Here is a 121,896-nt window from a genome sequence, read left to right as displayed (position 1 = left end):
CACTGGAAAGTCTCCTATCCTGGAGACGACTTCAAGTCGTGTTGTAAATCGCCCCAGATCGCCCTGTGGTTCATGCTCAAGCCGTGTCGGAGTCGCCTCTGAAAGTCGCGCTGGAAGTCGTGTCGCCCTAGTGTGAACCGACTCTTACTGCTGTGGAACATCCAGGTGCTCTTGTGCAAATTGTAAACGTGCAGCAATGTTTTTTTTGGACAGCAGTGGCCTCCTCTGTGGTATCCTCCCATGAAATCCATTCTTATTTAGTGTTTTACGTATCGTAGATTCACTAACAGGGATGTTAGCATATGCCAGAGAATTTTGTAAGTATTTAGCTGACACTCTAGGATTCTTCTTCACCTCATTGAGCAGTCTGCACTGTGCTCTTGCAGTCATCTTTACAGGACAGCCACTCCTAGGGAGAGTGGCAGCAGTGCTGATCTTTCTCCATTTATAGACAATTTGTCTTACCGTGGACTGATGAACAGCAAGGCTTTTGGAGATACTTTTATAACCCTTTCCAGCTTTATGCAAGTCAACAATTCTTAATCATAGGTCTTCTGAGAGCTCTTTTGTGCGAGGCATCATTCACATCAGGCAATGCTTCTTGTGAAAAGCAAACCCAGAACTGGTGTGTGTTTTTTTATAGGGTAGAGCAGCTGTAACCAACACTTCCAATCTCATCTCATTGATTGGACTCCATTTGGCTGACACCTCACTCCAATTAGCTCTTGGAGATGTCATTAGACTAGAGGTTCACATACTTTTTCCACCTGCACTGTGAATGTTTACATGGTGTGTTCAATAAAAACATGGCAACATTTAATTATTTGTGTGTTTATTAGTTTAAGCAGAATGGCCCATATTCTTAAACAAGTTCCGCCAGCGTATATAGAGATGCGCGGCGGAAGTGTAAAGATGCGCCGTCCTATCTATGCGCCGCAGTCACAGAACCAGATCCGCCAGAAACAAGGCTGCTCTCGTCTGTCTTAACTCGTTTAAGTGTACGCGGCTTAGGCGCATATTTCCGCTGAAGGCATCCTACGCGGCCATAGAATTAGTATTCAAATATGCAAATGATGTACATAAGCAGATTCCCAAACCTACGCGCGATCGGCGTAGGCTACGCGCTGTGCGCGTAAGACGAATGGCCGGCGGAAAGTTACCTCTCATAAAGCTCGGTTAACTTTGCTCCAGACCTGAGTAAGTCAGCTTGAAAGCAAATACAGCAGCACCATCCCGGACGAGCTGAGCAACCACACTTAGGACAACACATTCGTATGCCAACATGCCAGGGGTAGGCGAGGTCTTAGCACTACTAGTGTATGCAGAGGAAGAGGCGCGTAGAAGGAGGAGGGCACATAGGAGGGCACGTGAGAGGGTATACCCACAGCGCATTAGCCTCTTTGGCATGGCTGATGTGGAGGTGTATCGGCGTTTCAGATTCAGCCCTGATGCCATCCTGGAAATTACCAGAGCCCTGCAGGATGACATCACCAGCCCAACACAACGCTCACATGCAGTGCAGCCACTGGTGAAGGTCCTGGCAACATTGCATTTCCTGGCCACTGGTTCTTTTCAAAGAACAAGTGGAGACGTGATTGGGATATCACAAACCAGCATGAGCAGATGTGTGCACCAGGTTGTCCCCGCAATCCTAAGACGCATGTCCCACCACATCATCAGACCCACCCAGGAGGTCCAGCAGGCGAAGGTAATGCGTGAGTTCTGCCAAATTTCTGGATTCCCACGCACCATCGGGGCCATTGATTGCACCCATGTGGCAATACAGGCCCCCCATGAGACACAGCACATTTATGTGAATAGGAAGTACTGGCATTCCATCAATGTCCAGGTGATCGTGGATGCCCATGGCCTCATATGGCACGTCCGTGCCAAACACCCAGGATCCAGCCATGACAGCTTCATCTACCGTCAAAGCGACATCCATCCCAAGACAATTTGAAGAGAACGTGTATGGGGACAGCTGGCTGGTTGGTGAGTGACATGGGTGTCAGGTATGACTGTCCCCCCCCCATGATGCAGACATCACGAGGGGCACATGCATGACTAACATCCTCCTGTCTTTTCCCTTCCAGGTGACTCTGCATATGCCCTGGGACCTCACATGATGACCCCATTCCGGAACCCCCAAACCCCAGGAGAGGAAAACTACAATGCTGCACACATACGCACCCGTGCAGTGGTGGAGCGCACATTTGGCCTCCTCAAGTCACGTTTCCGATGCCTGGATAAGACTGGGGGTACCCTGCTGTATTCCCCAAATTTCGTGTGCCAGATCATCGCTGCATGTTGCGTGCTGCACAACTTTGCAGTGAGAAAGGGCCTGGAGATTGATCTACGTGATGACCTGACCCCCCAACCAGACATTATCCCCCTAACTAAGGGTACCCCGTCTTCTGAGGGATCAGCAATCAGGAGATGTCTAGTGGAACGAATCTTTGAAGGTTAAAAATACACATTAAACATTACACAATGAGAATGCACGCATGCACACCACTGTGGTCCCTAGCACACACACCCCACATGCACATCCCATTGGATTAGACCGAAGTACACCGCACGGTACTAAGGAGCAGCAACGCCGCGTCAAGGCTCCAATGATGTTGCTGTCCATTCATACACCTTTCACACGGACCTGGGGAGAACTTATCCCCAGCGACCGAGGGTGACACCCCTTACTGGCAGGAGTGTCACCCCCCCCACATTCACACACCATTCACACTGTGCTATGCACTACTTTGTGCAGCACAAAAAATACAACAGCTCTTACTTAGAGCATTAATAAAAAAATATCAAAAAGCTCTTACTTAGAGCATAAATAAAAAAATATCAAAAAGCTCTTACTTAGAGCATAAAACAAAAAATACAAAAAAAATCATACTTAGAGCATAAAGAAGCCCAAATAAATCACTGGCCCCGGCGCGGACTCCGCCTGGTGCCCAGGTTCCTGGCCCTCACTTGTCTGGGGGGAGCCTCATTTGGGGGTGGTGGGGCATCAGGTGGAGGAGCCTCCCTCGGTGGATTAACATCCCCAGGTGCCTCCCTGGCTGGCTGTCTGCCCTCTAGAGCCACTGCTATACGGCTGAGCAGGGCCTCCTGGCATGCAGTCTGGGCCTGCACAGCCATCCGCAGGCCCCTGACCTCCCCCACAAGTTCGGCTGTGGTGGTTTGCAGCTCACCCAGACTTGTAATGGTGGCTGCAGAGTTTCCTGCCACATCCTGCAGAGCGTCGGGCACTGCTCCAGAGGAGGACAGGCTATTATTGAGCCGCCTCAACTCCTCCAAAATGTCCCCCATATGGCGGCTCTGCTGGTCCTGCTGCCTGGCCAGCTTTTCATGCAGGACTCCTGACACACCCCTGCTTTTATGAGTGGCCTTCCTTGGGCCAGGAGTGCCTGGGGCCCTGGAAGAGGGGGAGGGCCGTGAGGGGCTGGTGGTGAGGGGCATGGGACGGGAGGGGCTGGTGGTGAGGGGCATGGGACGGGAGGGGCTGGAGAGGGTGATGGAAGACCCTGAGGGGCTGGATATTCGGTGGTGGTGTGATGTTCCGGGCATCTCATGTGAGTCGTCAAGAAATAAAATGACCTCCTGCACACTCTGGACCACCTCCTCTTCATTGCCCACCACCACCTCATGGGCAATATCCTCCTCAACCACCTCCTGTGCGGAGGAATGGCCACTCCCCTCCAAAAAAGCCTGTAGGCTTCCCAGGGGGTCAGCCACTGTAGCAGGCTGCTGGGGGGACGGTGTTGGACGGACAGCAGAAGACGGCCCAGCTCCCTCCTGCACACCTGTGGATGACACAAAAAAATCCCATGTTGGTGGACCCACACACTTGTCACATGTCCCCCCCCAAACATGCTACACACCATATAGAAGATAAAACACACTTACCTGTCCTCATGGGTGGGTCACTGGAGTCATAGCCCTCCACCTGCTCCCTCCGCAGGCATCTGGCAATAATTTCCTCCTCCTCTGACAGCCGGATCGGACAGGGTGGCCCACCTCCAGTGCCCCTGGCATGTTTGGTAATGGTGACCATTTTATTTCTGACCACCCCCCGCAGGTCATTCATTTTTTTCATGATGTCCTGGGGGGTCCTCACCTCATGGCCAAGGGCATTGACCTGTGCCGTCACTTTGCGTAAGATTTCTTCCTTTTTTAATTTGCTGGTATTACCACTCTCAGCACCATGGAGCCTGGCATCAAAGCGCTCCATTGCTGAGATAATAACTTCCCTCTCAGCAGGGCTGAAGTTTTTTTTTCTGCGGTCTTTCCTTGGCATAGCAGCAGCAGCAAAGTGAAAACTCCAATAGGGAAATACAAGGGAGTCACTTTGCACTAGCTGGGCAGATGCTTGAAGCTTTTATACACTGGGCCGGCCCAACTCAGCATGGATTTACGCCTATTGTCATTGTGCGCATGCACAGTGGGCGGAGCACGTCCGGCGCATGCGCCGTTCGGTCTGGACATCATTTGCATGGGGTCACGGATCATTATAATGCTTCACGCCCACATCCCTCCTACCGTCACTTGCGCCTACTTACGCCAACACATTTAAGTAAGGCGAGCGCAGCGTAGGACGCAGGTGGTTCGGGAATATGGTTCGGCTCTCGCCAAGTTAAGCCGGCGGTGCGCATCGGAGATCCGCTCCGCCTCACTAGATATGCGCCGATCTACGAGAATATGGGCCACTGTGATTATATATTGCTGTGACTTAGATGAAGATCAAATCACATTTTATCTTGCAACTGTACAGTGGATAGATTCATGCATAGCATGAATCTATCCACGGCCACAGCGGCTACCCCGTATTCATGTGTCCGGTCCCTTTCAGGGCATCGGGTGCATTACTTACAGCGGCCAGGTTTTCTTTTGCCAAGTGGTTTTAGCGTGGCCCCATTGGCTTGAATAATTAAGTTTAAAAGGTGATACAGCATTACATTTATGTGTGCAGCCCCCTTCCAGCTGTTCTGTAAGTTTTAGATGGGTTGAAAAATATAATATGGGTGGAAAAATATACTAAAAACATGATTAATGCACACAAACACAACGTAACTTTCTTATTTTCTATTATATGTGATAGAAAAAAAATTATTAAGTTAAAAAATAACAAATATTTGTATTTAATTGTGTCCTTTTGGAAACTATGAAAATCAAAAATAAGCAATGTAACTTGACCTCACACCTGGGCATTGTAATAACACCTAATTCACACTGCCATGTGTGTGCTGCATTGGTGTGCATTGTGATGACATTATGCAGAAATACATTATACCATAACACGGAAGTGTTATAATGCATTGCAACATGCAGGCACATACTGTATAGAGTTGTAAACATGATTTATGTTTATTATAATTTTTGTTATGAATTAATGTATATGAGTGCATACAGCTGTGTTCATTCAACACGCAGTCCTGAAGATCCAATCTTCCCCCTGTGTGTGCGCACCCTCTGAGAGAAGAAGGGCCAGGGAAAGGGGGAGAAGTCGACACGTGGATACAGATGGGGAGATACGCAGGGAGATTGGAGGACATAGATACAGTATATGAAAGAAAATCAGTGGGAAATTCAGGGGATTGGAAAAGGGGGAGCGGGGCAGAAAAAAAAACATGGGAACATGGACTGTTGGCATAAGGGAAGGAACAGTGCAGGTGGTGGAGTGGCAGTAGCAGTGTAGGAAGTCACATTTTTAATGAAGAGCGGCTCAAAGCTTGCAAAAAGCTTTGCAAACACTTGCATAAAGCTTCATAGATGTTTACTGCTCACACAACTGTTATAGGTCTAAATGTTTGTTCAATGAACAGTAAGTCCACTACATACAAACCTTCAAGTTAAAAACTTTCAAAGATACGAACTTGCATTGTCCAATCACAATCACATAAGTAAAGTCCTGTGTCTGGCGTACATTGTCACATTTGTGCATCCTCTACAAGTAGTAACAGATAGTTTTAGGAATATTTTTTACCAATGTTTCTCCACCCATCATATTCCATGGTCCACTTCTTTACTTCTTATTTGAATAACTTTCTCACATGTATTACTACAGTATGTGTGTGTGTGTTTATTTTCCAAATATTGATGTCTTTGCAAATTTTTTCTAGCAGTTTGCTAAACCTTTATGTATCAGTACTGCGTAGACCTTGTCCTTAGATTTTAGTTAGTGCAAATAAAGAGTGTCATGGACAATTTTACTGTTGCAAGTGCAGTAATAGGGTTACAGTCAGGTGGTGACACTGTATTGTTATGGTTATAAATGTTTTGTAACTCTACTGATAAATTGTTGGCACTGCTTGTAATTGTTATCTTGGTTACAGGACATTCACTATTCCTATTGTGACTGAACATATGTCCACAACATGACAATAAACGGAAAGCGTGGACACTGTATGGTGCCTAGGTGATAATAGCAATACAGTACCTGTCACAACAGCAATCTGTACTGGACTAATGATGATTATTACTGACTTACTTATTGTGCTCATGAAGGAGGGTACAGAAACCCTCCAGATCTTTATGTGGAGAATAATTAGTCGATTATGCCGTGTACACACGATTGGTTTTACAGATGAAAAAAGTCAGATGGACTTTTTTCATTGGACAAACTGAGTGTGTGTGGGCCCCATCCGACTTTTTTCCATCAGTGTTAAAAAATAGAACATGCTTTAAATTTTTCAGAAAAAAAACGATAGTAAAAACTGATCGTCTGTGTGGAATTCCATCAGAGAAAAATTCATGCATGCTCAGAATCAAGTCGACGCATGCTCAGAAGCATTGAACTTAATTTTTCTCAGCACGTCGTAGTGTTTTACGTCACCGCATTTTGGACAGTCGGAATTTAGTCTGATAGTGTGTATGCAAGACTGATGAAAGTCAGCTTAATTGGATTTCCGATTAAAAAATCGGTTTTTAGACCATTGGAAATTCCGATCATGTGTACAGGGCTTTAACCTGCGACCTTCAGTTTATTTCACTTTATGGTTGTTTTACTTCTGTTAGAAAACATAGCACAGATTCTGATACTCCTTAAAAATCATATGCTTTCCAATCTGCTATTTAGGATACATTAGCCCTTATAGACATTGGGGCTGATTTACTATTGCAGTTGCAAATTTACTAGGGATGTGCTACCTTGCCAAAACTTTCACTAAAATTACATAGCAGCTCAGTGTGGGAATGCCAGATTGATGATGGTGGTTTAGAAGAAAGAATTATTTTGAACAAATGGCATTGAGTTCCCCTTATTATTCTCATCCAATCATGAATTCAAGTTAGTTGGCAGAGCATGACTAAAGTTGGGGTGGTGAATGCCATTTTCTAGGCTAATATGCACAGGATTGCAAAACAAATGGTATGGGACTAAACACTGCTCTAGGGGAAATATTATAAAGAAAAAAAAAAGTGGCATTTGGCAGGGAGCAACGATTTTATAAATGTTTCATGGTTAACTTTAAAAATGCAAAATTCCTTAAAAAAAACATGAATGAGGAGCCTGTGAAATGGCACATCTATACAATGTAAACCGCCTACTACAGCATAAACATGTGCATTCGTTTTCGTCCGAATGCATTTTCGTCCAAATTTTGGGTATTTTCGTTATCGTTTTAACAAACTAAAACTAACACGCAAAATCCAAAAGATCCGACATAAAAAAATGCTTTATTTTCATTTTCGTTGCTATTACAGTTCGATATAGATAAGAGATTCGACATGACGCTGACAATAGTGATCTGTGTCTATCAACCTTAACTCTATTAGTCTGAGATTATTCTACATAGAGAGGAAAGATTTGACATAGAGAGAAAAGATTTGACATTATAGAGACAGTGTTGGGGTAGACCATTCGACATGAACGACGAAGATTCGACGAAGCAGCAAAAAACATACAAACGTCAAATCTGTCATTGAAGGCTTATGGTGTCTGTTGAAAGTTCTAAGAAGATTCGACAAGCAGCTAAACTGTACGACGCCGCAATTGCAATCAAATGCTCCGCCCATAGACTATAGAAGAGTTCAAATGTTGGTTGACTAGTAATAATAATTTATAAATATAATTATTACTAGTCATACAACATTAGAATTCTTCTATAGCTTGTAGGCGGAACATTCGACCGGATATGTATGATTGCAGTGTCGTACAGTTTAGCTGCTCCATCAAATCTTCTTAGAACATTCAACAGACATCATAAGCCTTCAATAACAGATTTAACCTTAATTAATTCGGATTTTCAGATTAATACATTTTTTACAGAAACAAAATAAATAAAAACAAATTTTGGGAGTAACTAAATAAATTTATTTTTCGGACGAAAACTAAATTCCGAAACAAAATATTTTAGTGTGCACTACTACAGCAAAGCTGAAACTTACAAAGAATAAAAAAATGCCATTTGACTTGCTGCCAAATAAAACTGTTGGACACTTTACTTTTTTCCTTGACAAAGTCCTTAATATAAAGAAAATGCAGACACACCTCGCAATAACTTTAAGTCCCCGCATTATAATATAGCTTGACGAAAAACGATGATGAATGAGGAACTCCCAGTTGATATCATCAATCAAGCAGAGAGTTTTTGCATGTGGATATTTAGCAGAAAGCACTATTCTGCGTGATATTCCCACCTCCTAAGCAAAAACATGTCTCCATGCATAAATGTGTAATCTTCAATAACGTAACCAGTTTTCCTGCCCAGACAGGAATTTCTACTACACTGCCACCATGCTGCACCTGACATTCAGAAGCAAGTAGCTGGTTGTTATTGTCAAGGTACGTTTTATATACACATACTGATATTTGTATGTATCCATGTGTGTGTGGGGGTGTGGCATTATTCATATATGTACACATGTGAGTGCAGGAGTTTGTGTGTGTATACGTATAAGTTAGATTTCAATATTTGCAGGAGAGACATATAGCTCTTTGGTAGTTAAAAGTGGTTTAATATACCTCTATATTTTCTTTACAGTATTTTGAGTAGCAGTGGCAGTCATTGTCTTTTCCAAGGCAATGATCAAGCTCCTCTGTGACTGTCTGTGGTGGCAGTTCCAGTACTGCCCAACAATGCTGCAGCACTGTTGGAGTGACCTCAAGAGGAAGAACAAACCTTTCCTTCATTATGCTAAGCAAAGGCACCTGGCCTGTAAGTAATGCTTTAAAAAATATATATATATGTGGGAGGGGATTGAAATTAGTTTTATGCTCTCTGCTTCAATGTTTCTATTTCCTCTAGCCGTTGTTCATTCCTATTGCTGTTATTTTTCTCTCTAACTTATAACCAAAGTAGTGACTTGTATTTCAACATTGTTTTTTTTTTCTATTTCCAAGACACCGATGGTCATGAAGGCCAAAGCCTATGGATGGCCAGGTAGCAGTGGAAAATATTTGTTGTTCTTAAGTCATTCTCCTTATCTGAGGAGGAGCATCCACCACATAGCAGCAGCTCCTCCACAAAGGAAGAGGAAACATCTGCACAGCAAACACCAACACCCCCCACCCCCCACAAAGCTCTCCAGACCTCAAAACTATCAGGAGGTGGAGCAAGGGGAAAAAAAGCAAAGTCAAGCCTTGGTAAAGGAATATGAGGAACATTTTGATGGTAGGCCAAAATTATCATTATGTTCTAATCTCACAATTTCATGTTTAATTTAATTAGGCTCTATCCTCTATCTTAGTTTTGAATTGACTGAGGAAGAGTTAGACCCCCTGTCAGGTTCTCTGCTGTCCAGGACACTATTATAGAGATTTCACCTGACTCACTTTTTCACACATCTTTCTACATAAAATATCACTTTGTAAGCAATCATGTTCAAGTTTCTAAATCAATGACTAGTAAATTACAGAGGGACAGAGGAGATTGCTATCTAGCCTGGGTTATTTTACAATAACTTTTATGTTATGGACCTTTTTTTTAATGTTTCAACCCTGCAGAGTTACTAAAGCACAGAGTATGCTGTAATTGTAGTAGAGCTGGTAAACTGACTGGCAGGTCACTTTACGGTGCTCTCCTCCAGTATTTTTCCCCTGTTCCTTTTTCTTTTACCATTATTTAGATTTAAATTATGCTGGCTGCATGAGCTTCCCAGCCATTTGAGTGTAATGCACATGTATCCAGCACAATGCTGTGCATTTACAGTAAAAGATACGATAGCATTGAATGTAAATAAGATGTGGGAATGGTGACTTTTACATCATACAAATATCTGTTTATTATAGTCCTTTTGGTGCCCACATGATCCCTACACCAAATTACATTGTTTGGTAGGTCAGTTGGGTAATGGTGTTCATATTCTTTAAGGAAACACTATGTGTGAGGCATGTTTATGTTCAGACACACTCCAGCCACCCTGCACCAATGTATTTGAGAAAGCTGAGGAATAGGATGACAGCATACAATGTAAGTTCCCTTTTTATATTTCTAGAGGGGGGTGGCAACCTACATGACAACACAGAATTTAAATCTGGAGTGTCTTTGCTGTCTACAGTATTCCACAAGAAGAAGAAGCACTGAGGACAGCCAAGTCTCCTAACTTTAATAGATTATTTGTGCCTAGCATATAGATGTACCTTGTACCTTTTTAAAAGGCTAATTTAGTAAATGACAAAATGTTAAATATGGGAAAACACATTGGTTGAATGTAACATGGTAAAGGCAATAGACATCAGAGATGTGCTGCATTCATGCTCGCATTGTTTCAGAAAACATTGCTGCTATTCGTTGTTGTCATTTGTTGTTGGACCACTGTCATGAGTTGATACATGATATTCTTCGTTGAAGAGCACCAACATGTATTGCTTCAACTCTCTGAGAGTTTTCTGTTGGAGTATACTCTGTGCCAAATCAGGAGATTCATCGGATGCCTCCTCTGCTTTTGTAATCTCTCAATGTTTGTAGGGAGCTTTTCAATTACATTTAAACATTTTGCTTTTTACCGCTAACGTGGGCATATTTAGCCAGATATCCCATCATTCATTTTATGCTAACAATGGTTTTAACAAACAGGATATGGGTCAAACAGACAGGAAGAAAAATCTGACAGGTGTTTTTGTCTTGCCCTACAGCCTTATTTAAAAATGTCTGTCTGTGTTGCTGTTGAAAAATGCCCTTAATCTCCTGTGTCAACTAGACAAGAAGTGCAAAATAGTGCATGACATGACATGGTGTCTTGAAATTGGTGACAAAAGTCAGAAAGCTAATGCTAGAAAGCATTTTCACTTCCAGGCAAACTTACTTTATGTGTCAGTTATTGGCATTATTGACTGCCTGAAGGCCCCTAAAAAAAAAGATAAAGACCCTGAAAAATGTATGTATGCCATGAACAAGGAAATCTGTCATTCATCATTCATCATGCATTTATTTACCCCAACATTGGATGCAGGAGAAAGCATGGATTCAGCAGCAGGATCCAGTGGAAATTGATCTGCGCATTTATGAAGGACTACATTAACCAATTTGACTATTTTGCCAACATTTAGAAAAATCAAAACCATCATCATACATAATATATCTATATTTTTCACCAGGCTCCTCTTTTGCAGGCCACCACTCTTCTGTTGATGATATACTAAGAACCAAGCAAATGATCCAGCAGGTAGCAAAGGCCCCCTTGTCTTGCTCAAAAGAAAAAGCAGTAATTCTGGTTTCTCCTTTAGGCCCCCTCCATGGTCCCTCTCCTGGCCTCAAAGGAGGGACTTTTTGAGGGCTCTGAGTTGGTGTTGTACAGTCGCAATCATAATAACCAACTGCTTGCCTGGAGTTAATTAATGTATGAGATAATTACCAATGTGCTTTGCACGCTAGTTGGCTGTATCTTTTTCATGGTTTGAGAAAGTAAAAATTTACAAGGTAATAGATAGGTAATTTACAAGGTAATAGATAGGCGTGTGGATTTGAGGAATCCGATGAATCTCCTGATTTGGCACAGAATCAAATAATTAATAATAAAAAATGAACTGTAACATTATGCAAGAAAATTTATCATTTTCTTTCTTGTTTTCTATGAATGAGAAGTTCAATGTATTTTTTGTCTAGAACATGCAAATGTCTTTGGTGCCACAGAGTGCATGTTCTTGTTTTGGTGTTAGCTTGGGTGAAAGGTGATATAAGGAGCACATAATAGTATATAGGCACATGTATGGCTCACAATAGCAGATGACATTTTGGTACATATCCTTTTGGGGTTAGCAACAGCTAATGCTGCTCTGGTTGTGAAGAAGGATAACATTGCCAGTCCCTTTCTTTCTTGAGTACACCATCCTTATGTTCTTGTCCACTGAAAATGTTTTGCTACAATGCAGAACATTCATTACAGATTCAGGCTGAGCAGTGAAGCTATTGTGCACCTGTAAAACGTAATGTAGGAAAAGATCAAGCTCATCATTGCACAGAGATCCACAGTGGTGAAGTTGCTAGTGACCCTTTATATTTTGGGTCACAGCATCTTTCAAAATACCTATGAAACAGTCTGTGAACTAAGCTAACCAACCGTATGCAGGGTGCTTATTCAGGTCACTGATGCCATGACCTTGTGTCCCAATTCTTCCGATTTCCATGGACAGTTCATGAGTGCAGGCACATCAAGATGACTTTTAACCCATGGGAAGTCTTCCCAGATACAGGGAAGTCCACTTCAGAAACCACTAGCAGTCCAACCTCTCAGTGTACAACTATTATGTGGAGCCAGGCAAAGAATAATGAGTGAGCGTTTAGATTTTCCAGGGTCATGTCATGATGTTTGCATCCTTCACAGCACAGATTTTTTTTCAGAAATGTCATAGTTGGTAAGGTTGAATAAAGACACTAGTCCATCTAATCCAACATGTGTAATTGATGTTTGTGTGTTCAATTGGTGTATGTGTGTTCAGGCAGGACAATTGAAAGGACACATGCCCTATGGCTGGCTTGTTGGGCTTACACATAATAAAGATGAGATAATATAGGAAATATAGAGTTACTGTTCATCTAGTAAAATGAATGCTCACTTAGCTTAGTGTAATGAAATAGGTTGAAGCAGTTTTTACTATGGACTAAATCCATGCATCTTAGCTTTATGTTTGGAACATGTCCTGCACATGTAAAGCTCTTTTTTTGGGAGGTATTAGTGGTGGTGGGGGGTCTAATATGTGGTCTTAATATGTGTAAATTAATAATCTGTTTTTTTTTTCCATTCTAGGGGATGCAGGCTATGGGCTGCTCATAAGGTTCTGAACAGACACTCCCAAGCTGCAGCTGAACATCACTACCTTTGAAGCCTCTTAGACACGACCGAGGAACTCGTCAGGCGAAACACATAATTTTGCTCGTTGAGTTCCTTGTTAGGCTGTCGAGGAACTCGACAAGGCAAGTTTCTCCATTCCCGTCGAGGAAAAAGAAGACATGCTCTCTTTTTGGCTCGACGGGATCCTCAACAGTTTCCTCATCGAAAAATGTACACACGACTGGTTTCCTCTGCAAAAAAAAAAATCCCAGCAAGTTACTTGCTGTTTTTTGCCGAGAAACTCGGTCGTGTGTACGAGGCCTCAGGCCTTTAAGAGAACCCTGGCAGTTGTTGAGACCACAATCGATCTCCTCAAATCCCTATTTTTCTGCTTGGCCTGGCCTGAGGCTGAGATGCACTACTCACCTAGGAAGTCTTCCAGGGTTATTTTTGCCTTCTGTGTGCTTCATAATATCTGCACTGAAAAGCAAGAATCATGGTAGCTGACTGAAAAGAGGGAGCCAAATTAGTGTTAGGTGTCTACCTCAACAACCCAGAGCACAGAACTTGGATGCCTGGTGAGGAAAGAACTGACTGACAACTTCTTTACACGTATGTATTGATTGCAAGTATTTCATGTTACAATTTGACCTAACACTTTACCAAGCAATGTTTAAGTCACATTATGTATTTGTCTTATGTGACCCCAAAAAGATCTCACTCCCCTGCTGTATCAATAGCTGTCTCCTTCTTTCAGTCTGTCTCTCACTCTCTCTCTCTAATGTGTTCTCTTTCATGTTTGCTTCTGAGCTCTCTCTCTCTCTCATATGCAATATATGTATAGAGTACATGTACACATTTAGAGTTATTGCATCTGTTAAATTACATTACTACGTACTCATTTAAATATTGCTTATGTTCCTTTTTAGGCCTATGATATCTTACTGTGTTGACATCCTAGCATGTACTTTGTGAAGCCTGTTAGCACAGTCTGGAAGCTGGTGTCACAGATGACCTGTCTATTTAGGATATGGTATTGCTTCGGGTTCCTGGAGGAAGCCATTTTGATGTTATCTGCAAGACCTGTCTCTAAAAAATGGATTCCAGAGACTAATGGCATTAAAGACTTAACACCCTTTTGGATGAGAGATCAGCAACCTCCCCATCCCTGTCCTACATGTGGGTGGTATCAACATTCCTCAAAATATCCAAATGTGTATGTGGGCAAAACAGTTCATGAACAACATCAAAGGCCAGTTAGGTCTTTTTGTTTTTCTTTGGCTTATAATAAAGGTTTTAAAAATGTTACTTTGGTTTGAATGTTTGTTTTCTTTTATAGGTGTTCCTGTATTTTCCTTTTTAAGTTCCCCAGCTATAATTTTTTTCTTAGAGCTTTGAGGTTCACTGAAGTTGTTGGGGATCCCATTTAGGGTCCATTCTAGGGTCCATGGTGGGCAAATGTTGTCAATCAATTATGGACCTTTTTAGGGATTACAGACAAGCAATAGTCAAAAAGGCCATGATAAGCTGGGCAATGCCGAGGGGCACATGTTAATGCTAAACAAATATTTAACACAGACCATTCAGTAGAGTGATGGCCTTTTTAGGCGGATTCAAAGTCTACATTTGCAAAAACACTAATACCTACAAAACTAGCTTAGAGGGTGTATTTTAGAAAAAAAAAAACTATGTTATAGGTCTTTTTTAAACAAAAATGTAATCAAGATGGAAAACAGCATCCCTTATGATTCAAACTAGGCCCTTATCCAGACTTTGGGTTTCCAAAACCAAGCTCTGAGACCAGATTAGCCAGGAGTTCTAAGACCTGATTGGCCCTGAGCCCTAAGTCATTGGCTGGAATGAGAAGCGACCCCTGGGACTTGTGAGAAGATGCAAGGGGGAAGCTGCCCTAGTGGCAACCTGGATGGGGTAAGTGGCTGGCAGGGTGCCTGGTGGGAGACAGGTGAGCGATTGAGCTCCGGGAGAAAGCGGCGATCAATTGAGCGAGTGCTGGGGGGGTCTGGCTGGGGGGCAACGGGCTGCCCCCCCCAAGAAAATGTAGTTAAAGAAACAAGGGCCTAGTCTCCACATCTTTCCCTCAAAAGATGTATGTGTGTTTTCAGAATCTGAAAGCCCCTTTTTAAAAAGTGGGCTCCAGATATCCAACCCCCAAATTTGTATATTATACATTAGTACCCCTCATTACTCAATTCCAGAAGAGTAAGATGTAAATCAACACACAGACCCTTTTAAAAAGTATTTTAAAAAGTAATTTAAATGAAAATAAAATACAGACACTACAAAAAAAAACAATTATGACTTTTACCTGTTGTAATCGATGTCAATCATGACAACCTACCACTTGCCGATCTTTATTTGATACACTTCTGCTACTAAGAAAAAGATTCCTTGAACTGTGGGAATGTAAACACAGCATGGGGCATACTGGGGGACATGAAGTCATTGACTATATTTAGCCCTATAGATTTCAATAGGGTTTGTCACTCACTTCAAGTTTGGCTAAATCCATACACATGCACAAATCAGCACAGTTATAAGAGAGAAGTCACGGAAGTGCAATATGTCAGAATAAGTCCCTCTGAAAAACGTTCAAGATACACCTCTGTATATAAACATTTTGTAGCTGCTGACTTTTTTTGTTTTTCTGAAGGAGCCTAGTGCTCTTTTTTAAGTTACAGTATGTATTTATTTTTAAGGGTGATATGAACACAATATGCTCTTTTACTTCTAAGAATCATAGAGGATGCTCATTGAAGGCCTACCAATGACATACTGTAAAGCAAAATAAAGTCATCTTTGGGAGGTGAATAGCAATGCAATCAATCAGAAGATGCCCAGTGCAGTTTTGTCTCTATTTTCATTATAGATAGACCTGTGAAATGTTTTTCTTTGAAAACACATACTCATGCAGTTTCAGATTGGCCCTAACAAAAGCATAGTTCTTTAGTCTACAAAGAAGCCTACTCCTTCCCTTTTACACAGGATTCATGACCTGTGCAGGAGAAAAAATGTATGTGCTTCACATTAAAAAGAAAATTCAAAAGGTCTCTTGAAAGAAAGAAAAGTGTTCAAAGACAGTAGTTATCTCCTAAGGGAGGGAAAAAACAAATCCCTACTGTGTAGAATACAGGCCCATTAGTTGGACATCAAACTACGTATGACAGTTCTTCCTGAGAGGCAAAACTGATAATACTTTCTATTTTTTATCATTTTCAAGAAAGTACCCTAAATCGTGAAAGAGGACACGCCTGATATAGTTTATATAATATGCTGGCCCATACACTATACTTGTATCTTAAAAAGTATAAAACTTTACTAGATCTTAAATAGTATAACTGAATTTAGTTTTGGAATTAGGTTTGTTTTAAAATAGCAGATATTTTAAAACTGGAAAAAGGTAAATAATCTGTTTTGTCCTTACAGCTTCTTGCTTACTCAAAGTTAATCTAACAATGTGGTACCAGCAAAGATTCATAGACATACATCTCTCTTGCTGATTGTAGCACAAAACAGGGCTCTTCTGAAAAATATTCCCTGAATGCAGTGTCTTCTGATTCCGACACTTACAGGAGTGTCAATCTCCTGTGTCCCTGCAGCTCTCAATGCTTCCTCCCACTGACATACATGACATCACTACTGTATCCTAAGATAACTTGAAGGTCAGTGGGAGTAATCATTAAATACTTTGTGGATTACATGAGACTGACACTTCTAGAAATGTTGATTTCAAAAGACACTATAGCAGAAGTTTACTCTGCAGAGAAGTGGATATCTGCCAGTGTTGCCAACCGCCAGTATTTTTACTGGCAGCCGGTAAAAAACTGGCAATCGGAGAGGTTGCTACAGTATGATTGGGTAGCTCTGGCGGAGGCGGTGCCTGAGCATGTCGTGTGATGTCATGGTGCAATGGAGCCAAGCAGAGCGTCCAGAGCCTCATGTGCAGTATGGGAACAGTGCTGTTTAGATTGGACTGGACTGAAGGGACCACTTGACTTGGGGAGAGACTGTCACTGTGACTCAGGAGAGGACATGTCGTTTCTGTGAGGTGTCATCATCATCTGTGCTGCTACACACTGCTGTCAGTGTTACTGTGAGAGTCTTTTTTATGTGTGTGTGCCACCTATTCTGATTTCTTGCCCTCTTGAGGCCGGTCCCTGAGCTCATTTAGTATATAAAATATATATATATATATATATGTTTTGTGCCTTACTATTTACATTAAATCATAGTGTTAATTGCATATTGTATATGTTTGTAGCCCAAATACTCTAATTTGCACTTAAAACTGTAATTTTGTAACTTGTGGAAGTAACTTGTGGAAGTGCAGTAAAAACTTGGCTGTGCCAGTAAGTTTTGGGTGTTGTGTTAGTAAATTTCAATCTGGTAGGTTGGCAACACTGATATCTGCACATTTTTAAAACAAATTTTTACAATCAATTAGATTATTCTTAATTTTTATAATGGAATAAAAATTCTAAGTTTTGAGTTAACTTTTGTCCTCTTCTAGAAACCTAGTTGATCTAGAGAGCAGATATGGTATACAATGTGCCTTTCTCCTGCAAAGCTCAACCTTCACTCCAACTCACTCACTTCCAGAAACAGATAATTCATATTGTAACATTAATTAAGGTGCTGCTAACCAACTGAATTATTATGTTCCTCACTCACTTTGCAAGAGTTTTTGCAACTGGTATTTGGTGTAACTACAGGGTTGACAGCCAAACAAGAATATGGGAACAGTAAAGCCCCATACACACTATCAGTTTTCCTGCAGGTTTTTCTCTTCAGGTTTACCAAAACCATGCATTGCAAGGGCCTGCCTGATTGCATACAAATTGAAACGCTTTAGGCCCCGTACACATGTCCGAGGAACTCGACGGGCATATCGTTTTGCTCGTCGAGTTCTGTGTGAAGCCGCCGAGGATCTCGGCGAGCCAACTTTCCTCATTGAACAATGAGGAAATAGAGAACATGTTCTCTATTTGGCTCGACGAGGAACTCGTCGGCTTCCTCGGCCGAAAGTGTACACACGCCGGGTTTCTCGGGAGAATTCAGCTCCGATTGAGTTTTTGGCTGAATTCTGCCGAGAAACTCGGTCGTGTGTACGGGGCCTTTAAGGTTTGACCTCATATTAGATGGTTTTGGTAAACCTGAAGAGAAAAACCTGCAGGAAAATTGATAGTGTGTATGGGGCTTAAGACACCAGCTTTTATGTTGTCTCTACTGTGACCCAGTTTACCAAACAGATTCACCAAGCTGCAGTCTGGAAATTACATCCCAGTTATCATTCTGGACCTACTGTACCAGGTATTCCAATGTTCATACAGGAGACAGACTAATACCCACTTAATAAACTGAAGTAATACTAAAGACATGTTTATCGTATCTGCTTGTGTGCAATCTACATCCCTCTACCTGCTTTAAACCCAAGGTCCCGTTGGGTTTGCCAGAGAGAGAGGGAGGCGATATGTTGTAACTTTATCTTAAGCCAAATCCTTTTTTTCCCTGAGATTTGCATAGAGAAGTTAAAGGGTTTGTAAAGTCTAAACATTTTTTACCTTAAAGGGGTTGTAAAGGTTTGTTTTTTATTTTCTAAATAGGTTCCTTTAAGCTAGTGCATTGTTGGTTCACTTACCTTTTCCGTCGATTTCCCTTCTAAATGTTTTTTTTTATGCGTGTGTGTGCATACTCACAAATACACACAAATACACTCAAATACGCACAAGTGATATGCAGCCCATCCTTAATTTTTTTTCTGCCAGAAATGTCTGATGCTCATGTGCAAGAGGCCAAAAACACATTGGGGGTTATTTACGAAAGGCAACGTGCACTTGAAATTGCACTGAAAGTGCACTTGGAAGTGCAGTCACTGTAAATCTGAGGGGTAGATCTGAAATAAGGGGGAAGCTCTGCTGATTTTATAATCCAATCATGTGCAAGCTAAAACGCTGTTTTGTTTTTTTCCTTGCATATTCTCCTCTACAGCGATCTGCACTTCCAAGTGCACTTTCAGTGCAATTTCAAGTGTACTTTGCACTTGTAGCTTACACTTGTAGTGCAAAGTGGATTTGCCTTTAGTAAATAACCCCCATTGCATACATTTGCAACTTTTTTGATTGTGAAAGCCAAAAAGTTTTTTTTTTTTTGTACTTACAGTTTTGGTGTCTTGCGCGGCGTCCATCGGTGGCCTCGTCGGGTCCGGCGTCCTTCTGCGGCTTCGGGTGTCCTCTTCGGCGGGTCCGGCGTCCATCTTCGGCGGGTCGGGTGTCCTCTTCGGCGGGTCGGGTGTCCTCTTCGACTGGTCGGGTGTCCTCTTCGGCGGGTCCGGCGTCCTTCTGCGGCGTCCTCGCGTCCTCCTCGCTCGCAAGCCCACACATGTACTCCAATAACAAATGGCTTGCTATGGGCGCACACACAAAAGAGAAGGCGCAAAGCGCACTGGTGAGGGACCCCAGAAGAGGAGGCAAATGGCAGATTAGTATAACCTCTTTATTATTTTAATTTAAAAATAAGGGTTAACAATCACTTTAAGTTTTTTAACATTTGCAAAGAAAGTTAGTATTTGCTTTCCAGAGCGCCTTAGAATTTGAGGGTCTCTGGGTTCTGATGAAGTGAGAGAAAGACAACCTATGGTGCTTGCATTTTCTCAGGGCTAAGTATTTTGAGTCACATTAGCTCCACCCCAAACCACCCTGTAAAACATGACCTTACTCCAACCCCTATTATATGAACACATCCCTCTACCAAACTTAACCCAGAAATGTTAACCTAATGAAAGTCATTATCACAATGTAGATTGTTTGAACTTCTACTACTGCAAATGTACACTGAATATTCAATTTCCGAAAATAATTGTATGCGCCACAACTACTGTATTTCATATTTTTTTTCATCAAAAAATGATTTTTGTTGGGAAAAGACTGGAGCATCCAATGGAAATCCATGTAAAAATAGTACAAAAAAAAATCGAATTGCTATGTAGATACAGTTCTTCATGGAATTTGAATCAATGACTTTTAGCAAGAGTAGTAAGGGCTAGAGCTCCAAAATATACTTCCATCATTGATGGTCACATCTGGCTTGCATTTTTAATACACTTTAGACAAAAAGAAACTTTAACATGCCTAGGTCTTGTATGCCTATCTGCTATTGGTCTTGTGTCTAGACAAAATCAATGAGCATCAACTTTGTGTGATCATTAAAGCCCAACTCCAGGAAACATACAACGTTCTCCTATTGCTATGATTAACTGCTTGTTTAATGTAGGGATCAGTAAAAGCACTTTTACTTACCCAATCCTCTGCTTCCTCAGCTCTGGTGGTGGAGGACTTTTCGTTGGTAGCCTGAAATCCAATACAGGGCTATGGACCCTGAATCAGTCTTGATGATGTCAGAAGACCTTAGACTACCAGAGCATGAGGGAGAAGAGGGTGCAGGGACAGGTCTAGAACAACACAGAAGCAGATGACTGGGTAAGTAAATCTGTATGTCCAAAATTCTCTAGACAGAAATGAGCAGTTAAATCTTACGGTCCACTGCAAGGGAGTACTTTTAGGTTTCCTGGAGTTCAGGTTTAAGTTCTGAAAAGCTAAATGTATAACAGGACTGAAATATTTGCTCCTGTGCTAATTTGGAAGAAATTTGCTTGGTCTTCAAGGCACTCTGCCTAATGCATAAGTGTATTCTGGAAACGCCCCCCAATATCTATGCGAAAAAATAAAAGCCCACAACCCCAATCGCGTTCTGCGATCCACCAACCAAAATCTACTCCAGATACCCAAAGCCAGGTACAAGTCCAAAGGAGATCGAAGATTTGCAGTCCAGGGACCTCGGCTGTGGAATGCTCTACCAACCACCATCCGATTGGAGATAGACCACTTGGCCTTCAGAAGAAAGATTAAAACCCATCTCTTCTGAGGTCAAAGGGTACTTTCCCATGGAATGGACACAGCGCCCAGAGGCGATTCAGTTTGCATGTGTTGCGCTATATACGTTTTTTCACTCACTCACTCACTCTTATCTTAGAAACAACAGCTGTATATATCTTTGTAGGTATGGCAGTATCCATTTGCATATTTTGACATGTTCATGTATAAGACTATACACTGATTAGACACAATGATTATTGCAGCTTATGTGTACGTAAAAAATAAATAAAAAAAAAGTGTTTTGGATAGGGTAGGGAATGATAAAAAAAACCTTTATTTTTTGCTGTGCCTCATTGGAGAGATTTCCCTTCACATTCTGTGCTAAATATGCAACAGGAAAAGAGTCTCCACGTCTCCCCCTCCGGCGGCCGACATGTTGTCCTGGAGTGACTTCCGGGTCTCGCGGCTCCGACACTGTGATTGACTGGAGCCGCTATGACGTCACTCCCGCGCATGTGCGCGATAACGGCACAGTACAACATAGTGCCATTGCTTCATTTGGCTTAAGTGTGCATGTGCTGCAGGACGCCGACACATGCAAATACAGGGATATCTCCTAAACCGTGCAGGTTTAGGAGATATCCTTGTTAGCTACAGGTAAGCTTTAATATAGGCTTACCTGTAACATTAAGTTGTAAACGAGGGTTTACAACCAATTTAGATTTCTCAACACACATTTTGTCTCAAATAGAGAGGGCAAATCTATTTAGTAAGAACAAAGACAGCAATAAAAAAAAAACTTGAAAAGGGTTCTAATACCTCCCTACTGCAAGCTTTAAAGGGAAAGAACACATTAGGGTGTATTTAAAATAAAAATAAAAAATACAAAGTTATACATCCTTTGACATTGTGAAACTTCATTAATTCTGTTCAAATTCTGGCTAAAATCAAATGTTATATTCTTTGCAGGGTAGGTGTTCTTCATTCATAAGAGTAGCATGAATCATGAAAATATCACATTGATTAGAGTTGACAATAATAATAAATAAGTATTTTTGCTTTAAATATAAGGCTTAAATGAAAGAATAAAATATGCAATATATGCAGTTTTGAATTAAAGAACAAAATATGCAATATATACAACATTATAATATATATATATACATACCGGTACATATATATATATATATATATATATATATATATATATATATATATATATATATATATATATATATATATATATATATATATACAATATTTATCTACATATTTTTAAAGTAGTTTTGAGAAGAGAAAATGTGTCACTGTCATTTTTGTAATAATTCTGAGGACCGTGTTTTTTTTTTTTTTACTTTTTAGATGGTTAATAACCCTTTAGCAAACCAAGCAGCAGTAGCTGCTGCAGCTGCAGCTGCCATGGGCTCAATAGCGAGTTCACAGGCTTTTGGAAATGCACTATCCAGTCTGCAAGGTGTTACTGGACAACTTGTCACAAATGCACAAGGACAGGTAATGAGCATAAATATTATACAGTATTTTTATAAATGTATTTTAGATTGCCTATATTTTGTATAGCCTTTTCACGACCCTTAATCTAGAGTTTTCTTTCACTTTGTAAAATCTAGTGAATGTTTGTCTTTTCATTTTACTTGAAAACAAGTGAGATGACGTTGCCTTTAAGTGAAATATCACAAAAGGTGTTTGGAGCTCCAATGACATCATTTAGCATAACTCTCTACAGTATGATAATGTCGGTAAATTGTCAAAAAAATATTTATTTTTACCTCTCTAAAATCTTAGGGCCAGATTCAGGTACAAATGCGGCGGCGTAACGTATCGTCTTTACGTTACACCGCCGCAAGTTTTTCTCGTAAGTGCTTGATTCACAAAGCACTTGAGTATTAACTTGCGGCGGAGTAACGTAAAGACGTCCGGCGCAAGCCCGCCTAATTCAAATGGGGCGTCAAATGTTCTGCGCATGCTCCGTTAGTAAATTTCCCGACGTGCTTTGCGCAAAATTACGGCGCCCCAACGTGTTTGTGAATGGCGACGTGCGTAACATACTTACGGCGGGAAAAAAAAATTTAATTTGACGCGGGAACGACGGCCATACTTTAACATGGCTGTTGTAAAGTTAAGCCATGAAAAAGATGGCTTAACTTTGCGACGGGAAAAAACGACGTAACGCACGCGAGTAGCTTCGTGGATCGTCGTAAAAGCTAATTTGCATACCCGACGCTGGAAAATGACGAGAACTCCACCCAGCGGCAGGCCGAAGTATTGCAGCCTAAGATCCGAAGGAGTACGAAGCCGTAAGCCTGTCGGATCTTAGCCAAATGCCGTCGTATCTTGTTTGTGAATCACAAATTAAGATACGACGCGGCAAATTTGAAAATACTGATACTACTATCTACTGATACTCCGGCGTATTTGTTCTGTGAATCTGGCCCTTAATGTTGATACTTATTCCCAGATATAGAAAAAAACATGCATACACTCACAAATATTCACCAATAGACTGTTAAAACAATTTTCGTTATCCAAAGGATCTTTACATTACAGTAAGCATGATGTTTAAAACTGTTTAGGATCTTAGCAACATGGCCATCCATGGATCAACACCTGCAATTGCTATAAAAGTAATTTCATGCAAACTTCAAGAATGAAGAAGTGGGATTAGGTCCAGCCATTAGAAACTAAGATAGCATGTGCACTTGGACATCCTTTATTTTTGGCAGGAAGGTTGTGGCACATAGTGTTCACACAGTCAGAAGCATGAAATATTATCCATAAGAAAAGTGCATGCCCCACAAGTTTTGTAGAAATGCTATTACTCAGGCACGCAAATAAAATCGATGCCAAGTGCTTACATGTAATTTGCATGTTTCTAGTATTTTACAGCGTGCTGAGGAGAGATAGTGAATATATATATTTTTTTTACAGTGTAAAATGATTAAAACAGGACACCTAAAGCAGAACTAATGTTTTTTTTTTTTTTTACTTAATGCAAGCACATTGACATTTCTAATTAAAATTAGAATGCACACTAACAAAAATATAGGGTTGATTTAACATTTCAAGTACATTTTCCCCAGAGCTTAGTGAAGGAAATTAAGCTCTGTTGATTTCCATCATCCAATCACATGCAAACAAAAATGCTTATTTTTTTTCTTGTTGCACATGATTGGGTATTCTCTGCAAAGTGAGATTTCACCACAGACAGTAAGCTCTAGGGAAGTACAACTTCCCTGGCCCTATTTGCCCTTTGAAAATCAACCTCTATGTTTCTTGTAGGGATGAGCCGAACACCCCCCGGTTTCCCGTGACATGCCAGAGGGGGGCGGGGTCACCCGTGACACCACGGGGAAGCCGCCGGAAACCCCTGTTACGTCAGAATGGGGTGGGGTCCCTTGTCCACGTGACGGGTGGCTCCGCCCTCGGTTTTAAAAGAAATGTCACACGGCTCACGCGTCATTCGCCCAGGAGCCTTCTATGTAGGAGAAAAAGGATGGTGGGGGCGCTAGGCCAAATATACGTTGTAAACAGTGAAAAGTGGCAATAACATATATATAAATAAAGATCAATATATAAAAATGCCACACCAATATATAAATAAACACGTGCTGTGCACATTAGTGAAAATGACAATAATTATATCCCCAACAAAGTTAATACAATTATGTCAAAAACAACTGTAACCATAATCAATAGTGCAATCCATTAATGTGGTGAATACCACTAGTGTAAAAATAGCTGAAACAAAGTCCTTTACTAAAGTGCTTTAGTGCATAGTGATTAGCTTTCAAAATCGCTGTGCATAGCTCCACCTTCACCAACCGTGGGAGATCACCCAACAAGTGCTCTGAATAAGGGTGGCACCTTACCAGATGTTGTTGACCCTTTTAGCCAAAAAAGAGGTCATTATAGGCTCAAACCACAGGTGTGTAACTGCATATCAGACTCAGACTCCTTGGATCAGACCAGGCTCCAATAGCAATATACGGAATGAAGAGAGAGCCACCATAGTATAATTCTGTCTGTTCGCCGCATCCCCTGGCATGTAAACTGAGATGCACAGCTTAGCTTGCGGCGGCCAGCCCAGTCCCTGTGTGGCAGAATGATGGTCTATTGAGCACCTCTGGTGCTCCGCATGCTCAATAGACCATAATTCTGCCACACAGGTGCATCTCAGTTTACATGCCAGGGGATGCGGCGAACAGACAGAATTATACTATTGTTTTCTACTATCACTTAAATTTGGCGCAAGATATTTACCCTTTTTCACCTTCTATGGAGGAGGCTGTACCATTTGTAGTGGCGGGTAGCATGGGTCTGGGGCGTGGAAGGATGTATATCGCTGGAATTTATTTTTTATCAATTTTTTTACCTTTTTTGGCACTTTTTTTGTGCAATGTACCCCATTACCAATTCACATGGGGGGTGGAATCTGGGGGTCCCCTTTGTTAAAGGGGGCTTCCAGATTATGATAAGCCCCCCACCCGCAGACCCCCACAACCACCGGGCAACATGGGGACTAGGTGCTTTGAGGAGTCACAGACCCCCAAAGCATCCTACCCATGTTGAGGGCATGTGGCATGGTATGGTTCAGGAGGGGGGGTGCTCTCTCGTCCCCCCTCTTTTCCTGCGGCCTGCCAGGTTGCATGCTTGGATAAAGGGTCTTGCATGGGTTTTTGGACCCCACGCCATTTTTTTTATATTGGCTTCCCCTTTTTTTTAAATCACGCAGGGTTCCCCTTAATATGCATACCATACCTGAAGGGCCTGATATGGAATTTGGGGGGACCCCCACACATTTTTTTTTAATTTTGACTCCCTGCACAAAATTTAATTTTTGAAGGAAAAAAAGTGATTTAAAACTACTCGCTCTATTAATGAATTGTCGGGTCACGGCAATACAGATACAAGTCATTGAAAAAAATGGCAGGGGTCCCCTTAATATTCATACCAGACCCAAAGGACCATGAATAGCCGCGAGTAGTTTTAAATTACTTTTTTCCTTCAGAAATTAAATTTTGTTCAGGGACAGTTCTAAACACAGGAAACATGCGCTACTTTACATGCATACTTTAGACACCACCAGGTACAAAATTTAAAGGAATATTTCACTTTTATTGTTTCACTTTAAGCATTATTAAAATCACTGCTTCTGTTTTTAAAACTATTTTTTGCACTGATACATGTCCCCTGGGGCAGGACCGGGTCCCCAAACACTTTTTAGGACAATAACTTGCATATTAGCCTTTAAAATTTGCAGTTTTGATTTCTCCCATAGACATTTAAAGGGTGTTCCGCGGCTTTTCGAATTTGCCGCGAACACCCCAAATTGTTCACTGTTTGCCGAATGGGCAAAAAGCCAATGTTCGAGTCAGGCCCGGACTGGGACAAATATTAGGCCCGGGCATTTTAGGCTGAGCAGCCCATTTTTTTATATATATATATATATATACCGTATTTATCGGCGTATACCGCGCACTTTTTTGCCCTGAAAATCAGGGCAAAATCGTGGGTGCGCGGTATACGCCGATACCCGCTTTCCCGTGCCGAGTTTTGAATACTGCGCCGACATATACCGAGCGCAGTACACTCGGGTATAGTCGGGCAGTCTCGGCTCCTTCCGCACTCACGTCCTGGACGTACAGGACGTCAGCGCGGGTAGCCGAGCATTGCCGGAAATACACGAGTGTACTGCGCTCTGTATATGTCGGCGCAGTATTCAAAACTCGGAGCGGGGAGGACGCCGCAGAAAGAAGGCCGGACCCGACGAAGAGGACATCCGAAGCCACAGACGAACGCCGGACCCGACGAGGCCGCCGATGGACGCCACGCAAGACACCAAAACTGTAAGTACTAAAAAAACTTTTTTTCCACAGGATTGGGGGCAACTTTAGGGGTGCGCGGTATACGCGGGAGCGCGTTATACCGCGATAAATACGGTACACAGATCAGAAAAGCATGACATGTTTGTTATTAAATCAAACCCCCCCCCCACCCCCGGCCCCCTCCTATTACAGTGTGCTTCCAATTGTAAGCAGCGAGGACATTTCATGGTCTGCAGCTGTACATATACAAGAGGAGTGTATATGTGCGGCTGCTGGGCTATGCTGGCTAAAAAGCTCAGGATAGTTCAGACTAGGATCCAAACACACCTGAGCTCACTCCTGCCAAGGGGAATGCTGCAGCTGGCTTTAAGGCCTCAGCTCGGGTTCACACTACTGTGGTGTGAGACACCACATGTAATTCGCACAGGAATCGCTCAACATTCCTGTGCGAATTACATGTGGTGTCTCTGGGGTGCGATTTGAGCCATGGATTTGTATGGCTCAAATCATACTGCATTCAAACCACACTGGTGCAGGACCCTTTATTGTCCACACCAGAATCAGATTACATGGGTGTTCACACCCATGCGATTCGATTCGGCAAACTGTGCTGCGTTTTGTAAACCGATTGTGGAGTGTCATTAACAGTTAATAGTTCATTTTAGGGCACATTAAAAATATATTACCCAAATCTATATATAAGGCCCCTTTCACACGGGGGCGGTGACGGTAAAGCGCCGCTATTTTTAGCGGCGCTTTACCGTATATTTTTTGCGGAAGTATTTGGCCGCTAGCGGGCCGCTTTTAACCCCCTGCTAGCAGCCGAAAAAGGGTTAAATCCATCTGCAAAGTGCCACGGTATGGCCGTACTGTCCATTCATTTTGCTCCAAAGATGCTGCTTGCAGGACATTTTTTAACATCCTGCCAGCGCACCACTCCAGTGTGAAAGCCCTAGGGGCTTTCACACTGGAGTAAATAAAGTGGCTCTATCAGGGCGCTTTACAGGCACTATTTTTAGCGTTATAGTGCCTGCAAAGCGCCTCAGTGTGAAAGGGGTCTAAAACAATCCAAAAGGTGTCATGCATTTAAAGTGTATATATGATTTTTTGTTAACACTGCACTTACCCAGCCAACCAGTACTAAACATACCACAATTACAAACACACACACACAAAAAAAAATCATACATACACTTTAAATGCACCTTTTTGGCCCAAAAAATGTCCCTCTCACACAATGTTTTACACCTGCATTTACACAGCATGATAAGAGCATGCTTTGGTCTGGTCAATGGTCTTTTTTACACAGTAAAGAGTGATGCTAAACTACCTGAGTTACTGTGTAAAAGAGACCACTGACCAGACCAAAGCATGCTCTTATCATGCTGTGTAAATGCAGGTGTAAACCATAATTTTTTGCAAACGGGCAGGCTGGCTGGCGTTACCTACTTTTTAGCAGTCTTCTCTAGGCCCTGGTGCCAGTGGCTGCAGATACACCTTTGCGACAGGCAGAAGGGGATTCCTCCAGGCAGCCCCTCCCCCTTCATGGTCACCTGACCCCTTCATTTCCGCCCCCCCCCCCGAGCTGAATAATCAGTCGGACGGCCGCAGAGCTGGCCGTGTTGATGCCGGCTGAGCGGCCCCCACCCACGGAGCAGCCTAGATGCTTTGGCTTCTGGCGGGGGGGGACTGGGGACCCCGGCCAGAAGAACATGGATGCGGCCCTCCCCGCGGAGCCGGCCGAAGAGAGGCCGGCAGCGGGTGAGCAGGGCCGGCTCTAGCAGCTGCCCATGAAGTCAGTCAGACCCGAAATTGTCATGTGGCCCTGGCAGCTGCGGCCGACCGGGCATATGCCCGGTGTGCCCTATGGCCAGTCCGGGCCTGGTTCGAGTCAAAATCATGTTCGACATCCCTAGTGTCTTGTAGTTTAACAAGGTCACCTATTTACTGTGAAGGCACAGTGTAAGACCTAGGATTCTTTATGGCCTCTTGGCTTCAGTTTTGCTGGCTTAACAGTTCAGGGGTTATATGTTTTCATTATCTACCTCTTAGCATGTCATTATACTCCCACAATGGCATAAGGGACAGAGGCTGTTACTGCACAAAAAAATATGTCTCCTCCACTTCTGCCCTGTGTTCTCTTTTCATTTGTTGACAGCTGTAATGTCAGAATGTTTGCATTAAAAAAGATACTTACTGATTTAAAGAGGACAAGCTTGACCCCAATCTGAATTAAAAGATCTATAAACAGAATATAGTGTCCTGTATGCAAATCTCCTTTTTTAATTGTTCCAAATTGTTCTTAGACATTAATAAACAGGTTCAGGGGTTCCTTTGGAATCTTTAATCATGCATTAAATGTGAATTTAGTAGATGAAAAAATCATAAACATAACTTAAATTCATCTACAGAAAAATATATGTTTTTAGAAATATCTCTTCTTCGTTTTAATTCAAATAAAGGTTAAAATAAATCCTAAAGGGCGTTGCTGTTGACCCTAGTCAACCCCAAACCAATTGCCATTATCAACTGATCAAATTTACCATCTGTCCTGACTGACTTCTTATCCCATTAGAAAGCCATTTTATTTCAGTGGTCTTTTAGGGACATATAATCTCTATATGGTCAGTTATGTCTAACATGTTTATGCACCAATGGGAAGCAATAGAGGATTGGGGTAGTAATGTAGGATAAGTCAGATCTATTGTGCGTTGTAAAAAAAACAGATTAATGGAATGCTATATTTATTTCCTGCTTAGACCACGTCTGACCTTTTAACAAATCTTCTATTGTTGCTTTAACCCTTTTTTCTTGCACACAGTGCTAGACAACATTCTACTCGGATAAGCATTTTGAAAGGTTTTCTTAAATATAACTGTTTTAAACAACATGTGGCATTTATTGCTTACAAATAATACAGGGGATCTCTAATTGTGTCTTAAATGCATACATTATGTTCATCCTGATGTTTAAAACACTGCTGTTTGCTAGTTTGGATCCTGCATTTTGTAAGTATTGATCATTTCTGGGATTTAATAAATGGAAAGTATTTTCTTTAGTTTCTTTTTTTTTTTTGATATAGTAAACAAAGACACATCTAAGATACATCTAAGACAGTTCTACCCACCATTCAGAAAAGATGCTGACCTTGTCATATTTATAAGGAGGGTACAGAATTGTTCCATCACCATCTTGGGTGTTGAACGATGGAGCTTGTCAAAGTGAGACCATATCTAATGAATCATCTTATCGCAGGTGCACACTGCACATATTAAAAGAGGATTGTATGAACAATGTGCCCTCTACAATAACCTTTCAGTGTCTACTTTAACCCGTCTTTCAATCCCTTTCATCAAACGATCATCTTGTACAGCAGCTCTCAAACAGTCCTTTCAAAGCCTTGTGTGATGTTTAGTTATGTTGAACACTTATTCAGGACTGGCAACTAATACAAGCTGCTCAGATGAGAATTAAATTATTCAAAAATCGAAATGAATATTTTCTTTTTATATCAGATATTGTATGTATGTATGTACTGTATGTCTGTATGTATATCTCACACATAAATATATACAACTTTCTAAAGAATAAAAAAAGTGATTTATAACTTTTTCAATTGCAAAATGCAATCTATTTAGGCATAATCCAACGTAAAACAAATACTTAGAAAAAATACAGGTCCAAAGAAATCCACTTGCTAAATCTTATATATGTGTCTAAAATGCTAGTCCACCCAAAAACAGTTATTTACTATTGTTTTACTTAACAAAATTCGGGAATACATGTGTCAAAATTAGGGCGGTTTAGCAGAAGCTGGCTGAATTTCAGTACATGTGTACCGCCGTCTGTTCAACAGAAGTCGGTCATTAGACCAGCTTCTGTTGAACAGTTCTGCTGGAAAACCAGCATTTGCTCAGCTTCTTCAGCCAATGGCTGTAGTGCTAATCTATGTATTCTGACTGGGGTGGAGACCCCCCTATCAGAATACAATAAAGTGGCTGGGGAGATCCCTGCATCCACATTTCTTGTGTGGATGCTGGGACCAGTCAGTTTTTTGTTTACTGGCTGAATAGAAAAAAAAATCTGTCCATATATAGTTTATACCCTCCTTAGCAAATCTCCTTTTTTAATTGTTCCAAATTTTTCTTAGACATTAACCTCCCTGGCGGTATGATTCTGTCTGAAAAAACATGCTGAAAGCAGTACAATTATTTGCAAGGAAATTTGGTGTTTTATACTGTAGGCCTGTGATTTTTAGGAATAACTCACTTAAATCTGACCAAACAAGAATCTAATAGGCATCTCGGGTATGACATTTTTTTAAAAACAAAATTTTAAATTATAATATAATAAATAATTATAAATAATTATAGAAAGTAATAATATAATTAAAATAAAAATTATTCAATAATGTAATCAACTCAAAATCACTGAAATTTTCTCAGTTGCAGAATTGTTGCTGTCATTATTTATTTATTTTTATGACGAATGTCCCCGCAAATCGCTATCGCACAATTCTGCAAGTGATTATAATTTATTATTGCTGTTTTCTAGCTGATCTAAAACCATTTTTGACATAAAAAGACACTTTTGGTTGCTATGGACAATCTACAGTTTTCAGGCAGAAAAAAAGGTTTTTATTATATAAAAAGACATGCAGGGCACTGGGCAGACCACTAGGGACAAGGGGTGTGTGTTTTATTTACATACAGTACTGTAATCTATAAGATTACAGTATACTGTATGTAATGTGTTTGTTTACTTTTTTTAATTTGGCGCCGATCTCCGCTCCCGTGCGTCGTAACGTCGCAGGGAACGGAGATCGGCGGCACAGGAGGACGCTGTGTGAATCGAGCGAGGTCCCGCTCGCTCACACAGCGTGGTGACATTGCTGGATCCAGGAGAAGGTAAGCCAGCGCACGCTGCAGGCTCTGCATGTCTACCCCGAGCGTGACTCGGGGATACTGATCGCAGCAGAAGAAATCCACCCCGAGTCACGCTCGGGGTTACCGCCAGGGAGGTTAATAAACAGGTTCAGGGGTCCCTTGGAATCTTTAATCATGCATTAGATGTGAATTTAGTAGATGAAAAAATCATAAACATAACTCAAATTCATCTACAGAAAAATATATGTTTTTAGAAATATCTCTTCTTTGTTTTAATTCAAATTTAATAAATTAGCACCAGCCTTTCCTATTTATTATGATGTGCAATCTCCAATGTTTACAATCAAAATGTACTAATGTGCAACATACACCTTAGAATCCAACTGTATAATCTTTGCACAATCGCCTTTGGATTTACCAAAACTATGGGCCAGATTCATAAAGAACTGCGGTGGCGTAACGTATCGTCTTTACGTTACACCGCCGCAAGTTTTCAGCGCAAGTGCCTGATTCACCAAGCACTTGCGTGTAAACTTACGGCGGTGTAACGTAAAGCCGTCCGGCGCAAGCCCGCCTAATTCAAATGGGGCGTGTACCATTTAAATTAGGCATGTTCTGCGCATGCTCCGTGTGAAAATTTCCCGACATGCATTGCGTGAAATTACGGCGCCCCAACGTGTTTTTTGAACAGCGACGTGCGTAACGTACTTTCGTATTCCCAGACGTCTTACGCAAAAAAAAAAAATTGAAATTTGACGCGGGAACGACGGCCATACTTTTTTTTTTCAAATATATGTTTTATTGAGAAAGCACATGTGGAGAAATTCCAACATTACAGCAGAGATGTACATGAACTCAAAAAGCAAGTACAGAGGAGTCGCTATACATTTCAGCCATTACAGTAACCTGTCCCTGTACAGAATCTCACGTGAAAAGGGGACATAACGACATGTACATTGCATTCTATTCAGATATGGATAGCATCAGTGAGCAGGAACCTCCCCGTGCTTAAATTTTATCTTACATAGAGGTTAAAGTGAAATCAGGTGGAGAAGAGAGAGAACGAAGAGGAGGGAAGGGGGGGGAAGAAGAAGGGGGGGAAGAGGAGGGGAGAATGGGGGGGAGCACAGACAGGACGAGGGTGGGGAGCGGTCAACTCCAACCCCGACCTGGGCGACATCAACGTCCAAGTAGGGAAGCACCCTCCTCTGAAAAAATAAAAACATTCCAGATACTCCAGACCTCCGTGAAGGCTTCATGTTTATGCTGCGCGGTGAGAATCAGATCTTCCATTTGTTTTGTTTCCTCCACCTTCCGCAGCCAGCACCCAACCGTCGGTGGGCTCTGCTGCTTCCAGCGGAGGGGGATGCATGCCTTAGCGGCATTCACTAGGTGGCAAACCAACGATTTTTTATAGGACTTAACCGACATCGTTGACAGGTGTAGCAGAAAAAAACGACGCGTCGTCCGGGATCTCATATTCCGTGAACGTTTGCGTGATGCTGCGAACCTCCGCCCAGAAACTCATCAGTCCTGGGCAGGACCAGAAGATGTGTAGTAAGGAGCCCGCGTCCACCCCACACCGCCAGCAGCGGTCCGAGGTAGAAGGGAAACATTTGTGCAACCTGGTGGGCGTGAGGTACCACCTGGAGAAGAGTTTAAAATTGGTTTCCTGTAGTCTGGTGCAGGATGAGGACTTTATTGCTAAGGTAATGATACGTTGTTTCTGTACTACTGAGAAAGTCCGGTTAAGGTCAGACTCCCATCTCTCTAAGCAGCGTAAGCTAGGCTGTGTGGGGGGTGAGTTTAAAAGAAAGTACATTTGTGAAAGAGTTTGTGACGCCGGCCCGGCCTCCGAGCAGCACTCCTCAAAAGTCGTCAGTGGGCGTGAGAACTTCTGTGGGTCAGGGATAGAATGAAGGAAGTGGTGCAATTTCACCGCCTTCCAAAAGGGTAGGCTGTAGTCGCCCGCGGAGTCTGTCAATTCAGTCAATGAAGCCCAGCGTCCCGATGTCACGAACCCGGACGCCTGCTCCCGACCCCTCTCCCTCAGGTCTGAATATTCCGTCAGATGGAGTCCCGGCGAGAAGTCCGGGTGCCCAATGATCGGATACAGCGGTGAGGACGCGGTCGTCAGGTGAGTCCCCATAGCCACCCGGGAACCCAGTCTTAGCGTGGACCCTATCAGTGGGTGAGACTTCAGCCTCGGGGGAACATCATCAAAGCACCACAGTGCACTTTTTAAAGGGATCGCTGTTTGAGACTGCTCTATTTGAGTCCACAATTTATATGCTATGTTGCGTCTCCAATCTATAATTCTACATAAATGAGCGGCTTGGTGATAGCGTCTGATGTCGGGTACGGCCAGTACTCCATTCTGCTTGGGTAGGGACATTTGGGTTTTATTCAATCTGGGCTTTTTCTGCGCCCATATGAAGCGTGTAAAGAGGCCCTGTACTTGTTTAAGGAAGGGGACAGGAATCTGGATGGGGAGAGCCTGGAACAGGTATAGGAATTTGGGGAGTATGCACATCTTTATAAGATTGCATCTGCCGAACCAGGAGTGCATTCCTCTATGCCATCTGTCGAGCAGAGAGCGGGCCGTCACTAATACCGGAGGGAAGTTGAGAGTAAACACCCTGGACAGGTCCGCCGGAATCAGAGTCCCCAAGTATTTAAGGGCCGTGTTCATCCATTGGAAGGGGAAATTCGCTTGGAGGGCTGAAATACACTGTGGGGAGATAGCCACCCCCATTGCCTCTGACTTGGAATAATTTATTTTAAGGTTCGAGATGGCTCCATATGTATGGAATTCTTTCAGTAGGTTCGGCAGAGAAATCATTGGGTTCGTCAGGGAGAAAAGGAGGTCATCTGCATATGCAGAGACCTTACATTGTAGGGTCCCCACCGTGAGACCCCGTATGTCGGGGTTCAGTCTAATTCTACATAGAAAGGGTTCCAAGGAGAGGGCAAAGAGGAGTGGGGACAACGGGCAGCCCTGTCTCGTACCGTTTGTGATAGGAAATGGGTCAGACAGGAGTCCGTTTACCTTAACTTGGGCTGTTGGGTTGGAATAGATCCCCCCTATCCATGACAGCATCCTCCCCCCCACTCCGATGTGACGGAGGACAGAGAACATAAAGTTCCAGTTGACTCTGTCGAACGCCTTTTCGGCGTCGGTACTAACAAAGACGCAAGGGGTACGGCTCGTGTTCGCTAGGTGGACTAGGTTGAGTACCTTGACGGTGTTGTCCCTGGCCTCCCTTGTGGGGATGAAACCTACCTGATCTAGGTGGGACAGAGATTGGAGGTGCTGCGCCAATCGGGTGGACAGTATTTTGGTGAATAATTTTAAATCGGTATTTAAAAGGGAAATTGGCCTATAGCTCCCGCAAGATCCCGCATCCTTACCCTCCTTATGGATCAGTGTGATATGAGCTTTTAAAGTGTCTCTAGGAAACTGCGAACCCGCGCCTATTGCATTAAAGAAGGAAACCATACGCGAGCCCAGGATCGGGAGAAGGGATTTGTAATACTGGACGGTGAAGCCGTCCGGCCCGGGGCTTTATTCGGCTTCATGGATCCTAGAGCAAGCTGGAGTTCCTCCACCGTGATTGGGGCCTCTAGATCTTCTAGGGCTTCCGGGGGGAGGGAGGGCATTTGTGAGGACGATACGTATTCGTTGATGTCTGCCTGCGGCGGGTCTCTACTCGGCAAGTTATAGAGTGAGTGGTAGAAGTCCTTGAACTCCCGTGAAATATGTTGTGGCATCGTAACCTTACCCCCCTCCTTACCGACGATGTGAGGTATATACGCTGCTGATTGTTGTTCCCTAACCGCCCTGGCCAATGCCCTACCGCACTTGTTACCCGACTCAAAGCCTATTTTCCGACATATCTGTACCGCCGCTTTCGCTCTTCGACGGCCATACTTTAACATGGCTGTTCTAAAGTTAAGCCATGAAAAAGCATGACTAAGTTTGCGACTGGAAAAACCGACTAGCGACGATGTAACAAACGCGCGTACCTTTGTGGATCGCCGTAAAAGCTAATTTGCATACCCGACGCTGGAAAACGACGCGAATTCCACCCAGCGGCGGCCGAAGTATTGCATCCTAAGATCCGAAGGCGTACAAAGCCGTACACCTGTCGGATCTTAGCCAAATGCCGTCGTATCTTGTTTGTGAATAACAAATTAAGATCTGATAACCACATATGTGAGATATCGCCCCATGCGTTAGAGTGCCAGCAACAATCCTAGCACTAGATCTCCTCTGTAAATCTAAACTGGTAACCTGTAAAAAATTTCAAAGCATTGCCTATGGAGATTTTTAAGTACCAAAGTTTGGCGCCATTCCATAAGTGTGCGCAATTTTAAAGCGTGGCATGTTAGGTATCTATTTATCTATTTACTTGGTGTAACATAATCGTTCATACTTTACAAAAAAATCGGGCTAACTTTACTGTTTTGTTATTTTTTTAATTCATGAAACAATTTTTTTCCCCAAAAAAAGGCGTTTGAAAAATTGTTGCGCAAATACCGTGCAAGATAAAACGTTGCAATGACTGTCGTTTTATTCCCTAGGGTGTCTGCTAAAAAAACATATATAATGTTTGGGGGTTCTGCGTAATTTTCTAGCAAAAGAATGATGATTTGTACATGTAGGAGAGAAGTGCCAGAATAGGCCCGGTATTGAGGTGGGTATAAAAGTCCGGTATTGAAGTGGTTAAAAATAGAGGCAGTATAAAACAAAGGCTTTCTACTGGATTTATAATACAACATTGTTAAACAAAAGGCATACTTCTCTCACGTTCCAGACCCTCAACCCCCCAAAACAATAAAGCAGTTCCTCCTAAAAATCTGTAGTTTATACGGAGTAAAATAAGAATCTTTCCTGACTCCTGGTGGCAATTTTGAAAATGTAAGATGCTGATCCAGATGCATTTCACTGTGTATTTTTAGATATACATAGCAGAATGCTATTTTAGAAAAACAGATCCAACTCTTTTTTCTAACACCGAATCAGTCAGAGACCATTTCTATAAAAGACTATTCTGAATTTAATGACTGCTATAGTAAAAGCCCTTTCTGCAGCTAAAGATTAAACCCTATTTTCCTCCAATTACAACATATACTTTAATGTTTTCTGTGGTCACCGTAAAGTAAACAGTTTGCCGCTGCATTTTTTATATAGGTTGTTTATATCAGATGGTCCTCTTAATGCCTCATGCACACTGCAGTTCAAAAACGTCTGTTTTACAGTCGCTTGAGTTTTTTTTTTACTCTGCCTTTAAACATCCCTCCTTGTTACCCTGTGAGGTCGATTTATTAAAGGAAAGTTAACTGTGCATTTTTGCAAGTGCAGTTACTCCAGAGCTTAGAAAATTAGATAAAGCTTCACTTTACAGAGAATACCCAATCACATGCAAGAAAAAAAAAAAACATCATATTTGCTTGCACATGACTGGATGATGGAAGTCAACTAAGATTTCTCTCCCCAAGCTCCAGAGCAACTGCACTTGCAGAGTGTAACTGCACTTGCAAAAGTGAACAATCTTGCCTTTGGTGAAATCAACCTCTATGTGTCCATGCAGGTGTTAAGATTCAGGGGTGTTTTGAGGCTGAAAAAGAAAAAAACATTTACTTGCTTGTTCTGAAAAGGAGCATTTGAGCTAAAAAAAAAACAGCATAAACGTGCATAAATTCGTAATAACATTAAGTGCATTTATGCACATTCACACTCTAATAAATTCTAGAATAAATAAATATTCTGGCCAATAGAATGCATTAATGCCAAATCAGAGAACACACAAACGCGAGTGAATGCACTATTGTTAATTTCTTGACGTAAGCTTACTATGCACATTACAATTTTACTGCACAATCACCTTTGGTCAACCAACAACTATGTAAGCATGTACCTTTTTTATAGGATACAAATTTAATTGATAGTTTAGGTAGACACATATGTCACAAATGTTTTATATACAGTGCCTTGAAAGAGTATTCATACCCCTTAAAATGTTGTCATGTTTTAATTTTTTTTTTTTTACAAATACATTTGTGAAAAGGGTGGCATGCATTTGAGCCAATACTTTTTAGAGCCATCTTTCGCTACAATTACAGCTGCAAGTCTTTTTGGGGATGTCTCTACCAGATTTTCACATCTAAAGAGAGATATTTTTGCCCATCCTTTGCAAAAAAGCTCAAGCTCTGTCAGATTGGATGAAGAGCGTCTGTGAACAGCAATTTTAAACTTTTGCCACAGATTGGATCAATTGTGTTGCGTTCTGGACTTTGACTGGGCCATTCTAACACATGAATATGCTTTGATCTAAACCACTCCATTGTAGCTCAAACTCCGCCACAGTCTCAAGTCTTTTGCAGACTCTAAGGCCTCATACACACGACCGAGTTTCTCAGGAAAAAACCAGCAAGAAACTTGCTGGGAGATATTTTTTTGCCGAGGAAACCGGTCGTGTGTACATTTTCATTGAGGAAACTGTCGAGAAACTCGATGAGCCAAAAAGAGAGCATGTTCTCTATTTCCTTGACGGGAATGGAGAAAATTGGCTTGTTGAGTTTCTGGACAGCTTCACAAGGAACTCGACGAGCAAAACGATGTGTTTCGCCCATCGAGTTCCTCGGTCGTGTGTACGAGGCTTAACAGGTTTTCATCTAAGATTGCCCTGTATTTGGCTCCATCTATCTTCCCACCACCTCTGACCAGCTTCCCTGTCCATGCTGAAGAAAAGCATCCCCACAACATAATGCTGCCACCACCATGTTTCACGATGTGTATGGTGTGTTCAGGGTGATGCACCCGTGGGTGTCCTGGTAAGTTGTTAGTTAAGGTGTTTTAGACAATAGCTATAAAAGGTATACAAATTACAGCTTGGAAAAACGAGACGTTACACAATAGGATTTGAAATGTTATTTTGTTTGTGTGTTTTGCTGATATTTGATGTACAGTGGAACCCCTGATTGCGAGTAAAGCGGTTAACGAGCGTTTCGCAATACGAGCACTGTATTTTCTAAAATCCTAACTCGGTTTGCGAGTGTTGTCTCGCAAAACGAGCAGCATTCAAGCCAAAGCAGTGTGCAGTACCGCATTTGACCTGAGGTCAGGGGGCACCAGAGCTGAACGGCGATGATCGTCGCTGTTAGAAAACGAGCGAAAGCCCAGAGGACAGTTCGGCTGACCACGGAAAACCTCGGAAAGGCCTGTGAACTGAGTCTTTCTGAGGTTTGCAGAGGTCAGCCAAACTGTCCTCGGGCCTTTCCAGACGTTTCTGAGGCTCTCCGGCGCCCCCCACCTCTGGCCACATTCGGTATTGCATGCCATTGAAGTCAATGCGGAACAAATTATTTTCATTTCCATTGACTTTAATGGGGAAGCTCGCTTTGATATGAGAGTACTTTGGATTACGAGCATTCTCCTGAAACGGTTCCACTGTACTTTAATGTATAACAATTAAATAAATCTTAAAAATATCAATTTACTATTCAGTTTTTTTTTCCTATTGTCTAAAAACAAATTGTCTGTTATCTGAAGATAATTTATGGGTCTAAGGTCCCCGAACCAAAGAGCCAAGGGGGGGAGAGAATATGGGCCTATCAGGACTATCACGGTACTGGTACATCAGTGAAAAATGAGGGTACATATTTTAAACAAAAAATAAACTTTATTCAAAACATGGACAAACAGTTACATAATTAAAATCATAATAACCAAGGACAACACCATACTGAAGGTCCCCAGGTAAGGAGAAAACACAGTGGGTTGAAGGTTATGACAGTCTCAACTAGTTTCGCGGGATATTCCGCTTCCTCAGGAGAAAATCTAGACAGGTCCCGCCAGGTGGAGAAACAGCGGGCGTAGCCCAACAAGGTCCCGTGCGGTAGCCAAGGGAGACACATAGAGGGAGTGTCCTGCTAGTCTTGATAACAAGAAAGGTGGTAATGTGTAGGGGGGGTCCCGGGAACAGGAGCCCAAAGGTAGCACCTGTTGAGGTATGTATAGGTGCAACAGCATGTGGAAGTGGTAAAAATATAGTGGATAGGAGGGGCCACTCGAGGTCCCATGGTAGCATCAGGGTAATGATGCTAACATTTGATGCTGTAAACTGTGTAAGGTCGCAGCGGTCCCGGGACCCAGCGTTGGTACCAACGCTGGGTCCCGGGACCGCTGCGACCTTACACAGTTTACAGCATCAAATGTTAGCATCATGTACCAGTACCGTGATAGTCCTGATAGGCCCATATTCTCTCCCCCCCTTGGCTCTTTGGTTCGGGGACCTTAGACCCATAAATTATCTATACTCTTAGGATGATGGTACCTCACATTTTTATATGTACATACTTTACCCAGAGGCTTTCATTATATGTCTGTTATCTGAAGAAAAGGATGTTTTACTTTTTTTTTTAAGGGGGGGGTTCATTACAACTTTCAGCAGGATCATGATCACAGATCGGGGTCCATATTATTTATTTTTTAAATCACTGGACAGATTTAACAAGCATTTGCCCATCCTTCTCCGCCACAGTGGTTTATTCGTCAATATTCGTCAATATCATCCCTATTATGAACTCAAACTCCCCCATGCTCCTTTGTATACACAGACCTGAAGAAGGAATTTAATACATTTGCCTTTTTTTTCCCCAAGTCACCTACTCCAGATTATTTTGAGACCTGACCTTACTATTAATATATTTGATGACGTTTTGGGGGTTTGTCTTACTCTCTTTTCCAACCCGTTGTTCGTCTTGAATTTTTTTGGCCTTGATTTACTTTTTACATATTCTGTTCTATTCTTTGTAAAGTTTAAATGATGATAGTGCTCCTTCATGTAATTTTTTTTCTTATTGTTTATAGCTTTTTTAACTTTATCCATGAGTCACGTAGGTTTAACATTTAGCCTTTTAAACGTACTGCCCATGAGATTTTTAATTTTTTTTTGCAGTGTGTTTGCATACAATCATTTTGAAGAATTCCCATTTCTGTTCTGTGTTCATCTATGCCAATATTGCCTCCCAGTCTGAGACTTGGAGAGCAACCCTCAGCCCTGGAAAATTGGCTTTCTTAAAGTCCAGTGTTTTTTTTTCTTACCAGTATGTGCTTGTTGTTTACAGCTAACATTAAATTACCGGTACATCTTTTTATGGTCACTGCTAATCAGATACTAGTAATACACTCTGCATAGTTTGAAATTGCCAGGTCCAGCAGAGCATCATTTTTAGTTGGGTCCTCTGTACTGTAGAATGTACAATACAATTGTCTTGTAATAAGTTTATACATTTTTGTCCTTTAACTGTTCCTGCAGTGCCATTACTCCAGTCACTTTCGGCTATTTATTTTATTGATTCAGTGAATCAGAAAGCCCTAATATGTTTCTATCTGCCATTCATTTTTTTTTACATTTGAGACATTCATTTCTGTGTGCTAACCTACAAGGTGGGATTATTTAAAGACATTATCTCTGCAAGACAAATGTCTGAGCTGGTGGCTTTATAACGCAAATAAAAGAAAAATTCCAAAAAAAATAAACATTAAAAAATATAGCACACAAAGGGCAGCTCACAAATGTCACAACCAAGGCAAACTTGTGCAAGGGTGGTCAGTCTACAACTAACTTCAATAACAAAAAAACTTGTTAAGTCAACCTGCCTGTTCTGAAGTCACTAAAGATGTGCATACATGGTATATCAAATAACAGGGCTTGGAAGGGGGGTGAAGAGGAGTCATTACAAGGGTATAACCTGCAGTGGAAGGAGAAGAGGCTATATTGCCACCGGAGTAATGCCTGGTACTTAAGAAGACAGTCACAGGGTGTGTCCATGATGGCACTGCGAGAAGGCTCCCGATTTTGGACTGCAATACTCCTTCTTTCTTGGTGTAGAACTACTACTTTCTGGCTGAAATTCCTCCTGTTGGCCCCTACGGAACCGGGCGATGACCAAGGGCAAGCGAGTGGGCCACAAGAAACACGCAAAAGACATTGTGAGTACTCTGCTTGCATCTAGGACTACCTCCTCCTCAGCCTGTCACATGGAGACCCAGACTGATTCCCCACCTGACGGCACTATTCAGGCTGGCTCCGCAGCCTTTGATGCCCTAATGTTGGCTATCACTACCTGCCATTCTACTTTGAAAGCTAAGATCGAACATGTCCATAGGTTGGAATTGATGGACTTGTGTCTTTTTTCAACCTCACCTACTATGTAACTATGTATGTCCAGAGACAGCCCTCATCCCCCGGGACATGGACAGATTTAAGGACCGGGTGATTGAGGTGGGGAGACGAATCTCCGGGACTGAGGATGTGCAGAGAGACCACCGGAACTGCCGTGAGGGGGCCTAGGGATCGGACCTCAAAGCCTTTATGGAACACTACTACACTACTCCCACAAGGCAAAATTCTCCCTGCATTGAACAAGCTCACCACATTCCGGCAACTAGATGACCTCAAGGGGCCCTGCCACATATGCTCATCTTTAAGCTCCTGCCTTATAGCGACAGAGATACGTTGCTTTGTACAGCCCACATGCAGGGAGACCTGAAATTTTACAATGCAAAACTGCTTATCTTCCTGGACTATTCTGTGGAAACACAGAGACAGCGTAAATCCTTTGACCACGTCTGTGCCATGCTACAGTTCTTCACTTCACCCAGAGATGCTGCTGCGTGGGCTAATAAAATACAACATTGATGTCCTAATGGTACTTTCCTTTCTGAGTTTTCCTTTGAGATGCTTACTGGGATACCCATTTACCACTGACTGGACCTTACCGTGGGTTTGCTGGGGCCTGCCGCTTGGTCACTACGATTCTCTAGATGCTCTGGGGAGCTCTGGGGAGCAACAGCTTTAAAAGGTATAAAGAAAAGTAATATATATGTGGCATGTGTAACATGCACTCACTATTAATGTTGCCATTGCTAAATTAATCTTCAAATAGAAAAAAAAGCACCACCACAATATAAACCTGTGCAATATGTTTTTGTTTTGTAAAATAAAAGAGTTAAATATAGTTATCCAAACTAGGCTAGGGCAATCAATTCTGTTCTTGATGACACATCTCGAAAAAGAAGATCAACATCTTTTTGCTTCAAGAAATTGAACTTGTGGTCAAGACCTAGGCCGTTAAGCAACCTTCAGAGCATTTTAATACACAATTAACTGGTAATGCTAAGTAGAAGTAAAGCCTGAGTTGATCCAATTAGATAAAAGATGAGTGCAGTTGTTCTCATTACTGTGATGAAGGGTGCATGGATTTGCTATCTGTGCTCCTTGATGGTAAATGGTGCTAATGAGGCCTGATAGATACTGTGCTCCTAACAAGACTTGCAGTAGAGAGTGATTGCAGTGGAAATAGATTTGATGAGATGCTATGCCCTTTGTAGTGTCTCTGGTGCTGACACTCTGTGACATAATCAGGTCACAAAGCCGGTCATAGCCATCAAAGAAACCTATCTCTTCCTACCTCATTACTAACATACATTATTTATTTGTAAGCCCCTAAAAAATTGCTGTGGGCTGTTTGTACTTATTTTTGAACTATCATCTATTATACACATGAGTTAATGAAACACAGGTTGCTTTCAAAGTAGCTTTAATTAGAGAAAGCCAGAAAGCAGTCCATTCAAAACCAGCAGAGGGTTACAATAAGACTAATGTGTTCAACAAAGGACTGTATATACAAAAGCATTAAAAGCAATGTGGACTTAAAACATACAAATGAAAGGTTAATGCGTACCTACTGAAATCCTCTGGACAAATTCAATTTAAAATGTGACTCTAATGCTTTCTGTTTTTTTTTTTTTTTTTTTGTAAACTGTGATTGTAGGACATAAAAAGTAGTAAAGCCATATGGAAAATGCATTTTAAAGGACACAATATCCTCATCTTGAAAAAGGCAAAGATATGAATACAACTTTGGTGCTTAACCTCTTGACCACCCCCCCATGTCAAAAAGACGTCCTCTTTTTAAAGTTGAATATCTCGATAACGGCAGCAGCTGCTGCCACAACCAAGATATTCATCTTTTCAGGGGGCGGTGGTGTACACGATAACGGCGGTCTCCGCGGCGGATTCGCCGCGAGATCACCGTTATCGGTGGCGGGAGAGGGCCCCCCTCCCGCCGCTCTCCCGCGCCCTCCGCCGCTTACCGGAGCCGTCGGTAGCGGCGGAGGTGATCGGATGTGTCCGGCAGCTGAGCGGGGACGGGGCTGAAGGAGAAATCTCCTTCACCCGTCCTCATAGCTCTGCTGGGCGGAAGTGACGTCAAAACGTCAGTCCCGCCCAGCCTCTTAAAGAAACATTTTTTTTTTTGTCATTTGAAAAAATGACATTTTTTATTTTATTTTTTCATTTAAGTCTAATTATGAGATCTGAGGTCTTTTTGACCCCAGATCTCATATTTAAGAGGACCTGTCATGCTTTTTTCTATTACAAGGGATGTTTACATTCCTTGTAATAGGAATACAAGTGATCAATTTTTTTTTTTTTCAGTGTAAAAAATTATAAAACTAAATAAAAATAAATAAGAAAACCAAAAAAAAATTGTTTAAAGCGCCCCGTCCCGACGAGCTCGCGCGCAGAAGCAAACGCATACGCGAGTAGCGCCCGCATATGAAAACGGTATTCAAACCACACAAGTAAGGTATCGCCGCGATCGTTAGAGTGAGAGCAATAATTCTAGCCCTAGACCTACTCTGCAACTCAAAAAATGCAACCTGTAGAATTTTTTAAACGTCGCCTATCGAGATTTTTAAGGGTAAAGGTGTTTGACGCCATGCCACGAGCGGGCGCAATTTTTAAGCGTGACATGTTGGGTATCATTTTACTCGGCGTAACATTATCTTTCACAATATATAAAAAAATTGGGAAAAATGTATTGTTGTCTTATTTTTTAATTCAAAAAAGTGATTTTTATCCAAAAAAAGTGCGCTTGTAAGACCGCTGCGCAAATACGGTGTGACAAAAAGTATTGCAATGACTGCCATTTTATTCCCTAGGATGTCTGCTAAAAAAAAATATATAATGTTTGGGGGTTCTGATTAATTTTCTAGCAAAAAAATTGTGATTTTCACATGAAGGAGAGAAGTGCCAGAATTAACCAGGTGGGCAAGTGGTTAGAATTGGTGGAATGCATGCCACCAAAACAATAAATAAGCAGACAACAACTTGGAATCTTCACCTCCAACAAGACTAGCTACTGTATGTGTCCCCTTAATCGGTTATCTATTTACCATTCTGAAGGTTTATGCTTCCATTGGCACCATTTAAATTAGGCGCGTTCCCGTGCCGAACGTACTGCGCATGCTCCATCGGGTAAATTACCCGACGTGCATTGCGCTAAATGACGTTGCACGGACGTCATTTGTTTAGACGTTAACGTAAATGACGTCCAGCGCCATTCACGGACGACTTACGCAAACGACGTGATTTTTTAAATTTCGACGCTGGGACGACGGCCATACTTAACATGGCTTAGAACAGGGATCCTCAAACTACGGCCCTCCAGCTGTTGCAGAACTACACATCCCATGAGGCTTTGTAAAACTTTGACATTCACAGACATGACTAGGCATGATGGGAATTGTAGTTTCTGAACAACTGGAGGGCCATAGTTTGAAGACCCATGGCTTAGAACAACTAGGGCTCAGCCCTAATTTTACGCGGCGTAACTCGACGGAAACGACGTAAAGTTAGATCGACGGGCAGCGCGGACATTCGGGGATCGCCGTAACTAGTCATTTGCATATTCTATGCAGACCGCAATGGCCTCGCCACCTAGCGGCCGGCCTAGAATTGCATCCTTAAGATCCGACAGTGTAATTCAATTACACCTGTCGGATCTTAGGGCTAGCTATGCGTAACTGATTCTATGAATCAGTCGCATAGTTAGGACGGCCGTAACACAGAGATACGACGATGTATCAGGAGATACGCCGTCGTATCTCTTCTGTTAATCTGGCCCTAAGTTCTTTCTGGACACAACAAAAATTGTAAAGGTAAAAAACATACTAGGTTCTGCAAAACTTTGCTTAGCACAGAGAGTTTCACAGACTGCCAAACTGTGTAATTATTAGGCTGCAAAAATAGCTTCACAATTAGTAGTCCATGGTAACTGTGCAATCACTACCACTAGAACAGTTTATGATCTAGCACTGCTCACATTTAGTTAAATTCACACATACAAAGTGTAGCTTTTAGATTCCAGGTTTTGATATTATCCAGATTGATTTATCTTTCAATTTTAACAACTCATCTGCTGGGCTTCCCAGTCTGAAAAAACTTTTTTCAATTTTATTTTTTTGGGGGGGAAGCATTATTGGATTTTTTTCGTCTGTACTCTGGAAACACACATGCATGCTGGTGTTCATGTTTCCGCTTCTTCCTTAAGGTAAGGGAATTAACATGACCTTCTTTTTTTTCTAAAATACCCACCATGATGAAACCTACTCCTTCTCTTTTTTCACCAATATAAGACCTCACATATGAGTTCTAAACCTAGCACAATTGATAATCCAACCTAATTAACAGTGTTAGTCCCATTTTGGAGATTGTTTCAGTCACTGGTGTGACTCCAGGAAAAGGAAGGGAAGGAAAATCTTGCCCAATATTAAAAAAGTAATTATGTGGGCCCTAACTCACACTGTATTTAAATAATAATAAAAAAAAACTCACTTTTTTTCAATTGGTTCCATTAAATTTTAGTTAGGGGTATCAGAGTAAAGAGGGATGAATACAAATGCACGCCACACTTTTCAGATATTTATTTGTAAAAAAATTGGAAAACCATTCATCATTTTCAAATATAACAAAGAATACCCAAAATAGCCCAGACATGTTTCATCAAACTGATTTCTTCAATGGGGTTACACGGCAATCAACTGTGGTGTTTAGCGTCTGAATTTACTGATCACCATGTGTGAAATCATTCTAGGAGCAGAGAGACAAGCAAGCGAGGGTGAGATCAGTAGGTTCAGCTCCGGGTTTGCCGTGACCGCTATATATCGCATGCACCGCTGCTAGTATCTTGCTTCTGAAAAGGGATTTTGTTTGAAGTGCCTTGTTTTTCTTGGAAGGATGTGAGTGCAATATTTGGAGATTTTGTGTGTGCTGTTTTAATAAATGGTTTTACAGTACTTCACTATTGCAAGCACTTACAGTTGCAATACAAAGTATGTGAACCCTTTTGGAATGATATTGATTTCTGCACAAATTGGTCATAAAATGTGATCTGATCTTCATCTAAGTCACAACAATAGACAATCATAGTCTGCTTAAACTAATAGCACACAAATAATTAAATTTTACCATGTTTTTATTGAACACACCATGTAAACATTCACAGTGCAGGTGGAAAAAGTATGTGAACCTTTGGATTTGGTTAACCCTCCTTTGGCAGCAATAACTTCAACCAAACGTTTCCTGTAGTTGCAGATCACACGTGCACAATGGTCAGGAGTAATTCTTGACCATTCCTCTTTACAGAACTGGTTCAGTTCATAAATATTCTGGGGATGTCTGTGAATCGCTTTCTTGAGGTCATGCCACAGCATCTCAATCAGGTTGAGGTCAGGACTCTGACTGGGCCACTCCAGGAGGCGTATTTTCTTCTTTTAAAGCCATTCTGTTGTTGATTTACTTCTATGCTTTGGGTCATTGTCCTGTTGCAACACCCATCTTATGTTGAGCTTCAGCTGGTGGACAGGTGGCCTTAAGTTCTCCTGCAAAATGTCTTGATAAACTTGGGAATTCATTTTTCCTTCGATTATAGCAATCTGTCCAGGCCCTGATGCAGCAAAGCAGCCCCAAACCATGATGCCCCACCACCATACTTCACAGTTGGGATGAGGTTTTGATGTTGGTGTGCTTTGCCTCTTTTTCGCCACACATAGTGTTGTGTGTTTCTTCCAAACAACTCAACTTTGGTTTCATCTGTCCACAGAATATTTTGCCAGTACTGCTGTGGAACATCCAGGTGCTCTTGTGCAAACTGTAAACATGCAGCAATGATTTTTTTGGACAACAGTGGCTTCCTCTGTGGTATCCTCCCATGAAATCCATTCTTGTTTAGTGTTTTACGTATCGTAGATTCGCTAACAGGGATGTTAGCATATACCAGAGACGTTTGTAAGTCTTTAGCTGGCACTCTAGGATTCTTCTTCACCTCATTGAGCAGTCTGTGCTGTGCTCTTGCAGTCATCTTTACAGGACAACCACTCCTAGGGAGAGTAGCAGCAGTGCTGAACTTTCTCCATTTATAGACAATTTGTCTTACCATGGACTGATGAACAACAAGGCTTTTGGAGATATTTTCATAACCCTTTCCAGCTTTATGCAAGTCAACAATTCTTAATTGTAGGTCTTCTGAAAGGTCTTTTGTGCGAGGCATCATTCACATCAGGCAATGCTTCTTGTAAAAAAAGCAAACCCAGAACTGGTGTGTGTTTTTTTATAGGGCAGGGCAACTGTAACCAACACCTACAATTTCATCTCATTGATTGGACTCCAGTTGGCTGACATCTCACTCCAATTAGCTCTTGGAGATGTCATTAGTCTAGGGGTTCACATACTTTTTCCACCTGCACTGTGAATGTTTACATGGTGTGTTCAATAAAATCATGGTAACATTTAATTCTTTGTGTGTCATTAGTTTAAGCAGACTGTGATTGTCTATTGTTCTGACTAAGATGAAGATCAGATCACATTTTATGACTAATTTGTGCAGAAATCCATATTATTCCAAAAGGGTTCACATAATTTTTATTGAAACTGTATTTACTCTTACATGTGGAGAACACTGGGTTACTCAACACTGTTGGAATTGCCTAGGAGACCTTGGGAGGTTTTCACTTAGCTTTAATGCCAAGCATGAGAATGCAAGGCACATTCTTGTGGTGAGTGCAAATCCTTAAGGGGGCGGAGTCAAAAAAACAAAGTGGTGTGGTGGAAGCATTATATCAAGTTGTTTTGAGAAGATTGCATGTTTGTTTAAGTTTGAAACACTTGGAAAAACACTACAATTTATGGACTTGATTTTTTTGATTTTTTCCACACTTTACGTGTGGGTTTTGGATGACCACTTATGAACACTTGTTTAGAGATAATATATAATTTGCAGTATATATTTTTTTACATTTTTTTTACTCTTGTGTTTAATAATTTTTTGACAGTTTTTCATGTGGTGATTTAGTTTATATTTATTTACATGTTTTAGATATGTTTATATGATTTATAACTTTTCATACATTTTTTTGCATATCCCATTGATTACCAGTTTTTGGCAATTCAGACTGTATGTTCAGGAACTATTGACTATTTACATAAGTCCATGCCATGTGCATTCCCTGGCCAGCCTGAAAGTCTACATTATAATTGCTGGAGGGAATGGTCCATACGTATTAACTTCCAGACTGCTGCACCCACACAATTCTGGCTACTCAGGTCAACTTTTTCCCATACCTGGTCAAAGGTGGGATACCTAGTCCAATCAACCTAGATCTCACTAATGCCAGCATAACTTTCTATGCTGTACTGCCACTCCACTCCACTCCAAGTTTGCACACCGACCCAGTTTGCTGCTTGTGTATCCCGTAACTGAGGGACATTTGGGGCTTTATAGATTGATGGGTCCCACACAGTGCCCCTGAAAACCATATGAACTCAACAATTAATTTTGAGTAAGGGAGGGGGAACTGAGGTTGAATCTGTTCACCGTTTATTTGAGCTCCTGTCGTACCCTTCATTTCAACTCTCAATCCCCCATCACTGTGGACAGATCCATTTAGAATGATTCTGTACTTTTGTACTGTACATGCTGCAAACCTCCCACTTTCTGCACCTGAGAGTCTCTGGATCCCAAGGCAGATTCTCAGACGTCTTTTAGAATTATACCAAATGCAGATACACACTACCTAAACCCCTGCTGGTATTTCCTATGAAAGCTGGGATAGTCTATTGTACAGGCTTTTTGTATGAGGGCTGAGTCATATATGGCCTCTAGCTATAAAAAAATTAAAAAAATTAATGTTAGATAAGTTTGTAGTAATTTTGTATAAGGTTAATAGAGTGCAGTGGTTTATTATGTAATACATATGTATCCTAATAATGTCTCTGTACACCTCTGATACTCAAATGATTAACAAAGCTGTGCTGGGGTATTGTAAAATAATTTCTTCAACTGAAGAGACAAAATCAACATAATTTTTGTGTATAAGGAATGTGTTGATTACATACCAGTTTGCCAAACCATGGAGCATTTTAAGATGAAAACAGGATATTGAAAACTGTATCTATTCCAGAAAATAATTTTCTGATGAAAACAAATAGAAAAATGTCAGGCAGCCATGCGTGGCTTCATATACATTCTCTCATAAGACATTTTACTATAAAATACATTGGATGCATCAGTCAGGTTATGCATGGTGAGGTTTGGGTAACTGGGTAGAAATTCTTTAAAATAATGAAAAAATCATACTTATATAAAATTATGTATGCATAGTTTGTTTAAAACAACTGTTTACATTTTTTTTATGTGTCCAGGGGAGCATCTGACATGTTATAGAGGGCAAGTCTACTTATCAAACTGAGAAAGTAAAATTAATAAACAAATAATATTTATGGTAAACCTGTCATTGTTAACTTTATGACTATACTTAACTTACTGGCAGTTATGCTGAGTTTACTGCTTCTATACTTTTTGAGATACTGACCCAGAAGAAATACTGTATATAGATCAGAAGATTACCACTATGGCCACCATCTACAGCTCACTTCGTCATTCACAACTCTAACCTCTTCACCAATCCCCTATCCAAATCTCTCAGCTCGGTACCCACCCCGCCACATGCACAGTGCAAATATCTGCACTGATCCCCTCTTCATCCATAGTTTCCACCTTTGCATCCAGACCCCCCCCCCCCCGCAGCTCACACCTACATACCCATAATCTACTATCCTTCTCCAGTCCCATCTCTTCTATCCCTCATCCTCCTCCTTCTGTAGTCCCATCTTCACCATCCCATGTCTTCTTCCTCCAGTCCCATCTCCTCCATCCCATGTCCTCCTCCAGTCCCATCTCCATCCTATGTCCTCTTCCTTCTCCATTCCCATTATATGTCCTCCAAATAAATAAGGGTCTGAGTGATGGTGTCAGTTGGATGTGAAGTGGTCTGGGGGGGGAGAAGGGGGCTGACATGTGGTCATATATTGATGTTTATAATAATAAAAACTATTGTGTGCATCTACTAATTAATACAATACATAATACAAAATTGGTATTCAAAGAAAACATCCTCCTGTTATAAGATGTAAATATATATTGATATAATCCAGCCCCTATCACTCTGTATGTCCAGATGATGTGAAATGTATTTATGACAATTCATTTAACCCTTGTGTCCATGCTCCATCAGAAGAAGAAGTGTAAACACACCACATGAACACAGGGTTAGATGAATGGTCATAAATAACCTTCACATTATCTGGACAGAGTGGTTGGGTGATGTTTATATAGATAAGGCTGTGTGCCAGCTTGGGAGATATATGTCACACTGGCTGTCTTTTTATTCTCCTAGTCTCCTTATCACCACAATAACTACAAGACAAATTCTAAAAGAAACTTTGGCAGCTTTTCATCCAAAAATGTTTTACTCAGAAAAAACTCAGCTCGCCTGCTCCCTGTAGAGTGAGCAGCCATCCCAGCCAGCAGTAGCTACAGTGTGCTCCATCCCCTTGCCCCCTCATCACACCACACTGGTGATCGATGGAAGGGGGTTGAGTCAGAGATGTTACAGTGCAGGAGATGGGGAGGGGGAGAAGGAGCTTTGAAGATTCTAAATACATATACCTCAGCATAGTGTATGTATTTAGAAGCAATGACACTGCTGTTGTCCCCACAGTGGCAAGTACACCACCCTCCACTTATCCTGGGCCCTCAGTCTGACCCTGGTCAGAGTGGAGGAGGAGTCTAAACTCCATTGGCTAGGTGTGCTATTGTGATAAGCAGCTGACACCTGTCACAGAGTGCTTCATTGCAGCGCCGGTCTTCAGAGGATATGCGGGGAAGGTGCCCAGAGAAGCTGTCCCCGCTCGGGCCCCTAGGGATGCCTTGGCCCCTTACAGGTGTATGGGCTGTACCCCCCTAATGGTGGCCATGCACCCATGCACTGCACATATGCATCTATGGCAGCACACTCAAATCATGCTCCCAGTAGAGTGACAAAGCGGTGTTGACAGCTCCTGGTCTCTAGTTATGATCAAGAGCCAGTGAGACATTTTCCCCCTAATCTTGTGACCACTATGACCACTGTGACAGCCAATCACAGTGGTCACATGATTGGGAATTCCATCTCACCCCTGCCTTAAGACTCAGTTAAAGGGCCATGGAAGATGGGAAGGGGTTAACAATGAGTTTACATCACATTTAATTGATTAGCTTTAAAGATTTATTTGAGTAGTATTTGAATCTAATCAAATAGCCGCATGTCACAAAAACAATACCCTTTATATAAGTAGACTTTTTTTGTGATCCTAGAATGTAAGTGGTAAATGTTATATTTTGTTGTCGTAAAGTAGACCTTGGTTTCTAACTAATGTTCTGCTTTTAAAAAAGACCTAAGCTCTTCTTTAAAGGTAGTAAGGGTAGTATGCAAAAGACTTAGGCCGCGTACACACGGTCGGTCAAAACCGATGAAAACAGACGGAAGGACCTTTTCATCGGTCCAAACCGATCGTGTGTGGGCCCCATCGGTCAGTTATCCTTCGGTCCAAAAATTTAGAACTTGCTTTAAAATTTAACCGATGGACGCCTAACCGATCGGTCAAAACCGATGGTTAGTATGCAAAAGCATCAGTTAAAGGTCCACGCGTGCTCAGAGTCGAGTCAACGCATGCTTGGAAGCATTGAACTTCATTTTTTTCAGCACGTCGTTATGTTTTACTTCTTTAACCTATGGTGTGTAGGTACATCAGACCATCAGTCAGCTTCATCGGTGAACCGATGAAACGTTCCTTCAGTCCGTTCTCATCGGATGGACTGATCGTGTGTACAGGGCTTTAGGGATTTGGACAATTTTGTATAAGTCCATCTGAATCTGCAGGTAGATTTCAACCCTTGTTTTATAGGGTAGTGTGCAAGGTGGAGTAACGTCACACATAACCTTTAATCTCTGTATTGGTATTTTAAATAAGATCAGTGAGATCATTTGTGCCTACAAGAACAAGGTATAATTAAATGAATGCATACCATTTTGGTCTCTTTTTTGGATAAATAAATAGTTTTTCTCATGAACAACAATACTGAATGCATGTTTGTTTTTCAGATTATTGGAACAATTCCACTCATGCCAAATCAAGTATCATCTAATCAACCAGGAGGTGGAGCTCAGGGACTTCAAGTGCAGCCAATCACACCACAACTACTGACAAACGCCCAGGGACAGATTATTGCCACTGTAATAGGGAACCAGATTTTGCCAGTGATTAATACCCAGGGTATAACATTGTCACCGCTCAAACCCGGACAACAGGTAATGTGCTCTTCTTTTAATAGTGCCTGTTGCTCAATAAAAATACAAGATTTTAGCTACAGTACATTTTGCATTTATTACATTGCAGCTTTTCAGTACATTAAAACAAGTTCACCTGATTGACATTGGTACAACACGTTCATTTTTACCATCTCTATTTTGCTAATTGGATGCCCCAGTGTGCAGCAACTAAGAGATAGATAGAGACCCTCTCCAATCCTAAATTGTTAGGACCGAAAAATAAAATATTCAACCCTCCTATATGATACTGAGAAAGCTGAGAATCACAAATCTCACAAGATGGTGCATCTTTGCAATGTCTTCAGTGCCTCTCCCTAAGATTTCTGTGTTCACCACATACTGACAGAAACAAACCAGAGTCACTGTGGCCAATAATAATTTATATAGGGACCAGATCATCCAGAAAGCAGTATGCTGGACATTCTGAGAACAGAACATTAGAACAGTAGTATCTTTATTTATTCATGTTCACAACTAGTTGTAAGCCATGGAATAAGCAGATCCTCTTGGGGGGGGGGGGGGGGGTATTTCCTCATGAAAGGTTGTCAGCATTAAATACATGAACAACAAATTCCTATTTTCTCTATAAGGAAATGATAAAAGCATGTTTTTATTACTTAATAACATCAGCTATATTTATAACACAAATAGCACATTATTCATTTTAAAGTAAAAAATATCATGACGTTTGTCTTGAAAACAGTGGCGTCATACAGCATAAGCTTGCATAAGCTTGCATATCTGGTATAGGAATTTCTAGCAAGCAGAAAACTCTCCCCAGAATCACAGAATCATTAAGTAGACATTAGAAGACAGCTGATAATGAAGTGCCACTGGCATAAAACACAAACGTGTGAAGGTTATGCTGCAACTAAAAATCAAGAATAGTGTAAGTGAAATAAAAAACTGTATATTAGGTACTTGTGCTCACCCTGTATTATATGGACAGTACACCAATTAATTAAATCAAATCAATCATCAATATCGAACAGTGCTCAGCAAAGGCCTGCATTCCAATTCTTTGGAAGAGCATGGCAGTGCCGACAAGACAACAATGGCTGGACAGAGTAACGGAAATACAGCAGATGGAAAACCTGACTATGGGTATGAGAGAACAGGAGGAGAAATATAGACAGGTGTGGTCGCCATACAGTATATGGAGTATAGAGAGCAGAATCCCTGAGAGGGGGGGGGGGTGATGGCTGGAGGTGGATGGGAAGGGGAGAGAGACATTTGAGTGTTTTTTTTTTCTTCTCTTTTTCTTCCTTTTTTTTTTTTTTTAGAAGGTTGAGAAGGGGGTAGATAACCAGGAGTTGAGCCTGGTATAGGGGGAACAGGTAATCATGTTGGTACAGCTTTAATAATATACAGGGGGATGAGATTGTGGGGTAATCTTAAACTGTATATGAATAGAAATGCTTGTGTGATAATACTGCATATGTTTATGTATGAACTATGACATAAAATAAAAAACAGAGAATTAAAAAAATAAAAAATATCAAACAGTGCTTATAGACCATCAATTGCTATCTAATGCAATACTCCTTAAACCCTGTGAAAAAACACTAAATTAATGTAGACAGAAAAAATAAATAAGAAAACAAAAACACTTTTACAAATCAATGTGGTTCTAAAAGTCCAATCAATTGTGTTCTTCATAAAATTATCCACCGTGCTTGAATCAATTGTGCATCCAGAAATAATATTGTGATTCGTGATAAACCACCACCTTCCAAATGATATGCTTACCAGAAAGCAGAAATAAAAATGCCTGTGTGTGTTTCTTTAACACCCAGTGTATCTCGGTTCCACCAGATACAGAAGTTATGTTCTCAAATTCCTCCAATGTGGCTTCTTAAGTTCTCATAAAAAAACAAAACGACCATCATTGCGCAAGATTCTACATATGGTTTTTATTGTATAAAGTTTTAAAATTGTGCACTCACATCCTTGTGTGCCTTAGGCCTCGTACACAAGACCGGTTAACCAGAGGATAACGGTCTGATGGACCGTTTTCATCGGTCCAAACCGATCATGTGTGGGCCCCATAGGTTATTTAACATTCGGTTAAAAAAAAAGCCAACTTGCTTTAAAATTTAACCGATGGATTGCTAACTGATAGGTCAAAACTGATCGTTAGTACGCACAACCATCGGTTAAAAATCCACGCATGCTCAGAATCAAGTCGACGCATGCTTGAAAGTATTGAACTTCGTTTTTTTTCAGCACGTCGTTGTGTTTTACGTCACCGCGTTCTGACACGATTGGTTATTTAACCGATGGTGTGTAGGCGCGACGGACCGTTGTCATAGGTTAACCGATGAAGCTGACTGATGGTCCGTCGCGCCTACACACCATCGGTTAAATAACCAATCGTGTCAGAACGCGGTGACGTAAAACACAACGACGTGCTGAAAAAAAACGAAGTTCAATACTTTCAAGCATGCGTCGACTTGATTCTGAGCATGCGTGGATTTTTAACCGATGGTTGTGCGTACTAACGATCAGTTTTGACCTATCAGTTAGCAATCCATCGGTTAAATTTTCGGTCCGTTCTCATCGGATGGACTGATTGTGTGTACGCGGCTTTAGACCGGCACTGAGTCTGTCCAGCGTTCCAGTAATGGCCGTTCTGTGTTCAAGCCTTAATGTGAGTGTGGTTCATATGCAGGATATGATGTCAGCATTGCACAAAATAATCCTCTACGCATCTTGCGCAAAACATTCGTCATCCTGCCTTATTACAGTATAAACAACAGTTTTTGCATCCTTGAAACAAGGCAGGATAAAGGAATAGCTAATTAGGAGTTTTTTTTAATGAAAAACTAAATAAATAAAAACAAATTTCGGGAGAAACAAAATAAATTTATTTTTCGGACGAAAACGAAATTACGAAATGAAACATTTCAGTGTGCACATGTCTAATAATAATAGACTAATAGTCTCATTGAAGGCTTATGGTGTCTGTCGAAAGTTCTAAGAAGATTTGACAAGCAGCTAAACTGTACGATGCCGCAATCGTACATTTCCGGCCCATAGGCTATAGAAGAATTTGAATGTTGATTGACTAGTAGTAATAATTTATAAATATAATTATTACTAGTGTCATACAACATTAGAATTCTTGTAGGCGGAACATTCAACTGGAAATGTACAATTGCGGCGTCGTACAGTTTAGCTGCTCCGTCAAATCTTCTTAGAACAATAGACGGACACATAAGCCTTCAATGACAAATTCTACCTGTATTAATTCGGATTTTTGGACAAATGCATTTTTTAACGAAACAAAATAAATAAAAAATAATTTCGGGAGTAACTAAATTAATTCCTTTTTTTGACGAAAACGAAAATTCCAAAACAAAATATTTCAGTGAGCACATGTCTATATAATAATGATTATTGATTATTGCTTGTACAGTATTAACCCTGATTTAAAATTGATACTGTATCTTAAGAAATGCATCAGTTCTGAAAGGTATCTTGATTTTGACAAAGAGCTAACTGACAGATTAGCCACAGCACTGAGATTGAGTATTGTAAGCAATTGCTTGAACTGCACTGAGTGTTGATGGCGGAGAAGCCTCTTTTGCACTAAGATGCCCACATTAATAAAGCTTTATCAATGTATTTAAATATATTTAGCTATTTATATTTAAATAACCCACTTTGCTTTCTTTTGGCTTGTTCTGCTACTCCATAACTCTGGGTAACTGGGTAACATGACCCCAGACAGGACATGTGAAGTATCCAGTCCAGAGTAAATATATATTACTAACCTTTAGTGGCACCACATACAATATACTGTCCTGTCCTTGGCAGCGTCTTATAACATTTATTCATGTCTCTAGAGACACACAGAAAGGTTGGCGGAAAAGATATTTATGAATCTTTAGAAAGGGTCCTATTTTTTATTCAACACCAACAGTTTACCTGCAAAAGTTGAACACTACAAGCCTTAAAAAAGTTTTAATGGAAGACTAATGCCGCATACACACCATCACTTTATGTGATGAAAAAAAACGACATTTTCTGTGAAGTAAAAAACGACGTTTTTGAAACTTCAATTTTCAAAGACGAAGTTGCCTACACACCATCGTTTTTCTCACAATCCTCTAGCAAAGCGAGGTTACGTTCACCACATTTTTCCATTGAAGCTCGCTTCATAACTAGCTTCTGGGCATGCGCGGGTGTAAAAACATTGTTTTAAACAACGTTTTTTGCTACACACGGTCAATTTCTGTGAAGTAAAAAATTACGTTTTGAAAAACGACACATAAAATTGAAGCATGCTTCAATTTTTTTTGGTCGTTTTTCAGAAGACATAAAACGACATTTTCCCCCACACACGGTCATTTAAAGTGACGTTTTTAAAAACGTCAGTTTTTTTCATCACATAAAGTGATGGTGTGTACGCGGCATAAGTTCTTGCAGAGACAAAGATGTTCATCTTAAAAAAAAAACAGTTATTCTTTGGTAATGTCTTGCCTTTATTGTTTAAGAAAAGGCAGCCCAGCAAAGTATAGTTATAAATAATACCTACAGTAAATTACTTTAAGCCCAGTTGCAACTAAACCTTTTTTTTAGAATTGGGGAAGATTAAGACTACTCTTTTTAATGCTATCTTTGTTCCTATTCTGACACCGCTTTCCTCGACAGGAAGTGAGGTGAAAATTTTTAAAGTCTGGTACACACTGATATTTTTTATTTTTTTGTTCAACCCAGTCGGTTGAACGAAAAAGAAGGCCAGCTCCAGTTGGAGCCCTTGTACTAACAATCCAATGTTAGTGCAGCAATCTCCTCCTCTTAGCAGTTGTGTTCTGACAGGGGGGTGGACCCCGTGAGAACACTGGTCAGCGCACTCAGCCATTGCCTGATTGTGATAATTGGGATCCAGTTGGCATACTTGTCCAACAGATGCTGGCCAAGTGGCCAGCTTTTGTCAGACCAGCTGACATATACACCGATAGATGCCTCCAAACATTTGGTTCGTGTGTACTAGGCATAACGGCAACACAGACAGCAATAAAAGCAGACATTCTAAACCTCTTTCAGTCTTGCATTACCTGAGTTGCTGATTTATTTACACCTATCAATTAGGCAGGGATTAGAAAGCTTTTCGCTTATTTTCTGTGTGACACTCAGTAAATGGCAGAGATTGATATCAATTCTAAATTCACTTTGCACGCTATCCAAAACAAAAAGGCATGGCTGAAGTTTTTTGAAGAACTCCCTGCAAGTCAACCCCCTTTCATAGTCAATTCTACTGCTGTAGAAAATTGTCCTAAACTGTCCAAAAACCTTGACAATGCAGCTTACCGTACTTACTAACTATTGCATTCTCTTAAGTCTGAAAAAAGTGCATAAACTTATACTAAATTAATTGCTAAATGCTGTTGCTAATTCTGTCTTGATAAATCATTATACAGCAAGTTAGAATCAGGGCTCCAATGCTTCTAGACCCCGTGGAGGTCTTAGGTCTTATCTCTTGTTACTATAGTTACTCACTTTCAGTTTAGTCTTTTTAGTGTTTAAACAAACATAGGGCCAGATTCACGAGATACAAGAGCGCCGGTGTAACGTGACCCGTTTACGATACACCGCCGCAAGTTTCCAGTTTTAGTGCCCGATCCACAAAGCACTTACCTGTATCGTAAAGACGTCCGGCGCAAGGCGGGCCAATTCAAATGGGCGTGTGCCATTTAAATTAGGCGCGCTCCCGCGCCGGACCTACTGCGCATGCTCCGTTTCGGAATTCCCGCCGTGCTTTGCGCACAGTGATGTAATTTTTTCGAACGGCGACGCACGTAGCGTAATTCCGTATTCCCGGATGGCTTACGCAAACGACGTTAATTTTTAAATTTCGACGCGGGAACGACGGCCATACTTTATACAGCAATACGATTGCTGTGTAAAGTTAGGGCAGGTCAAATAACGACTAACTTTGCGACGGGAAACTAAACTAGCCGCGAAGTAGCAAACGCGAAAATCCGTCGTGGATCGCCATAACTCCTAATTTGCATACCCGACGCTGGTTTACGACGCAAACTCCCCCCAGCGGCGGCCGCGGTACTGCATGCTAAGATCCGACAGTGTAAAACAATTACACCTGTCGGATCTTATGGATATAAGATATCTTATGGATATCTATGCGTAACTGATTCTATGAATCAGTCGCATAGATAGAAACAGAGATACGACGGCGTATCAGGAGATACGCCGTCGTATCTCTTTTGTGAATCTGGCCCATAGATTCTGACATATAGGAGTTGATTTACTAAAACTAGAGAGTGCAAAACCTGGTGCAGCTCCGCATACAAACCAATCAGCTTTTAGATTGTTTTTTCAAAGCCTAATTGAATAAGTTGAAGTTAGAAGCTGATTTGTTACCATGCACAGCTGCACCACAATCAACCCCAAAGTGTTTTAATCTTGGCTTTACAATCCTCTTAAAAATATTTCCTATATACCTAACTGCAATGTATCAAGGCTTCATATTGTAAATATAGAATGTAAATAACCAATTGTATAGTTACATTAAACAAACATTGTAAATAACTATCTAAAGCGGGAGTTCACCCGAATTTTTTTTTTTAACATTAGATTCATGCTCATTTTGTCAAGGGGAATCGGGTAGTTTTTTTTAAAAACGAAGCAGTACTTACCGTTTTAGAGAGCGATCTTCTCCGCTGCTTCCGGGTATGGTCTTCGGGACTGGGCGTTCCTATTTGATTGACAGTCTTCCGACAGGCTTCCGACGGACGCATACATCGCATCACGAGTAGCCGAAAGAAGCCGAACGTCGGTGCGGCTCTATACGGCGCCTGCGCACCGACATTCGGCTACTTTCGGAAAATCGTGACGCGATAGATGCGACCGTCGGAAGCCTGTCGGATGACTGTCAATCAAATAGGAACGCCCAGTCCCGCAGCCCATACCCGGAAGCGGCGGAGAAGAACGCTCTCTAAAACGGTAAGTACTGCTTCGTTTTTAAAAAAACTACCCGATTCCCCTTGACAAAATGAGCATGAATCTAATGTTAAAAATTAACATTTCCGGGTGAACCTCCATTTTAACTGAAAACATTTAGGTGGACTGTATTCACTTTCAATCAGATATATTGGAGAGCCTTATTGGTGATGGTGAACACTTTTTTTAGATCGTGGTTGCTCTTGTTGAATACAAATGTTTGCCAGTACATGTATACAGGCATACCCCACTTTTAAGTACACAACGGGGTTTGTTTATTAAATCAGGCTCACTTCTACATATAAACCAATGAGCTTCCAGGTTTTATTACCAAAGCTTAATTGAACAAGCTGGGGTTAGAAGCTCATTGGTTTCTATGCAGAAGTGAGCCTGATTTTGCGCTTTCCAGCTTTAGGAAATAAACCCCATTGTGTACTTAAAAGTGGGGTATGCCTGTAATTACTATTGTTGGTATAATGCGGTAAAGAGCTGGACTATCTGTCTTTGGAAGGTTTGCAGGCCAGGTTCTTTAGGAGCCTTAGAGCATTGTTAGGAAACATATGGGAATAGAAGTTAGAGTAGGATTCTGCTTTGAATGAAGCATTTCATCTACTGTAACAAAATCACCTTAGCTAATCAGCTGCAGTGTCCATTTTTGGACATCACCCATCATCCATCATATATATGAATCCTATGACTAATTCAACTTATTGTTTGTGCTATATACAAACTTCATGTATCCCTGCAATATAATAAAACAATTGATCTAGCTTCATCCCATATCTGTTGAAACCTTGTCATGTGGCTGACAAGGTGCTCATTCATGTTCATTAACACAATGCGCAACAACAAATCATAGTGCAGCACAATTCATGGTGTCCTTTGCATTATACAGTGGAAAGGTGTAGCCTGTTCCATTTTCATGTGCATTGGGGTAGATTTTAGCCCATTCTTTTTTAAATAGAACAGAATGATTTTATATGAAATTCATACGTGCACCTTTGCTGTCAGAAGATAATTATGTTAGCCCCCACTGCTTACTTCTTCTTTTGAGAATGTTAGTTACCTGACTGTCATATTAACGCTTTGACTTAAAACGTTGCATATACCCAGTGGCGTGGCTAGCCATAGGGGAGACAGTAAACAGATTAAATCCTCCCGCATAAGTTGTACCCTTTTATCTGTAGCAATATGTCCTGTACATCCATTCAAAGTCCAGAATTTATAAAGCGTGTCTGAGCAGTCAGAATACAGGAGACTAAGAACTTAAATCACACTCTGATTAGCTCAGTGAGGAGAGGAGGAGGGAGACAACCCCCATTCACACAGCACACAGAAACAAAGCTGAGGCTGTCAATCAGCTGAAGATACCTCCCTTGTCACCTTTTTTTCTCTTGCTATCAGAAGACATTTTCAGAAGTGACTCATGCTAATTGCAGAGGAAGCAGCAGACAGAAATTACACTTAATGCTCTTAAATAAGACACATACACACTAAAGAGGGATATGTGTTGTTCATATTTCATGTCTGATGATTAAAATCACTTTAAATATTTTCTGAGTCACTAACCTGGAACACAGATATAGTGAGCTCTGGCACCCACAACAAAGCATGACCTTCCTGACAGTAATCCCGAGTGTGGCTCGGGGATAAATTTCAGTATCATTAGCGGTAATCCCGAGCCACACTCGAGATTTCATCTCGGGAACCTAGTGCAGCTTTCTTACCTTGTCCCCAGTATCCTGCAATGTTCCCCTGCTGTGTCTGTGGGCTTTGTCATCTGCCCAATGTCTCTGTGTGGCGGGCTACATTCCCTGCAAGCATTGGGGCAGCAAATTCAAAAAGTGCAAAATTCATAACACATACAGTACACTGTAATCTTACAGATTACATTACTGTATGAATTATTTTCACCTCCCTTTTGTCCCTAGTGCTTTGGCCAGTGCCCTGCATGCACTTTTATATTATATATACTGTTCTTTCTGCCTGGAAACATGAGAATGTCTATGGCAACCAAAAAGGGCCCCTCTTTGTCAAAAGTGATTTTAGACCAGCTAGAAAACAGCAATAGTAAATTAGAACACTTGCAGAATTGAGCGATAGTGAATTGTGAGGAAATTAATTCTATTATTATTTTATTTAATTTTTTCCAAATTATTTATAGTTATTTATTATATTATAATTTATTATTTAGTGTTTCAAACTTTATCATACCTGAGATGTCTACTAGACTCTTGTTTGGACAGATTTAAGTGAGGTATTCGTAAGAATTACAGGCCTACAATATAAAACGTCAAATATCTATGCAAAACAATGTACCGCTTTGAGATGCAAAAATTGACATAATCATACCGCCAGGGTAGTTAAGGCCACAGCATATAATTTAAACAACTTTAAAGATAGGCACAGCCAAACAACTCATGACAGATGTATGTTAAATAGGAATTGTCCAATGAACTGGGAATTTTAACTCTGACCCTTATCCTAAATCATCTCTGTACGCAAAGTAAAGAAAATGAGAAGGAAGGAAAAAAGAAACAGTTTGTTAAAACATTACTCACATTCTGCCATTTATGCATTTATTCATTGTACTTCATCAGCCATTATCGCAAACCTATTAGAAAATGATGTCATACCTCAGTTATTTTTCTTCTTGACACAAAACTAAATTCAGTGCTGAAAAGACTCACTGTTAGAAGTTTCTCATGGTTTTTGTATTATTGATTATATCTTCCTTGAGAAAAATCTAACTTATCTTGTGATATTTTATTTTATCATAACATAACATTTAGAAAGTCTGTAAATGCCAAGTGTTTCATTTATAGAAATTCCCCCTTGACTATAGCAGCCGGTGGCCCTCAATATGCCCCTTGTCAGCATGTTTCACCTCCCTGATTACCACCCAAGGGTGTAACAAAGAGATGTTGTCATGGTGACCATTCTTTTGACACACTAAGTAAAAAAAAATGGCCAGACAGTGGTTAGGATTGGTTTTCCTGAAAGAGTAGAATGATCGCTTAGCCCAGTTAGGCTGTGTTTACGTTATATATTGTACCATGTACAAGGAAAATTTATTATATATACAGTAAACACATTGTATTTTTAATTACCTTCTCATGTATTTAAAGTGAATAAAACACAAGGGGAATGCAAACTTTTGTAAACCCAATAATTTAAGTTATTAAAAAAAACTGTTAAAAGCTTCATATGGTTTAACCTCTTTCCCACCTCTTTTCAGATTCAGTGTTTACGAGACTAAAACAGTTTTTTTTGCTAGAAAATTACTTAAAACCCCCAAACATTATATATATTTTTTCTAACACCCTAGAGAATAAAATGGCAGTCATTTCAATACTTTTTGTCACACCGTATTTGTGCAGCGGTCTTACAAGCGCACTTTTTTTGAAAAAAAAAAAACACTTTTTTGAATTAAAAAATAAGACAACAATACATTTTGCCCAATTTTTTTATATATTGTGAAAGATAATGTTACGCCAAGTAAAATTATACCCAACATGTCACGCTTAAAAATTGCGCCCGCTCGTGGCATGACGTCAAACTTTTACCCTTAAAAATCTCGATAGGCGACGTTTAAAAAATTCTACAGGTTGCATTTTTTGAGTTACAGAGGAGGTCTAGGGCTAGAATTATTGGTCTCGCTCTAACGATCGCGGCGATACCTCACTTGTGTGGTTTGAACACAGTTTTCATATGCGGGCGCTACTCGCATATGCGTTCGCTTCTGTGCGCGAGCTCGTCGGGACGGGGCTCTTTAAACATTTTTTTGGGGGGTTTTCTAATTTATTTTTATTTAGTTTATCATTTTTTACACTGAAATAAAAAAAAAAATGATCACTGTAAACATCCCTTGTAATAGAAAAAAGCATGACAGGTCCTCTTAAATATGAGATCTGGGGTCAAAAAGACCTCAGATCTTATATTTAGACTTAAATGCAAAAAAAAAGAAAATTGAAACTGTAATTTTTTCAAATGACAAAAAAAAAAAATGTTTCTTTAAGACGCTGGGCGGGACTGACGTTTTGACGTCACTTCCGCCCAGCAGAGCTATGGGGACGGGTGGGGGCGATTTTTCCCTCACTCGCAACCCCAGTCAGCTGCCGAAGGGACCCGATCGCCTCCGCCGCTACCAACGGCTCCGGTAAGCGGCGGAGGGCGCGGGGAGAGCGGAGGGAGGGGGGCCCTCTCCCGCCACTGATAATGGCGATCTCGCTGCAAATCTGCCACAGAGACCGCCGTTATCGTGTACAGGACCGCCCACTAAAGAGATGGATATCTCGGTTGTGGCAGTAGCTGCTGCCGTTACCGAGATATCCATCTTTAAAAAGAGGACGTCTTTTTGACACGGGGCGGTGGTCAAGAGGTTAAAAGCAGTAGTTCTGTTCTATTCAGTGCACACATTTGCATCCAGAACCCAGATGAAAACACCAGGTTGGCCTCCATCTTTGTTTGAGGAACAATAAAAGTAAACTGGACAGACAGTGGTTAGAGTTGGTTTTCCTGAAGGAGTAAAATCAAAATAAATCAGTCAGGATGACATCAGAAGTCTGCAAATGGTTGGGCAATGAAGATAGGCATCTTTGGAGGTCCAGGGTTACAGCATGGAGGAAGCCTGCACTAGCAAATAATACAGGGAGTATCACCTCATTCATCATCACCTTGGCAAAATGGGCAGTTAACCCTTGCAGCAGTATCCACAGTAGGATTTCAGCATTAAAAAGTAAAGTGAAGTAGCAATTTTTTTACATACCTTAAGGTTTATTAAGGGACACAGTAATCAGTCATTTAGAGACGTTTAAGTTGCCTTCAGGAGTATATGGACACTGGAAAAAGACATTTCCTGGTATAACCCCTCCCACTCCCATCATGCATCAGTTCTGTTGAAAAGTAGTGTTAGGTGTAAATCGCAAAAAAAAAAACAGGTAGAGAAGTGACATTTCCTTCTGGTGTACAGGAGCTGGACATATGAAAAAAAAATTATGGTTGAGATGAAAGGCCTAAAACACCTTAAGAAGGATGGGAGCTCTGGGCTTCAATACCACCTTTTCCTTGTGTAGGACCAAAATGGGTTCTTTACAGGACAAAGCTGCCAGCTCAGACACATGTCTCACCAAGGTGCTGTTCTAGGGTTGTGCATATTGCATTAATAAGATTCAAAATGGTATCTTTACGCACATAAATATTTAGTTTTGTGAGATTATGCATCTGACAGTGCCTCAACAGCAGAAGCCTGCCACAGCTGAAGGCATATCTGACATATATAATGAAGGACAAAATGTAGAAGTATGCTTACAGCATTTGTGTTCCAAGTCAGAAAATGTAGTTGACATTTTGTCCATGAAATGAATCATAACTGCAGGGAACTCCTCCCTGGAATAGGCAGAAGAGTTGGCCACGTGTTATAGAACTAAAAAAGACTCAGGAGTGTTTTTCGACTCAAGCAGAAGACAACCAACCAAGCTTTCAGTGTCAAGTCCCCAAGGCGTGACACAGGACACTGCAACCCACCCTAGGACTATTAGTTGATCATGAGCTGAAAAAGCTCAATTCAACGGGACTTCTTCACTTGCTTTTGGGATCTGACATGTTAAAGTGCTTAAAAGAGACAAAAAACATCAGGTGAAACCATGGGTGCTCAAAAACCTGCTCTCAAAAGCAGGGGAGGTCCAATTACAATTGGTGACCAGGTCACTGTAGGTAACAGCAAGGACAAACTGTCCAGTCTGTTAAACTTTTATATGAAACCAGCAGGAAAATAGCTCTAATAAAGGTGCTCAGTGGTTCCAATATATAGTACACTGTAGCTCCTGATGCTCAGGCCAGCATACAAAAGTCTTCAGAGATTAAGTCACACCTGAGACTGTGCCATGGCTCTGAATCTGAAAAGTGCTCTGCAGCTATCTAACATAGTACACAGAGGACTGAGAAGCTTCACAAGTAAAGCCCAGTGCTCGAAGATTAAATTTCAGAAAGACTGATAATACACCAATTCAGATAGCTGCATACAGAGACCATGTCAGCAGCATGTAGAGGAAGTCTTCTTGAATGGAAAAGAAAAAGAAACCAAGAAAATTATTTGAAAACGGAAGCATGAAGGGACAGGGAAGGGTTGTACCTGGCTAGCCAACTGCTTTGTTTGCTAGTGTCAAATTCATCAGTGAAGGCTGCAGTCTAACCTAAGTGTTTCTGATTAACTGATGAAGAAGAACGAAAAACATGTGAGCAAATATAAAGGATTTTATAAAATGTTCCAAATTGTATCCCTCTTTACTCATATAAATTACTTTAAATGGCTATGAAAATGTAATCCAGACAGACGTGTATTAAGTCATATGATACAGTAACATCACAGGCCAACCTTTCACACCTGGCTACAATCAATGCATATATGTCTCACAATCGAGTCCATAAAGCTTCCTCTCCATCAGCTTTGAGTGTTGTTTAGTTACTTCATTAATCTAATTAGATTGTAAATGAATGTCAACAGACCCACTTTAAGCAACAAGATGTAAGAGACAAAAAAAGGAAACAATGTTACTGCAATGGCATGGTAATTATACCCTACAGGAAATATTTATGTTCATGTTTTTACATTCTAACATATAGCTCCATCAACCAGCACAGACATCGGTGGGTCCAGCGACATCACAGGCCAACCTTTTGCACCTGGCTCACAATCAGGCATCAATGTCTCAAAGTCCAGTGCGTCAAGCTTCCTCTTCTTCTTCTTCATCTTCCTCTTCTTCAGCTTTGAGTGTTGGTCAGTTAGTCAGCAGTAAGTATAGCTGTTCTATTTACCATTTCCTCTGTCTTGATGCTATTGCATGTGCTCTTTGCTTGATTCCTGAAGTGCTCTTTATACAGCATTCGTAACCTTGACTCTTGAAAAGGTACATTAAACACAATCATTTTAGGTGAGCTACTACATTGCAATGTTGACCACCAATATGGCCACCTAGAGTAAAAGAAAACAAATAAATGATAGATTGTCTGTGACCATAAAACTGGGTACATTTGCAGGATTCTCTTTCTAGAATGTCAAAAACATCTAGTCTGAAATGTGTTAGATAAAGTGGGGAATATATGCTTAAAAATATAGTATGGATTTAGAAATTATGATTTGTGTATGTGTTTGTTTGTGTTTATGCTAGTTATTGGTGGCGTACTCAATGTTAAGTATGGCCGTCGTTCCCGCGTCTAATTTTGAAATTTTTACGTTGTTTGCGTAAGTCGTCCGTGAATGGGGCTGGATGCCATTTATGTTCACGATGAAAACAGTGACGTCCTTGCGACGTCATTTGGAGCAATGCACCCTGGGAGTTTTGACGGACGGGACATGCGCAGTTCGTTCGGCGCGGGGACATGCTTCATTTAAATGAAACACGCCCCCTACTCGCCGCATTTGAATTCCGCGCCCTTACGCCGCGAGAAATACACTACGCCACCATAACCTATGGCACGAATTCGTTGAGGATTCAAATTTATGCCAAGTAAGTTACGGCGGCGTAGCATATCTTAGATACGCTTCGCCGATGCAGATCTTTGTGGATCTGCCCCCAAGTGTTTAATAAAACATATTGCACTTACAGAAAAAACAGGCAAACGGTATCATCTAGGCACGCCAGAGATGAGTAGAAGTAGGTAGTGCTGATATCACACTGCTAGCTCCACCCAACACGTTTCCCCCCAGAAGGCATCATCTGGGATTGGAGTCTCCAATTTTAATGTGAATTATATTGTTTATATATGAAATTATAATTTTCCATTTTGGCTTGCACGTTGCACTTTAAAAATAAGCACAGGTAATTTTGTCATGTATATTGTTTGTATTTAAGCATTTCATTTTAATATATAATATGCAATTTAAATAAGTTGAGGCACATTTCTAAGTGGGATTGTTTAAGACCACCTGTTTGGAGGCAGCGCACTATTAACATTCTTTCAACATATCATACTTACCAGCTCTGTGTGCAATGGTTTTACAGAATATATCTTATTAAATGTTGATGATATGTCATTCAAAAACCACTGAAACAAATATTTAGTGGGATTGGACACAATTTTGAAGTTTTATGATGTTTTCTTGGTTTGCTTGGACATGATAGTAATAAGATACTACGATGACTAAAATCATGGTATGCTTAAGTATCACCATTGGATACAGTTACAGAAAGAGATATTGTATTGTTTGGTCCTTTTTTTTTACCATAAGAGCTAAAATCTGGAAGGGCATTTTGAGTTTTGAAGACATTATTTGTTGTTTCAAATCCTAATTTTAGTTTTACTTTTTTAGGAATAGTATAAGAACATTTGTGAATCTCAGCGAGTAAAGTAATTTTAATTAAAACACAAAGCTATAAAATAATTATTAAATTAATTACTTTTCCCCCCTTGGTTGATATTTAGGTTCCTATACAGAACAAAAACAGTTATAGCCAGATTCAGAGAGACGGGCGCATCTTAAGTTCAGTGTAGCGCATCCCATTTGCACTACGCCGACGTAACATAGTGAGGCAAGGCCAGTATTCACAAAGCACTTGCTCCCTAAGTTACGTCGGCATTGCGCAAATGGCCCGGCGTAACCCCGCCTAATTCAAATTAGGCAGGTAGTGGGCGTGCTACATGTAAAGTAACCGTGACCCCATGTAAATGAGGGCCGTTGGTACCGCGCATGCGCGCGCATGCTCAGAATCACGTTGCAAATATGCTTTCGACGTGAACGTAACCTACGCCCAGCCCCATTCACGTACGCTTACGCAAACGACGTAAAATACAACGGCTGTTCTGTCGTCCATACCTTGCATGGGCTGCGCCATCTTTTTGGTGGTTTATCTTTACGCCGGCGTATGTCTTGCGTAAACGGCGTAGCTTACTGCGGCGGGAGTACTTTTGTGAATCGTCGTATCTTACTCATTTACATATTCGACGCGTTAATCCACGTACACACCCCTAGTGGCCAGCGTGAATATGCACATAAGATACGACGGCGTAGGAGACTTACGTCGGTCGTATCTTAGCAACAGTGAGGCGTATCTCATTTTAGGAATGCGTGCAAAGATATGACGGCGCTCATTCGGACTTACGACGGCGTATCTACTGATACACCGTCGTAAGTCTCTCTGAATCTGGCTATTTTTGCGTTAAATGTGTGCTCTATTCTATGAACAGAGCTGTTCATGTGTTTTTTTAAAACCTACATTTAAAGTACATTTAAGGGCCCCACAGTGTAGTATCATTGAGCAGTGGCGTTGTATAAATTGTCAGCTTTAGGAAACAAATGTGATTACATGACTTACATCAAGTAAGTGTGCAACCTAAAAGCAGTTCTTGCGGAGATTACATCTGTCTTCCACACTGGTGGACTGGATGGTCATTGTCATGGTCCATTCTTAGAAAGGCCCAGTCCTAGTACCACTTGGGGAAAAAGGAGGGTTAAATGATATGGGATGAGTAGAAAGAAAAGTAATGTATTCCCAGGGTAACAGAGGTGCCCTATATGAGATATGAAAATTCAGTTAGAGTGTATTTCTTTTTTAATGAAATATGTAGTAACAAAACACCCATAACACGTTTTCTGTTGAATGGTTAATACTTAAAGGGGTTGTAAAGGTTTGTTTTTTATTTTGTAAATAGGTTCCTATAAGCTAGTGCATTGTTGCTTCACTTAGCTTTTCCTTCGATTTTCCTTCTAAATTTTTTTTTCTTTGTTTTCTTTGTCTGAATTTCTCACTTCCTGCTCCTCCTCAGTAAGGTGTTCAGTAAGCTGTTCTGGCTGACTTTCCACCGCTCAGATGATGGTGGAAAGCTTACTGAGGAGAAACAGGAAGTGAGAAATTCAGACAAAGAAAAAAAACATTTAGAAGGAAAATCGAAGGAAAAAGTAAGTGAACCAACAATGCACTAGCTTAAAGGAACCTATTTAGAAAATAAAAAAACAAACCTTTACAACCCCTTTAAGATAAAAAGTGTAACAGACTCTGTGGATGAGTAAAAAAGGTACAGTAGAAAAAGATAAAGAATAGATTCTGAAACAGCGCATTTATTATGTAACAATATGCAATGTTTGGATATACTTCGATCTAGTTATCCTTTCAGGATATTCCTTCTATCTCCTTCAAACATTACACACTTTTACATAATAAATGTGCTGATAGTCTCAGAGCGATAGGGCCATCAAACATGTACCAACCTCTACAACATATGAAAGATTTAAAAGGTTAAATCCTAGGGAGTGTATTTGGATTTTTATCCCCCCTCCAAAAAAAATAAAAAATACATCCTGATAGTTTAAATAAATAAATAGGTAGAAACGGGCTACTAATATAGATATAAAATGGTGTGTCCGGGATTTGACAGAGGACCTAATCTTTTTGTTTTGTTTTGTTCTAAAATAGTAACTTATACCTAGCAGCATTACTAAGATACATACACCATGAACTCATTGGACCTGAAAAAAAGATTGACAGTTGTGGAGGGATGCAAATTATTGCATGTCATGTCAGATTTTGGCACATTGCAATTTAAAAGAACTAATACTGTATGTCATGGGGCGTATTATTTATACACCCCATACACACATACTAGAAAGTTTAAAAATGGTGTGTTTTTTTAAACATTAATAGGTTGAAATTACTATTGCATACAATGCATGCCTACACTGTAAATAATTATTTACTGACATATCAGTGTGGATGTCCAACCACCTCCTAGAACTTAATGTTTCAAAACAATATTAACTTTTTTATAGTTGCATTGCAACAAAATTCTTTAGCAACCAAAAAATAGTAACCTCTTTTGGCCCTTTTCCTACATAGTACAGGTTCACATATATTCAACAAAGGGTTATCTTGATATGTTTCTATAGCTAAAACTGTGGCATTCTGATAACCATATTGAAGAGAGAAGGCCAGACTACAACTGACCCTTTCGCTGTGTCTTTTTTTGTCTGCATACATTCTGCTGTGTTTGGCTCGGCCTGCTTACTATCAGCTATGTTTCTATTTTCCATTGTTTACTCTAAGCTGCTTTTGTCTGATCCCTGCTTGCCTACTCTTTTATTTTTCCACGTATACCAAACTACTAGCATGTCTGTCTTTTTATCTCTGAACTGCTACTGTGTTTCATCTATTCAAACATTAGATTTGAGAAGACAAGTTTGCTACAATTTTGGAAATGGTGTTAAGGCCTTTATCCACATTGTACATTTTATAATGTGGCTGTTAGGTGCTTAGAGGAGTTTAGAGGAATTAAAAACCCACTGCCACTGCATCCAGGAGCAGCAGCTTTTTGCAGAAAAACCGATTGATACGTGTAAATGCATCTAAACACACGTTAACTCAGGGCACGTTTAGCGTTGGAGTGTTAATTAATATCAATGGCCAGGATAAATACATCTTTTGACTAATTAAATTAATTAACGCCCAAGTGCTTGACGTACCAAGTGTTACAAATGTCAAGCATTTTCTTCTGCCAAAATGTTTCTTCCAGGAGGAAAGGTGTCTAAAGCCCTGTACACACGATCGGATATCTGACGGAATCAAATGTTTTCATCGGATATCCGATAAAGCTGACTTTCATCAGTCTTGCCTACACACCATCGGTCAAAAATTTGACCGTGTCCAACGCGGTGATGTAAAACACTACGACGTGCTGAGAAAAATAAAGTTCAATGCTTCCGAGCATGCGTCAACTTGATTCTGAGCATGCATGGATCTTTGATCGATGGACTTGCACACAGACAATTGTTTTTTTCTATTGTTTTTTATCCATAGGAACATTTTAAAACATGTTCTATTTTTTTTCACAATGGAAAACAAACCTATGGGACCCACACGCGATCGGTTTGTCCGATGAAAATGGTCCATCGGTCTGTTTTCATCAGACAAACCAATCATGTGTACAGGGCTTTACAGAGTTGGAAAAACGTCCAGTGTGATGGAGGTCTTAAATATAGCAGCAGATGAAGTTTGAGCCACGGTGTTTCCGGATAGTGAATTTATGCTTTGAATAGTGTTAAAGAGACAGGTATCTCTAGGGAATAGTAAAATGTGTAGTCTTTTAACAGTCAGTTGAGGACATATATTAAAAACTGAATCCAGGTATCCACTAGGAACACCTAATCAATATCAGAATAGACTACATTATTTATTAGATATTATGCCAGCTTTACATTGATCCACAGGACTTTGGCCACAAAACAGTGTACCTGTGGTTTGCGTGCGGGTTAACTGCACTTTCCTATAAACTTATATTATGGGCCGTATTATTTTTGGTGTGTTTTCTTAAAGCGCGCCAAAACAGCAAGAACTAATAGAAATCTATGGGAAAGCACAGCTAACCTGCACAAAAACCACTGTGCTGCACTCACACTGGGGCCAAAGGGCAGCGAGGCAGTGTGAAACCGCCTTTACATATTTAAGGAATTAGGTAACTTAATGTCAATATAGTAATATGGTGTGTGCTGTTTATTGTAGAAAATACTATGGATGAACAGTTATGTATTACTGAAAAATTATGAATACGTCTACTTGATTGTACATGTGGTGAACATATTGTTTTATTATATTGGTTTAATATTTAGTTATATACAGTATCTTGCATATTTTACACTTGGTTTGTATTCTTAAGCAAATCGCTTATAAATCCTAATAGCTTTAGCTTTCAAAAGATTAGAATTTTTGTACAACCAGCTCTGAGGTTTTTACAGTCCTGCCACAGTGCCAGATGGTAGACCTGACTTTGTTAAGTAGTACATATTGGTGTCCTAACTTTTCTCTGCTGTAGTACAACAAGCTGTTCAAGGACAGGCAGCTGTCGCATTGCCCATCATTGAAAGTGAAACATTTGCATATCTTTGACCAATCTTAACCCGGGGTTTCACATATGTGCGATGCAGGATCCTGCGCAATTACATCGCTGGTCCCCACATCAAATCCCTCCCGCTGGCAGTTCACACTGCCTTCTGCAAAATGCTGCAGGTGTCATTAACAAAGTTAACAGTTTAGTTCACAGATCGCAGTGCAAATTCGCCCAGGAATTGATCACATAGATAGAAACACCCATGCCATCCGATTCTAGTGCGGAGAAAAACAAGTCCCTGCACTATTTTCTGTGCGAATCCAATGCGAGTTCAGCCAAAGAACTGTATGGCTGAACTCGCATTGCTCAGAAATCGCGTGTGATCAGCACCTGCAGTGCAGGTGTGAATCACATGCGATCTCTGAGATCAGGCTAGTGTGAACCCAGGCTTAAGTGGTATTAACACAAAAACAAAAATGTTGTTTGTTGCAGCTTACCAATTCTTAAAGCGGGGGTTCACCCTAAAATATCTATATACTGTTATATCCAGCATACTGCTGACATCATCAGTATGCTGGATTTTTTTTTTCGGGCTGTACTTACCTATTTTCGTTGTTTTCACCCGGCTTCCGGGTTCTCTCTCCCCCGGGGAGTAGGCGTTCCTAATACGACACATAGATGATTCACGTGCGGGTAAAGCGCGTCATCGCCTTTCGAAAATATCCGAGGGGGACTCGGCGCTTTACGACGCCTGCGCAGTCAGCTCTACACGGCAGGCGCTGGCGCCGTATAGCGCTGTAAAGAGCCGAGTCCCCGTCAGATATTTTCGGAAGCCGATGACGCGCTTTACCCAATCGATTTATCCAATTTACGTCAATCGTCTCCTGGGAGGATCAACACTCACTCCCAGGAGACATTGCGCAGAGCTCCCCGTTGGGGAAAAGGAGCGACACATCCACTCCACCCAAGGAAGAAGACCCGGAAGTGAGGCTGAAGACAGGTAAGTGTACACATAGAAAAAAAATGACAACGCTACAAGCCTTTATTAAGGCTGCAGATAGGTTAGCAAAAAAGTTAATTTTGAGGGTGAACCTCCGCTTTAAATGTGGTGGCTGCATTTGTTTTTTCCTTTTCGGCCAACATTAACTGGTTCCCTTCTAACTTTTTTTATTGTTTTTATATTTTTTAATTTTATTATAAATAAATATATATATATTTTTTTTAAATTCTACTTCTGGTCTATGTATTGGCCAGGTGACAGATCATATTTTTGCAGACATCAGGGGTGTATTAGACCTCTCAATCTCTCCCCTGCCCTCCCTTACAGCTAATCAAGCACAGATCATGATTGATAGCTACATCCCTGGCCACAGCAGCCAGGGAATGAGAGCTCTGGAAATGTTCAAAGCTTGGTGCATTGGACATCATTGACAGCAGAGGATGTCTGGGACCAGATGTTCTTCAATTATCTCCTGATAAACACCCTGAAATAATCAGTTGATGTAGTTCTGAACATTTGGTAAGCGCGGTAAAGCTTCACTTTGCAAAGAATACCCACATGCAAGGAACATGTAAAACGCTGCATTTTTGCCTACATATGATTGGACAATGGAAGTCAGCAGAGCTTCTTCTCATTTTCTAAACTCTGGAGCAACTGCACTTGCATTAGTAAATCAACCCTAGAATTTCTAAAGAGGCAAATTGGTTATATAGGTATTAAACCCCTAAACAAAAATGTATTATAATGAAACTTTGTTTTATTTTTATATTATTTTTTCCTATGCTATGTTTCTATGAATGGTATGCTTTTTGGTATACTTGTAAGCATAGCATTACTAACAGGCTTGGTCTGACAGGAGAGGATTGTCAGTGCAAGTTGTGTCTTTTGGACAATGTGTAATGATAGATTCACACTGGGATTTTTTTTTAAATAAATTACTTTATCATGGTGTAGGTTTATTTATCTACATTTTCCCTTTTTATGTGAATTAATAATAAGGGGTGCTACATACCCATTATTTTTTCATAGAAGGTGCAGATAACTGGTTCCCCATCTTCTAATGGGGACTTCTAGATATTGTTAAGTCAGCCTGCAGATCATTTCCCGCCCTCTATTTCCCATCCCCCTGATTCCCTCCTGCTCCTTATATCTACTCCTATGTAGAAACTTATTGTTTTCTTTGCAAAACCTATATTCGCACTTCTTTATCATCATAGCACCCTGCTCCTGGGATTGACGGAGCTTAGCTCTATAAGGGACCTAGTTAGGAAGCTCCTAAGTTCAGCTTTTGGGACCCCCCCCCCCCCAGGCCACAGTGTGATCCCCTTTGGGGGTGGCTGGGAGGGGATCCGCCGCCCCTAGGTCCGATGCCTTCCCAGTAGCACGGTGACACCCATAATCCCCCTTCCCCCCTGTCTTGGGACTACTGAATAACACAGTTTACGGCACCATTTTATAGATCCCTCTTGATAGAGAAAGATTTTGAAAAACACTTACATTTGGGCTCCCTGACCCATAGTCACATTATATAGTTTATGCAAGATGTTATAGGGACAGTTTACATGTAATGTGCTTTGTGAAAACTGTTATATATAATGTATGGAATGTACTGCCTGCTGTTATATTGAAAACCCAATAAAATCTTTGAGAAAAAAAAAAAATTAAAGCGGAAAAAAAAAAAAAAAAAAAGTCAGCCTGCAGATCCAGGGATGTAGGGGTCCCATCACCCCCATCAACAGCGGGACATAGTTCCTTATTAAAAAGAGCCCCTCTAGGAATGAGGACATGTGGCTTAGTATGGTTCAGGGAGGCACACGCTCACAGCCCCTCCTTTTCCTTGTCAGGTAGACAACATGCCTGAAAGAGGTTATGGTATGGATTTTGGGCTTACCTCTAAATCCATACTAGACTGTTATCGAGAATAAGGGTCTAGTATGGATTTTTGGGGGGAACACACATGTTTTAGATTTTTTTGTATATGTTGCCTGGGCCCCTCATTTAGAAAAGGGGTCTGGTGTGAATTTTGGGGGCTGGCCAGGAAAGGGAAGGGCAGTGAGCCTGCAGCCCTTTTGTTTTTTAAACCATGTCAGGTTACATGTCCTCAATGTGGGGAGGGTACCATGCCAGGGAATGAACATGCCAAACCTGGCCATTTAGTTAATATGTTTGTTTAATGTTTAACAGCTAGAGTTTGGGTTAAACTTTCTGTTGACCAGAAAAGGGAGGTCATCCCTAATTACAGTTAGCACAGAATGCTAAATGTTAAGCTGTGGTGGGCTGCACAATAAATAATTGTGTTTTCAGAATAGTGAGTTTTCCTTCTAGGTAAAGCATCCATATTGCATTAGTTTCAATCAGAGGACCATTGACTGGTAGCGTAGGTAATGCCCAGTATATGTGCTGATCTGTACAGCATACACACACACACACACACCAAGGGGCATATTTATAAAGCGTTGAATGTTAAAATTACTAAACATTCACTGCATGTGAATCAATCACTGCAAGTTAAAGTGGTAGTAAACTCTATACTACCACTTTTACCTATAGGTAAGCCTATAATAAGGCTTACCTGTAGGTATAAAGAATATCTCCTAAACCGTACCCCTCGAAAAGCGCCGCTGATTGCAGAGGCGCATGCGCAGCAGGGACCCTCGGCTAAAGGGCCGGCAGCCGCCGGACCTTGCCGGAATGAAGTCTCCCACGCGCATGCGGGGAGTGACGACATTGCCGCTCCAGCCAATCACAGCGCAGGAGTGGCGATATCCCCAGAACACACGCCGAGGCAAGATGACATCTTGCTCGGCGTGGACCAGGTAAGTTCTCTACACCTTGTTCCAAGGTAAGCATTTCATAATGAGCTAGTATGCGGTGCATACTAGCTCATTATGCCTTTTGCCTTGCAGGTGTAAAAAAAATAAAAAAAATTATTGCGGGTATACAACCGCTTTAAAAACATGCAGAGGAAGATTCACCTGTAGTGATTGTCTGGTAAATGTCACTGCTTTATAAATATGGTCCATATACGTACATATTTTGACTGGCTGACACTTTACACTTTAAAACTAAAATCCAAGCAGATATATAAAACAATTTACGTAGTTCTCTACTGATTATAAAATATTTAAGTGTATTCTAAAGTGCAACTAGTGTAAGTAGCTAGATTGTATTTCTAAGGCCCCGTACACACGACCAAACATGTATGCTGAAACTGGTCCGCGGACCAGTTTCAGCATACATGTTTGGTCGTGTGTAGGCGCGAGCGGGCCGAATTCCAGCAAACATTTGCCCGCCGGGCCTTTTCCCAGCAGACAAATATTCCTGGACGTGTTTTAAAACCGTCCGCTGGAATCCTGCCCGCTCGGACATGTACGGTCGTCAGTACAGACCTACCGTACATGTCAGAGCGCCCGCCGTCCCTCGCATGCGTCGAATGACTTTGACGCATGCGTGGAAGCCTTTAAATGGCAGGCCCGACCACGTCGCCGCGTCATCGCCGCGTCATTGTCGCGGCGACGACGTGCACACGCCCCGCGTATTGTTTACACGCGGACTTCTGTACGATGGTTAGTACAGCCATCGTACAGAAGCCCTCTGGCAGACATGTACGGTGAAAACGGTCCGACGGACCGGTTTCATCGTACATGTTTACTCGTTAGTACCCGGCCTAATGCCGAGAACAGCAGTTTTAATACTTAGAGATGGATGTTCAGCACTACGAACCAATCAGGCCTCGTACACACGACCGAGTTTCTCGGCAAAAACCAGCAAGAAAATTGCTGTGATTTTTTTTTTGCCGAGTAAACCGGTCGTGTGTACATTTTTCAACGAGGAAACTGTCGAGGATCCTGTCGAGCCAAAAAGAGAGCATGTCTTCTTTTTCCTCGACGGGAATGGAGAAACTTGCCTTGTCGAGTTCCTCGACAGCCTAACAAGGAACTCGACGAGGAAAACGATGTGTTTCGCCCGTCGAGTTCCTCAATCGTGTGTACGAGGCTTCAGACTTTACTGCAATCTAACGCACAGAACACAGAACTGTCAACCTAACACAGGGACTTGCTGACATAACAAGATAACAGAATGAGCATGGTGACTGATTATCAACATGCTGCTGCTCCTTCACCATCTAATTACCAAGCTGAGGAATGTATCTTGGACCAAATTGCACTGATTAACAACAATGAAGGTCCAAAAAAATTGTAAAGATTTCTGGTACAGGTGTCTGGATCACAAGACTGACTCAAACAATGGGAAAAAATAATAATAATTTTGCAGGTAATACAGTTCACTGTAATGCATTTCAATAGCATGCTTAACTGTCTGAAACCGGTGCTTGCCATACATTTATGAACCATTACAAAAATATATTTCCTAGTCAAGGATCAGTTACTGGAAAAAAATACTTTTGGCTTCCAGCAGCTATGTTATTTCCCTTGATAAGTCTTAAATTGACAGCATTATCTTGCACCAAAGGGATCTTCCTCACCTAGTATGTATCTACAATTAGAGACACAAGCTGCGTTGGCTGCTTGTGTCTCTTCGCTGAAAGATGTACTCAATAAGAACATATAATGTGGCAAGTGCTCTGTTTTATCTGGAAACTGATAACATTAAAATAGAAACTGCAAGTAGAAAATTCCAAAATGTATTAACATTCATTTGCTCTTGAAATTACACATTATTGTATAATCAATTAATTTGTTGTCATTCTAGCAATTACATTTAAGGGCACAATTTTTAAGCAACAATGGAAAGTTGTTTTTTTGAAAAATAGAAGCACCTGGAGATATCGTTATTTACCATATGAGAAACTATACATATAAGTGTTAGTAATGCACCAAAATACATTTCAGTTTTTTTTTAATAAATGGCCCCTCTATCTTTTTTTTTTAAGATCCACAGACAGCCAGTACTGAAGTTGATGGAGTAAATCTGGAAGAAATAAGAGAGTTTGCTAAAGCATTTAAAATACGACGTCTTTCCCTTGGTCTGACACAAACACAAGTGGGACAGGCTTTGAGTGCAACAGAGGGTCCAGCCTATAGTCAATCTGCAATCTGTAGGTAAGGACTTGCTAGATCGGCTTCACTCCTCATCAGTTTTCCATTTGCTGCATGAATGTTTATTAGTTCTGCATGTATTACCTTACAGAAAATGATATTTCTTCTTTTGAATAAGAACTGTTCCGATAATATTCATGACCTGTTATCTGTCAAAAAGGCCATACAGTACTATAGTTACACTTTTCATACTAGAATAAAAAGCATATACTTAAAGCAGTAGTAAAGTCTTTCCTTTAGATTTTTACCTACAGATAAGCGTTTAATAAAGCTTAACTGTAGGTAAAATGAATATCTCCTAAACACACACCGTTCAGGAGATATTTTTTTCTATTGGCAGCCGGTGATGTCACTAGCGCATGCACTATGAAGGAATGGCATATGTGTGCCATTCCTTTAGAGCGCTGACTCCCATGAGCATGCTCAAGATTGACGTCACCATGGCTCAGCCTTTCAACCTGCCGGAACCTGGAAGGAAGACCGGGTGAAAATTGAAGCCATGCTGGCGGTGACAGCGCACTGCTGAAGGTCTTCGTTCTAAGGTAAGCATTTCATAATGTGCCAGTATGTGATGCATACTATCACATTATGATATTACTGTATAGTTTGGCAACGTGAAGTACTTTTATCAGAAATTATTTATTTTACATTAAAATTGCAAACTGAAAAATTTGCACTGAACAGTATTTTTCTATTCAGTTCAGGTGATTTTGGAATAATATACTAAAGGCAAATAGACTGTTCACTTTCCTAGGGAAGTTGCATTTTGCAAGTGAATTTTACAAAAAGCTTAGTGAATAGGGTAAAGCTCTACTGACTACCATCATACAACCATATATAATCAATAATTCTGTTGTTTTTTTGTTTTGTTTTGTTTTTTATTTTCCTTGCATGTGATTGGGGATTCACCAAATCCACTAAGCACTGGGGAAAGTGATGCTTCCCTTGCAAAGCCTATTTGTCTTTAGTAAATCAACCCCATAGTAAGTATGAACAACTGACACCTTTCTTATGTAAGTGTGCACAGGGCAAATAGACTGTTTACTTTCCTATGGAAGTTGAATTTTGCAAGGGTATTTTTCCCAGAAGCTTAGTGGATGATGTGGATCTCTGCTGAATTGTATTATCTAATTTATATGCAAGCAAAAATTGTGTCCTTTTTTTTTTCCTTGCACCCTATCGGATATTCTTTGCAAAATAAAATTTCATTGCATTCTATAAGCTCTGGGGGAAATCTGACGTTCTTTCCAAGCATAAGAGCCTATTTGCCTTTAGTAAATCACCCCCAATGTGCTGGTAATTAACCCTCTCTAAAACATTGATTATTGCCTATGAACATCTTGGAGGTCTACAACTTATAATAACAACCCTGGTGAACTAAACTCAATATCTAAATAACTAAATATTGAAGATATTTCTATTATAGAAGCAAAGGACACACTTTCTAGTATAAAAGGTAACCCTTTAGTAAATAATATCAGCATTCTTCTTTGAGACACATAAATGTGTTATTGAACCCCATAGCAGTTCTGGTTTACTAGGACTATGAATATCCCAAATCTTAACATGTGTATTGATCATATTCTGTCTATATATCCTACAATACATTGTTGCAATAAACTTTATGAGTAAAACAATATATACTTCCAAGAGCTTTTCATTGTTTCTAAAGACCTTGGAGTCTTCCACAAAAAGCCAACCAAATCTCAGCTCATTTAAGTGGATTTTGTTCTTGGTGATCCGTGAAATGCTCCATCTCTTTATCCGCTCTTTAGATTTTTAATGTATTCCCTGTAGAACAGAAGTGTACTTTTCCCGCAGTTTAAGAATAAGGTTATAAATAACATCAGTATGGGGTAGTGAGCTTGCAGCTCACATTTTTTTCAATGATTTTCCATAAAACCCATTGATTGTTGTTAAATACAAAAAGCTCCATAGGATCCTCTCACTTCTATGGCATCCCCTACTGTTTTTTCTTATAAGATACCTCCCTGTAGAAAATAACCTTTATTCAGTCTATACAAGGATACCACTGCTGGGAAATTTGTTTCATGACTTGTATATTGTTATAGCAAATATCACGTAGTGAAGAATCAACATAGATCGGGAACACCAATGATCTAAATACTACCTCCCTAGTAATGATTTAGCAGATTTTATTTTACATAGTTTAAGCACTAATAATAAAACCTAAGCTCAATGACTTTAAATATTAAGCAAGTGATTCTAGAATGTGATTGCTATTTTTTTCCTTTTCTAAAACATGATTTAATATGTTAAATTATTACTTACAAAATAGTGTGTCTTTTTCATGAATACACATGCAATTTACATTAACACATATAGGCCCGGATTCAGAAAGCCCGGCGTAACTTTGTGCAGGCGTAGCGTATCTCAGATACGCTATGCCGCCGTAAATTAGTGAGGCAGGTTCTGTATTCAGAAAGAACCTGCACCCTAAGTTACGGTGGCGTAGCGTATGTGGTCCGGCGTAGGTCCGCGTAATACAAATTATGCAGGCAGTGGGCGTGTTGTATGTCAATGAATGGTGACCCCACGTAAATGACGTTTTTTACTAATGGCGCATGCGCCGTCCATGGACGTATCCCAGTGTGCATGCTATAAATTACGCCACAAAGCCTCATTGGTTTCGATGTGAACGTAACTTACGCCCATTCACGGACGACTTACGCAAACAACGCAAAATTCTACGCTGGCCCGACGTCCATACCTAACATTGGCTATGCCGGAAAAAGCCTTACGTAAACGACATAAAAAATGCGCCGGGCGCACGTACGTTTTTTAATCGCCGTATCTACCTAATTCACATATTCTACGCGTAAATCTACAGAAGCGCCACCTAGCGGCCAGCGTAAATATGCAACTAAGATACGACAGCGTAAGAGACTTACGTCAGTCGTATCTTAGCCAAATTTTGGCGTATCTTGCTTTCTGAATACAGAAAGAAGATACACTGGCGCATCCTAGAATTTACGCGGCGTATCAATAGATATGCCAACGTAAATTCTTTCTGAATCCGGGCTATTATCTTTAACCTGTAGGGTGCATGAGTCTTGGTCCCTTACTAATTGAAAATTCTCAGGGATGAAATGTTTTTAGACTTTAACTACTTGCCAACCACTTAACATATTTACTGCGGCAGGTTGGTTCTATTGCGTGAAAGCACGTACCTGTACATCATTTCGTGCAATAGCCACTGGGTGGCATGCATACGCTTTTGGAGGCACGATCGCACGCTGATTGGACACAAGGGATGCCCAATGTCCGCCGGCCACCTGCGATCATTCCCCAGAGAGGCAGAACTGTGATCTGCCTATTTAAAGAAAGCAGATCGTCATTCTGACAATGATGAAGATGGTGATCTTGTGTTCCTGCTAAGCAGGAACACAGATCTCTGTCTTCATCCAGTCATACCATCTCTAACACAGTTAGTAAGCACCAGTTAGAAGCACACCTTTTGATCGCCCCTGATGCTAACCCCTTCCATGCCATTGTCATTAATACAGTAACAGTAGATATTTTTAGCACTGATCACTGGTACCAAAAAAGTGTCAGTTAGGTGTCCGATTCATCCACCGCAATGTCACAGTCCTGCTAAAAATTGCTGATTGCCACCATTACTAGTAAAAAAAAAAAATGCCATAAAAATATTCCATTTGCAAAACAATCAATATACGCTTATTGGGATATTTTTTTACCAAATATATTTACGTATTGGCCTAAATTGATGAGGAAATCTGATTTTTTTATTTATATTTATTGGATACATTTTATAGCAGAACATTTTTTTCAAAATTGTCGCTCTTTTCTTGTTTACATCACAAAAAATAAAATCCGCAGAGGTGATCAAATACCACCAAAAGAAAGCTCTATTTGTAGGAAAAAAAGGACATACATTTAATTTGCTCCCCCCACCCACCCATAAACATTTACCTGAGCCCAATCTCAATCATGCGCTGTGCCCTTGTGAAGCAGCCTTTCTCCTCTCTCTCCTCCCACATTAGACTTGGCAGCAGTAAGAGCCATTGGATACTGCTGCTGTTAGTGCTGTCTATGGACACACATCGCCCAGCTCAGAATCGGGGGCCTGCACGTCTGCCCCCATAGGGGCAGCACAGTGGTGCAGTGAGTAGCACTTTTGCCTAGCAGCAAAAGGGTCACTGGTTCGAATCCTGACCACGACACCATCTGCCTGGAGTTTGCATGTTCTCCCTGTGCATGCGTGGGTTTCCTCCGGGTACTCCGGTTTCCTCCCACACTCCAAAGGCATGCTGGTAGGTAAATTGGATCCTGTCCAAATTGGCCCAGTGTATATATGTGTGTATGACTGTGTATCCCAAGCGTGTCACGATCCTACGGGGTAAAATGACCGCACCAACCAAGCAGACTCTGGCTGGAAAAAGCGCCCAGAGGCGATTCAGTTCGCATGAGTTGCGCTATACAAGTCATTCATTCATAGCAAGCAGTTTGCTATGGGGCAAGACGAAGAAGAAGAAAAGGAGCCCAAAGCTCTGGGTGGGGACCCCAGAAGAGTAAGTTTGGGGCTGCTCTGTGCAAAACAATTGCACATAGCGGGTAAGTATGACGTTTGTTATTTTAAAACAAAATTAAGCTTTACAATCACTTTAATATGAAGATTATCTATTAATTTAGCATAGTATGCAAAGAGGAATGAGGACAATAACTTGAAATAACAAGATGGAATTGAACATCATATTAACCACTTAAGACCCGGACCAATATGCAGGTTAGGGACCTTGCCACTTTTTGCGATTCGGCACTGCGTCGCTTTAACTGACAATTGCGCGGTCGTGCGACGTGGCTCCCAAACAAAATTGGCGTCCTTTTTTCCCACAAATAGAGCTTTCTTTTGGTGGTATTTGATCGCCTCTGCGGTTTTTATTTTTTGCGCTATAAACAAAAATAAAGCGTCAATTTTGAAAAAAATTCAATATTTTTTACTTTTTGCTATAAAAAATATCCCCAAAAAAGATATAACATTTTTTTTTTTCCTCAGTTTAGGCCGATACGTATTCTTCTATCTATTTTTGGGAAAAATCACAATAAGCGTTTAACGATTGGTTTGAGCAAAATTTATAGCGCTTACAAAATAGGGGATAGTTTTATGGCATTTTTATTAATAATTTTGTTTTTACTACTAATGGCCGCGATCAGCGATTTTTTTCGTGACTGCGACATTATGGCAGACACATCTGACAATTTTGACACATTTTTGGGACCATTGTCATTTTTACAGCAAACAGTCCTATAAAAATGCATTGATTACTGTGAAAATGACAATTGCAGTTTAGGAGTTAACCACTAGGGGGTTAAGTGTGACCTCATATGTGTTTCTAACTGTAGGGGGGCGGGGCTGGACTTGTGACATCATTGATCGTCTTTCCCTATATCAGGGAACAGACGATCAATGACACTGCCACTGTGAAGAATGGGGAAAGTGTGTTTACACTCACCTCTCCCAATTCTTCAGCTCCTGTGACCGATCGCAGGACACCGGCGGTTATTGGGTCTGCGGGTCCCGCGTCCGCGGTCACGGAGCTTCGGACCAGGTCGCGTACATTTATTTTCTAAGGGGTTTTGTCAAGAGATAAATAATTGTGTCTCAATACATCATACATCACACCATTATTACAGATCAGGGACTGGCTAAGTAGGGCCAGTATGACAACCAAACAGCTAGCATTTATAGAAGGTTGGTAGAAACAGTTTCTCTTTATAGAGAAATGGTTTGGCTTATAAAAGAATGTGAATGGTTGGATCTAAATCAAATTTATGTAATAAAGGTCCTAATTTGTTGTACTACTATGGGGTTAATTTATTAAAGTCAAATAGTTGTTTCACTTCGCAAAGGGACATATCATGCCGCATACACACGACCGTTATTCATGTCATGGAAAAAATGTTTTTCTCGACGTGATTCCTCTCAAGCCTGCCTTGTATACTCCTCGAGAAAAATGCTCTGAAGCATACACACATATATAGTTTTGTGCCTTCAAAGTCCACCAGGGGGTCTCCCTTTTTTTCTTGACTGATCATTTGGATGTGGCACAGTTTTTCAGAGACATCCACTGATAATTTTTTGTTGAAGCATACACACGTCCGCTTTACACGACCAATTAAAAAAATTTAATTTTTCTCGTCATGAAAAACGGTCATGTGTACGTGGCATCACTTCCCCTAGAGCTTTGTAAAATGTCCTTGCAAAGTAAAAAGCCTATTTGCCTTTAGTAAATCAACCCCTTTGAGAATGTCAAATGCTAGCTGTATTTTTATTTTATATATATATATATATATATATATATATATATATATATATATATATATATATATATATATATATATATATATATATATATATATATATATATATATGTGTATATATATATATATATATATATATATATATATATATATATATATATATATATATATATATATATATATATATATATATATATATATATATATATATATGTGTATATATATATATATATATATATATATATATATATATAAACAAGCACACATTACATTTCTACATAAGCCAAACAATTGATGACAAATCATATCAGTCGTGTACCTTTGCATGTGTCATACCATAATGCCGCGTACAGACGGTCGTTTTTTGTGATGAAAAAAAACGACGTTTTAAAAAACGTCATTTAAAATGATCGTGTGTGGGGCAAAACGTTGTTTTATGTCTTAAAAAAAACGACCCAAAAAAATTCGAACATGCTTGAATTTTTTGTGTCGTTTTTCAAAACGTCGTTTTTTGTTTCACAGAAATTGACCGTGTGTAGCAAAAAACGACGTTTAAAACGACGTTTTTAAACCCGCGCATGCCCAAAAGCTAGTTATGAAGCGAGCTTCAATGGAAAAAAGTGGTGAAACGTAACCTTGCTTTGCTAGAGCATTGTGAAAAAACGATGGTGTGTAGGCAACTTCGTTTTTGAAAATGATGTTTCAAAAACGTTGTTTTATTTCATGATTTAAAACGTGGTTTTTTTCATCACAAAAAAACGACCGTCTGTACGCGGCATAATACTAAAATGAAAAGTTATGTTGGATTTCATATTTAGGAAAAACACAGAATAAGTAAAAAATTACATTCATAGAAACCTATAGCTAGTTCACATTCATGGATGGTCTACAGAACAACTGCAGTGGCGAGTCCTTCATTCACACATAAAAGAAATCAAACTGACCCTTTAAGTCAGCAGAGAAATTTACAGATACAGCTGAAGTGAACTGTAAACAGACTTACAAACAACTACAAAGCTATTGTAAGCATTTATTCCACAACTATGTTGTACTCTTTTTTTTTTTTTAGAGGCTTACTCTATAACGGAGGTTTTCAAATTACTATTATAAATTTTTTTTTACATTAAAAAAAAGTTTGACTAATGCCGCATACACACGATCGGACATTCCGACTTGTGTTGCATACACATGGTCACACAAATATTGTCGGAAATTCTGAACGTTAAGAACGTGGTCACGAACAACACTACGACGAGCCGAGAAAAATGAAGTTCAGTGATTCCGAGCATGCGTCAAATTAATTCTAAGCATGTGTTGAATTTTTGTGCGTCGGAATTGCATACAGACGATTGGAATTTCGACAAGAACTTTTGTTGTCAGGAAAATTGAGAACCAGCTCTCAAATATTTGTTGTTGGAAATTCCGACAGCAAATGTCTGATGGAGCATACACACGGTCGGAATATCCGACCAAAAGCTCACATTGAACATTTGTTGTCGAAAATTCCGATCGTGTGAACGCAGCATAAAAATGTTACTTGAATTACAGTATGTGGTGTTATCGACAAGTTCAGCTGGGTGCCAGCTTCTTAGATTTTTCAGGAAATCCAGACACAAGCTATCATGACCAAAATTACTAGTTCTGAGCAACAACCACAGGCATGCAAAAGCCAAGTGATGATTTCACATTCCACAATGTATTCTGATATAAAATAATTATTTTAGGAGAGCGATAAGAGAAGGCCTCCTACTGCAAAAACATTTATTACTGAAATCTCAGAGAGACACAAACATTTTAGATCTTGGTAATTCTTGATAGATTGGTACATAATGTACTGTGCTAGGTTAACAAAAGACAGCTTTTCACTGAGGAAAAAATAAATAAAAACTTGCACCCACTGAACCCTTAACCTCCCTGGCGGTATGATTCTTTCAGAAAAAACATGCCGAAAGCGGTACCATTATTTGCAAGGAAATTTGGCGTTTTATATTGTAGGCCTGTAATTTTTAGAAATAACTCACTTAAATCTGACCAAACAAGATTCTAATAGGCATCCCGGGTATGACATTTTTTTAAAAACAAAATTATAAATTATAATATGATAAATAATTATAAATAATTATAACAAATAATAATATAATTATAATAAAAATTATTCAATAATGTAATCAAATCGAAATCACTGAAATTTGCTCAGTTGCAGAATTGTCGCTGTCATTATTATTATTTTTTTATGACGAATTTCCCCACAAATGGCTATCGCACAATTCTGCAAGTGATTATAATTTTTTATCGCTGTTTTTAGCTGATCTAAAACTATTTTTGACATAAAGGGACACTTTTGGTTGCTATGGACAATCTACAGTTTGCAGGGAGAAAGAAACGTTTTTATTTTATAAAAGTACATGCAGGGCACTGGGCAGACCACTAGGGACAAGGGGTGTGTGTTTTTTTTTACATACAGTACTGTAATCTATAAGATTACAGTATACTGTATGTAATGTGTTTGTTTACTTTTTTGAATTTGGCGCCGTTCTCCGTCCCCGTGCGTCGTAACGTCACAGGGAACGGAGATCGGCGGCACAGGAGGACGCTGTGTGAATCGAGCGAGGTCCCGCTCGCTCACACAGCGCGGTGGCATCGCTGGATCCAGGGACAAGGTAAGTAAACACTGTCTGTGGATGCTGCGAGGCGAGCCCGAGTCTGACTCGGGGTTACCGCTCGCAGCAGGAAAATCCAACCCCGAGTCAGACTCGGGAACACCGCCAGGCAGGTTAACTAGACACTGATGACAAATAATTTTCATGCACAGAGGTTTCATAAGCATGAAGGTAGTTTCTAGAAAATAAATCTTTGCTAATTCCAACACAATACTCTAGTTGCTCCTTCTTGCTCTCTCCCATCATCCTCCATGGCCATTATTTTGCAGTGAAACCATATAGGTGGGCAGTGAATAGACAGAGTAGTGGCTTTGAGCCAGCAGACAGGCAAGATGAGAAGGCTGTCTATGCCAGTGCTAGCATGGGTGGTTTATTGCCTTAAAAAAAGAAATGTGGGTTTTAAAAAAATGAACATCCATACATGCAGCATTGATCCAATACTACATCTGTCTCTGTTCCCTGCCCTCCGACACCAAGGACTGAGCAATCAAAGACCACTAATTGACCAGCTCTTGGTCTTCCGTGAGCAGAGATACAGTGACTGTCAGTCACTGTCTCGGTGCTCTGCCACTCCAGCACTCACTGGAGTGCTGGGCTGTGGAGGGGACAGGACTGGCTGGCTCAGGCTCTCAGTAGCATGCTGAGAGCCTGAGCCAGCTGCGGGTCAGGCACCTGGGTGGATACTGACATTAAAGTCCCTCCAGATAAATCCAGAATTTGGACCAACGGAGTAACATCACAAAACAAAGCGCACTCCTTTGATCTACTGGTGAAGTAGGGCCAAAATTGTTAAAATAAAAGAGCACCCTACTCAACAAAATAATTTTTCATGAAATAAAGTGCATTTCTAATCTTCAGTTTGTATAGAAAAATGTTTCACACACAAATGCATGTAATCATGCTTTTCTATAGAAATGGAATACCCTTCAAACCTTTAAAAAAAATAAGTGCATGGTCTTTCACTAACCACATTCATTTTTATAAATAGTTTTCAACAATAAATTATGCAATTAGGGAAACACATTTTCTGCATAGTTGTGTGCATTTTATGAATGTGTTACTACTCCCATTTTTTTTTCTTTTGTTCAAGCTGTAAATGTTCAGTTTATAGCTTTATGTGCTTGACATTTTGAAATCATGCATGCCTGCTAATGTATTATAATGAAGCATATTGTCCTTGTTAACTACCTCTGCCAGTCCAGTAGTTAGGCAGGCAGGAAGTCCCACCCTGGCAGAGCAACAGTGTAAGACTCTTCTTTTTCAATTTTCCCCTCAGACACACCATCCTGAGAAGCCACTTTTTCCTACCACAGGAAGCCCAAGAGAACACTATAGCTAGCAGTCTGACAGCCAAACTGAACCCTGGCCTTTTGTATCCTGCCAGGTTTGAAAAGCTGGACATCACCCCAAAAAGTGCCCAGAAGATAAAGCCTGTCCTTGAGAGGTGGATGGCCGAGGCTGAGGCCCGCCATCGAGCAGGTATGCAGAACCTCACAGAATTTATCGGCAGCGAGCCTTCAAAAAAACGCAAGAGGCGCACTTCATTCACTCCGCAGGCCCTGGAGATCTTGAATGCCCATTTTGAGAAGAACACACACCCTTCAGGACAGGAAATGACAGAGATTGCTGAGAAACTGAACTATGACCGTGAAGTTGTCCGAGTGTGGTTCTGCAACAAACGGCAAGCCCTCAAGAACACAATAAAACGAATAAAGCAACACGAACCAGGCACAGAAGTTCCAATAGAATCCTTAACAGATTCAATGGAAGAGAATTCCTAAAACATTGAGAATGAACTCTTTGAAATGTCTGTTCATCAGCCTTGTAAGTAAACAAAACAAAAAATAAAATAAAAAAAGAAAGGTGGACAGAACAATTTATTCATGTGTTCAAGAGTTTTCCAAATACAATGCACAGCACCTAAGTGTGTATGTGTATGTGCTAGTAGCCCTAAACAGAAAAAAAGACAAAAACATTTTTTCTATGGACTTCACAAAAACCAAATAACTGTGTTTTTCTGTACATTAAGACAATGTGAACAGTGTTTGAAAACCAAGAGAATCTTTTATCTATCTAAAAAGAAACACAAGCCTGCCACCTGGAGGATTATTTGTAGACTTTCAGGGTTTAAGTGCTCATTCACTAGAAAATCTTCACTAAGAACCAAAGCCAGAAAAATGGTGTTGCAAAACTAGATTGTTGGACTTCTCTAAAATAAGCATCATGAGTTGTTTCACATGTTCACTGTCTGCTGTAAGAAAAAGTAAAATTTGTATTTTTTCAGTTATGTTTTATTGCAACACATACAACATTTTTTCACACTAACTCACATATTGTTTGTGGAAACTGTAAAGTTACATTTGTTGACTATATAAGGGACAAACAGTTTATTCACATGGCGGCTATGATATGTGGGTTCCATCCTGACACATGTAAAGATTGAGTTATATTTGATTCATGTCATACAGTGCCAAATAAGGTTCACCTTGTTGGTGTATGTTGTATGAATGAAAACCTTAGAGAAGAAATAAGGTTTGCACAACTGCGTTCTGCAACCATTTTCTGTATTTTCTTTCCAAAGTCTCTTAGCCAAAGAAATTTTTGAGAATCTGGTGTACGAGGCAGTTCCTGGATTATACCAAATAGAGGGCTGAAGGAATATTACCGTGTTAATTACAGCTACTTAAAATCATGTGCATTGTTGAATTAATGTGACCAAAACATATTTTTTTTCACGTGCCAGTTTTTCACAAAAACATTTACCAACTTTATTTTTTGTGCCATTAAACAATTTAATTGCATGGATGCACAGAAAACATAAAACAAAACTTTAACTCAAACACTTTGCGTTTGTACTTGTACTTACATTTTGTAAGTATATTAACTAGTGACGCACCTCTAGAGGATACAGCCCTACATTCAAACTTTGCCAGAGATGTAATAAGGAGAATCATGCTTTTACAAAGTGTATCAAATATATAGAGACATACAATATACCACAAGATGCTCGATTTAGGGCATGTGTACTTGGGCTTTTGTTTATGTCAAAGCTGCTTTTCTTTCCATACAAGTCAATGGAAATGAATAAGTAGCATGGCCTAGCTTGATGTAACTTGAAGTTATATTGTTGGTCAGAAGGAAGCCTGAAGAACCTGTGAAAGTATCTCAAGCTGATCTCAAACATAATCTGAATTCACCTAAAAGCATGCTGCATCCCATGTTTAAGAAGCCCCCACTGAAGTGTGAAGTGCAGTGAAATAAAGTGAAGAGATGTTTGTCCAGATTACTATAGTAGGAGCTAGTGTTTACGTTGTATAATGAACATCCAAATATGAAAAGCTCTATTTTTTTTGCAATTACCCTGCATTATAAAATTTTTAGTGTCCACAACTTTACTTCATAGTAAATTGTGCCTAAGACACCCTAATTTCCTCACACATCACTTCACTGCCCTTTCAACTTCAGCAAATCATGCTCAGTGTTCCAACCTCAGGGTTTTCTTAGGTTTCTTCTGGTATTTATCAGTAAAAAGACATGCTTAGGACATGACACATGTTTGTCATACTGGGGTTGATTTACTAAAACTGGAAAGTGCAAAAGCTAGTAGACATGTGCATTTGTTTTCGTCCGAATGCATTTTCGTCCAAATTTTGGGTATTTTCGTTATCTTTTTAACAAACGAAAAGGAACGCGCAGAATCCGAAATCGGAAACATCCGACATGAAAAAATGCTTTATTTTAATTTTCGTTGCTATAACAGTTCAATATAGATAGAAGATTCGACATGACTATGACAATAGTGATCTGTGTCTATCGAATCTGTGGTCGAATGTGCCTAACCTTAACTCTATCAGTCAAAGATTATTTTACATAGAGAGGAAAGATTCGACACAGAGAGAAAAGATTCAACATTATAAAAACAGTGTTGGGGTAGACCATTCGACATGAATGACGACGATTCGACGAAGCAGCGAAAAACATACACATGGTCGAAAACTGTACGATGCTGCAATTGCAATCAAATGCCCTTCCCATAGGCTATAGAAGAATTCAAATGTTGGTTGACTAGTAATAATAATTTATAAATATAATTATTACTAGTCATACAACATTAGAATTCTTCTATAGCTTGTAGGCAGAACATTCGACCGGATATGTATGATTGCAGTGTCGTACAGTTTAGCTGCTCCGTCAAATCTTCTTAGAACATTTGACAGACACCATAAGCCTTCAATGACAGATTCGACCTAAATTAATTCGGATTTTCGGACTAATGCATTTTTTAACGAAACAAAATAAATAAAAATGTATTTCGGGACTAACTAAAAAAATGTATTTTTTGGACGAAAACCAAATTCCGAAACAAAATATTTCAGTGTGCACATGTCTAAAATCTAGTGCAGCTCTGCATTGAAACCAATCAGCTTTCAGGTTTTCTTGTCCAAGCATACTTGTACAAGCTGAAGTTAGAAGCTGATTGCTTACCATGCACAGCTGTACCAGATTTTGCACGCTCCCGTTTTAGTAAATCAACCCCACTGTATCTCTATTACAAGACTAGCAGCTTTCTGATTACTAGTATTTTGCTTAATATGTACATGTTTGCCAATAATCAGTAGCAGTAGCTTCATCATCTGCATTTGTAAGCACTCTAGCTTTAAATGCTGTAATAGTATATATTGCTTATTAAAATGGTATTAAACACAAAATATAGTATATTGCTGCTTATCAATTATTAGATGTGGTGGCTGGTGTTCTTTTTCTTTATTTTCACCCGGTAATCTGGCCAGTTAGTCTGTTATTTTTCAACTTCCTTTAACTTACCAAGCTGTCCAGCAAAAGTGGCAGATAGAAAGTTGAGGCAAACCATTTAACACTGACCAAGGTGCTCACAACGATCAGCTAATATTCATTCATATAAATCCTTTATTCCCAAAAAAAATAGCTGTTATAACTGCATAAAAGTGTTAGACAGAGTTTAGTTTTAATTGTTTTTTCAAGGCTATATACATTTTCTACAGTCCAAAGGTGTCTCAAGTGTTCCATTCACAGGAGATAACTTACTGGCTGGATAACAAGGTGAAAATAAAGGGAAAAAAGCCTAAACAATTTGATAAAAATAATGCAGCCACCACATTTTATGGATTGGTAGGCTGCAATATATGACATTTTGTTTTTGGGTTTAACACCAGTTTTTTTAACAAAAGATAAACATCATCTAATTCTGACCGTACATACTCCTCCCAGCTTTTTCAAGTTAAAGGCAAAACTTTATTGATTTTTTCATTTTGGCTGAAATATAAAAGGATTAGACCCTCTTTCAAGTCATCACCAGAACAGGAGTTGAAGTTAATCGTCCAAATTTTGTGGTGTCCAAAATGGACGGTGCTCTCCTTTGGTCAGTTGGGAGATTTTTTCCTCTCATTTTCTGTTACATCCCTAAGGCAGGAAATAAAGGTAAATCTGAATCAGCAAACTTTTGGTGGAATTTCCCCTAATTTTTGTTGATCTGTTGACAGGAAGTGCGGGAAAATGTAACCAATTGGATAAGGGATTTAACCTTTCTCTACTGTATTGAAAACTAAAAAAAGAAAAACATTTTGGCTATACATACACTTTAAATCTTTCATTTGTGTTCAACAGTTTAGCAAACATAATTCATATTAATATAAACACTCCAATAATAATACATTTTTATAAGTGCCCGTTTACACTACAGCGACTTGGGATCCGACTTGTCAGGCCTCAAGTCGCCCCAAGTCGCTTGACATCAGAAATCCCATGTTAGTCAATGAGAGCCATCTTAATGTATACTACTGAAGTCGCTCCGACCTCAGACAAGGTTCCTGTACTACTTCAAGGCAACTTCTAGGCAACTTGTACCCATAGATGTCAATGGAAGTCGCCTCCAAAGTCAGATCTCCATCTTAACTGAAGCAACTTTACAGGAATTGCATTTTCATACCTTCTTGTTAAACTATTATGCCAATGTAATGCATTTCAATTTACTTTCTTGGCCAAAATAAATAAAACAAGTAACAATGCAAAGTCACAGTATGTTTACATCACAAATGAATACACCAAAGGGTCCACCTATTTGCCATATAAGTTTTATTTTCATTTTTATATTTACACACACTAATAAAAAAATAGTATGGTACAATTCTAATCTGTTGTAAAAAAAAAATGCTTATTTTATGCTATTATTTCAAATACCTAAACAGACAACAGTGCAAAGTAAGACTGTTACTGTTAGAAGGATGCCAAAAAATAATAATCTGTGCACTGTGTAATAAAAACATTGTTGATATGATCTGTATTTGTTAAAAAAAAGTCTGTCCCATTGACATAACAGGCATGCCCTAAATTAGCATATCACATACATTTACCATTTAGCCATAAACAAAATGTTAATCAGCTAAATTTTATTTCAAAGGTGACACGGTCTTCAAGTCCTTTCACCAAAATGAACAATTTATTTTTAATCATAACAGGTTTTCATATTTTAGCCCAGAAATGCCAAATTCAAAATCTTGTGTAAAAAAACAAAAAAAAACAAACAAACAAAAAAAACTTTTTTAAAGACAGCTAATTTCTTCTTATCATACAAATTATGGAAAGGGTGAATCATTCATTACAACCACTGACATGCAAACAAGCAATTTTTTTTTTAACGTTTGATAATTTTGTATTTTTTTTTTTTTTAGGAATTTTTGAAAATACTATGTAATGCTTCCTTAATTGATTTTACAATTTCTTTCAGACCTGCACTGATTAATATGCCATTTACATATTTGCTTAAAGCCAAACACCCCCTTTTAACTTATTGCATAAAAGCAGACAAGAAAAATGTTTGTATAAAAAAAAAGAGAGAAAGAAAAAGCAACCCTTTGTACATTTATTTAATTTGCTCATAGTGGTCTGTGCTGTTGGATTAAGTAGACGGAATGGATAAATGGGTATTGTTATTGTGTTTCTGTATTTTTTTTCACGCTGAAATTATGTATTATACAGTACTTTTTACAGTATGACCTGAAATACATTTTTCAATCTGTTGATACCTATATAATCGGTAGAGAGAACAAAGCAGCATATCCACAATTTATTTAGGAAACTAAGCTTGCCTTTGTGGAATACCTACCATTTTTTTTCATGATGTATTAACCCTTTGACAGCTAGCATCCTGGGTTGTATGGCAGTGCCAGTCTTACAGAGTACAGTCTAGTCTTAACTTTGCCAAAAGATATCATTAAAAATCCTAGTCATGTTTTGGGTAAGACCTAGTTATTATAGAAGGGCCAATGATTTTTGCCTAGTTTTACTTTCCTCTGTCTTAAAATATGTATAGTAACTATCTTTTTCCATTATATTTACAAACTAAAAAGTTATTGTATGTTACAGTAGATCTACTTTGACCCTCCCCTTTTTTGCTATCACCTTCCTCAGTAGCTACATAAAAGGGTATGTAATCCGGGGATGGGCTCAGATGCTGGGCCAGCACACAGAGTAATTAGACAATCCAAGAAGAAGAGAGGGCTATGAAGTGCAAAAGGGGAATAGGCCGTGCTAGAGAATTGATTTTCCTGGAGTTGCCAAATTGCAAGTGTAAAAAAGACAATATATATTGTCGTTGTTTTTCCTGACGAGATTCTTGGCAAGAATCTCTTGCCGGCCGAGTGTACAGACACTCCATTCAAAAGAACTGCTGTTCTTTTGAATGGCATGAACGCAGTGACGTCATGGACTACGACGAGCATGCGCTTGTCACATTCGATGCTGTCACTGCCATCTTGCTACACCCTACCTATGCCTAGGAAGCTACCACGCATGCGTCAAAGTAATTTTGAGCATGCGCAGGTTTCCACAGTGACAGGTAAGTATACAGACGTTCGGGTTTCTTGGCAGGAAAACACTGCCCAGAATCACGACAAGAAAATAGAGAGCAGGTTCTCTTTTTTTTCTCGTCGAGATTCTGGGAAGTTTTCTTGACGAGAAACCTGGAAGCCATGTACACTTGCTCGGTTTACTCAGCCAGCAGTTTTCTTGCTGGTTCTTGCCGAGAAAACCCAGCGTGTGTACGAGGCTTTAGAGCAAAAAAATGCCCAAAAAGCCTAGATGTGAAAGAAGCCTAAATAATGCTCAAGCTTATGGGTTTTCAGTAATGTACTAATTGCGTTTGCTGTGCACCGGGGATTTAAGCTGTTCTCTATACTGTACACCTACCATTCTTACTGTACTGGTACCTGGCTCTTAAATAACATAAATTGCCCACCACACACTAGTAATTTACTACAAGTGAGTGATTAAAATATTTGTACATCCTTATCCATTAACATATATATTTCTTAACATAAATGTGGATCTGCTGCTTTAATATATTAATATATGTATGTGTATATATATATATATATATATATATATATATATATATATATATATATATATATTTTTTTTTTTTTTTTTTTTCACGTTACAATATAAAATTTGTTGTTTTTTGTTAAAGAAAGAAAACTCTTTCTCAAAGTTATCAAATGTTTTGGTTTCTCAACACTGCAATTATAGAAACAAGAAGGAACATTGAAGGAATTGAAAAACATAGAGGTGCATCAAAATACTCAAGCTGTAACCAAAAATAAACATACTAAAAATGCCTTTGGCTTGTCTTAATGCTGGACCAAAGTTCAATATATGTAGGTATATGCACATTGTATACATATGGCTAAATGTTGCTGACAATCTTGCAGTATTAAATATCACTCAGAAAAGCAGAACATAAAAAAATGATCATTGTTTAATAACACTGCTCCAACATTCGTGCATATACAGCACAAATGGTGTAAACTTGGAAGAAAAATCTTCTTGTATGAACTAGCACATTTTTATGTTTCACTTTTGTTATACAGTATATATTTTCTTTCTGTGTGCAATTCATTTGTAAAGCCACTGTGAGACACCAAAAATTCTTCTCTTGTTATGTGCTTAAGATGATCAAAATGGTCAAACATGTTGAAAGAATACAATTCTTTAGTTTCTCATTTCCAGCATTGAATTTAGCAATGAAAAGACAGCACTGAGAGACAAATTATGTTTCCACAGGAAGAGGAGTTTTATCTGGTGGACTTGTAACCAGAGGAAAAGCAAAAACTATACTGGAAGCTCCTATCTGCTCCGACTCTGAAACCAAAGCTGATTTAACTGCACAGTTTGCTTTAAATTTTATAGACTGGAATAAACTAAAACTGTAATTAATCTAGAGCAATATCTGTATGGTCAGTAAAGCTGCACTTTGTGTATTTCTTAAAAGCTTCAGATCTGTCACTTTTAATTTGTACCATAAAAAATAAAGAAATGTTTGACATGAATGTGCTATAAAGTTTACTATGGTTTAATAAAATAATGACATAGAATGTTTACATAACATGCATATACACACACTTTGTGCAGCTTCCCTTTTAACATTTATCTTGGTTGTTCCACCTTAAAAGTAAAGAGAAAATGAGTTCAAATGACCATCCATGGTCTTTGAATATTGCTTTCAATCTTACACTAGTGATTGCACACTATTGATGTTTAAAGTGAATGGATGCCCAATGTCCAATCAACCAAGGATTATAGGCAAGAGGAACCACTTGTGTCCTAGAAAACCAAAGAAATTTGGAGGAAAGAGCTGCATGCATCCTAGCAACTAAGGACATTTGGAGACACACAATGAGGAGGGGAGGGTAAACAAAAAATACACAGCAACACAGCTTTGCACCAAGCACCAGAGGTAGAATAAAATAGGACAGAAAAAAGTGAGGTTTGTTGTCCCCACTAGATATTTTGACCCTCTCTATTTGTCCTGCTGATGATTTTCACTGAGATAGAAAGTGATGTGAAGTACAACATTTTACCATTGTCCCCAGAACTCCAGTGACAGGCATATCACACCTCTACAGTTGGAAAGCTGACACATTTTGGGAGACTCACTTCCTTCCTCAAAGCTGATCCAACTGAATACAGTCACTATTTACAGACTATTACAACCATAGAGGTGTGATATCCCTGTCACTAGAGTTTTGTGTGCTATACGCATTTTATCTTCTTATGTTTGTAAAGAATGACTTTGGCAGTTTTCATAAATCTCATTGCTGTTGAAGGTAATGCATTAGGCATTTGCACCCTCCTTTTTTTCTTTGTAGTGTTTTGGAGTTTCCCTGATAAAGGAGAGCAACATCCCTAGTAGGTATGAGCTTCGTATTTGAGTCAAACTCATGTTCAACTCGAACATCGTATGTTCGATCGTTCGGCGAAATACGAACAAAACGGGTCGTTCGCACCAAATTCGAGTTACGTTTCACAGACCATAATTCACTGCGGCATCGCTGGCTGATGATTGGCCAAGCATGCACTATGACCTGCATGCTTAGCCAATCACAGCGCGCAAAAAACGGAGAGCCATAATTGGCCAAAGCCAGGGTGGCTTTGGCCAATTATGGCTCAGGGGGTTTAGTACACGCCCCACACTATAAAAGGCCGCCTGCAGGTAGGCCTTGTGTAGTGTGTTGCGGTGGTTAAGAGAGGACAGAGAGAGTATCATTTTTTGCAGGTAGATAGAGCAGGCAGGCAGGCAGGCTAGTCAGTTAATGTTACAGTGTGTAGAGGATATATATACATCCCATGTGTTGTACATATATTTATACACTGTATAGTTTAGCTAGATCAGTTCTTCCTAATTTACTGGCAGGCAGGTGATTGTGCTAGCTGCAGTATTCTTACGTGGTTTATTGCCTGTGTCCTCTGTAGTTTGCACCTAAAGTTACTTGGTGTGTACTGGCCGTGTGCTCTATAGTTTGCACCTAAAGCTACTTGGTGTGTACTGGCCGTGTGCTCTGTAGTTTGCACCTAACATGTATCAATGGAAAAAAAGTTTTAAAAATGGTCGTTTTTTTTCAGGACTCCTGAAAAAACGACAGTTTTTAAAACTTTTTTTTCCATTGATACATGTTCCCTCGGGCATGCCCTGGGTTCTCAAAGACGTTTTCACAGGCATACTATAGACACCTAGCAGGTACAATATTTAAAGGAATTTTTCATTATTTTTTTTTTTAATTTAAGCATCATTAAAATCACTGCTCCTGAAAAAACTACAGTTTTTAAAACTTTTTTTCCATTGATACATGTTCCCTGGGGCAAGACCCGGGTTCTCAAAGAAGTTTTACGACAATAACTTGCATATTAGGCTTTAAAATTAGCACTTTTGAATTTGAACGTTCGAGTCCCATAGATGTCAATGGGGTTCTAAATGTTCACGCGAAAGTTCGGTCCGTTCGAAGGTTCTGGTGTGAACCGAACGGGGGGGGGGGGGTGTTTGGCTCATCCCTAATCCCTAGGAATATCTTAACCATCAGAGTGAGCGCCGAGGCTTGACTGTGTTTGGAATATTTTCTCACTACCTGTTTCATCTCTGGCTCAAGATGTAAATGTCAATCTCACCAACTGGATATAGACAACAAAAAAATAAACTGGCTGGAATATTATCCCTTACCTTCTCTATCTAAAACTAAAACAAATTCAGTTGTACAGAACAATACATTTTAAAGGAGTACATTTTTCACATAGTCAAGTAAACCTGCATTCACTTTAAACCCAACCCAATAAATAACTGAAGGAATAAAAAATAAATAACATAGAAATAGCCTTTATATATTGTTGTATAATTGGAAAATACACAGCTTTGCACAATAATAACTGCATACCTTTTAAAAATCAACCTCATTGTGTAAGAAAGAAATGAGGGGTGAAACACAAAGAATGAGCAATTCAATTTAGCAAAAACCCATTCCAAATGTGGAAATAAAACCACTGATTTAACTGTTTCTCAAAACAGTAACATTCAAGGCATGCCAATAACTGTCACAGTTGCTAGTCTGCTTACAGAATGTTGGCTCTCAAGGGAACTGGCAAGTAGGGATGAGCCCGATGTGCAATCGAACATAGGTTCGACTCGCACATCGGGTGTTTGCCTGTTCGCCGAATAGCGAACATTATGCGGTATTCGCTGCAAATTCAAAAGCCGCGGAACATCGTTTAAAAGTCTATAGGAGATTAATATGAAAAACCAAAAGTGCTCATTTTAAAGGCTGATATGCATTGTATTGTCATAAAAAGTGCTTGGAGACCTGGGTCCTGCCCCAGGGGACATGTATAAATGCAAAAAAAAGTTTTAAAAACTGAAGTTTTTTGGGAGCAGTGATTTTAATAATGCTTAAAGTGTAACAATAAAAGTGAAATATTCCTTTAAATTACTATACCTGGGGGGTGTCTATAGTATGCCTGTAAAGTGGCGCATTGTTCCTGTGTTTAGAACAGTCCCGCAGCAAAATGACATTTTTAAAGGAAAAAAACAGCATGGGTCCCCCCCCCCAGTCCATTACCAGGCCTTTTGAGTCTGGTATGAATATTTAGGGGAACTACAAACCAAAATTAAAAAAACAAATTGTGTGGGGGTCCCCCCAAATTCCATACCAGGCCCTTCAGGTCTTTAGCTCTGTGCCTCCCACCCCAAAGTATCTTGCCCCCATGTTGATGGGGACAATGGCCTCATCCCCACAACCCTTGCCCAGGGTTTGTGGGGGTCTGTGGGTGGGGGCTTATCGGAATCTGGAAGCTCCCTTTAACAAGGGGACCCCCAGATCACGCCCCCCATGTGAATTGGTAACGGGTACATAGTACTACTACCATTTTACCAAAAAAGGGTCAAAAATTTTTAAGAAAACAAGAGACAGCTTGGAACAAGTCCTTTACTAAAAAAAAAGAAAAAAGTCCAGCGATGTAAATCCACGTTGCCAGCGACCGGAAAAAAAATCTGCAACAGTTCCACCTCCATGGGAGGTGGCAATCAAGTGACGCTTCTCCCGCCATGACAGCTGTTATATAGCTGAGGGTGGGGCCACCCAGTGATGTAAACGGGTGACCCCACCCCCCTCTGACGCCACGGGTGTGCGAAATGGGGTGTGCTCGGCTCATCCTTACTAGCAAGCCATTATGGAACCTATGAGGGTTACCAAAAGAAAGCACATGTTGTTAAACGTTAATATGACAGATAATATTGTTACACAGAACAATTTTGATATGTACGCTTTTAAAAATAACTTTGCCATTTTATTTGGTATCATGCTGTCTTAACAAAAGTGGCCTATTGTTTACAAGTTTACAACATTACTGAACCTTCAAGACTTTTTCTCCCACCAGCTAACGTGAATGGCTTGCTATGTTTACTATTTTAAAAGGTACTTTAGGAAAGTTGTGTCAAAACCATTTGCATTGCACAAATAACATGTAAACAGCAAGCAAAAAAAAATATTGCCATCGAGGATGACTAAGTCTAATTTATTTTAGTGCAGCCTTACAAAAATAAGCTGGCAAGAAAGTAATGAGGAATATCTCAAGGGTTAGCCTGCCCGATTCATCTCATGTCCTTTTCAAAAAAAGTGGTTAGCCCCTGAAACATTCTTTACCACTTCTTTACAAACTTTTTTCAATAATAATTTTTTCCTTGCTGTTTTATTTATCTATACATTTACAGAAGGCCCAAGCATCAAATTGCAGTTTTCCTTAACCATAATTTTGCAAAAGGCTCAGGGGTCAAAATACGGTTATTTACCATTATAGCAGTTGTTGGGAGATACTTTTGAACAATCTAGTATAGATCAGAATATGAAATAGTCTCCCACACTAAAGGGTTACATTAGGGATAGGAGCATATAGTAAGCACATTGTCATAGTAAAACAAGAAGGTTTATAAACAACTTGCCAGAGGTAATGAAGAACCCCACAATTCCACATCAGGACTTCCCATAAACATGTATTTAGTACCTCAGGTAAGATGGCATGGAGTCTTTGGGGAGTCAGGTATCATCGGAGTCTACTTGTTGCTAGAGCTCCACAATTTTGGAAGATGTGGCAGAAAGTTCCCACATCAGGCTACTTGGAGATAGATGTTATGTGTTATGTTATGAAATAGGAATGGGATAGTGAATGGAGAGTCACTGAGGGATCCAACATATGTAGGACTTATACTACAAAGAGTATCTAAAGGGATCAATGCCCCATTAAAGTTTAGAAGAAGAAGGGGCAACCAAAATGAAAATTGCTATGTATAAGAGGAGGGAACCAAAGATCAACCTGGTGCTCCAGTCTTGGAGATAGTATTGCCACTAAGGGGAAACTGCTACCTGAAGGAAGGATGGAAATCAAATTGGTGGACAGGCAAAAGTTTACCAGAAAAAAACAGGAAGTACAACAAACTGCATGAACTTGAAAACTTTTAGACCAACGACTAAGGTGGTAAAAAAAATATGTTTTCTGGGTTGAATCCCAGACACAAAACAGAGTATATTCCAAACGACCTATTATGTCCAATAGAAAGGGGCTTTTAGACAATAGGAGGAAAGACTGCACAAAAAATGTTAAGGTGAACTAACAGTAAACACCCTGCCCACAGGAGAAGTAGCAGGCAGGTGTTTCCTCTAGGCATAACAATAGGAGAAAGAGCACAGAGCGTGTGCACACAACACTTCATCTACCGGGTGACATCAGTGCTCAGTTCCCTCAGTCTTTATCATTACTGTGGTAATATGGTGGTAGCAGGAATTTTAAAATGGCATGCAGTGATAACAGTCGTGAGGTAAATCCTAGTGATTCATCCCAACCAGCCTTACCAACCTTACCTCAAAGACTGGGTCACACCAGAGGTTGTCGACAGACTAATGTATTTCAGTGCATTGCTTATAGCCAAAGACCGTAGGTGAGTGCTACAGTGAACTGCAAACAAACACAGCTTTCATGATGGTGTATAAAAGATTTGCTTGATAGTGATGATCTGTCATTGATGCTTTTGCTTATCAACATTAGCATTTGTGTTACAACTTTGGACCTGGAGAGTATTCTGCAGCTAACTTACAGAGTACACAAAAGTCTGGTAAGCTCTATAATGCAGACCATAGTGCCTAAAGGTCACAATCCAAGCTAACCTTACAATCTTTCAAACTTCAAAAGCTAATGCTGAGAATACATTGTTTCAGATGGCTTCTGTATACAAACTAACTCAAGAAGTGTTTTGAAATCTTGATTGGGGTCAGATTGAATTATCTGCTATGTGTTGAATATCTTGGTCAATGATGGACGAACATCCGACAGGACGGTTCGCGAACGCTAACCGCAAACTTTTGCAAATGTGCGCGAACCGCAAGTTTGCGGCGGGCCCCATTGACTTTAATAGCAGGCGAATATTAAAAATCTTCAGGTCATATTTGCAGCCACAAAATACTTACTAGCTGTACACAAATAGTCCCACAACATGGACACTGACCTACCAGAAGTATTAAGTGAAAAAACGGATACATAAGTAAGTGCCGGCCATTACAAGCCCCAAAAATTAGCCCACGGGCATTCACCTGACAGCAAACAACCTTGTATTTTGTGGCTGGTGGTACATTAGCCATTCAACGGAAACAGAAGTAAGTGTCGGCCATTACAGGCCTCAAAAATTAGCCCACGGCCACAGGCGTTCACCGGACAGCAAACAACTTTGTATTCTGTGGCTGGTGGTACATTAGGCATTCACCGGATACAGAAAAAAGTGGCGGCCAGTACAGGCCCAAAAAATTAGCCCACAGGCAATCACCTGAATTTGAATGAAACATGGTCTACTGGTCACGTGTGTTGAATTCCTCCGAGATCCATGCTTCATTCATTTTTATAAATGTGAGGTAGTCAACACTGTTGTGAGCTAGGCGAGTACGCTTATCGGTCACGACCCCCCCTGCTGCGCTGAACGTCCTTTCGGACAGGACACTGGATGAGGGGCAAGCCAACAGTTCCATTGCAAATTGTGCAAGCTCTGGCCAGAGGTCAAGCCTGCCCACCCAGTAGTCCAGGGGTTCATCACTTCTCAGTGCATCCACATCAGCCGTTAACCCGATGTAGTCGGACACCTGTCGGTCTAGGCCAGGGGTGTCCAAACTTTTTTCAAAGAGGGCCACATTTGATGAAGTGAACATGCTCGAGAGCCGACCATTTTGCCTGACATTCTTTGAACCATTAACATTTGATCTAAGTGTGTTCGTCCGAGCAACTAATACACTGCCCAACAAGAATTATTTTGCCTTTGTGGCTGTGTGTGGTGAAGAGATGAGCTTGGGCGTGTTATTTGGATATACTGTATATATCTCTTTTGTGGCCCCAACGAGTCCCCGATCGCTGCTCAGGACTAAGCATGAGCTTGGGCGTGTTATTTGGATATACCGAATTATCAGCGTATAACACGCACAGGCTCACCATTGCCATGAATGCAGCCTCACCATTGCCATGAATGCAGCCTCACCATTGCAATCAATGCAGCCTTGCCATTGCCATCAGTGCAGCCTGATCGATGCCCATCTGCAGCCTCTGAGGGGACAGGGAGGGGGATGGACAAGTGCCGCCAGAACACAAACAGGAGAATTTCTTGTTTACTCAGTGGCCTCTTTGATACAAAGTCCCGCCTCCTATGATAAACAGTAAAAGTCATCCAATGGCATCCCAGGAAACTGGACTTTTTATTACAGACGCCGCAGAGTAAACAAGAGATTCTTTTCATGTAATCTGATGGCGCACGTCCTGTCCCCTCCAAGGCAGCTCCGATAAATACGGTATATATCTTTTGCAGCCCCCAGGGCACATGTGAGGCTGCAATGGCTCTATATATATATATATATATATATATATATATATATATATATATATACACATGCACACAAATCCCCAGGGGGGCCATATTAAATCACCAGGGGGGCCGCAATTGGCCCCCGGGCTGGACTTTGGACATGCCTGGTCTAGGCGTTCCCTGATGCTGGATCCGGAGGACAGCTGTCGATGGGTCGACTGAAAGAATGATCTCATATCATTAGTGACCAAGACATCTTCAAACCGCCCTCTTCTTGCAGGCGCTGTTGGATTGGTACCCAAAACTGTGTCTCTGTGAGTGGAAATTCCTCTGCCAGCGGACGCAAAAGCAGAATGCAGCATAACTCGAAGCAAGGCCTGGAAATGCTGCATTCTAATAGCTCTCTGTGATGGTGGTAAAATTTCAGCCATGTTTTGTTTGTACCGGGGTCCAAGTATGTTGCCACCCAGTACTGGTCCTTGCCCTTTATGCTTTTTATATGGGGGTCCGTCTTAAAACACTTGAGCATGAAGGCTGCCATTTGCACTAAACTGGAAGCGCTGAACCGGCCTGGCTCCTGCTCATCATCCAGGATAATGTCGTCCTCGTTCTCCTCCCCCCATCCAGAGACAACACCAGGGATCCCAGAAAGGTTTAAAGCATGCTTTTCTTGAGTTAACCTCATTAAAATGAAGATCATTCCCAGGCTCATTTACCTTTTCCATCATTCCCCACAGTGGATTCCCAAATCCTTCTTTAAAAGGCTTAATCAGGTTTTCTCTTCCTTTCTCTGGGGCCCCTCCCCGCCGAGATACAAACTAAGCACCTTGATGAGACCGCAAACACAAGGGGGTATGGCATTCCCTGATTGCTATAAATACTACCTTTCCGCACAACTGATGACCGCGGCATGGTGGCTAGGTCCAGATACATTGAATTCAGCTATAGTCCTGGAGGCGGCAGTTGTGGGTTCATTGGAGGCACTCAAATTGCTGGTCTATAGGGGACCGCGTGCCCCCTACTCCTTGACCCCCTCCATGTGCACCACCATAAGCGCATGGAGGGCAGGGTTGGCGGTGGAAAAGTACAGACCTAAAGAAATCTCACCGAACGCTCCTATTTGGCTGAATCCAAATACACCTCATTTCTACAAAATGCCAGATCCATACGTATGGACCAAATATGGCATCAAACTTATATCTCATATAACAGAGAAAAACACTTTAATCCCCTTGTCTTGACTCTCACAGACTCATAATATTCCAAATCATTTTGTCTTTCGGTACCTGCAATTGTCACATGCGTTTAATACCCAATTCCTATGTTCCTCCTGCATTGTGGTTCAGTCAGGGTTGGAGAAGACACTTCGTTCCAGATGTGCTGAAAAACCAACATCTCGTCTTTATGAAAATCTGATATTTGTGTCTCTCCCTCCCATGGATAAGCTCTGGTCTTGTTGGCAAAGAGATATCCCTACACTGGACAACGATGATTGGGACGATGTTTGGGATTTCCCCTTTAGCTCCCTAGTTTTGTTGCGAGACAGACTTGTGCAGTTTAAAATAGTACATAGAGCTTACTTTACACCTTATAGGCTTCATAAAATGAAACTCGAGCTCTCCGCAGAATGCTGGAGGTGCGGTGTCTCCCCGGGAGACTTTACACATATTTTCTGGACTTGCCCTAAGATCCAGCAATATTGGACCGAGGTGCTAGATCTGATTGGCCTGGTCGCCCTGATTACAGTGCCAATGACGAAGGAGGTGTGCCTCTTGGGCCTGATAGAAACACTGGTGCCGACTGTTGCAAAGAGAACTTTGATTGGGTTATTACTCTTTTATGCTCGGAAAAATATAGCTATGCACTGGAAGAAACCCACGATGCCTTTTTTGGCTCAATGGAAGCGTCTCGTAAACAAGAGCCTTCCCCTGTATAAAGATACATATGAAAATAGAGGGTGCCCCTTGAAATATGAAAAAATCTGGTGTACGTGGATAGCGGAACCTACTACGGCTTGATAGTCAAGTGAAGAAGTTACGTCGATTTTTATGTGTCAGCTTCTAAGTACTCTGCCAAAATGGGGTAAAGGAGGATTGTGTGCCTGATTGGGTAATAGTTGGTTCTGATGATGGAGGAGACGTCTGACATACTGGGTATGCATATACTTGTCATGAGTTGTTAATTTTGCATGCCAATCATACAGAGATTTGTTAAGCACTATATGACATGCTGTTTATGTCCCTGTTGTGGTTCTCTTTTTTTTTTTTTTTTTATTGTTCAAAATGCAATAAAAAATAATTATATAAAAAAAAAATGGCATAAATCTATCCCCTATTTTGTAGACGCTATACATTTTGCGCAAACAAATCAATATACACTTATTGTGATTTTTTTTTACCACAAATATGTAGAAGAATCTATATTGGCCTAAACATAAAAAATATATATAAATTGTTCTTATAATTACTACTACTACTACTAATAATAATAATAAGGCAAACAATGTAGTGTGTTGCCTATATATCTTAATTTCCTTTTCCTTTTCTTGGTTTAGAAAGATAATCATTAGTTCTCATCTGAAATCAAGTTAAATGATTACAGATGAGATAACTGTATTGTGCTGAATTATCGCCTACAACCTTTGATGTTCAATGAACTATTTATAAATATTGTAGATTGTGCCAAAACTGTTTTTTAACCATAATTTCTCATTCCCAAAGCACAGTTGACCTGGGAGGAAATAGAAATCTTGCTAACGTGAATTATGTCCATATTTAAACGTGCTGAGCAAACCGTTGGCGCTATATAAATCCTGTATAATAATAATAATAATGATATTTTATATTAATATTTGAAAAGAATGAGAATGAATTTGCTTACATATGGGGCAAACAAATTTGATAACAGCACATAAAACCAAGTGGTACTCCTATGTATATGTATTAAATGTAAAAGCTTTGAAGTGACTCTGCCATTACCCAAGTACATGCACGAGATTCTGCTATGCTGGTGATTTCTGAGGGCCCATTCATTTTTATCGCATTGTGGTAACATGCACTAGTGCAATATAGTTCTATTTTTCTGAATGGCAGTGAGATACACCTTGCCAACAGATGCACACTGCAGAGCACCGCAACATGCAGCAACACAATAACATATCCAAAAATCCCTAGATACTTACCTTCTCTGCAGCAGTGAACAATTGCACTGTATGCATTCCAGCTGGTAAAATACTATTGCTTGGCTGCCTATGCCTGCAGACTAAGGGCCAGATTCACGTAGATGAGCGGCGGCGTAACGTATCGTAGATACGTTACACCGCCGCAATTTTTCATCGCAAGTGCCTGATTCACCAAGCACTTGCGATGAAAACCTACGCCGGCTTCCTCCGGCGCAAGGCGGGCCAATTCAAATGGGCGTGTGCCATTTAAATTAGGCGCACTCCCGTGCCGGACCTACTGCGCATGCTCCGTTTCCGAACTCCCGCCATGCTTTGCGCGAAGTGACGTCATTTTTTCGAACAGCGACGCGCGTAGCGTAATTTCGTATTCCCGGACGGCTTAAGCAAACGACGTTATTTTTTAAATTTCGACGCGGGAACGACGGCCATACTTTATACAGCAATACAATTGCTGTGTAAAGTTAAGGCACCAAAAAAAAATAACTTTGCGACGGGAAACTAGACTAGCGGCGACGTAGTGAACGCGAAAAAACCGTTGGGAATCGCCGTAACTCCTAATTTGCATACCCGACACTGGTTTACGACGCAAACTCCCCCCAGCGGCGGCCGCGGTATTGCATCTTAAGATCCGACAGTGTAAAACAATTACACCTGTCGGATCTTATGGATATCTATGCGTAACTGATTCTATGAATCAGTCGCATAGCTAGAACAACAGATACGACGGCGTATCTGGAGATACACCGTCGTATCTGCTCTGTGAATCGGGCCCTAACATCCTATATACTAGAACAGTGTGTTGCTTCTGCAGTATGGCCATGTCCCATTTAAGTTTATGAAATATGTTGCACAAGTGCAGGAAGGCTATGAGTGGATTTTTACTGGCTGGGATGTAGACAGTGCAATGGGCTGCCACCACTAAAGGAGATACAAAATTATTTTGGGAGGAAAGGTTTAGCTCAGGGTAGTTTAAGGGGCCATGGGGTATGCTGTAGGGTTGTATATTATTCCTGAACTTGCACTTTAAATAAATATTATTTTATTTTAATAAATAGTAACAAAGTGAAATAGTATTTTACACTGTAAAGGAAAATCTATTAAAATATGAAACCCTTTAATGGAAATAGTTGTAATAAAATGAAACATACATTGCTAACCACAAACTATTATTATAGAAAAGAAAAAAAATCTATACGTACAGAGATTGACGTCAATCCTTTTAAAATTAATATCTTGCTTTTAGATGTAGAGAAAGACAATGTACTTCACTTAATTGCTGTGTAATTGTGTACATCTAGGATAAAAGAATTACCTCATTCTGACAAAAGCACTTTACATGATGCCCAAGTGATTGGTAAATTAAATGAAATTTGAGAAGCGCGATTTCTACCACAAAGTTTTTGACCCTTTGATTTATAAGAGCAAAATCAATGCTATATTTCATTAGTATCGAATGACTTCAGATCCAAGTAAATCATGAAAATCACATCTGTTGAAGAGGGCAACTAACCAATGTGTTGGGAAAGCTTAAAAGTAACTGAACTTATGTTGAAACAAGCTTGAGAATATTTTAATTTCAGTTACAGTAATGTGTGAATGTTAAGCAAAATAACATTATAATTAGTAGAAAAGTTAACAGTGAATTCTAATATAAGCAAGAATTGGCCAGATAAAAGAGTCATGTATATTCTTACTTGAATTTTGGTGGGGTTTTTTTGTGTGTATTTCTTCCAGATCTGTTCAGTTATCGAGCATGAAACTTTGCCTTTTTGCAGGAGCTTCCTATAATAAAGACCAAACACTACTGCCCTTTCTCTCCTTGTGTAGGGTGACCAGTCTGGTTAACTGAACCCTCCTTTAGTGCTGCAGAGTAATCAAAACACATTTAACAAAATAAAGCCTGGGTTTGCCAAAGCATTTGGCAAACACAAAATGTATTTCTGTCCTTTGAGGCTATTGAGGAATATATTTAAATTAAAAAAATTCTCCCTGGAATTCAGATTTAGTTTTTGCTGTCTTTGAATTCTGGTACTTTCACTATTCTGTGCCATTCTTAATCAGGGCCACATTTAACCTCCCTGGTGGTATTCCCAAGTGTGGCTCGGGGTTATTTTCAATACCAAGACCAGTAACCCTGAGCCACACTCAGGATTGCATTGCAGTATCCTGGTACAGATTACTTACCTTGTCCCCAGGATCCTGCGATGTCCCCCCCACTATATCCTCCACCGCATCTTACGCCCGATTCATCACATTCCGGGCTCTGTTCCCCAACAAAAGTTATTGTCGGAAATTCAGATTGTCTGTATGCAATTCTGAAGCACAAAAATCCTACGCATGCTCGGAATCAATTTGACGCATGCTCGGAATCAAAAAATCAAAACAAAATCCACGGTTTTGTTGTCAGACTGTCCGATCTCTTTTATACTCAGTGACTTGTGATGTGACACTACTTGTATATCAAGACATCGCTTGTATATCAAGTCAAAATGTATTTAAATATTTAGCTTGTCTTGCAAAAGGCTCTCAAACCAAGTTACTCTCAAACCAAGGTTTTACTGTAGTTGTATCTTATGTCTTATATTTTGTACATTATGGGGTTGATTTACTAAAGGCAAATCCACTTGGCACAACAAGTGTGCTTGGAAGTGCAGTTGCTTAATATCTGAGGGGAAGATCTGAAATGAGGGGAAGCTCTGCTGATTTTATAAGCCAATCATGAGCAAGCAAATATTATGGCCCAGATTCACGTAGATGGGCATAAATTTGGGCGGGCGTAACGTATCTGATTTACGTTACGCCTCCGCAAGTTTTTCAGGCAAGTGCTTTATTCACAAACGGCGGAATTCAAATTCGGCGGGTAGGGGGCGTGTATCATTTAAATGAAGTACGTCCCCACGCCAAATGAACTGCGCATGCGCCGTCCCTAAAATATCCCAGCGTGCATTGCTGTCGTATCTCCGTTGTGAATCTGGGCCTATGTTTTTTATTTTCCTTGCATGTCCCCCTCAGATCTACAGCGATTGCACTTCCAAGTGAACTTGCAAAAGTGGATTTGCCTTTCATTGGGGGATGTTGGGAAAAAAATAACCCATAGATCTATAGACCTATAATTCTTATAGGATTCTGGGGTACATTTGTGATCCAGGTATGCCTGTCGGAAATGATAGTCAGGAGAGTTAAACTACTTTTTCTGTTATAGGTAAAGAATGTATTTGTATCACATTGCTGCCAGAGTCTACATAGTGGACATAGAAAGCGAAGCAACACACTGCTAAGTCATCAACTCATTTTGCATTCTTCTCCTATCAGCATATTCCTTGTCAGCAGATGTTAACTGCATACGTTTCTAGCGTCACCCCCTCTCCCAGTTCTGATGTGCAGGGAATAATGAGAGGTCAATATTAACTGCTTGCCGACCAGCCGCCGCAGTTCTACGGAGGCAGGTCGGCTCCCCTGGGCGAGAGCCCGTAGTATAACGTCGGCAATAAAAGCGGCCACTAGGGGCTCGTTATAGAGCGGGGACCGGGAGCTGTATGTGTAAACACACAGCTCCCGGTCCTGTCAGGGAGAGAAATGCTGATCAGTCATTTCCCCATGTCAGTCCACCCCCCCTACAGTTAGAACACACCCAGGGAACATACTTAACCCCTTCCCTGCCCCCTAGTGTTAACCCCTTCACTGCCAGTGGCATTTTTTAGTAATCCAATGCAGTAATCCAATGCATTTTTATAGCACTGATCGCTATAAAAATGCCAATGGTCCCAAAAATGTGTCAAAAGTGTCCGAAGTGTTCGCCATAATGTCGCAGTACCGAAAAAAAAATCGCTGATCACCACCATTACTAGTAAAAAAAAATATTAATAAAAATGCCATAAAAATACCCCCTATTTTGTAAACGCTATAACTTTTGCGCAAACGCTTATCGTGATTTTTTTTACGAAAAATATGTAGAAGAATCAGCCTAAACTGAGGAAAAAAAATGATTTTTATATATATTTTTGGGGGATATTTATTATAGCAAAAAGGAAAAAAATATTATTTTTTTTCAAAATTGTCGCTCAATTTTTTTTTTATAGCGCAAAAACTAAAAACCGCAGAGGTGATCAAATACCACCAAAATAAAGCTCTATTTGTGGGGGAAAAGGACCCAATTTTGTTTGGGAGCCACGTCGCACGACCGCGCAATTGTCAGTTAAAGCGACGCAGTGCCGAATCGCAAAAAGGGCTCTGGTTTTTGACCAGCAATATGGTCCGGGGGTTAAGTGGTTAAGAATAATTAGGCACCAATGCTACTTATTTGCAAAAATACTTAAAAAAAACATATTTTTAAGAATACACAAAAAATATATATTTTTAAGAATGCACAACTTCATTAAATGGTATTTTCACTTGTCTGCCTAGAATTCAGCTTTAGTTGCTGGACAAACTGATTAATATCTAATCTGCCTAACTAGCAAAAGCTGACAATGAAAGCAGTATGTAAAAAAAGACATTATTAAGAATGTAGCATAATTGTACTATTCAAAAGAGAAAGGCTAAATTAAACTTTGAGAACATAAAAAAAAAATGATATTAATTTTGCCACAATGGATGCCTTATTGTGTCTGATATTACAGATGAATGCTCAGAACCTGGCAAATACCCAAGGGCTCTTAAAGTGATGGGTGGCTTGATAAATAGGCCCAGTGTCATCCCTCTCTCTGGAGACCAATTTAGCTTTGTAACTGGCCATTTAGGCATTTTGGATAGAAAATGTTACTGTAAGCTTAAAGCTGTTATGTGTTGCCAATAGTTAAGCTAACTCTTTGTGCGTGGGGAAATATTAATCTAAAATGCTTAAGACAGCACAGTCTGCTGGAATGTAGCACACTGAGGTTGTAAATCTACATTATACCATGCTGAGAGGCATCTGGCCAATCAAGAGTGAGATCTAGTCGACAGTAACATACGTTATTGTCTGCAGTTAAAGGCCTCTGGAGATCTTTATGCCTTTGTAAAAAAAACAAGCAAATAATATTTTGCCAACTATTCTTAGTTCAAGAGACTTGAAGGATTTATTACTCTATCCAGCATTATTCTAGTAAACATTGTTGTGTTTTGAGTGTTTTCTGTACTTTAATACAGGAAAGAGGAAATAGAACATATATTTAATGTGTGCACATACTGCATCTTTGGGTGTGCACACATGTACCTAAGCATGCAGATTGATAATTAACAATGGGAATTTTAGTAGAGAAACAACTGAAAATTAGTCTGTGTCCAACAATATCTCAATTCTTTTTAATATAATGCTATGTCATCCAAAAACTATAAACTTAGGTATAACGTGTAGGCATCTAGTAGTGCCTGCACATATCTGCAACAGACTCTAATATCCTGCATATATGGCCTGGTCTTGAGACATTCTGGTAGACAAAGCTCTGTGATTTCTGGTTAACGTTTGCCCATTTCTTTGTGTAAAGTTTGGGGTTGCATAGCTGAAGTGTAGCGCCTGCTAGCGAGTACAGTCCATACCAGAAATTGTCATTTAAGGGCTTGTTGGCCCACTTTTATTAAAGCTTAAAAGAGGGAGAACGATTAGTTATTCATCATATAGGAATGACACAGAATGAGGGATAAAGCTTTAAAAATAAAAAATAAAAATGTTTACTTTTGAATGATTGGTTATTTACCTATATGCACAAGCCCTCTGTCAGTTGAATCATGGAGTGCCTATAAATAGGAGTGTATAAGTCTGTTATTTAGCAGAGCAGCGAAGACAATTGAGAAGACACGCCCTCCCTCCCACCCGTTTTTCACAGCCCGATGTTGTGGGGTTTGTTTATGTCCCTTCGTCTGAACGGGACAGTTTATTGTTATATTATAGTTGATTAGTTTGAGCTGTGATAGCTGGACAATTTTATGTACAAATACTGTTCCAAAAGTATCAATATTAAAGATATGTATATACATAAATGTATTATTAATACCAACAATAAAAATGGTCTGCTCTACAGCCAATAAATACCAATTTCCTTATAGTGTTATAGTTATTATTTAAATACTAGAAGATCTATTTCTGTATTCATTCATCCCTAGGGATTCCTTATCACAAGAGATTAAGCAAGACCATACCGCTAAGTGACACAAAATATCTTTTGGAAATATCCCTGTTTTTTCAACCCATATAGCCTATAGTATAATATAATCAAGAACACTATAAGTAAATATCTGCCTATATTATATAATAATACAGCATACCAGGAGATACTGTCTCAGGGCTTTAAATCCATGTCTCGCAGGGCCCCAACATTGGAAGGTAGACTTTCTCCCAGCTTATATCAAAGCAAGCCATCAGGAACGGACTGGTTATACTTTAAAGGGACCTATATGTGGGATTAAAAGATGCAATTATTTCCATCATATGAAAACAGGTCGCTTTGTACATTCCTATACGAATGACAAGAGCTTTGAGATCCCACAGTTCATTAATTGCAACACTAAGTTCATTGTCTATGTCACCAATTGTGATTTATTCCATGTTCAATATGTGGGTCATACGATACGGAGACTCCGAGACCGATTGTACGATATTGACTAAATCACAGCACCAACGTGGCTAGACACTGGAACATGGTACACTCTAAAGATGTTTCATCCCTGTCTATCCGGGTTATAGAGAGAATCATGACTCCAGTTAGGGGAGGCTAAAGATTTAGAATATTATGCAGGCACAAGGTTTATTTGATATTTACCCTCCATACAAGATTACCGACGGGGTTGAATTTCGAGTGGGATGTTTCCCACTGTTACGATTAGCCCCGCCGATATCCATCGTACCTGCATTTTTCTATGTTTCAGTTTTTCTGTCTTCCTCTTTTCAATCCAGTTTTTATCTCAAATTCATTTGGCCAGCCATTTCATCTCATTTCATGTAGATGTCTATATATGAATAGATTTAGTTGGTGCCTTTATACCTCTTGGTCTCCTATTGACCATGGTCTAGGGGTGAAAAAATATAGGCACTTTTTGTGCGTGTATACCCGTTAACTTGCACTATGGTGCCTCCGATGCTCCTTTTCATATGTGAACATAGGTGTTTTTCTATATTTTATATTGATATGTTTAAACATTTGTTGTTGTACACACCGTGAGTTCACATGTGATTAGAGTATTGGGGTTTTATAGGTGGGTCCTGCTTACATTAAAACGCCCGGTATTCTCTTGTTGCCCTGGGTGAATTGTTAATGTCTTATCGCCATAATTGTACATAGGTATAAATATATATTACGATAACAGTATATGTGTGGTGGGGGAGAAGTTCTGATACTTTAAATAGGCTGACAGTTAGGGATTGAATATATCTAATTAGCACTCTCCGTATTTGATATGCATGATTGCTTTGTGAGAAGATGGCCGGAGACGACCAATCTACTACATCTTTTGACATACAAAGCAAGTCAGGAAGAAATCACAGTGGGAAAGGTTTGCCCTTTATGGTGTCACCTGGAAACGACTGTACTCTTCCATGAATAGACAGGAGGTCTAACAAGCTAGAGGTAATTAGTTTAAACTTCAAACCTATACATAGTTAATAGATAAAACTAGGATGTTGCCCATATTTGGAAAGGATAGTAATGTCCAATCAGAGTGGGCCTCAGGGACAAAGTTAAGGTGGAAGGAAGCTGTGACCATAAAAGGAAAGGCTATTTCAGCCAATCAGAAGTGACATCAGGATTATAAAGTCAGGGGGTCTCATCAATAGAATTGGAGAGAGATGATGAGAACTTCCCGGGCCCGGGATGTCAAGGTAACATCAGAATCTATCTTCTCCCCTGCACTTATTTACTTTGTCATAATTTGTTTTCTTAATACTTTTAGTGTGATGTGCTTATCTTGTATTTGAAACTAACTTTTATTTCCCTTACTTTAAAACTGTAAATGTATGCAGTATGTTAGATAGCTAATATCTTTTCTCTAAATAAATGTGTGTTATGTTAAAGCTTTTCACTCTAGTCACAGAACTCTCTTATTTTTAACCATATATCATATATGCGAGATATTAAATATACAATATAATAATAATTATTATAGAAAAAGCAACACTCTCTTTCTTTTGCTATAGCTATATTGTCTTTTTGACATTTAAATAACAAGTTCATTATATTGGGATTATTCGACGGGGTGTCAGATTTTTTCTGGCATCCACATCGAATTCTTCAATGCAATTAAGAGAGCATTTTCACTTATTAAGGACGCATTTTTTTGTGCACTCTATCCAAAAGTGCAGAATCTAGGTTTTATGTTTTATGTTATAAAGTTTTTATGTTCTATGCATGGTGGGTTACATGCATATATATATATATATATATATGTGTGTGTGTATGTTATGGTTTTAATGTTTTACATGTTTTAATTATGTTCCTCTATGAGGATATGTCATTTACATGTATACTATTTAACATCAGTCTATTAGTATACAGTATGCATATGGCTGGTGAGAGGTTTATATGCGGTTTTAGATATATTGTACCATCACATGTGCGCATGTTGAGTTATGTATCCATTTCCCAGATTCTAAGGTTAAGGAGCTAATTGCTCATAATTATACAACTAATTTGGTCAGGTTATATATTAGGGTTCATAGTGCAATGCCAAGATCCTGTTACTGTTGTTTTTTTATACATCTAAGGATATAGCTTTGGTGATATGCACTTATGTTTAGGTATGCATGAGGGCACATTTGTAGCTCTATATATGCATATTTATATGATTATATACTATCATTTGTTTCCCCATACACAGTGCACATTATACCTTAATTATACCTTAATTTACATGATGTACTCCTCCTCATACATCATATTGCATAGATTTGGCTGTAGATTAATTAATTTTCCTTTCTAAACATGCTCATATTAGTTCATGTATCCATGTATTAATGTTTTTGGAGTGGTTCAGAGTAATTTTTCATCATGCCACAAAGACACAAGCCCAACATTTATATTCATAAATCCTTATGCATACCATAAAATCACATTAATCACATAAATATACAATACATTCCTTAATTGGATTTCAGTTCACCACATCACTTTATTCATTTATTATTCACTGATTTTTGATTTTACATATACACATTTGTATATATATAAAACTAATACATACAACTAAAAACAAAAATAAAAATATAAATAAATAAAATATTTTTTTTAATAAGTAATATAATTCTTGTAGATCCCTGCAATCATAATTTTTTTTTTATGGTTTTAGTTAGGCACAGATTCATTCACTTTTTTCACTTCATTCACTTTTTACTTCACATTTACCTTACTACACTTTTGTCAATGTACGGTCATATTCCATCTACTTCTATATTTCTCACTGTTTTTACACATTGCTTAAACAACGAAATAATTATATATAATATATATACTTTTTTTTATTGTTTTATACTTGATACTCCCTACACATGGTTTGTAATCACAGAGAGGAAGGAAGTGGTCTCTTCCTGTCTCGTTTCTATCATATTTTTTACTTAATTTTTTATATATATATTTATATATAAAGTTGTTCATTCAAGCACCTTTTTTCATGTACACACATTAGTTTAATTTTGTAGGTTTTCTATTCTCATTTTTTAATTATTTTTTTAATTTCCACTATATTCTTGTTTTGTATGGAATATTCCTCCCTTTTTTAGGGGTTTTGCTTCACATATATTCATTAGAATATCCATACACACATGTTTTATTTCAATTAAATGTGTTTGTATTATAATGGTGTGCCACCCCTTTCTCTGATCATGCACGCATGTGATTGTCATTTCTAATCTAATGAGATCTAATGAGATACAATTTACCATTCGTTGCTTTCTGATCATGTGACCATCATGCCTGAGTATTTATTTTAAATGTATTCTTTAGAGTGTCAGCTATGAGTAACCACTGAGTCAGTGCGAAACGTCAGCTGTGTGTCCTGATTTTCCGTTTGCTGTGGATTGTAGTGTTTTCAATTTTTACTAATAAAGGACATTTAAGGAATTTTTTCCTGGAGTGCGGCTGTCCAAACATCCTTTTTGTTCTTTGCTATATGCATCGCCAGCACCCGTGGTCTTTAAGAGGAGATCAATCAACCGAGCATACCCATCTGGAGTGGTCACTTCCCTTTTCCTCAAAAGAGTGGAGCTTTCTGACAAAATGGGTTGGTTTGGACAATGAGCTGAGGAAGTGAGATAGTTGATTAATCCTCTGGCGATCTAATGAGAGAGCAAGTTCTCTGTAGTTAACCAACCAGAGGAACATAAAAACAAAGAGGCCCTCATGAGTTCCTGTGGGGCTTGCTAGAGAAAAGATGGGTCAGTGAGTCCAGGTATAAAATCCGGATGACCAACAAGTGGCGTCATTGGGGATGGAAATTTTGTTTGTGAGGATAAAAGGAAAAACCTATTTAGTTCCACAAGAGTTGGTCCAATTAATGGGTGAGTAGCCAAGTGAGTGACAGAAGTTTTACCAGCCCAAGGTAGACACGCAAGTGGGGCCTGGGCAGCCTCCTGTTCCAGCGACACCCAGTTTCAAATCACTATGTCTGCACCAGTCCACAACCCTGGTCATATGTGTCACACTGTAGTACAGGGCTGGATCTGGAAACCTGAGATCTTTGGTCATAGTAGTAATGCTCTGCAGAGACGTGGGTGTTTACCGCGCCAAATTAATCTGATAAATATTGAATGCATGGCGTGAAAAACATCTGGGGTATTTTGATAGGCAGTGCCTGCAATAAATACGGAAGTCTGGGCATTCATTTTGAGTATATTTCAATGGCGAACCAGGAAAGGGCCAGAAAGTCCCACTTTTTAAGATCAGCAGTGAGTGTAGATAAGAGGGGCTGTTAGTTAAGGAACGGGAAGAAGGGGCGTAGGTTTGAAATGGTAGAGTCTGACAAGGAGACATTGAGGGCCTTTGAATTTTGTAAATTAACCTTAAAATTAGACAGGGAACCACAGCACTTCAGTTCCTGTAACAGGGAGAGTAAAGGGGCTAATATAAAAAGTTGTCACCATAGGCTACAACTTTATGTTGAATTGGCCTGATTGAATGCCTCTAATGGACTGATTACCTCTGATATGATGTAAAAAAGGTTCCAGGGAAAGGAAGAATAGCATTGGAGACAAGGAACAGCATTGTCTGGTGCCGTTCGAGATGGGGAAAGGGCTGGAGTCATAGCTATTTACCCATACCATTGCTGTGGGATTATTATAGATGGCCGATATCCATGACAGGATGGGATCTGGCAATCCCATGAATTTAAGTGTCTCCTGGAGGAAAGACCAGTCCACCCTGTCATCTGTGGATAGGAGCAGCAGGGGATCGTTTTGCTTTTTCTATGATGTTCAGTGTTCGAATAGTGTTGTCGATGGCCTCTTTAGTCTGGATAAAGCCGACTTGATCTGTTACAATTAGATGTTGTAATAAGACATTCATCCTAGAGGCAAGGATTTTAGTGAATTGTTTCACATCACAGTTCATAAGTGAAATGGGCCTGTAACTGGCACATAGAAGTGGGTCCTTACCTGGCTTAGGGATCACAGATATGGCGGCACATAGCATGTCTGCAGGGAGGCTTTGTCCGTCGAACACAGAATTGAAGGCCGCAAGAAAGGAAGGCGCCAAAGTGTCCTGGTACATTTATAGTAAGGGAGGGTTAATCCATCAGGTCCAGGAGCCTTACTGGACTGAGTGACAGCTATGGCAGATGCAAATTCCTCAGTGGTAATAGGCTTAGACAGGTCATCTCACTCTTCCCTCGTCAATATGAAGGTCGGTTTCTTGAAGATAATTGCAGATATCTAGAGAGTTTTGGGGCATCAACCATGAGGTAGAAGTTGGGTCCAAATGACATAATTTGGAGTAGAAAGCGCAGAAAATCTCTACGTCTGAGAACGCTTGACACGTAAAGCATTGGCCAATAGTCGACCACATTTTTCACCGTATTCGTCAAATGAACGATGGGCCTTCAATAGTACATGTTTTGCTTCGTACATGGAATGATCCCGCATAGCCTCCTGAAGACAGACCAGTTCCGCTTCGATAGTACTATCTGTTCATTCTTATGTTGATTATCCAAAGCGTAAAGTATTGCCAGGAGGTCAGACAGGGTTTTGACGTGATGTTGTTTGGCCCCACGACCGAGTTTGATTAGAATGCCTCTGATAAAGCACTTATGCGCTGACTACACCAAGGTTGGATTGTTGACAGAGTCTACATTGATAGAGAAGTAGGACTTAAGTTCCCTGCGGCAATTTTTGGATCTTTTAGGAGCACCTTGTTAAGTCGCCATGATGTAGAGGTCCTGGGGGACGCTTGCGAAATAACCAATTCCAGCAGGATTGAGGCATGGTCAGAGAGTGCAATGTGGCCCATTGGATGTCTGACTTAATAGTTCAGGCCATAGCAGAAAAGTTAGTGTGTCACTAAAGCAAAATGTTTTTTTTTCTTCATTTTTGAATAGCGTAGGGAAGGTTATAAGAGCATGCTGTTTTTGAATGGTGCTACTTTATATGTTGTATGAGGTATTTTCAAGCCCTGAATCCCTTGGGGTTTTCTGATCACTGAGGGATAAGAATAAAGGATACCTCTTCCTAGTAACATTGGAGACATTAGTAACATTGGAGATGTAGAACGTATCTGCCAAAATGTGGGTGACCCTGACCTCAGCATAGGGGTTATGGTATACTGCTAACTTCTCTACTCTATTCATAGCACTGTCCTAAAATCATATCAATCTATCTATTTCACAAAAAAAGTACAATGAACTCATTCAAAGAAAGATACATGCAGCAAATATTGTGTACCATCATACAATACTACATTAAGATTCCCTTCACTCACATGTGCAACAGTCCCCTTCAGACCCCCTAATACTTACCTGAGCCCCATATTGTTCCAGCAACATTGCATGAGAGCCTTGGCTGTCCAAGACTCTCCCTTCTATTTGTCCGAAACATAGCAGCGGGCACCATTGGCTCCCACTGCTGTCAACCAAATCAGTGAGCCAATGAGGAGAGAGAGCGGGCAGGTCTGAGCCGCAGCTCCATTTCTGAATGGACACACAGAGCAGCGGCTTAGCTCGGGTGCCCCCATAGCAATTGGCTAGCTGTGGGGGCACTTGGCAGGATGGAGGGGCCAGGAGCGCTGGCATGGGACCCAAGAAGAGGAGGATCTGGACTACTCTGTGCAAAACCACTGCACAAAGCAGGTAAGTATAACATGTTTGTTATTTTTAAACCAAAACACACTAGACTTTAATATCACTTTACTTGATAATTTTATTTACATTGCAACGCATTGCTTGCACATGATTGGATTACGGTCAGCAGAGCTTCACCTCATTTACTAAGCTCTGTAGCATCTGCACTTGCAAAGTGCACAGTATATTTGTCTTTAGTAAATCAACTCTGTTACAAGTAGTGAAATATATCTATTTTCTCCTGTCTTTTAACCAGATTTTTTTAGAAGTTTTTGAGAATATACAATATTTGCTGCATAAACCTTCCAATCACTCTAAACATAATACAATGTACATGCATATCACAGTGGTCTAATCCCTTGGTAGAACATATGTCATATGTAGTATGAATACCTTACTTTTTCAAATTCTTTTCAGAGATATCTTTGGGCAAATTTTTGCAAAACAGAAGCAGATTAGGAATAGAAAAGTATACTTACAAAGGTGTGGAACTTGAGCTGTTAAGAGAGGGTGACATCACTTTGAAAGTTTGACGGATAGATACCTGAGTGAGCCTTTTTAAGAACATTGAAAAATTACAGTGGAGGAGATTTACAAA

General features: G+C 40.1%; 1 protein-coding gene across 1 annotated transcript; it reads left to right on the top strand.

Annotated features, from left to right (window-relative positions):
• Positions 1 to 22,478: 22,478 nt before the first annotated feature.
• On the top strand, positions 22,479 to 91,794 carry LOC120940378 (POU domain, class 6, transcription factor 2). Its single transcript, XM_040353189.1, has 5 exons — positions 22,479 to 22,616; positions 53,168 to 53,374; positions 66,986 to 67,154; positions 79,072 to 79,240; positions 89,477 to 91,794. Exons 1-5 carry the CDS (start codon positions 22,524 to 22,526, stop codon positions 89,979 to 89,981), a joined length of 1,143 nt encoding a protein of 380 aa, XP_040209123.1. The 5' UTR covers positions 22,479 to 22,523; the 3' UTR covers positions 89,982 to 91,794.
• The last annotated feature ends 30,102 nt before the right edge of the window (positions 91,795 to 121,896 follow it).

Source organism: Rana temporaria, chromosome 5 (assembly GCF_905171775.1).
Source record: "Rana temporaria chromosome 5, aRanTem1.1, whole genome shotgun sequence".
Taxonomy (NCBI): Eukaryota; Metazoa; Chordata; class Amphibia; order Anura; family Ranidae; genus Rana; species Rana temporaria.
The sequence above is the reverse complement of the archived record's forward strand: the minus strand, read 5'-3'. Positions and strand labels throughout refer to the sequence as shown.

Excerpts from the sequence above, each read along its gene's own strand:
- LOC120940378 (XM_040353189.1), top strand. The coding sequence starts at position 22,524 with ATGGGCTCAATAGCGAGTTCACAGGCTTTTGGAAATGCACTATCCAGT. Across the intron at positions 53,375-66,985 it reads CGCTCAAACCCGGACAACAG|CTCCATCAACCAGCACAGAC; the intron begins GTAATGTGCTCT and ends TCTAACATATAG. Across the intron at positions 67,155-79,071 it reads TGTTGGTCAGTTAGTCAGCA|ATCCACAGACAGCCAGTACT; the intron begins GTAAGTATAGCT and ends TTTTTTTTTAAG.